Source organism: Leucopleurus acutus (genome assembly GCF_964270905.1).
Source record: "Leucopleurus acutus genome assembly, chromosome: 19".
NCBI classification, from domain to species: domain Eukaryota; kingdom Metazoa; phylum Chordata; class Mammalia; order Artiodactyla; family Delphinidae; genus Leucopleurus; species Leucopleurus acutus.
The window spans coordinates 18,664,770-18,805,024 of NC_139161.1; the positions used below are offsets into that span (position 1 = coordinate 18,664,770).

General features: G+C 45.7%; 6 protein-coding genes and 2 pseudogenes across 38 annotated transcripts in view; 3 read left to right on the plus strand and 5 right to left on the minus strand.

Moving 5' to 3' along the window:
* Positions 1-9,603: 9,603 nt before the first annotated feature.
* Positions 9,604-15,415, minus strand: LOC309975316 (transmembrane protein 106A-like). Its single transcript, XM_082860344.1, has 9 exons — positions 15,341-15,415; positions 13,877-14,106; positions 13,275-13,338; positions 11,928-12,081; positions 11,279-11,419; positions 11,144-11,187; positions 10,573-10,626; positions 9,835-10,025; positions 9,604-9,644 (listed from the first exon to the last, which is right to left on the minus strand). The coding sequence occupies exons 2-8, from the start codon at positions 14,085-14,087 to the stop codon at positions 9,875-9,877; spliced, it is 819 nt and encodes a 272-aa protein (XP_082716470.1). The 5' UTR covers positions 14,088-14,106; positions 15,341-15,415; the 3' UTR covers positions 9,604-9,644; positions 9,835-9,874.
* A 364-nt stretch (positions 15,416-15,779) lies between these two features.
* Positions 15,780-42,541, minus strand: NBR1 (NBR1 autophagy cargo receptor). Of its 2 annotated transcripts, none has more exons than XM_082861095.1 (22): positions 42,016-42,541; positions 38,883-38,993; positions 36,229-36,291; positions 35,494-35,512; positions 34,684-34,706; positions 28,909-29,103; positions 28,509-28,586; positions 27,799-28,013; positions 27,146-27,313; positions 26,291-26,500; positions 25,487-25,646; positions 25,102-25,392; positions 24,290-24,439; positions 23,721-23,796; positions 23,083-23,193; positions 22,661-22,825; positions 22,342-22,419; positions 20,979-21,402; positions 20,118-20,212; positions 19,348-19,405; positions 18,497-18,602; positions 15,780-17,381 (listed from the first exon to the last, which is right to left on the minus strand). In XM_082861095.1, the coding sequence occupies exons 2-22, from the start codon at positions 38,982-38,984 to the stop codon at positions 17,208-17,210; spliced, it is 2,961 nt and encodes a 986-aa protein (XP_082717221.1). In that variant the 5' UTR covers positions 38,985-38,993; positions 42,016-42,541; the 3' UTR covers positions 15,780-17,207. The 2 variants fall into 2 exon arrangements, with proteins under 2 accessions (XP_082717221.1, XP_082717220.1); XM_082861094.1 differs by lacking the exon at positions 42,016-42,541 and adding an exon at positions 41,667-41,763.
* On the plus strand, positions 30,676-33,499 carry LOC309975549 (thyroid transcription factor 1-associated protein 26-like; annotated as a pseudogene). The gene is made up of 2 exons: positions 30,676-30,689; positions 30,843-33,499. The product of its transcript is annotated as a thyroid transcription factor 1-associated protein 26-like (transcript).
* A 1,224-nt stretch (positions 42,542-43,765) lies between the features above and the next one.
* Positions 43,766-105,426, plus strand: BRCA1 (BRCA1 DNA repair associated; the record flags this gene model as incomplete). 29 transcript variants are annotated; one of them, XM_082861107.1, is made up of 22 exons in its annotated part: positions 43,766-43,873; positions 51,546-51,599; positions 60,181-60,258; positions 61,217-61,305; positions 62,330-62,469; positions 64,338-64,443; positions 65,389-65,434; positions 67,780-67,856; positions 68,995-69,111; positions 72,813-72,901; positions 78,932-79,107; positions 85,627-85,782; positions 87,419-87,606; positions 89,559-89,869; positions 92,181-92,268; positions 94,895-94,972; positions 95,465-95,505; positions 98,282-98,365; positions 102,325-102,379; positions 103,915-103,988; positions 104,367-104,427; positions 105,281-105,426. In XM_082861107.1, exons 1-22 carry the CDS (start codon positions 43,794-43,796, stop codon positions 105,424-105,426), a joined length of 2,334 nt encoding a protein of 777 aa, XP_082717233.1. In that variant the 5' UTR covers positions 43,766-43,793. The 29 variants fall into 29 exon arrangements, with proteins under 29 accessions (XP_082717233.1, XP_082717244.1, XP_082717248.1 ...); XM_082861118.1 differs by having other exon boundaries at positions 78,932-79,103; positions 85,656-85,782; XM_082861122.1 differs by having other exon boundaries at positions 78,932-79,103; positions 85,659-85,782.
* Positions 84,537-84,976, minus strand: LOC309975550 (NADH dehydrogenase [ubiquinone] 1 alpha subcomplex subunit 6-like; annotated as a pseudogene). The gene has a single exon. The product of its transcript is annotated as an NADH dehydrogenase [ubiquinone] 1 alpha subcomplex subunit 6-like (transcript).
* A 12,821-nt stretch (positions 105,427-118,247) lies between the features above and the next one.
* On the minus strand, positions 118,248-122,068 carry RND2 (Rho family GTPase 2; the record flags this gene model as incomplete). Its single annotated transcript, XM_082860551.1, has 5 exons — positions 118,248-119,457; positions 119,666-119,800; positions 120,477-120,586; positions 121,401-121,488; positions 121,967-122,068. 5 exons carry the CDS (start codon positions 122,066-122,068, stop codon positions 119,191-119,193), a joined length of 702 nt encoding a protein of 233 aa, XP_082716677.1. The 3' UTR covers positions 118,248-119,190.
* A 2,180-nt stretch (positions 122,069-124,248) lies between these two features.
* VAT1 (vesicle amine transport 1) lies at positions 124,249-131,099 on the plus strand. Its single transcript, XM_082861661.1, has 6 exons — positions 124,249-124,699; positions 127,649-127,856; positions 128,257-128,427; positions 128,532-128,621; positions 129,181-129,422; positions 129,580-131,099. The coding sequence occupies exons 1-6, from the start codon at positions 124,289-124,291 to the stop codon at positions 129,661-129,663; spliced, it is 1,206 nt and encodes a 401-aa protein (XP_082717787.1). The 5' UTR covers positions 124,249-124,288; the 3' UTR covers positions 129,664-131,099.
* A 215-nt stretch (positions 131,100-131,314) lies between these two features.
* IFI35 (interferon induced protein 35) overlaps positions 131,315-140,255 on the minus strand; it is a 10,063-nt gene continuing 1,122 nt past the window's right edge. For both annotated transcript variants that reach the window (XM_082860279.1, XM_082860278.1), the window contains 6 exons: positions 133,020-133,109; positions 132,508-132,655; positions 132,331-132,437; positions 132,043-132,229; positions 131,851-131,957; positions 131,315-131,614 (listed from right to left, as the gene is read on the minus strand). In XM_082860279.1, coding sequence (XP_082716405.1) covers positions 131,423-131,614; positions 131,851-131,957; positions 132,043-132,229; positions 132,331-132,437; positions 132,508-132,655; positions 133,020-133,109 — 831 coding nt within the window. In that variant the 3' untranslated portion in view covers positions 131,315-131,422. The remainder of the gene's footprint in view (positions 131,615-131,850; positions 131,958-132,042; positions 132,230-132,330; positions 132,438-132,507; positions 132,656-133,019; positions 133,110-140,255) is intronic.

Here is a 140,255-nt window from a genome sequence, read left to right on the forward strand (position 1 = left end):
AGTTTCAGATGCCAACTTTATCATATTAAAAAGTGAGTGTATACACACACACACACACACACACACACACACACATATATATGACTTCTCTTTTTTTTTTTTAGAAAATCTTCTCATATCCTGTTTTTAAGAGTCTTGATTCAACTGATTCTCTGGTATCACACCTAACTCTGCGCCTGTCACTGTGTGGGTCCTGGGATCACACAGGCGGGTGAACATGACCTCGTCCCTGTGGTCAGCAAGGGGCATCTGCCGTGTTCTTCCATTCCTCTCCTCTGGCTGCCACTCAACCACATCCACTGCTCTTTGCTGCCGAGGAAGCCTTGCACGCTCAGGTAAGGTCTGCCCGTGCCAAGGCTGCCAACTCCAAGCGCTTCTAAGTGTTCCATCCCTGGGCATCAGAAGCCTGCTGGGTGCCCTGCCAGCTGGGGAGGACAGCCTCTTCAAGTCCAGGCCTCGCTGTATCTGTTTTTCCTGGCCCTGCAGCAGCGCTGCCTTCCCCTCAAGTTTTACCCTGACCCCTTGGACAGCTCCCTCAGGTTTCTTTTCATCACTTGTCAGCTTGCCCTAGTTGAAGAGACAGGGAGGGAGATACCATTTTGTTTTCTCTGACCTCCTCTCCCTTCTCTCTGACCCCGCCCTCTCGCCCTCAATTCTCCTTTCTGCCGCCTTCTCCCTTTTCCCAGTCACAGAACAAAAGCTTTCACTTTTATGACTAGCAACAGAACTGGATCGGTCTGTCTGACTTCGCAGTCGGAAAGGGAGATGGTTTTTCCCAGCCACGTGATCAGGGGTGCGCGTGGACCAGCAGACCGTCTGCTCCTCACCCCCCTGCCCCCGCCCCGAATGTGCTCGGGGTCCTGGCGCTACAACGTAAGAGTCTGTGTGCTGGAGAGCAAGTTTCCTGCCCAGCTAGACTGGATCCATCGAACTAGTTAGACTCAACCAAGAACTGGGCTTTTCGCAACTTGGCTGCCATCACGGAGGCCAGCAAATCCCCACATTTTCTTTTTGGCCTTTCAACAGCCCCCAACGGAAGGCGTCACACTCCACGGTGATGCCTGATTTTGTCCATTCCAAGATGCCCATCGTTTTCACAGCTTTACATCTCAGGAGCCAGCATGCGTCTTACATTCGACGCCAGGAGAAAGCGCTCTCGCCGTTTAACATCGCAGCACGTCTTTCTTTGTTTCTTTCGTCCTTTCTCAGGGCTAGGTAAAAGAACGGTACCGCTCACAAAAGATGGCATCTTGAATTCGTGAACTCCTATAACAATAAAAGCCTCTGTTTATTGAACCCGATGTGTGACGTGGATTATTTCCTCCCAGCATCACAACACCTCCAGGATGGAGGTATCATGACCCCTACCCTGCAGGGGAGGAGGCTGATCAGAGCTGGGAGAGCCGCTAGATCGCATTCGCACGCCTGTTACATAACGCAGCCGGTATTTCATAAGATTTACCTGGCCCACGCTTCTAACCGTACCCTGTTCTCTCCACAGCAAAGGATTCCGGGTCTCGTATAATAACAAGCTCTATTAAAAATGCAATGTGCGAGTGGCTACAATCAGTTAACAGCACGGGAAGTTCCCTGAGGGCTGATATGACTTAAAATCCAAATCGACAGGGGGCGGAGTGGGCTACGGAGTAGAATCGAGAGCTGGAAGGAGTTCTGAGGTCAGAGGTGGGGTTGGGAGAGGCAGCTTGCACAGGGGGAAGGCACGAGAGGGGCTCGGAAAGGGAGATGAGAATTGGGAGGGCGCAGCCTTGGCAGATTTGCCCTGAAAATCCCTCCTCTCGCAGGAGGACTGGCTCAGAGGGTTGCAAACAGTTCCCCAGATTCAGCCCAGCCCACCTCCCCTACCCTGAGCGTCTCCACATCTGAGCCCTGGTCCTCCTAAGGTAGGAGGACAGGAAGAGGGAAATCGAGGGAGGAAGAGATACCAACAGGAACCCACTTCCTCTTTTGCCCATTTAATGACCAAGACAGTCAAGTGCCTTTCTCTTTCTCTTTCTCTTAAAATAGGTACTTTCCACCTAAATATTCACAGAATTCGTTTATAGGAAGATAAATGTGTTGTGAAAATAAATGTCCAGTGACAAGCCTCCATTTCATTTTTTGTATCTGGAAACCCTTGTGTATCTGTCGTTGCAAATGACATCCCTGGGTGCTAGGACGAGGAGAAGGGAGTATAGCACCTCTTTGAAAAAGGGAGAAAGTTTTCCGGCAAGGCTCAGGTCCCACGGGCCCCTCAGCAGAGCTGGGGCGCCCCCAGCAGCTGGCCATAGCCAGATGCCCACTGTGACGGCGGGCACTTCCCAAGCATCCTATAGTGTCTTCCAACAACCTTCAGAGGAAAGGCTCAGAGACGCTGAGTGACCTGCCCAGGTTCCCCCAGGTAGTCGGTGACACAGGCGGGATTGAACCCGAGTCTGTTTGACTCCAGAGCGCTAGATGACTCCACTAGACTGGCTGCCTGAACTGACAGACAGACTCTCTGTTTGAGGTTCAAACTCTCTGTTTGAACCCGTTTTCAGGTTCAAGGGCTGCACCCTGCACCCTCCTTCCACCATCAACAGTGCTTGAGGCTGAGGCCGGGTCGAAGCCCCTTCTTCACCTATACCCTCCTCTTGCTTCCAGTTGGACTCAGCCTCTGCTGTTTCTAGAAAAATTTATATCTTTGGGGAAAGACCAACAGTCCACCCAGTCCCTGCCCCCAGAAGCCTTCCCCTGGGCTTCACGAAATGACACCCTTCCCTGGCCACTCCACCTCCTGGAGACCCAAGGAGTTCAAAATGACTCTCCCCAGAATGTGCCACTTTGGCCTGGGGCTATTTGGGTTGAAGGCCGTGGAGGCCCCAAGGACACAGGAAGAGCTTTCTACCTCCCCCTCAACTGCCTAAAGGAATTTAGATAGGGGGCCTGGCTCAGAGAGAGTTATTATCAGACACAACTTTTATCTGAGAGACCCACCTGCACAGCAGGGCAAACATCCCATTACCAAACGTCTGGTCTGCCCTTCTCTTTGTCCCGGTGACTCACCCTTCTCTGCTTCGAAGCCCCAGGCCCTTATCGCATTCCTCAGCTCAGGAGGGCATATAAGCCTCAGCTGCCCTTGGGTCTCGTATCCTTATGGGATCCCTGAACATACGTAATTATACCTGTTTTTCTCCTATGAGTCTGTCCGATGGCAATCTGGTCATTAGACCAGCCCACAGAACCTAGAAGGCTAGAGGACGAATTTTTCCTCCCCAACGGGATGCAAATCGGGTAGGATAATAAATAATACCAACCTGTAGCTGAGCGATTTTATATTTCATTTCACGTACCTCTCATCCATTGACCCACGTGGTCCTGTGTGAACCCCGTGAGGAAGGTAACAAGCGCTACCCTTCTGGTTTTCCGGGCAAGGAAACTGAGGCCCAGAGAGGTGAGCTGAGTCCAGGGTCAGAGGAAGAGAGGGAGGGTAGGCTCGAGCCCGGCGCATCCAATCCCCGGAACCAGGGTGCTTTCTAATAAGCCACTTTGCCTTCATAGAGCTCAGACCTCAGTGAGAGCTGGCCGGGTCTCGTATCTTCTTTTCCTTCTTTTGTCTTCTGTGGCTGCTCCACGCGGCATGCGGGCTCTTAGTTCCCCAACCAGGGATGGAACCTGTGCCCCCTGCAGTGGAAGCGCGGAGTCCTAACCACTGGACCACCGGGGAAGTCCCTGTTTGTTCTTGAGTCAGCACAGCGGGGGAGACGGAGGACTGAGGGAGGAGGGAAGGGAGGGGTCAGCAGAGGGCCAGATGAGGAGGCTGGAATCCTGGGAAGGGTGGGAGAAAGAAACCGGAGAGGAAAGCCAGACCACTTGGGGGATCGTCCCCCGGGGCCCACTGAAACTCAAGGCTTAGGTGGAAAGGTGTCTTCTACCTGCCCAGGGCCCTGGAGAGAAAGGTACTTTACAGATGCTCTCTAGGAGGCGTGGGAAGAACACCCCCCTCCTTCCCAAGGCAGGCGGGGGTGGAGGGTGGGGGGTGGCGGGGGTGGGTGGCGGGGAGGGGCTGCCCAGTTGCCCCCGGTAGCGGCCGTATTGTGAGGTGGTTCTGGTCACAGGCCAGGGGGTTGAGGTGGGAGGAGACGGAAGTGGTGGGGGCAGTGGCAGCCTCCTGGGCTCTGCCTGCCCCCAGCCCCTGCCTGGGGCCTTCTGTCACCGCCACCAGCATGGGCAGTGCGTACCACTGGGAGGCCAGTCGCCGGCAGATGGCTTTGGGCCGGAGGAGGTGGCTGATGGCCCAGCAGCAGCAGCAGCAAGAGCAGGTGCATGACAGGGGCCCCGTTCACCAGGGTCCTTCCGGGGACACGGAGGGGATGGGGAGGGGAGACGACAGACCCCGAGGAAGCTGTCCATTACCTGGTGAATGCTGTTTTGCTTGGGCTGGAGGAAAGCAAGGTCCTTGGATGTCTTGGATGGACCGTAGGAAAGCAAGGTCCTTGGATGTCTTGGATGGACCGTGTGTGTGTGTGTGTGTGTGTGTGTGTGTGTGTGTGTGTGTGTGTGTGTGTGTGTGTGTGTATTGGGGTGACTCAGCTTTGCTGTTGTACTAGGCCGAGGCCTCACGTGGGATTGAAGCGTCAGGCTCGGGAGGTTTTAAAGCTGCGCTGTCCAGTAGGGCGGCCACCAGCCTGTGTGCTATAGCCCTTGAGACGTGGCTAGTGAGACCGAGGACCTGCATTTTAAATGTTACATACATTTAATTTATTTAAATATACTCTTTAAGACAAATTTTCATTTTACCTACCGAAACATTTTTAAAGTATGTTTGGAACAACGTGGATATGTGAATCTGCTTTTTCGACTGTAAATTATCTGAACTCCAAATATTTTAAATCAAAATGTAGTGTCTAAATTCAGATGTGCTGCTGAGTATAAAATGCCCTCTGGGTTTTGAAGACTTAACACAAAAACAAAGACTATAAACTATCTCATTAATATTTTCATATTGGTTTTACGTTTTGGCTGTATTGGGTTGAATAAAATTTATCATTATACCCAGTTTCACCTATTTCTTCTTACTCTGTTACGTGGCTAACAGAGCATTTTAAATGATACATGGCCCTCGTTATACTTCCACTGGGCAGTGCTGTTTCAGAGCATGTGCAAGAGATTATTCTTTACCCTCCGGCACTGCAAACGATTTTCAGTGCGCGGAGGTAGGTGGCCCGAGGCGGCTGTTTCCTGGGCAGGGGGCTGTGCGGGGCGGGGGGGGGGGGCGCACTGTTGCTATAGAAACAGTCCTTGGGCGTGGGTGGGTGAGGGGAGAGAGCTCAGGCCCCAGCCTCAGCCTCCAACTCCAGGGAACAGAGACCCTCCAGCCGCCTCCGCCTCTGGATTCCCTTGCCTTGCTCCCCTCCGTGTCTCCGGCAGGGGGGCGTGACTGGGTGGGGAGGGAGGAGGATGCCACTTGCGGGTGGCTTCTTGACAGGAACCGAAGAAACTTCAAGAAGAGAAACGGCAATCTGAAAAAAGAACCCAGCCATCTCGGGAGTCGCCGCGGGAGTCGCCGCGGGAGTCGCAGCCACCGCCGGCGCCATCACGGTCGCCACCCGCGCAGCCGCAGCCGCAGCCTCCGCAGGTACCCGAGCGGCCGCCGCCGCCGCCGCCGCCTCAGCCAAAGCCACAAAATGCCCAAGACCCTCTTACTGAGCGCACCTCCCGGTACATTTTCCAGGATTCCCAAAGGCCAGGCGCCCACAAGGACAGATTCCAAGGACGGGTGATGAACCCTCAAGGTGCAGGTGAGTGACATGCCCGGGAGCGGGAGATGGTGAGGAGAGAGCCCCGGGCTATAGTCCAGAAGCCACATCTGTCACCCCACCCTTTGACCCTCCCTGGCACCCTTCACCTTTACTTGGGGGTGGGGGCGGTCACACTCTCTGAGTGGATTTGCACCAAGCGAGAGCTGCAGAGAAACCCGCTGACTTCCGCAGAGCGTGGCTCAGAAGTGGTCAGTCCCTTCTCCAGGGTGAGGGTGACAGACGGGGTCGGGGTCGGGGTCGGCTCGGGGCGGCCAGAGGGTGGGGCAGGAGGTGTAGGCTTAGCAACGGATATCCTGAGCCCTGGGGGGTCTGGAACAGGGAAGCACCGGTCGGCTTCCTAGTGGAGAATGCTCAGCGGGGGCTGGGACTTTGCCTTGCCCCAGCTAGGGGCCTTGGCCTGCCCCCCAGAAACGTGGTAAAGAGTCCGGCTGTGGCATGTGCCATTCTCAGGAACTGCCAGCTGAGTGACGTGTGCTTCGTTTCATCATCAGGTTTCGGGAAATGTAGCCCAGATACACACACCAAGTACCCACGATTCACGGTGAGACGGACTCAGAGTGTGAGAGGCAGCTACGGTTTGGCTGCGTGTCTGCCCGCGCTCGCGTGTTAGTGCAGGTGGAGTCTAGAAAGGCTTCCTCGGCGGGAATCGGGAGAGGGGACTGAAGTTATTCCGTCACTTCTGGATGGCCCGTTCCTCCACTCCATGCCCCCATAAAGATGTCTCTGTAGGCCCTGTTGCTCAGCACTCAGTATAAGTGAAGGAGCTGACGATCTAGTTGGAAAGATAGGACGGGTGCCAGAGAAGCAAAGTCAAGGGGGCCGTTTGAAACGCGGATGGGGTGGAGCCAGCTGGAGCGGGGAGGACGGTGAGACGTGAAGTCAGGGCTTGTGGTCTCCGTCAGGATCACCACTCTCGGGTAGCACGACTCAGATCTCTGAGCCTCAGCTGCCCCACCCGTAAAATGAGACTGATAATACCCCACCTCCTCAACAGAGGTGTCACGAGGACTGAATTAAAAGGGAAAGCATCCAAAGCACTTAGCTTACGGCCTGGCTCGTTGTAGACCGTCAAACCCAGGAAGACGCTTTTTTGAGAGTCTTGAGAATTACATGAAACAGGATACGCTTTGGAAAGAAGCTTTTTTTTTTTTTTGTCTCTGACTCAGGCGCAAAGGATGGGAGAACCTGATCCCGGCCCTTTAAGACGAGGACTGGGCTGCTACATCATCTCACTTTGATTACTCCGGCTTCAGAGGCCTTAAGACAATGTTCTCAAACCAGCAGGCCCGGGAGCTGCTAACTAACCTGTTCTGCCTCCTGTCTCTCCCTCTTCTCAGTCAACGAACTACATCCAGCAGTGGTGATTCAGAGACAGACCCCCGAGACCCCACTGGCCGGCCATCAGCAAACATCAGCTGAGCAGCCCCGTCTTCCTACCTCCCAGCAGCCTCTCCACTTCAAAAGCCAAGCCCTCCTGATCCACTCTGGCAGGGGAGGCTAGCCGGGAATCACGTGTGATTTCTTCCCGCAAAGAATCAAGAGACTGGCTGGGCTCCGGGAGACAGAGGGGAGGGGGAGGGGCCAGGAAGACCCACGAAGAGGATGGAGAGGGTGCGAGAAGACAGTGGAGGGCGATTCCATGCTTCTCCAGGCAAAGCCAACGGGAGAACTTGGCCTTGGGCCCCCCAGCTCTACAGCTCCACTACTGGTCCTTATTTAGCAGTGATATCACAGCCTGCTGGGGGCTCGGGTTTACGACTCTCGCTGGAGCCACAAGCCCTTCCTCCTGGCCGATGCTTATTGAGATGCACCTGGGGAAGCGTGGGTGGCATCACACCAGAGCAGACCTGGGACCTGGGGCAGCATCAGGAAGAAGTGGCACGCAGGGGCCTCCCCCAAGTCCAGTGTCGTGCCTGGTCCACGGTGGGCACTCCGCTGTTGAACGGAGGTGGTTGGAAGGGATGGAGAGAAAGAACTCGGAGGAAAGGAGGACTGTAGCCTCAGGCACAGGACACCTGACCTTGGGAAGAGGGGGACTCGCCCCCCGCCCCCACCAAATCCACAGGCCTCTTCCTCCCTGGGTCTCAGCCTTTCCACATAGCAGAGACAACCCAGAGGCTCTGGAGGCCCCAGGCAGCCGCCTCACCTCTTCCTGAAACTGACACCTGGGGGTCCCCCAGCCCTGCTCCCTCTTCCACTCTTGACTGGTGAGGGGGATGCCTGGGTCCTTTCACTGTAGCGTCTCACCTTTGGGTGAGACTGAAGGAGCCTGTCAGTGCAGTGTTTCCTGAGAGGAGCAGTTGGGGGAAGCGAAGGAGCGGGGGCACACAGAACAGGAGCATTAAAGTTGGGAGGGGCTCAGAGACACGCAACGAGGGAAGGGGAGCGAGCGAGCTCCTGGGAGCGGTCTCCCAGAAGGCAGAGAGGCCGGGCGTGTTCCCGAGGGGCTCAGGGACTGGGGAAGAGACCTTGATGCCCACTTGGATATTAAGAAACAGGCTGTGAGATGGGGAGCGTCCACCGGCTCCCTTCCCACTCACAGGAGCCTTTTATTTTCCTTCCTTAAACACGGTTAAGCACAGCTGATTGACTCCAATATAAATCCATTACATTTGGCGAACTCCACCCAGCGTGAGCTCCAGCCTGGCCCCCGTGGACTTCCGTGCTCTTACCAGCACCACCTCGGCGCCAGTTACCCAGGCGTGAAAGCGTGCGGACAGCATGAACTCCTTCCTTCCCCTCATCCCCCCCCCGGCCGGCGCCTCACCAGGTTCTGGCCCCACGTGCCCTTCTCCGCCCTTCCTACTGCAAACTCAGCTTTCCCTGCTACTCAAGCTCACCTCTCTGCCTGTCTGAGTGACGGAAACCGGTAACCGCCTTTAGTGAGCAAACACAATTCCTGCTCGCCTAGAGAACCTGGGGTTTGCCTGGGGCTCCTCATCTGAGTGACAGCAAAGAGGGGACGGCCTGGACCAGTCCCGACTGATAGGCAGCTCCATACTGTCAGCGCCCAAAGGAGAGCAGAGGCCTCTGGGAGCAGAGGGCGCCCTGGGACTAGGCCAGGGGTGCAGCGGGACCCAGCAGTCCGGCCTCACCTCTGCAGGTTTTCAGCGGGAGGGCGGCTGCGCCCACCGTTTGACCTGCCTGTGTCCCCTCACGTGGGCTCAGGCTTGTGGCCTCCTTCAATAAAAACCTTTTAAAATGACTCTGGCTTTGTCTCTGTTTTTCCTGTGCAGGCCCAGGGGGGTGCCCGGTGCCTCCCTTCCCTTTCCTTCCCTCCCCTCCCCTCCCCTCCCCCTTTGGTTCCTGCTCTGAAGAGAACGATAAAACTGTTTTCGGGAGAGAAGCTTTAGCTGCAGAACAGCTCTGACTTCCTGGGGACCCAGACAGTCTAACCAGGAAGGCTGCGGAGCCAAAGGGCCTTGGCCAATCTTGCTGTCAGATGGGTGGGGTGGGGAGACAAGGTACCAGGCGTTCTCGAAGCAGGCCATCACCATCACCCTGTCACACGACCAAAGCAGGGTGGCACAGGAGAGCATCTACGGTTCCCTAAGAGGCCCTGGGGACAACACTGGCTGTCCCCCAAGTCACCTTCTCATTACCAGGTGGAGAACTTGGAAAGGATCCATGTATTAAAAGCCAGACAAAATGAAAGCTTTCTCCACATTCAGGCAGGACAAAGGTCTTCCCTGGACGAGCTGGGCAACCAAGGTGCTCAGCACAGACAGTGTGGGTGCCACTCCATGCCGCTGAGGCAGCTCTGAGGAAATGTCAGGTCAGACTTTCCTCAAGACAGACCAAGGGGAATATCTGGTGCTGGCTTCTGGAAGAACCAAGCTTCCGTTCCTGTGGAAATCAGAGAGGGCGTGAGGGTGTGTGTGCGTGTGCGTGTGCATGTGTGCGTATGAAGTTAACGTCCACAGAAAGCTTCCTCTGCTGGGGGTAAACAGGGGGAGGGTATGATAAACCAGGGCTTTTCCTTCGGCAGAGTCACTCTCGTCCTATTGGGTGCCATGGAGTGGTGGGAGATACAGACCAGGCCGGCAGGTGCCCGCAGCTCGACGACAGCAGACAGGTCACGGCGGGCGAGGGACCAGCAAGTGGGGCTTGGATGCGTTTCCCCGGCAGTCCACATATTCGTAGCTCTGGAAGACCAGCTGCTCTGAATGGCTCAGGTAGGAACAGGTCAGGGTGCCCCTGGAGAGGAAACAGGGCTTTTTTTTTTCCGAAAAAAACCACACCAGTTTTATTTTGAAGATTACAGAACTTGAGCCTTGACCCTACCCAGCTTCCACGTCCACCGATCTAAGGATAGGCAGTTGGGGTAGGAGTGAGAGAAGGAAGTAGGGAGGCGAGGGGAGAGACCTGGTGGCGGCAGAGGAAAGGAGTAAGATGGCGGCTGGAGAGCTCCCGCCACCCTAGGTCTGCGCTTCACTGTCTTTACTCCTCCACACCACAAGGGTCTGGGAAGAAGAGGAAAGCCCTGGCCCTGCTCTGCTCTCTGCGGAGGGCTGGCTTCCTCAGACCAGACCCGGCCCTTCCTTCTGCTCCCCACTCTGCCGAGGCACCTGGGACAGCTGCCCCCCACCCCCCCACCGGGTTCTGGGCAGATCTGTGCCTGTCACGTCAGTGGCTCCTAAGGTGGGCCTTAGGGGAGGGGCTGGATCTGCTACTGCCAAGAGCCGACACAGACTCACGGGATTCGCTGCGATGACTCTCCCCCCGACGGGGGGCAGAAGTGGGAGAGGGTACCAGGGCTCCAAGCCCTACTTACTGGATGTGCAGAAGCACATGGTGGACTTTGATTTTCAGCCAGGTACAGATCTTGCTGAGAGAGACAGAGAGAGAGAGACAGAGAACCTGGGCCCATGTTTCACACACTGAGCAGCCTGTCGGACAGCTCGGAGGAGACCTGCCGTCCCAGCCCCCCCTTGCCTCCTTTCCATCAGGGGCCCCACATGCCGCCCCCACCCCTTCCCCCTCCCTCTGCCCAAGGTGAGCACGTCGCCCCTGCTGCAATATCGCTCCTCCAAACCCCACTGGTTTGGCCCAGGCATGGGCTGGCCTCTCCCTTAGTAGAAGACGGTGAGTCAGGCTGAAGAGCCTAAGGTCATATAGCGTTAAGTGTCAACCAGATTCTAGGCTGGGTTTCATTCCAGTCCAGGTCCAAACAGGCAGAGGCTGGGGATCCTGAATGCTTGTACACTGCAGTCTTGGCCACAGAGTGCAGGCCACGTGCTGACTGCAGGGTCTGCTAAGCAATCAGAACATCTGGTGGGAATTCGACCTGGGTTTCCAATCAGGAAAGAGGCTAAGGGAGAAGGGATTGATCAAGGGCTACTCACTATGTGTTTTCATCCCATATCCTGTTGGCTACTGTATACAACATCTGTCAACCAAATGGGTATAGGGTTAGCCCCAACTCCAGCCACCCGCGTCCACACACCTGTGGGCAGGTCTGGCCAGCAAGAGGGAGTCACCTGCTCACTGGCCAAAGGGCCGATGTGGAGGAGAAGGCTGTCGGAGACCTGCCCCACCACGAGGGACAGGTGCAGAACCTCAATGGCCAGCTGGGTCACAGCGATGGGGTAGTAGTTGTTATTGGAGATGCTCAAGATATTCTGGCGAGCAAGACAGGGAAAGGAAGGGGTTAGGGTAGCACCATCCTCGGCAAGAAGTCGAACAGTTTCAAAACGCCGCAGCCTGATTGAGCCCCACCCCCAACGCGGGCCTCAGCTGCCGAGGCCCAGTGCCAGGAGCCCCTCGGAGGGGCTCTTAGCGGCGAGGGGTCGCCTTTAACTGAAACATTAAGCTGGCTCAAAATCCAGTCTCACCCTGCAAGGCTCTCTCTGTTCAGTCCTGCCCACCCGGGGAGTCTCAGGCACACCCCGACTGCACCCAGTGATCTACGGCTCTGGCGTCAATTCTAACCCCTCACTGTTCCAATCCTGCACGGTCTGTTAGGGGGCTCATGGTTGCTCCTGCTTCTCCCCAGGCTCCTGACATCCTCTGGCTGCCATAAGATCCCCGGCTACCGATGCCCGGGGTGAGCACACCGGACAAGGGCTGTACAGAGGAGTGTTGCCAGGAAGGTGGGGTCGGAGCCCAGGGGCGCAGGCACCCACCCACCGTTATATTGAGGTGGATGTCGGCCTCGCCAACAGTCACCGTGGAGGAGTTGAGGCCTACAGGCTGCACGGCGATAGTCCGGGGAAACAGGAAAAAGACGATGAGGGAGGAGGTCACCAGGCAGATGAACACTGCCAGGAACACGGAGAGCTTCCTGTGGGAGAACAGGACCCGGGGTAGAGGAGTGGAGAACTCTGGACACCAGGGCTGCCTGGGCCGGGGGCGTTCAGACACTCTTCTCTCTACGTAAGGCTCTCCTCCGAGCCCCCACCCCAACACACACACACAACTGTACGCTTAGCTCCCCAGATGCGGAGGACCAACCTAGGCTCAGAGGTGGCCCAGAGTGGGTAGGAGCACCGGACTGAGAGGCTGGCAGCCCGGCTTCCACTCCCAGCTCTGTGTTAGCCACTGGCCCAGCAACTCTGAACAACCCGCCTAACCGCCCTAAGCCTCCGTTTCCTTGTCTATAAAATGGGGGTAATGGTACCTACCTCATACCATCTGTTATGGGCTAATGCATGAAAAGGCACCAATACCTGGCCCTGGCACATAGCCAAAGGCTCAACCAACGCTAGCTATTCTCACTGAAAGAAGTAAGCCCATGTGAATTTTGACAGTTCTGAATTTTAGTATTCATATTCAGAACAAGACATCATCTGTCCATCTAGTTCAAAATTGAGATGTGCATTAAAGAGAGAGCACCTTGTTAGCATTTCCTAAGGGGCACTGCCAGATTCGGCTTCTGGTGCACTGGCGGGGGCAGGCTGGGTGGTGGGCTCCCCCACGGAAGCTGAGGACCCTGGGAGGAGGTTGCAGGGATCTATGTCAAAGGACCCAGATGATAAACAGGTTCATGGGCCCCCCAGTGAAACTCAGGGCTGCCTCCTCTGAGGTTCTGAAGTGTCCCAGAACAGAGAGCAGCTGGTTTCCCATCTCTACGGGGAAAAGAACAAGCAGGTCTGAGCTGCCGTAGCAAAGGAAGTTCTTAGGAAAAATCACTTCCCCAAACCAACAGCAACCACAGCCACTCCCTCCCTCCTGGAAGGACTTGCAGAGTCAAGAGGTCCTCTCAGTCTTCAAAAGGGAGCCACGCCTCTTGGAGGCAGTGGTGCTCAGGACACCAAGAGGTCTCAGGTGGCATCTGCTGTGCCCGGAGCTTCTTAAACTAGGAAAATCCTTGGAAACAGGGAGCTAATACGTCTGAGGCCAGTGAGGCTCAGGCTCTCTGGGGAAGAACCAATGGAGAAAAGCTGGGGGGGGGGTGGGAAGGGGGATTGGGGGAGACAAAGAGGAAGAGCCCCCAGGGGCAACGCCTACAGAGCTGGGATAGGAAGAGGGGCTTACGTGTGCCTGGGCTTCAGCCTCTGGTCCCCATAGGGGATGAGGGCCACCAGCTGCTTCTCTAGTTCTGTAGAAAGAGGGTGAGAGGGAGGGCCGAGAAGTGTCCGTGACAAATGTTTCCTGTGCCAGCCTGCCAGCAGCACCCCTCCGTCCCACAGAGCAGTGTCAGAAGCACGCCACCTCTGCCTCAGAGCAGGACTGACTGGGGATACCGGGCTGCTGGCAGCTCGGCTTTGCCAGCTCTAGAACGGAGGCGAGAGTTTCATTAACAGGTGTGGAGAATTCCTGCACGTCACCACAAATCCGAGAAGCCCAATTTCTTTGGAGACGTCACTGTAACTTCCTGCATCCGAAGGCAGTGCTGCTAAGAGGGCAGAGAGGCTGGGAATCCCCTGGGTTCGGGCGGTACCACCAGGGCAGGAGGGGGTCTCTGCAGCGAGCCCAGGGAGGGTTAGCATCTCCCTGGCTAGCCCTGAAACTCAGGGACTAGGAGCTGGGAGACCCAACCCCATCCAAGGAGACTCAGAGGGGCCTGGCACTGGCCAGCTGGCTGCTAAGAGCTTTTCCTGGATCCCCGGCTACTTCCAGAGCCTGGGGCCACTCACCTCGAGGGATCTCCCCACTGCCCTGGCAGGTGGGACAAGTCGCAAAGCTGCCGCCAGCAGCCCTTTCACGAGGCGCACAGGAGCAAGAAGGCTTGCTGCCGGTGGTGGTGCTGGAGTAGCTGGCAGCCTTGCTGCCACAGGCTGGGCCGGAGGGCAGCATCGACTTGTTCTCATCCTCCCGGGAGCCCAGCTGGGAGAGCGTCTCACCCATCGTTCAGGGGTATTTTTCACTGATGAGAGAAGAACAAAGTCCAGTCAGCACCGATGCCGGGTGTCCCTCTGGCTTTAGGCTCTTGAGATTGGCAAGGAGCCCCACCACGCTTTCAGCAACTCAAGCCGAAGCCAGTGAGGGGGCGGGAATTCGAGCAGCTACACACGACTCCTGGATCAGGAATCTCAATGCACTGCAACTCTTTGTTTTTATTGTAGGGAGAGCTCAATCGGCCTACAAGAGGGAAAAGCAAAGCAGAAGTTATTTCACTTTAAGGGACTTTCGTAAGTGAAAGGCAGAGCGCTTAATTTTGTTCTGGAAAAGCTGCTGAGCTGTCATTCACTGCAAGGGAAGGAAGTTAGATAGGTCTTGGGGGCAGCAGCCAGGGGAGCCCCTTCATCCTCTGCGACAAGACGACTCTGAACGTGTCTCTAGAGCACCCGGGCAGAAATGCCCGAGGTCTCCAGCCTGGGTGTGGAAGGAAAGTTTCCATTCCTGAGCCTGGACAGGTGCTGGCGTAATAGGAAGGCAGGGATTCTTTGGGACAAGAAAAGGAAAAGGCGGCTAGGCTGGCCACAGGTGGGGCTAAGAACCCTAAAATGATTGTGGAAGGGAGCATAAACCTCTTCCGCTTGCGTTCTGAGTCGGGGTGGGAAAGAATGTCTGGGCGAGGGTGGTAGCAATTTCAGGGTCAGTCCTTCACTAGGACGAGTCACAGCGAACTCCAGATCCTTCCCAAAAGACTGGTGGCAAATGAGTGGGCAAGGTGAGCCCAACTCAGACCTTCTGGGTTTAAAATAAAGGGAGCCTCACCTGGCTTAGGCCTGAGAGCCTGGGCTCCTCTCAGCTGCAAGAGGGCTAGAGATTGCTGGAGTACGTCTTTGGGGAGGAGGGCCCGTAAGGCAGGGTGGCTCCAGGGGGCCACCAGTCCCCTTCCCGGAGAGTCCTGGGGACCGACTGCACCGCGTTGGAGGAGGTGGGGAGCGGCGACCCTGGCCTCCCCAGAGCCTTCACGCCCTACTCTGGGGCTCGGCCATGGGCTGCGGGGTCGGAGCGGACTGAGAGGCTAGGAATTCAATGAAGGAGGATTTTCAGTCCCACCACACACCCCGGGAGGCCGTTAGCAGAGCTTGGAACCTGCGTGTTGGGCTAGGAGGAGGCACAGAAGGGGCCTGGGCCCTTGCATGCCAAAGGGAAAGAAGGCAAGGAGGGTCCCTTCTTTCTAAGGAATCGATTCTAAGGAATCGCCTTACCCCCGGGCGACCGCAGCGACAGAAACGCCTGCAAAGCAGAATCGAAAGCGCGGGAGCCGGGGTTTTCGCCCCAAGCTTCGGCTCAAAGCCTTGGGAAGCTCCGCCCCGGCTCCTCCGGACCCGCCCCTCCCTCCCAGGGCCAGCCTCTCTCGACCCAGCGGCCAGAAAACTCGGTTCTTCAAAGGCCACGCGAGGTTCCCGACGAAAGGACCGGCCAGTCCAAGTAGGGGTTTCAAAGTTTATTTCACCGTTCTCGAAGCGGTTAGGTACAAGTACAATGGGACAGACGACTGGACCCCGGGGCCCTCCTGGACCCCTACAATACAACTCACATGGTCAAGACAAGATCCCGTCCCAAATCAACCGAATTAATTACACACACCCTGCCGCTCAGCCTCTACCCAGAAGCCCACCCCCCACCCCCACCCCCCACAAAAACGTTTTAAGTAATAGACAGGCTGGTTGGCTTGCAGTCTGAATCCTGGCTTATTTCACAGCATTCAAGAGTTATACTGTAAATAAATATCATTATGGCCAATGATTTAAATCACCATTCGTTATAATACCAAACCAGGTTAAGTAATACTATTTTACTATCCTTCCCCCTTCAGGCTGGGGGTCAGAGTCTTCTTTTTCTGCAAGTAATTTTTATGACTAAAATCTGTAGTGTTTTCTGTCCCACCTCTTTACCAGCTGTACCCAAGACTCCCTTCTGTAAAACAGAGCGAGGACCAGGACCCCGTAAGCGAGCTCCTTCCCGCTCGCGTACCCTGGGGTTAAACCAAAACTTTTTCAGTGAGTTTGCTCCCATCCAAGTCTTGCAAAACACCAGCCTCTTTTTCTTGTTCTAGGTTCTCCTGAACAGATTGCAAACATTCAGGAGGCCATCAGGATGTCCTAAGCCTCACACCCACTCATTTGCCCACCCCTGAACTTCACTGACATGATTCACACAGGAGCCTGCCTTTCACTTTCCTCATGTTCCTATACACCCCCGCCCACTCTACTGTAAAGGCCTGCCCCCCCGACATAAAGAGAAAGGGTAACTGTTAAATTTACTTTTCCCTTTAATAGAAGAGTTTTTTCCTTCTTTGTAGCATTAGCAAAATATTTCACACTACCTAAATTCTTTCCCTTAAATAAAATAAAATGTATGCAAAATTGCTACAACAGACACTGCTCAACAGGTGCTGCTGGGTTAATGCGCACACTCCCCGCTCCTTTCTCAGAAGTGCAGAGACCGCAAGGTGGATGTACTCTAAACGCATCACTGGGGGTCTTTTGAAAAACAACAGTGCCCGGTACTAAGACTTGCAGGGGAACGACTTTCTCCTCGAGAAGGGAAGAGGAACAAAACTCCTATCGTGCGTGCCCTGGGTGTTATTTTAACACCACACAGCTATGAAGCTTGGGATAGGTTAGAAAAATTATGAGAGTAATTCTTGAAAACAACCTCCAAGGTTAATTTCTTTTATAAGCTGACAATGAACAGATATCCTCATTGAAAACATCCACAATTAAGCAAAGAAAAATACTCAACTTCAGTACAAGCAGGAAGAAAAAGGGTTCTATAGGGAGTTTAAGTTGCACTTTTCAGTGCACTAAAACGGAGAAGAGTTTTATCCAGATCAAGTGAAAAATGCTCTTCCTACAATTCATCTAACGTCTAAAGTGAAGGTTTAAGTTCCGGCCTTTCATTTGCTCCAAAAAATACCGCAAGGCAGGTATTGTCTTGACAGTTCAATGATGGGCTCTATGCAGATTCATCAGATTAAAAAATAAGCAAGGGCTTCCACCCCACACCCCCAAGACAGAATAAAGATCGTCTCTGAGCAGCAGGCAAAGTTACTGAATACGAGGTCACTCCTCAGTAGCGGTGGCTGTACCAGTCGTTGTTGTTGATCTGAAGGAGTTCTGTCACAACCTGCAGGATGTTGTAATTGTGTTTCTTCAGCAGCCTTAGGTTTAGCTGCCTGTCACAGAATCCCATTTCAAAGAGATGGGACATCAGGGCTGCTGTCTGATCTTCGGAAACTATTGGCTGCGTAGAGTCAAGAAAAGCGGAACAACGTTTTTTGTATAATTTGTGTTTATCTTGTTAAGGCATACTCATCTTCCAGATTTATTCAAAATACTAGGTAATCAGGTGCCGGGCTATGGCACTCCTGTCCACCCAATACTAATGGGTCTTCTGAGGGGATAAGGAAGGACTGGGAAGGCCCTGCTTTGGATTAGGTACGTCTGCACCCTGAGCCAGGTGACTGGCGAACTGTCTTTAGAACTAGATGAAGGAAAAGATGCTAACGAACTCTGGAAACCCTGTGAAGTTAAAGGTAATCATGACGATGGGGCAAGAAGGAGCAAGAGAGGGGATGGTAATTGGAAGAAAGCATGGGAACCTGGAAGAAAGTATGGCCAGCGCAAGTCTTAACCACTGGACCACCAGGGAAGTCCCTCCCACGGGTCTTAAAAATAAAAGCCAAAATCACTTAACACAGCATCCCACCTACATCATTGGTCTTTTCTCTTCTTGGTGCAAATTCACCTTCCAGGTTCACATCTCCAAGTCTCTGTACTGGCTACTCTGTCTACAGTGCCCTCTCTAACCCTCTCTCCTGGCACACACTCATTCTGTCCTTTAGGACTGAGCTCGGGCGTCATGTGCCAGGACGCCTTCCCTGGCCCCGCCGTGGGGCCGACACCAGGCTGAGGTGTTCCACTGGTCTGAGAACACTGGCACAGTATCTGACACTGCACAATAAACGTTTTTTTTTTTTTTTTTCTTAATTGAATGGGAAGATTCTTTACATTCTACAGTGCTTTGCAATTTTCAAAAGTTTCACAGATAAATGTCCGTTTGCTTATCTCCCACTGTCTCTGGGCAGGAACTGGTGTCTGATTCACCTCGTAGTGCTGGCACCTGGGAGAGTGAGCCCCACACAGTAGGTCCGCAAGCAACGTTAGGTCTTTTTCCTTTCCTCCCTCAAGTGGCTTAGCCAAAGTCATACAGCTGGGAAGTGGCAGAGCTGCGTGTTAAAGATTAAACTTAAAGCTCACGCTCGCTGCGATGCCATGCTACTCTCTCCAACCCGGGCAGACGCCCCTGTTTTCACTGGTGACTTGGATTCGGTTCAGGAAAATGAAACATACACTGACCTGTGCAGTGACCGGTGGTCCAGCAAACAAGGCCTTGTATGCAGAGGCGGCAACAGACAAAGCCCCCTTCACCAGCCCTCCAGCAATGCTGCTCCCGTGGTGGTGCCTGCGGGGAAAGCCAATTTGTCTCCCTAAAGAAACGTGAATCGTTATCTTCCTACGGAGAACCTGGGCTCTAATCCTGGGAAGAAAATGAGATTTACCCGAGAAAAAAGTCAGACGTAAAAGGAGAGTGGGCCTATTTTCCTATCAGTTTTATAGCTACAGATCTGGGCTTGATGCAGGGCCCAGCTCTTACTGCTTGCTGCAAGATATGGGCAGGGCACTGCAGAAAGCACCTCACTCTGGTTAGCATGCCAGCTTTCAGCCCCGGCTGGAAATTCATGTGCTCAGCGGCACACTGAGGACCTGGCAGTCTGCATGCTCAGTTATCATCCCAGAGGAAACACCTCCCAAAGGAAATGTGATTTTCTGAACGCTCTACGTAGGGAGGAGCCCACCGTGACACTGCTCTGAGATGACTGGGAGCAGAGAGGCAGGTGTGTCTACGAAAAAGTTACAAGGATGCACAGCGGGCTGGGCCTTCCTGCCTTCTTCTCTGGTACTAAGCAGGAGGTGAATCTGAGGGAACTTCCTCCTGGTGGAATGTGAACACTCTTATTAAACATCAACATGAGTCCTCTGCTCAGTGCTGCTCACAAGCTTTAGGAGGAAATAAGAACAGGAAGGAATGATGGCTCTCCTCCGCTCTCGGCAGGTGGCACATGCTCTGAGAGGCTCGTTTAAGCGGAGGCAATACTAGGATATCCCTCTGCTTCGAAGGAGGGGCTGCACAAGGAAGCCCCCGTTACCTTGAGTGGTCAGAGCTCTTCTGTCTGCTGTTTACAAGTCCTGATGAGCCTCTGAGCTCTAAAAGCAAAAGAGCTGTTGGTTAGATGCAGCACCCATAACCCCCTGGTGTTTCCTAATCACAACAAGGCTAGTTTTGAGGCAGGTGGCAATCTGATTGCAACGATTAAAGTCTCTGTTTCTTTCTTTTTATATATTTGAGAAATTTTGCAGGTGGTTTAAGTAAATGTTAAAGAAAACTGTCCAGAATGCAATGCAAGGTGACTGTTTAGTGAATCAGAAAAATTAATTCTATAATCCTATCACAATAGTTTATTAGTTCTTAAGTACTTTCAGGTTTTGTTTTTTGAGGACGAGAGGAAAGCGACTTTGAGGGTCTACTCACAACTTCAAAGTGCTAGTCTCTTTATTTTGTAGATAAGGAAACAGACCTTCAGGTCTTAGAACCCTGCTGAACCATTGCAAGGTCACACGGTGGAGAAAGGTGGAGCTGAGGCTGGAGCCTAGACTAGTCTGGCCCCAAAGCCTGTGTTCTTTCCACTACAGCACAATGCCAACCTCTATGGGATCTCGTTTAATAAATATTAAGCTAGAAAATAGAACAAAAGAGTATGAGGAAAAAAAAAAAAAAAGAGTATGAGGCAGGAGCACAGAAAAAGTCAAAGGGCAAGTTTCTAAAAACTGCCAAGAATCACAAAGATAGAGTGCCTATTTATACCTGCTTCCATCAGAAAGGAGCACAGAAAAAGAGAAAGCTCAGGCTGGTCATTACCTCCTCTGCTCTGATCAGGGACTGAAAAAACTTCTGGTACGGTAACTGGTAAATCCACTCCTGGGGAACCATGATGCTGTGCATACGGAGGACTCCTTTCAGAAAGACACAATATTGAAAGTAAGTTGAAAAGGCGCCTACAGTAACGGTGGAGAAACAGTAAACAGAGCACAGCAGTGCCAAATTCTCTACAGAGGCTTCACATTTCTGATCCAGATCACATGTCTGAATTTAGGGATCAGGTGAGAAGGGCTCATTCTTCTTCTGGTTTTCCTCTTCAGCCACAGTCAAGCTAGAAAGACTGGCTTCAGTCTGGTCACTTCCCCCTGTATCAAGTGGTGCTGATAAAAGAAAATATCTAGCTCCCTGGGAGAATGCTTTAAATTACAGTCAAGCCTCCACCATTTTCCATACTGTGAGAGAGCAGTGATACAGACAGAACCAGTAGAGAAAAACAGTAGCTTCTATCTGGGTTTTGTAGTATATTTGTTTCCATAACAGATTAAACTTCTTATTCTACTTTGTTTGGATTAGTATGAGAAAGAGTTTTTGCTGCCTTTGCCCATGAGTCAACAGAACAGGGAGGAAGGTCCAGGGATGTTTGTGTTTAAAAACTGGCTCTCAGTGATCAAAACATAAGTAGATAGATTATACTCAGATAATTAAGGTTAACGGAAACAAGTATTTCTTTAAATCCAGATACACAAATACTGGGAAGTACAACTTTTATTCATCAGACTTTACTATGGGAAATAGACTCTTCCCTTGCTGACAAAGAAACAGGTTTTGAGATCAGGTTGAGTCCTCTCTCTTTATTCCACCTCTGGAGAACAGCCCAGCAGAGCGGGGTGTGGATGGTACCTGGGCAGCCGTGGCGAAGGCCCTACCACCTCTGGGGTCAGGGGCACTGTGTCCAGAGTCTGTGAGGTCATAAGGATATCATTGATGCTGTGCCCCTGTGGCTGGTTCTCCCCTCCAGGGGGTCTCTCCCCAGCCTCGACTGGTTCCTGCCCAGCCTCAACCCCAGGCTCGCCTTCAGCCCCTCGCTCCAGGCCTGGCTGTGAGAGGGCAGAGCTGTACATGGAGTCCCCCAGGGGGCGGCTGGTGTCAAAGCACTCAGGCAGGATGATGATGTAATCCTCCGAAGAAGCAGAGGACTGACTCTGAACTTCATCTCTGAGCTCATCCTCCTCCTCCTCCTCCATGACAGCTTCTTCTTCAACAATACGGACAATCTCTTCCCTCTCGTCTCCAAGGGGTCCCTCTTCGGGTGGGGCAAATTTCACTAAAGGATGAAAGCAACCAATTTTAAGGTATAAGCTAAAAGCAGCCCCTGTGCTACCCTTACCCCACCAAGCCTTGTAGGTCATGAGCTATAATTATGAAACCCAGAGGACAGAGACAAACGAGAGGGAAGGGCTGCTGAAACCATGGTCATGGCCATATTCTAAACCTACGCAAAGCCACACAGAACCAAAGTTCACAAAAACAACATTGGCAGAAACATCGAGGCTTCTGAGAACACTATGAATCTTAAAACAAGGAGGCCTCATCCCTTTTCCTCTTCACGTGATGGTTAACATACTGAGACGGGTTCAAATCAAAACTGATATACTAGCTAACAGTGCTATAAGAAGAGAAAATGTTTGGTGGTAAATACTTCAGGACTGTATGACTACTTTCCTTCTCTTCTTTGTGAAGTAATGAGTAGTCATGATAGAAAATTGGCAAACATGGATGACAAAAAAAAAAGGAAATAAAAAAGTACCTATAACCTTAACAGAGATAACTACTGTGAACATTTTGGCGTAAGTCCTTCCAGACTTTTTTGTTATGCGTTTGTACACAAGTATGTGTGAGGAAATACATATATTTTAAAAAATATACAGTTTAAATATAGATACATAAATGAAAAAGTGAGATAAATCATGCTTAAAGGTATAGGTCAAATTTCACTATAATAAACACAAGACATTTTTTCACATTATTTTGATGGAGTAGAATTTGAGTTTTTGGATAGTACTTGAAATACATGACAGTGGTTCTACCTATCTGACATCTAAAAATTTCTGCCACAAAGAAATTTATTACAGCAGAATTTAACCTTGAGAAACTTAGTCTGGTGCTCCTGTTTCTGGCCACTATTTCCTGACTGCTGCCCTTGGAGAAAGGAGACAACTCAGCTGCCAGTGGGGGTCTCTGCTGAGGGGCTCTGTCAACTTACAAGAAGACTCCTTGCTGCAGAATCCAGGCAGCACAACCAGCTGCTGCTCCTCTGTGGTGTGCAACTGAAATTCTGCCCCTGAAGAAGTACAGAAATGAGTTATGGTAGCTGCTTTGCTCCTGATGCTATAAATAAAATGGTCAGGTAGCATATGTAGAGCCCAAAGAAACAACCATGATCCGAATTCTAACAAAGATCCCGCTATCTCCACTACTCTCAGTAAAGAAGAGCACTTCTATCTGCTCAGGTCTGGCAATCACAAGTCAGGCGTCACCTCAGTTTTGGGGGGTGGGTGGGTGGGGAATTCAGGGACGCTCACTGTGCGTGGACTTCTGTCTGCAAGGTGGTTTGTGATCCGGGGCAGCATCCAAGGTAAGGGATCGGATTACAGTCTCACACACGAACTGGGTCCCACTCAGGTCATCTTCTGCTTCCTCCACTGAAGAAATGTTCTCAGCCCTCTTCTTTACTGACACTGTGGAATCTGAAAAAGACATGAACTTTGTCTGCAATTAGTGTTTAAAGTGTTGAAGATCTTTCTCTAGTCATGTACCCATGCTGATGCGATGCCACGGAATAGCTGATATTGGTGCCATGTGAAGGTGAGGAGACTTCAAAAAATGAGATCCTACAGAAAACCCGCTCACACAGCAAGGTAAGATTAGTAGGGGGTATGTGTAACAACAGGGTGTGGTGCGGAAGGGGAGGATGCAAATACTTTACAAATATTTAACCCCTTACCAGGAAGTTCTTTAAATCCCGCCCCTTCACTCTCTTCCTGTATCTGCCCCAAGCCTGGCTTCTCTATTAAAGGACTGTCATGTGGCAGAGGAGACATGCAGGGAGTCATATCTGGAGAATGAAGACAGGAGAACCATCAGCCATGAAAAAGCTTCACATCATCAACAGTCAGTGTCCAGAAACAGCAGCTCATAGGCTTCTTGCCTCCTGCATGGCTAAAATAAACCCAGGTACACTTCAAGGTGTTCTGAAGAATTTCTCCAGACCATTAGGCACACAAGTATCTCAGACAGATCCATCAATGCAGGAAGGATCATAAACGGTTGTTTGGCTTTGGGAGACCATGGCCAAGACACAGAGCCACGAATGCAAAAGAACAAAGGGACACAAATATCCAGAGAAAAATGGAGAAGAGGGTCCCTTTATGGTGGGGAAACTTTGCACAAACTGGTATTGTTGCCTCTGACAACAGGGAGAGGAAGGAAAATGAACCAATGGGTGCAGTTTTAATATCACACTGTGGGAGAAATCCTTGCCAACTATTTCCTCGGAATAAAATACTAACTAGCAGAGTCAGGGCTGCAGTATTTTGGGGCCTGTTAATAAAATAAGCAAGGTGGACCGAGTGACATTCTTACCCACAGGGGTGTTGTGGGGCACTCTCTCCAACTCTTGGACAATATTTATATCCAACAGCTCAAAGGACAGCAGGTCCTGAAAGAAAAAGGCAAAAGGTTAGACTACTCGCAGCACACGCTAGAGCCATGTTTTGTCTTGATGGGTCCTGCAGGCCATTGAGTTCTGTATCATCCCAGATTCAACTCTGTTCAAATTCATGTCTCACATCAGTCAAGCGAAAACAAGAAGAGTTAAATGGGAAGTAGGCATTCAAATAACCAAATGGCAGGAAAGAGAGCAAATGCAGTGGGGGTGAAGGTGAGCCAGTTAGGCAGAAAAGAAGAGGCAACTAGAGGGAAGTTGTGGGAAGCACAAGATAAGTTCCCAATTCAAAGACGAAACATTTAGTTTAGAAGCCTGCTCCCACTGGTGATGATTTTGCCATTCAGTGCATCTGACTAGATCAGAGTGGGCATATCTCCAACTTCCTGAGCACCACCTATGGCTCTACCGCCTTTTCTTCAACAAGTTCAGAACTCTTTCCCCAGGGCTTTCTGTCCCTCGCCCCTCAAAGTGCTCAGTCTTCCACCTGGGCAGTCAGAAGGTCCACAGATGGGATGTAGAGCTCCCTCTCGCTGGCAGCATTTTTGGCCTTCTGTGGGATGCAGGTTCCTGTCCCTTCTGCCTGCTCAGTTGTTTCACCAGGTGGAATTTCTTCTTTAGCCGGAAGAAGAGCTTCCTGTGGAGATAAACCATTGGGACACATTTTAGGCCCTCAACAGAACTCAAAAGGCAAGCTGACGGCTGCCTCCCTAAAAACAAAAGCACTGCATGTATTAAAACTTTTTGTTTTGTTATAATTTTAGACTTATAGAAAAGTTACAAGAACAGTATAGAGAGTTTACTAATTACCCCCTTCACCTAGCTTCCCCTAATGACAATAGCTTAGATCAACCATAAAAACAACAGTCAAAACCAGGACATTAACACTGGGTAACTAAATTTAAGTAGTAAACAGGGAAGCTGCCTGAAAAAACTGTGCACCAAGTAACAACCAGGGTAAGACTTCATTAGTATTTAGGAAATATACACAAGGGATATACAGGAGAGATGACTGTTAAGCAGCAAAGCCATCAGCTCAGCAGGCCCACAGGCCAGGCAGCTCTGCTTTCCCTCGTGCAGCACAGAGGCTGGCCACACATCACTACAGAGAGATACGAAAGCACTGAGGGACGCCTGCACTAAGATGCGAAGGACATGCAAACAGAGCCCCTGAGGACTAGGCCCAATATAAGCACACGATGTGTTCGAAGGAGGGGAGAAGCTGGCTTCTCCAGACTTCTGAAGAACCACCAGCTGTGAGTGGGCTCTTTTGGTTTTAGTCACCCTTCCAATGCTCACCTCTTGCTGGCAGGTGAGATCATCACCTTTGCTTGAGCTGATCATGCTCTTTTCAATGTTATCAGAGCTCTCTGTGTAGGGGAAAGGATCCACTATGATACTGCACCAGACCCGAGGCCCAAACTGCTGGCCTTTGTGAGAAAGACGCCAGTGGGAAGTGTATGTTCCCTCCAGGGTTGGGGCAATGAACTCCACAGACACAACTCCCACATGGCCGGCCTTTAGGCAGGGAACCAAAACATCCTTCTTTTCTGTAGAAGCCAAAGTCAGATTTCCCCACATGAACTTGAGCTGAAAAGAATAGTGACAAGAGAAAGAAAGCCTGTCAGTTAAACACACTGCCACCTCAAATCACTTCATCTTCACGTTTTGTGGGGAAAAATACCTTTGTGTCTGTACTCCACTTTACATTTCCTGTATTTTTCATCCTCCAGTGTTTGATAAACTTGGTTCCTGGCTGGAGGTGAGTCCCATCAGGCAAATTCTCATCCACAAATGCTGCACTGAGGGTTGGCATAACTGAGGCACAGGGCTGCAAAGGGAGCCTGAAGAGAAATTCAAATATTTAGTCACTTGCTGCTGGGTGTGATGGCTTCTGAATACCCAATACTGTGGTTTGAGACACAGACAGTGACCCTGGAGGATGTACCAATGCATTTGCCTTAAAAATAATACTAACAATGGGAATCCCCTGGCAGTCCAGTGGTTAGGACTCCGTGCTTGCACTGCAGGGGGCGCGGGTTCAATCCCTGGTTGGGGAACTAAGATCCCGCACGCCAAAAACAACCCCAAAAAACCACCTCAAAAAACAAAAAAAAACCCAAGGGGACCTGACTCCTAAGCTCAAAAACTATGGTGAGGATAACTAAAAGGGTCCATAAATTAACTAAAGAGTTGGGCTCTTAAAATATTTGCTTCTTTTGCTTCAAATCCAGACTGCCTCCAGTGAAGAGAGGTCACACCAGCCAGTTTCTGAACCTTACTGGTTTCTGTTTTTCTGAAGAAGGCAACAAAGCAAGTGTCAAAGATAACTACCAAACCACCCTTTAAGAACACTAGGATCGGAAAATGGGAAGTTTTAAGGGTTTGGGTGTTATGGGTTACCAATAAATAAGACAGAAGTTGGCTTAAGTTCCAGTTTAGAGGGCTGGACCTAAAGTCCTGGCTCCCGCCCTGGCCCTGGGCTTACATTGGGGTGTTAGACTGCAGCAGGCTCTCGGGTCGGCCCAAAGGAGACTTGGGGCTCTGGAGCCCATGGATCGAATTCCACAGATGAATCTTCCTGTGGAGTTTAAGCTGCTTTTTAAGTTCCTTGACCTCTGCTTTACGCTGTTTCTTCTCAGCTCGCAACCTTTGCTTTTCTGCTTTAAGAAAGTTCTTGTCAACCTGTTTCTGGAGCCTGTGAGATAAAAAACACAGTCTTAAAAAACAAATCTCACAAACAGATCTTGAAGCTATTCAGGAACTTCCCTGGTGGTCCAGTGGGTAAGACTCTGCGCTCCCTATGCAGGGGCTCGGGTCCAATCCCTGGTTGTGCATGCATGCTGCCAAAAAAAAAAAAAAAAAAAAAAATCCCCCACGCCACAATGAAGATCCTGAGTGCCACAACTACGACCCGGTGCAGCCTAAATAAATAAATGAATAAATATTTAAAAAATCTTGAAGCTATTTTGAGCCACTTGTGGTCTCCATCAGCGTCAGCTTCTACGTTAGTTTCTTACTTTCTTTCTGTAGTTCTCATTTCCATCTCATTAGCTTTGGAGGATAATTATCCCCGTCACTGCACATCAACTGGAAAGGAGTGGGAACTAAGGAGACTATTTGCTTTTATTGTTTTGTTTTTGGCTGCGCCATGCGGCATGTGGGGCCTTAGCTGCTCGACCAGGGATCGAACCCGTGCCCCCTGCTGTGGAAGCGTGGAGTTCTAACCACTGGACTGCCAGGGAATTCCCAGGAGACTATTTGTAGTTTTGTGACTCACACCCTGTCACCAAAACCAAGAAACCAAACAGAGAACAAGCATCCCATGCACATATGGTTTTACCTGGCCTGTTCCAGAGCAGCAGGAAGACGAGGAGTAGAGAACCTCGAGTGAGAGAAGGGTTCAGAGGAACCCACAACAGGTCTCCGCAACTTCAGCAGGACATGGTTGGAGTCATGGGCATATGGCCCCGATTCACAATCTTCACAGATATTGTAGGATGGGCAGAGGCTATGAGGAAAAGAAAGGAACAGTGGGAAGTACCTGAGGTTGGGCGATAGGGACCCAGACTTCCTTATCTGCTCTATTACCAGCTAGGTGGGAACCTGAGCACATCACCCATCCATGCCATGTCTCAATCCTCATGAATAAAATGAGGATAGTAACACTTCACCTGTACCTATCTCAAAGGACAATCTATGGGAGAAAACGAGATATGAAAGCATTTGGAATACAGAGATAATCCTTGGGGATCCAATTTTGTTTTGGGGAACTTAATTTTGGCTCTTTTAATTCAAAAGTATATATGAACACCACAATCTGAATACCCTTCAAATAGTTATTTTCTCTTGTGGGTGAAGAGTAGCTTGTTTCCAATCCAGAGCTGCTATGGATGGTGCTCAGAGGTGAGCACACCCTGTACCTCCCAGAATGCTAGAAGGCCCGCCTGCTCTAAGTTCTACTAAGAGCTATTCACTGCCCAGTTACTGCTTTACCTGCACTGGTAGCGCACACCGACGATCCTCCTTTGGCAGCTGCTGCAAGCGATATGCCAGTTGAACTGGTTTTCTGGCAAAAACAGTGTTTCCTCTGAAATAGGCATTGAGACTTCTGAAGGACAGGAACCCAAGGATGGATTCTGGAGGATGAGCTTCTCACGTAATTTCTGTTCAAGCTTCTCAACCGTTTCTTTAACCACTTGCTCTCTGAACTAGAATACAGAGAAGATGGGGGAAAAAATCCCTCAGTTCCAAGACTGGAAAAAGGCATGAAAATATCAAATAGACCTGAAACCTCACCACCTCTGGTATAACATAAGAGCATAATAAACAGATAATAGCTACTAAATGAAGGGACAGAAACAAAGCAAAATAGGTCTATTCCTTCCATAGCTAAACTGGTTCAAATAAAATACCAAAAAATCCATTGATGAGTAAATTTCTAACTCTTCCTTCTCAAGCACAGAAATTTGTCCCTTTCCCTTACATCCTTAGAATTAAACTCCCCCCTTTTTCTAGTACATTATTGGAAAAGCTAGGAACTTTCTTGACTGGAACTACTCTAGTTTGGATATTATTAGCTACTACTACTACTCTTCATTCACCTGTACCAGAGGCAGCAGCCATCTGGATTTAGCTTTCTGTTTCTTCCACATTCCACCCGTTCCAACACTGCCACTAAAACCCAAGCCAGAAAGAACACTCACTGTCTCTAGGTAGCTTGTGAACCAGTCTGGGGGCTTGTCTTGAGGCTGGTCTGCGTCACGTGGAGCAGGTGGAAACTGCTGCAAATAAACACAATCGGAGATAGTTTTTTTCTTTTTCTGTTTAAAGTAAATCTCCTGAAATGTATTACTTTGAGGTTTCTGTTGCCAAATAATATATGGTCAAAAAAAATGAGCATGAAAGAGTATAGGAAAAACCGAAGTCTTTATGTCAAACTATTCATGCTCCTCTCCAGAAGTAACCACTGTTACTAGTTTCAAAAGGTCAGACGGAGACAGTCACAACAACTCCCAAATCTTTGATGAACAGCTCAAATCTTAGACTAGAGACAATGAAACATAGGTTAGAAAAATCATAGAGACAGGTCCATTCCCTTTGTACCTGTGCTGCAGGCTCCTCTGGGGTCTTCATGTCTGATCCCAAGACTCTCACCAGTGAAGAATAATGTGCAAGTGGCTTCTTCCCTGTCCTTGCAACTGGTCGTTTTTCTGCTCCAACTGGGGGTGGGGCTTCGTAGACAACACGATAGCCTTCATGGACTTGCATCTGCAGTTGGTTTCCCTGCTTAACTGCCATCTGAGAGCATACGTTATGAAATTAAAAACAATATTGTGTGATTCTCCTTTCCTAAATAAAATTTCAAAGACACCTAAACAGAAGAGGTGTGGTAAAATATGCTGGAAAATATCAGATTCAGGCTTCTTTTATTAAATCAAATAACAAATATGTTAACAGTCTGCTGTTTCTTGGCCAAGAATGTTAACTAGGAATGGTTTCGTTAAAAACAAAAGGGTTTTAGTGTAGCTCTTCATTAGGTGAGATGTTTTCATTAATTGGGTTACTACTTTTCTATTTAACTTTTTAAATTTAAGTGTAATTGACATATATTAGTTTCAGGTTACAACATAATGATTTGACATTTGAAAATGTCAAATATACATTGTGAAATAATCACCACAGTTTGTCTAGTTACCATCTATTAACTGGTTTTTACGTAGGACTCCACTTACGGATTCTAATTTCAACTTTTCAAAAGTCAATTCTAGACCCAGGAAACTTAAAGCTATGTCCAAAGTTAAGCGTCTACCTTCCCACTAAGAATAGTATTTTGGAAAGCATGCTTAAGTGGTCACCTCTTTTTGAAGAGCATCTTCTTAAATATCCTATTTTGAAAACTCTACTTCAAGGAGCATTTGAGATTCCATGAAGGTGCTCCAGCGTCCAAGAAGAGATTAGGGGGTCAAGTCCGTGGGGTTCTAGCTCCTCCCACTTGTTACCCAGTGACAAGATTTGTTCTTCCTTTATCTATTTTCACACGTTAGACTTCTTAAGATTCCACTTAAAAACAGCATTCCACGTCCAAAAAGTCTGAAAGCTATTATCTTAGGTCAGGGATCAGCAAACTTTCTTTTTTTAATTGAAGTATAGTTGATTTACAATGATTCACGTACACAGCAAAGTGATTCAGTTATTTATATATACACATATATATATTCTTTTCCAGATTCTCGTCCATTATAGGTTATTACAAGACACTGAATATAGTTCCCTGTGCTATACAGTACATCCTTGTTGTTCAGCAAACTTTTAGTGTTTTTTTTTTAAAGTCTTTATTGAATTTGTTACAATATTGCTTCTATTTTTTTAATGTTTTGGTGTTTTGGCTGTGAGGCATATGGGATCTTAGCTCCCTGACCAGGGATCAAACCCACACCCACTGCATTGGAAGGTAAAGTCTTAACCACCAGACCACCAAGAAAGTACCCAAGAAACTTTCTTAAAGGGCCACATAATAAATATTTTAGGCTTGCAGGCCATTCAGTTTCTATCACAACTACTCAACTCTGCCATTGTGGCACAAAAGTAGCCACATACAATACATGATGAATGGGCATGACTGTGTTCTAATAAAACTTTATTTATAAAAATGTGGCCAGGGTGGGGCTTCCCTGGTGGCGCAGTGGACGCGGGTTCGTGCCCTGGTCCGGGAGGATCCCACATGCCACGGAGCGGCTGGGACCATGAGCCATGGCCGCTGAGCCTGCGCGTCCAGAGCCTGTGCTCTGCAACGGGAGAGGCCACAACAGTGAGAGGCCCGCGTACCGCCAAAAAAAAAAAAAAAAAAAAAAAAAAAATGTGGCCAGGGTGATGCTGGCAGCAAGGTGGCAGACAGGGATTTTTGGGACACGTAACAAAGGAGCTGTTGGCAGGATTCAGAAATAAGAATGTGAAACAGAGCACATGGCAACCTAACCATCAGCCATCTGTAGGCCTTCGTGGGGAAAGTTCGTGAGGGAAGGCTTTACATTTTGAAGAAAACTAAAAAGTCAGAAAAATTATAAGAAATTGCTATGACAGGAAATGAAGGTTCAAACCTCACAGGAATCACAATTCATAGATTTATATCCTGATCATCTGAAGCACCTCTACTTAGTTGTAGAGGAAAGACTCAGGAAGCCACCTAGAAAAGTTGACCAGTCCTTATCAGAAGAACAAGTTGACCAGCCTTTGTAAGAAGAATACGTAGATCAACCTTTGCCAGAAGAGCAATATAGTATTGACCAGACTTTGTCTGAAGAACACGGTAGCTTTGAGCAGCCTCGGCCAGAAGAACAATGTAGCATAAGAGTAAATTCTCTTGCTATTCCAAAGAAAAAGAAAAAGAAAACATCAAATCAAACAGCACAGGAAGAATGTGAACAGGTACAAGCTAAGCATGCTGTTAAAGAACAAGAATTAGGAGGAAAAAAGAGAGAGAAGCAGCTCAAAGCCTCTACCAAAAAGGGCCAGTATTATCTCCTTTTTGTTTTTTGGCCACACCACGTGACTTGCGAGATCTTAGTTCTCCAACCAGATACAGAACCCATGACCTCAGCAGTGAAAGCTCGGAGTCCTAACCACTAGACCACCAGGGAATTCCCACCAGTATCTTCTTTAAAAACAAAAACAAAATTAAATCAGACATGTCATCCTTAAGGGTTAAAATATCTGCGGGCTATTAAGTTCTCTTGAATATGTACTATACCTCCTAACAGTTAACTAAATTTGTCAACAGAAACTGGATTGCTAAGCTATACTGAATATAAAATGTCCAAATATTTTGTTTTTGTAAAAGCAAATTATCTATATATACTCTACATAATGTGATTTCTCTTCCTTTCTTAATTATAAAATATTGGCTAAATTCCCCATGCTGTAAAATATCTTTATAGCTTATTTATTTTACATATAATAGTTTGCACCTCTAAATCCCCTACCCTTCTTGTCCCTCCCCACTGGTAACCACTAGTTTCTTGTCTGTATCTATCAGTCTGTTTCTTTTTGTTATATTCACTAGTTTATTTTATTTATTAAAAATATTTGTTTATTTATTTGGCTGAGCCAGGTCTTAGTTGCACCGTGTAGGATCTGTTCCCTAACCAGGGATCAAACCTGGGCCCCCTGCATTGGGAGTGCAGTCTTAGCTACTGGACCACCAGGGATGTCCCTGTTTTACTTTTTAGATTCCACATATAAGTGATAACATACAATACTTGTCTCTTTCTCTCTGACCTATTTCTCTAAGTTACATCCATGTTGTTGCAAATGGAAAAAGTTCATTCTTTTTTATGGCTGAGTAGTATTCCAGTGTGTGTGTGTGTGTGTGTGTGTGTGTGTGTGTGCGCCTGCGCACACATATCTTCTTTACCCATTCATCTGTTGATGGACACTGAGGATGCTTCCATATCTTGGTTATTGTAAATAATGCTGCTATGAACACTGGGGTACAAATATCTTCTCAAATTAATGTTTTTGTTTTCTTTGGATATATACTCTGGAGTGGAGTTGCTGGGTCGTATGGTAGCTCTATTTTTAGTTTCTTGAGGAACCTCCATACTGTTTTCCACAGTGGCCACCCCGATTTACATTCCCACCAACAGTGTAAAAGTGTTCCTTTTTCTCCACATCCTCGCCAACATTTGTTATTTGTGGTCTTTCTGATGATAGCCATTGTGACAGGTGTGAGGTGATTTGTTTCTTATTTGCCTCTAAAGGAAGGTTGGCCTGGAGAACTGAAAGAACCTTCTATTTGAGTGACAGGTTCAAGCACATAATACTTTTGTATCATATTAAATTCAGATGAAATACAACGTTTACAAAAAATTTTAAATATATATATATACACACATACATATATGGCCAGCTTCCCAGCTATAGTTTGCCAACTCCCACTCTAGACCACAAACCAAGAAGCTTTTTCTAAAATATTTGGTAGAGTCTGTGGAAAAAATTGCTCAAGAAACAACTACAACAAACTGTGTCAAAATATAAACATGGAATTTTAAGTATTATATGTTACTACAGAAAAAAATGTATGTAGAAAAAGTCTTGCTTCCTAGGGCAAGACAGGCTTATATAAACTCTAGACTGCTGAGATCCAAAATTTCTGACAGAATAGGTAAACTAATAGTGGATGTGAGAAAGGTAGAAGAATTCTGAAGTTTTTAAATGACTTTTTTAATGAAACTACTATAGCTTCTGAATATGGAAAAAGAAAAGCCAGGAGATTGGAGAAGAGTAAAGGGGTGTTGGGAGACATCATGTTAGAACAGCTTAAAAGCAAAGAGGAAGGGCTTCCCTGGTGGCACAGTGGTTAAGAATCCGCCTGCCAATGCAGGGGACATGGGTTCGAGTCCTGATCCAGGAAGATCCCACATGCTGAGGAGCAACTAAGCCCATGCGCCACAACTACTGAGCCTGTGCTCTAGAGCCCGTGAGTCACAACTACAGAAGCCCGAGCGCCTAGAGCCCGTGCTCCGCAACACGGCTAATGGAATTCAGAATTCAGAAGCCACTGCAATGAGAAGCCCATGCACCACAACGAACAGTAGCCCCTGCTCATAGCAACTAGAGAAACACCATGTGCAGCAACGAAGACCCAACGCAGCCAAAAATAAGTAAATAAAATAGATAAATTTAAAAAAAAAGAAAAGCAAAGAGGAACTAGGAAGATCACGTGAAAACTGGGGCAGAGGGAAATTTCTTTTTGTTGTTGTTCTATATTTTTTAATAAAGTTTGTAATCCAATGGACATGCAAAACAAAACTGTGCTGAGAAAAAGTTTCATAAATTAGTAAGTGTTAGGAAGTTGTGGGAGAGGTCAAGGTCACAGGAAGAAGGGAAGCCAGTCTTTTGTACAGGCTTTTTGTGTGTGTGTGTGACACTTCCAAATGGTGGGGGCAGGGCCCGTGCTGTAACGAAGCACACTTATACAAATGAGTGACAATACAAAGTCTGAGTATGAAAATAAGATTTTCTCTGAAAACACATTTTTGGCACAGATTAAAAAAAATATACTTTGCAGAATCTGATTTTTAAGTCAGTATTATATATATTTATATATACACACTCATCCCAAGTCCTGCAGAGGGAAATTACAAAGCATGAAAAATTACTAACAGAGACGGGTATTTCAACTAAGAGAAACCAGGAAAGGGCCTGAATGCCTAAAACCAAGAGACTGGCTGGTAAATGAGGATTTCTGTGTAAAAACCAAGAAGACATTGGCTAAACTTTTGAAACAAGTGGCACTCAGAATAGCAATTCTGATCAAAAACCAGGAAGGGTAAATCCAGCTCCTGATTTAAAAAAAATCTTGCCTTTCCCTCCCTAGACAAAAAGTGATTATGGAAAATGGCTCAGCCTGGATTAGAAGTTCAAAAAGGACAGTCAGTGAAAGGTCAGCTTAGCACACCTTAAATAAGTGACCTTGAGGAATACTCTAATTCATCACTGACATACAAGAGATTGTAAATGGATGGTTCATACCTTAAATTCTTCCACATTATAGTGTAACATTTGACAGGGAACAAGGTGAAGGAAGGAGATAAAAAATGTGAACCAGAAAGCATCATTTCAGAGAGTTCTTTCAATTTGGAAATGCCAGTACAGTGGCATCAAGACCAGCAATGAGATGCAATGATACTGGAAAGAATCTTTATATTAGGAGGTACCTTTTGCTGCATGGTATGCTGAACTCATCACAGTCTCCCTAAAAATGGGTTTTGCTGTGTTTATACTCATTAGTTCCTCCACATGGCTAATGGAATTCAGGCTCAAGTTTTAGTCCATAAACATTTAAAAAATTATTTGAAAATAAGATGAAATGATCATTACCTTAAGTGCTTCTTCATATTCTCCTAGAAGGACAAAAATATACATACTGTGATTTTTTTACCAGCCCAAAAGATTCTATTAAGCACGGACAATTCTTACTTTTAAGAATTCTTAGCTTACAGTCCTTATATATGAACAGCTACTACCTTTTTGCTGACAAATTCCCTTCTTATCCCAGCATAAATAGAAGCTACCTGCAAATTAGTTCTCCCCCTTAAATCCCTCTCTCTGCTACTAGAGGCTTCCAGTTACAAAAACTCAATCCAGCTCCCTCACTCTAGGCTTAGTGAAGCTCAGGACTCAAGGAAGTTAAAGGATGGTGTTAATACTATCATTTCAGCTGGTTAAAATAAGGTTCTGGGGGCTAGCCTGGGAACCTAATCTTCAAATATAACATTGCTCCTGTGGGAAAATGCACCCCATGCTCTCAAAAACCAACCATCTTATTTATAACTTGACTTTAATATATATACCAAGTCAAGGACAAAAGCAATACTAGGAAAACAAGTTAAATATGTTGAATTGGGAAACATGTTTTTCAAAACATTAGCATCTTAAATATAAGAGAACCTCTCATTAAAGCTGTCCTTTGGGTCCAATCAAGGCACCAACCTATACACAAAAAACTGTTATAAAATAAAGCTCTCCTATGTAACTAATGCCTATGGGTAAGTGAGTGCATTTATTGCATACCAAATTCTACTCTAAAATAAATACTGCAGCAAGATTTGAATGGAAATGGAAATGCCAATGCCTATGATCAGATTAAGGCTTTTAAATAAAGCTGAATAGGTTCTCTTAGGGACTCACCTTGACTGTTGATGGATACCTGTAAAAGGAAAAAAAGCAACAGTGAATTATAAACCTCTCATCAACTGAGCAATTCAGCATATCCAGCCTCACAGGATAGATACAAAACCTCAGGTCAGGCATTCAGCTTTTCCAGTATCTGAACTAAATGTGAATAATTAAGTAATTTTATTGCTTAACTATTATATCCTCCTTTGTTTCAGGTAGTTAAGAAGCAGCATAATATAGTGGCTAGGAGCCTGGGCTCTGGAGCCAGAGGGTATAAAGTATGTATATCAGAGGGTATGAGTAGTACCCTACTCTGCTATTTCCAAGCTTTTGTGCCTTTGTGCAAGTTACTTAAACTCTCGGTGCCTCAGTTTTCTCATGCGTAAAACAGAGATAATGATAATAGTACTGTTGTTAGTCTGACACATTGTAACCACTCAATAAGGGTTTGTCATTATTATTTTTATTATTAGAAACTAAATAGCAGCTTGTGATATAGTTGAACATAAGATCACTATATAGTTTTAAAAGTTATCTTTCAGATTTTCTTCTTCAATGTCGCTTCCCTATTTCTCAACTCCATCTCAGATGGCACAAATCAGCTTAGAACATGCAATTATCAAATATGTTTAAACTCCTACACAAATGAGATAAACACTATTCTGAACTTTTTGAGCTCCACATCCCTCTTGAGAAATAAGATCCCTATTCTGGATACCTGGTCATGGGTACCATAATATACTTTACCTCTTCATTTTCCTCATCCAGGTATTTTATTTGAATAGTGTTCAAATCAAATGAAACTTTTACCTGCAAATGAAATGTACACACTATATGATCAAGTTATCAAAAAGGCAGGTTGTAATAGAACCCTAGAAGTCATAAAATAAAGGACTGACATATTTCACTACATAAAAATTAAACATTTTACATGGTTAAAAAAAAAACAAAGTCAAAAGACAAGCAATAGACTGGGAAAAATATTTGCAAATCACGAGAGACAAAGGGTTAATATCTGCAATACACAAAAAGCAACTACTAATCATAAGATCTTAACTGGTAAAAGTGGGCCAAAATCTACAGAAATTTCACAGAAGAAATCAGATATGCCTAACAAATACATGAAAAGATGTTTAACCTTAATGGTAGTCAGAACAACCTAAATTAAAGCAATGAGATGTCATCTCAACAGAATGGCAACACAATTTTTAAAGCTGTAACATGCAATGTTGAGGAATTCCCTGGCAGTCCAGTGGTTAGGACTCTGGGCTTTCACTGCCGAGGGCCCAGGTTCAATCCCTGGTTGGGGAACTAAGATCCCGCAAGCCACGCATTGCGGCCAAAAACAAAAACAAAGACATCCAATGCGGATAAAGATCCACGGCACTGTCATGTGCTTCTGTGGGGTCCACCACTGTTCTGCAAAGCATGCAGTAGTATCTATGAAAATTTAAAGTCACATGCTTGGTGACCCATTAATTTCACTTTGGCAAACTTTATCCTATAGAACAGTGTATACGTTATATATACAAAGAGGAATCTCCTGTAGTTTATTTTATAGTGGTAAAAGGAAAAAAAAAAACCCCAACCTTCAGGAAATTGAGGCATTATGCTAACTGAAATAAATCAGACAGAAAACTACCATATAATCTCACTTATATGTGGAATATTAAATACAAATAAACAACTCATCAACTCATGGATACAGAGAACACATTGGTGGTTGCCAGAGGCAGGGAATGGGAGGTGGATAAAATGGGTAAAGGTGGTCAGAGGTACACACTTCCAATTATAAAATAAAGTCCTGGGGATGTAATGTACAGCACAGTGACTACAGTTAATAATATGTACTATATTGTATATTTGAAAGTTGCTAACAGAATAGATCTTAAAAGATGTCATCCCAAGGAAAAAAAATGTAACTGTGTGTGGTAATGAATATTAACTAGACTTACTGTGGTGACCATTTTGCAATACACAAAAACATAGAATCATTACATTGTATACCTGAAACTAATATAATGTTATATGTCAACTATAACTCAATTGAAAAAAACCCACAAAAAACCCTAGAAACAATCTTTCAGTAAGGGATGGTTAAATTGTTGTATAACACCACCAGCAGCTTGGATCCTTGTCTATTCATTGAGAACTGTGTCTATAATACAGGCTGGGTTAAAAAAAGCAAGCTGTGGAGTTACTCAGTTTTCCTGGGTATCACTCATGTATACAGGAGGTATGCATGTTAGTAAACCACTACTTGTTTTTTTCCTGTTTTTTTTGTTTGTTTTGTTTTTAAAAAGCAAGTTGTAGAATAATGTTCATAGTATGGTATGATAACTGTATGAACATGGAAAATGTGGGAAGTACACACAGGGCTGTTAACACTGGTTTCCCCCAAAGAGGCTAGAATAGCGGGTGGAGGGTATGGGGAGTGGAGGGATATTAACATTTTCTTTATATATGTTTGGATTGTTTCACTTCTTATAATGGGCAGGTATTACACTTTTATAATTTAAAATTTACAATAAAGAAAAAAGGCAAGCTGTCAGTTCATTTAACTACTAGGGAAAAAAAGATAGCTGTGTTTGATTTTCAGATCATTTGACAAACAAGATCCAACTTTCTGGATAACCATCTGTCCAGGGTAGTATAAAGGAAATATTTTTCCTGGAAGACAGAGGATGAGATCAGATCATCTTTTGAGGTCTCTCCACCATTTCTTTTCCTTTTTGGTTACCATAACACATAACCAGAGAAAAGTAGGTTTTTACCAACCAGGTAAAACTAGGTTTTTACCAAAGAGTTTTATTAGACAAACACAGTTACACAGGAAGTAAAACATTCACTACTGCAAATCAAACAAAAACAGAAGAGTACAAAGGGCAAACCAAGAAGAGGAAAAGCACTAACAACAACGAAAGTGATAGATGAGCTGCTATCTGAACACCCGTGCGAGTTTTCCTGCTCAACTTTGAGATATTCATCCTCTGACCTAGCAATAAAAGCAATCGATCAGCTCTTGCAAAACACAAATTATATCCTTGGTGGTTCAAAAACCACAGTAACCTATCTGCTCTCAAGCAAGAGAACATTCACCTCAGGCCTCGTTAGGGTGGAGTCCACACCAATTTATTCCTCAGGCTGTTTCTAAAATAAACAGGATTTCTAAGTCGTATCTCACTTAAAAAAATAAATTTACCTTTCCTTTCTAAACGCCTCAGAAAGAATTTGTTTGTTTCCTCTACCAGGGCACATCTCCTATATGAATCCCAAGCCCCTGTCAAAAATAATTTTCCAAAAGGCCCAGAAATGGTAAATATGACACAGCTAAAAATAGCTACCTCTGGAAAAAATATTTATGCTTAAAGGATGGGGAAACAAAACAAAATAACACTCACCATAGCTTCCACATCAGCCCAAGTTGTATTTTCTGGATCAGAAACTAGAAAGCTTTGAGTTTCATTTTTAAAAGTCACATTTAGAGTAACCTGTGGTTCCATGCTGTGGGGCTAGAGAAGAGAGGATGGATGAGAGAGAGAAAACACATTAGAAAGAGTTCTATAAACTGCATAAACATTCATTCAACAAATACTTGTGAGGACCTAATACAGGCTAGGCTAGGAGGACACAGCAGTGGGTGTGAAGACAATGTCCCTGCTCTTCTGCTATTTACAGTCTCGTGGGTGGCTTAAAACGAATCTCACTGCCATATGTTTGCAGAGAGAATGTAAATTTTGGCCACATTCACAGAAATCATCTAACATTGGTAAAATCCTTTAGGATTTTATGAACTTTATAATGATTGCTTAATTAAACAGATACCTACTGTTACATATTTACTAGTAGGTTACCAGGATGAGTAAGCATAGGTCTCTACCCTTGGGGAATTTACATTTCTAAAGCCTGAAAGTGATGGTCTATATTTTTCTTGGAAAAGGAGCCCTTTCCTAAATTGAGCAACCAAAGTTCTCTATTAGATCCATTTAACAACAAGTTAGAGGCTGAACCACTCGCCAAGAAACTATACAGGGGTAGCATTCAACAACCTTCATCGAAGTTCATGTGTTTTGTTTTTTTTGTAGGCTACTTTTTTTCTTTTATGGAGAATTTCAAACATACATAAAAGTGGAGAGTAGTGAACATCTAACTACAATGATCAACTCAAAGCTACCCTCATTTCATCTATACCCTTCCATCCCCCCCAATATGGATTGACTGTAGTCAACTGTTTTAACCAAACTCATTTCATCCACAAAATAATTGAATATTTACCTCTAAAAGGTAAGAATTTTAAGGATTGATTACTTATGAGTTGTTAGATTGGTTTTTTCTGACTTTATGAAAAAATAGTTTGTTTAAATCTAAATGTAAGTTGTAATGAAAAAGGCCAGCTTTTTTATACGTTTATATGTTTTCTAAAAAACATATTCATCAATAAATCTTGACTAAGCATCTACAAAGAGCCAGGTTCTGCTCCAGGCACAGGACATTGGAGACGAACAAGATTAAGTCTCAGGAGTTTACAGTGTAATGAGGGGAGGGATCACAGGGGTTTAGAAGAGCTGGGCTCCAGACACAACTCTGGCACATTACTAGCCATATAAGTGTGAGCAAGTCTTTTAACCTCCGAGCTTCAGTTCCTTAATCTGTAAAATAGGTCTAAGACCTCTGCTTTGCTAACCTCACAATGTTATCACAAGGATCAAGTAAAAATGTGTATGCTATTTCTTTGAAAACGGTACTCAAATATAAAAGTTATTATCATAATAAATCAGGGCCTGAAATAGTCCTGTTTTCCACAGTGTAAGGAACTGCCCTGTGAAACAATACCACTGTCATTAAAAACGATCTTGAATTCTCTAAGGATCAGGGATTTTTTTTTTTAATCCAAAGACAATCATCCTCCAACATTTTCCATCCTTTTTCTCTACCTAGAGCCAAGTTCACCACCAAAATAGTTTCTAGCACCAATCCTGCTGACATCTAGTATTTCATTCATATGGAATGCAATTCTTGGGGTCCTTAAAATTTGGACAGAACTCCTGGCAACTCCCCAGAATCTTGGGCAAAAAATCAGGGAGATTAGGTGACTGATTCACTCAGCCAAAAGTGGATATTCTAAAACACATTCTCACTTTTCAACTTCTGAGAAACACACTTCCACACTTTTTAAAGTCCAAAAGGAAACTAATCTTCTTTGCCTTTTCTCAAATTACACAGTTGGAAATTAGTTTAGATACTTTGGAGCTCAGCCAACTAGTTGGCTGGCAAGGAGAAAACAGGAAGTGGGAGATTCTAGTTTAGCTGGACCATATCCAGGTCTTCATAAAGAGCTGCCTATTTCGGTTTGCCTTATATGTGAAAATTCTTTTAGCAAGAGCATTAGTCTTGAACTTGTGGAAATACCAAAGCTATCGTTAGTACTCTCTGTCCCTGTAGTTAGTAAAGTCAGGTAGCTGGGGCCTCGGCCTTCAGCTTTCATTAACTGGCATTATATTAAGTTCATGCCACTGGCTCATCTTTGCTTGGCATAGATCAGCTTTTCCTCTATGTCGATTTTTCCAGGATATCAAAAATCCCTTTAATGAATCTGACCTGGGAACCTGAGCTTTCATTACTGTCTCCACCGGAGGCCTGTACAAGCTATCCTGGAGTTAAAATGTGTGATCTGAAAGCTGCGTGTTCGAGAAAAAGGAAAAACGGTGTCTTTCCAATACCAGAGGTCCCTGACCAAGGAGACTTCCTTATGAGGTTCCCCAAAAGTGGGATGAGGGGGAGTAGGAGGCTGTGTGGGTAGTGTCATTTTTTTTTTCCTTGGAAACTTCATCCTAGTCTTCCACTTAACTTTTCCTGGCACTCCATGTCCCCAAGACAGTATCACCAACCCCTGAAGACTCTCTCTCGTTTTCTTTGCCTAGGCCCTCTTTGTGCTGGGGAGTCTCGGCGTCCTTCAGCAGAAGCCAGGCGTTCTAAGCCACGGACCCGCCATCCCTCCGGTGGTATCCGCCCCCTTGGCCCCTCGGAACACGAACTGCTCTCCCATCCGGTCACTGAAAAGATCGGCTGGCCCCAGACACGGAAAAAGTCGCCCCTCTTCTTTGCAGGTTTCCTCCCTTGAACTTCCCCAAGCCCTCTCAGTGCGACGTGACACCACCCCTAGGTAACCGCAACTGCTTCCTTACCAGCTTCCCGCCCCCGGGGGGCGCCTGCCCGAGGCCAGTGCAAGAACCGTCCGCAGCCAGCTCTCGGGCTATCCCTGCGGGGTGAATCTAACATGGCGGAGAGAGACAGGGCCTAGTCCCCTGCGTCTCTGAGTTTCCGACAAGATGATTGGTTCCTACCACTTGTCCCTCAAAACTACCACCCCACTGATTGGTCGAAGATGAGTTGGCGGAGGCGGGTCAGGAGCAGCCAGACCCTCACAACAACAACAAACACTGGGGCAAAGGGGCGGAACTACGAGTGCGCAGCCGTGGGCCGATTTCCCCTTCCCAGGTAAAAGCTGCGCCGGACCTTAGTTAGGTCACCGACCTTAGAGGACGACTTGCCGGAGACTCGCGGGGATGGATGGGAATTGTAGTCTTCCTAGGATTTGTAGGTTCTTTAGCCTATTATCCGCTCTCAAGATACTAAAACATAACACTCCGATCCATATCTGTTGACGTGCATAAGCGGGCGGAGCTCTTCAATTTGTCAACTGGGCTGTCGCGAGACTCGTGCCCGCTTCCAGTGTCGGAAGTTCCTCTCCATAAGACTACAGTTTCCAAGGGACACTGTGGCCAAGGCCTTTCGATCCGCAATGCATGCTGGAAATCGTAGTTTTCCCCCCCACAGCCCTTTTATTTACCAAAACTGGAGACTTCCATTGCGACGGAAAGGGTGAGGGAATGGGCCCTCTTCCTTCGACTCTTTTAGGCACTATCTTGCGCTCATATTCGGGCCTCAGGTAGCGATTCCGACCCTAGTACAGCAATCACTGTGACATAATAAGCCGCACCTGGAAGCGTAGAGGTAAGGGGTCAGGCTCCTGTTAGAAAACTCGAGCAGAATTCGTTCTCTCCCGTCTCTTTCTAATTACGTAACGCAGGGAAAGAATGGGTGACCAATCAGGAACCCCGAGAGGCTCAGCTCTTTCTGTTCCGCCCTTCCGTAACGTGTTTCGTTCTCGCGTTCTGAGAGGCTCTCGCTAGGCGCAGCGGCCGGTTTCCGTGGCAAAAGGAAAGCGCGGGAATTACAGATTAATTGAAACTGCGACTGCGCGGTGTGAGCGTTCTTGACCAAGGGCGGTCCGGGGGGTTTTTTCAGAGAAGTGGGCCTCTGGGCCCGGGAACCACAGACGCTTTGCTCTGGATAAATGTGAGAGAACCCTGGGGAAGGGAGAGGGGCCTACAGGGTGCTCCGGGGGACAGGCAGTAAACAGGTGTGGAGACAGCAGGGGAGAGGTAACTCCTGAAGGCGAGCAAGATGGGTGTTATCTGCCAAGGGGCGGGCGGAAGATGGAACCTGAGAAGCCTAAAACGTTGAGTCTGGGGAAATCGTGGGGAGGGGGGTAATTTGTGGGTCACGGGGTCGGGGGGAGGCGCTGAAGATAAGGGAGGGGGCAGGGTGTCTCCGAGGGGGAATCCTGATGGTGGAAACTGGAATGGGTCTTGAGGGGGACATCATGGTATACAAAGATGGGCTGGTATATGTGAGATGGAGACCCAGAGGGAAAGCGGGGTGCAGGAATGTGTCTGGGAAGAGGAGGAAACAGAATTTTGTGGGAGGAAGAGCCGTTAAGAACTGGATTCATATGCGTTTCTGAGAAGGGACAAGAAGGAAGTAGAGGGGCGAGCCTCCCTTGGCATATACGCTGCTGGCATGGATGTGCCTGAGGAGGATCCTGAGATGAGTGCAGGCCAGTGGGAAACACTGGGGAAGGACAGGGGTGGGGAGCATTGGTTGGTGTTGATTTTGATTTTGAGCGAGAAAAAGAAAACAGCCGGGATGATTGGAGAATTAGGTGGCTGCCACCACTCACCCAGTCACCCCACTGTGGCTTTCCCGTTCTTGGAGAAAGGAAAAGACCAAAATGAAGTGATTGGAGGCTAGATGTGAAAAAATAGAGAATTTAAATGGTCTTAATTACAAAAAAACTTGCAGAATTTTTTTAAAATAAGGTTTTTGTCATTAGTTCTATGGTTGATCTGATACTAAAGCATTCCAATTTTAAGTGGCACTTAATGAAATCAAGCTTTTAAACCTTTTAACGTGATTTATTTACATATATATTTAAGTTCATGTGTTAAAGTTCATGGGAACAGGAAGAAATGGATTTTTCTGCGAATCACGTTGAAGAAGTACAAAATGTCCTTAATGCTATGCAGAAAATCTTAGAGTGTCCAATCTGGTAAGTCAAGAGTTTATTAATTTGAGATTCTTCCTTATATCCGATGCAAATGAATAGAATTGACCTTAGATAGAAAGGAGAAAAAATTATAATGTTTATTAAGATTAAGCTATTAAAGTTGCTGCTTTTCTTAACTGAAGAGCTTTAGGAATATAAGAAATTACTCCTTTTTCTCCACTCTAACCTTCCCTTTGTGTCACCTCAACACACACAGTCCCCTGTCTTGAATGTCCACAGACTGTCTTGATTGGCTCTACATTGGGGCAAGGCTCTGGTTTGGCTTAAGTGGCATTTGGGCATTTCATCCATCTCTACAACCAGCTTGATCACTTGGAATGGACATAGTTAATAATGGCAAAATAAAATCACAAATGCTCGGTGTCAGTGAGTGGGTAGGTCTTGGGAGAACCTTTGGTTGAAACTAGCCCTGTACTATATTTAAATAAGAATACTGTGAGTCCTCAAAGCCTTTAGCAAGTTTCTTTGACCCCACCCCCCAGATTTATTCACTTATTTAAAAATTTTTATTTTTTATACAATTTTTAAACGTTACTCTCCATTTACAGTTATTATAAAATATTGGCTATATTCCTCATGTTGTATAATACATCCTCGTAGCCTATCTTACACCTAATAGTTTGTACCTCTCACCCCCAACCCCTATACTGCCCCTCGCCCCTCTTAGACTTTTTGAGTGAGCCTTTGTTTCCTTCATCTACAAAATAAGGAGGGGACTAGAGTAGTAAAGGTTTTTTTAGATTGAGGTGTAATTTACATACAGTGAAATGCAGAGAGCTTAAGTGTACAAGTCTATGAGTTTGGGCAAGTGTATATATATCTGAGTAACCCAGTCAAGATATAGAACATTTCCGGGCTTCCCGGGTGGCACAGTGGTTAAGAATCTGCCTACCAATGCAAGGGACACAGGTTCGAGCCCTGGCCGAGGAAGATCCCACAAGCCGCAGACAACTAAGCCCGTGCGCTACAACTACTGAGCCTGAGCTCTAGAGCCCGCAAGCCACAACTACTGAACCCACGTGCCACAACTACTGAGTCCATGCGTCTAGAGCCTGTGCTCCGCAACAAGAGAAGCCACCACAATGAGAAGCCCACGCACCACAACAAAGAATAACCCCCGCTCACTGCAACTAGAGAAAGCCTGTGCACAGCAACGAAGACCCAACACAGCCATAAATGAATGAATGAATGAATGAATGAATGATATAGAACGTTTCCATCACCCCAGAAAGTTATCTTGTGTGGATTCAGGAGCTCTTAACTTGCTGACCCTCCATGACCCTTGGAGGCCTATAGATAGAACTGTATTCTTATATAATTAGTTTCTTATGTAATTTTATATTTTGTATTTTATATATTTAAAAGCATTGCTCTAAGAAAGGGGTTCATGAGCTTTACCAACTGCCAAAGGGGGTCCATGGTACAACAAAGGTTATGAACCCCAGGTAGTCACTAGCTGACCTCAATGGTATCTCTTAAATCTATAAAATAAATTAAAAACCATACCTCAGAATTTCTTGGTAAAAAGCCAGAAAGGCAATTTAGGAGGATTACTGACTACCCTCTTCCCTCTGTTCTCTTAATTCTGGTCATTCTGGCCTCTTCGCTGCTCTTCAGACATGCGACATATTCTCCTGCCTCTGAGCTTTTATGCTTGCTACACCCTCTGCCTGCAACATTCTTCCCCTGGTAATTGCATGGCTCACAAATCTTTTTTTTTTTTTTTTTTTAAAAACTCACAAATCTTGATTGAAATACCATCTTTCAAAGAGGCAGACGATCCCAATTTAAAATTGTAACACTCCAACCCTCAACACATCCCTTATCCCCCTATGTTTCCATAATGCTTATTTTTTACATAACTTAAAACTATCTGACATTCTGTATAATTTATTTATCCTTTTTCTCAACCCCCACAGACTATAAACTCCCAAGGGCAGAGGTTTTTATTTGTTTTATTTACTTCATATTTTCAGTAGTTAGAACAGTATCTGGGACATAGTAGCCACTCAGTAAACATTTGTTGAAGGTATTAAGTAATACACTAAATTCGTTCTTTGATAATTTAGTGGTTTTTAACATGGTAATAGTGGTGGGTATTATTCAAAAAGTAAACTGAAAAGTTTTACCTTTGCTTTGTGCTTCATGAAAGTTGTTTTTCATACTTGGAGTCAAATAAGATTTTAAAAAATGCAAGTTGTGTTTTCAGAGAGAAACAAGATTTATAAGTAACCTACCTTCTGCTCCCCTGCCTCTCAACATTTCAGCTAAACAAGAACCAAAGCTAAATGAGCTTTACAGCCTAATTTACGAAACATCAGAGCCAGGCAAGCAGGAAATGACAATTGGAAAAAAAATTGCTTTTGAAAAAGCATAAAACTTACTCATGATGATTACAAAGAGTGATCAAAAAGTCCTTAATAGTATGGCATTTGGGTCCATTTATTTTACATTTCCATGGGACTCAGTCATAATAATGTAATGTTCTTTCTCATTCTGGCAAAGTAAACTATCAAATAAAAAAACTCAGATACAGGGGATTCCCTGGTGGCGCAGTGGTTGAGAGTCTGCCTGCCGATGCGGGGGACACGGGTTTATGCCCCGGTCCGGGAGGATCCCACATGCCGCGGAGCGGCTGGGCCCGTGAGCCATGGCCGCTGAGCCTGCGCGTCCGGAGCCTGTGCTCCGCAATGGGAGAGGCCACAACAGTGAGAGGCCCGCGTACCGCAAAAAAAAAAAAAAAAAAAAACCTCAGATACGTAAAAATTAGAGATGTGAGAATGAAAGTTAATGTTAAATTTTTATTTTCAGTCAACTACTGTGTATTTTCCAGCTCCATATTTATTTATTTTTTCAATCTTTTTTTTTCTTTTGGCTGTGTTGGGTCTTGGTTGCTGTACGCAGGCTTTCTCTAGTTGTGGTGAGCGGGGGCTGCTCTTCCTTGCGGTGCACGGGCTTATCATTGCAGTGGCTTCTCTTGTTGCGGAGCACAGGCCCTAGAGCATGCAGGCTTCAGTAGTTGTGGCATGTGGGCTCCATAGTTGTGGCTCGCGGGCTCTAGAGCACAGGCTTAGTAGTTGTGACGCACGGGCTTAGTTGCCCCACAGCATGTGGGATCCTCCCGGACCAGGGATCAAACTCATGTCCCCTGAACTGGCAGGCGGATTCTCAACCACTGTGCCATCAAGGAAGTCCTCAATCTGTTTTCTATTAGAAATAGACCTGTTTTTTAAACTAAGACTGTTCTGCCTGGTTGTTAAACCTTAAACTCATACCTAGTTCACTTTTTTTTTTTAACATTGCCTAGAACAGTACAATTTGCAGTTAATGTCTTAAATGATTCCTGACTGTGAATGGAAACAATGTTATTTATGGTAACTATAGGGTAGGTTTCCAGCTTCTTTGAGGTCTCAAGCTAAAATTCCTTCTCCTGGCCCCTGAGTCATTGGCATTTATTTCTGATAACTGGTAGTTCATTCTAACTCTTTACACATGAATATACAAATTCTTTGACTTTCAAAGAGTTTGCTAAAATGTGTATCCCAGTGGGTGGTGGTTGTTTTTTGAACCTAACCTAGCTTCTTTCTCCAATCACTTACCATGTTGGAAGCTCTAAATATAAATATGCAGTAGACCTAAAATATTTCCTGGTTTCAAAAGTTTAAAATATTTGAGTCACTTTTATTTTATTTTTATTTATTTATTTTCAATATAAATTTATTTATTTATTTATTTATTTTTGGCTGAGTTGGGTCTTTGTTGCTGCGCGCGGGCTTTCTCTAGTTGCGGCGAGTGTGGGCTACTCTTCATTGCGATGAGTGGGCTTCTCATTGCGGTGGCTTCTCTTGTGGAGCACAGGCTCTAGGCGCACAGGCTTCAGTAGTTGTGGTTTGTGGGCTCTAGAGCACAGGCTCAGTAGTTGTGGTGCACGGGCTTAGCTGCTCCGCGGCATGTGGGATTTTCCCGGACCAGGGCTTGAACCTGTTTCCCCTGTACTGGCAGGCTGATTCTTAACCACTGCGCCACCAGGGAAGCCCTATTTTTATTTTTTTAATTAATTAATTAATTTATTTTTGGCTGCGTTGGGTCTTCGTTGCTGCGTGCTGGCTTTCTCTAGTTGCAGCAAGCGGGGATTACTCTTCATTGCAGTGTGCGGCTTCTCATTGTGGTGGCTTCTCTTGTTGTGAAGCACGGGCTCCAGGCACATGGGCTTCAGTAGTTGTGGCTCGCGGGCTCTAGAGCACAAGCTCAGTAGTTGTGGCGCACGGGCCTAGTTGCTCTGTAGCATGTGGGATCTTCCCGGACCAGGACTCGATCCTATGTCCCCTGCATTGGCAGGTGGATTCTTAACCACTACGCCACCAGGGAAGTCCCTGAATCACTTTTATAGTAAACATTTACTTTCATCAGGACCTAGAAGAGAACATTTTAATTTTTTTCTTTTCATTCCCATTCTCTCTTCAAGCTTTTCCTTCAACAGTAATTACTTTTTTATGTATTGGAGTTTTCATCTGTTCAAAGTTTGTGTTTACAGTATGTTTGTATAGCTTGGTTTTTAATTACTATACTGAAATATAATTATCTCAGAATTGAGTCAGTGGTGAGAATGAAAGCCATCTGGTATCATAGCTAAATCCAACTTCTCTTTTACTGAGAATTTCTTTTGCTGTCTAGCCTATCTGAGGAATAGTGATTTACTAACAAATCAGAGTTTTCTTTGTTTTTCTTTTTAAAATCACTTTCAGTCCCAATAATAATACTAACATTGGTACAAGTCATCTCAGGTTGTAAACATTTTCCCAAGTAGCATTTAATTTTATTCTCAGAATAGCCTCAAGAGACTGGTAGAGTGGGTGACCGAGAAGGAAACTGAGGTTCAGGTAGAGTGGTTGGCCTGAGATCACTCTGCTAACAAAGAGAACTGTAGTAGAAACCCAGTCTTCTGACTTACTCTGGTATTTTTCTTTTCATTGCCCTGTGCTGCGTCAGAAACCCCATGATTGCGAGAGTTGTGTTACCAAACCCTTCATAAGGAGGCTATTGTCCCCCAGCTTTTCTTGTGATCCTTTTCTAAAGAGTTAAACATTTAATGAACCACATTCCTATCACATACACTGGTTACCTGTTCTTTGATGTCTTGCCTGAACTTTACCAAGAATCAGTTTCTGGAACTCTCATTCAGAATAAACACTGAAGACTTAAAATAGCCTGTTGGTTCCTGCATGCTCAGGCTCCCACCTACCTCTCTGACCTCTTGTACTAGTACCTCCCCCTTGATTATTCATCCTAGACCTTGGCCTACTCGGTGTCCTTCAAAAACCCTGGACATGGTCCTGCTCAGAGTCTGTCTTTTCTGCTCCCTCTGCTGGAATGTTCTTCCCCCAACTGTTGCACAGCTTGTTTCCTCACATTGCTCAGCTGTCTGCCAGTGTCACCTTCTCAGTGAGGCCTTTCCTGACTACCCTGTATATACCCTTCTCCCCATACACTGCACTTCCTGTCCCCTTACCTTGCTTTATTTTTCTTTTTAGCACTTATTCCCATATATGTTTGTTTCTCAATCAACTGCCTACCACAACTAGAATGTAAGTTCTGTGAGGGCAGGCTTTATTTTGTTTGCTGCTGTATTTGCATCTCCAAGAGCAGTGCTTGCACATAGTAGATGCACAATAAATACTTGTTATATTAGTAAATGAATTAATCTCAGGAGGGTCTTGAGATTTTGTGGTTAGATGGGTAGGGATGAGAATTTGAGTGATGTATTTTCTTTTCTGGCGATTTTAATATTTTTCTAAGTTTATTATTTTCTCAATTTTTTCAGTGAGTACTTATTACACTGTTCTTACAAAGTAATCACAAACCAAACATCATGTACCTCCTGAAGTGATGTAATAAAAGTACACAGAACCATCTGTAAAGTGTTCTTGCCAAAAAATTGAACCCAATTTTGACTCTGCCTGTAGGTCTAGTTTACAGGAAATAGAGGTTAGAGGGACAAGTTAAACCACATCATAGGGTTATAATCAGCAAAATCTAGAATGTGGGAAATTCTGGAGGTCAAATGACGTAGTTTTTTAAATGACGAGGTAAAAAAAGAGGAGAAATCTGTGAAAGAGACTTGAGATATATCAACCAAATGCAATGTGTGGATCTTATTTGGATCCTGATTTAAATGAATTTAATTATTAAATTTTTATGAGACAGGGAAATTGGAACATTAGTTGTATATTAGATGATACTAGGGAAATTATTATTATTATTTATTATTATTATTATTTTTTTGCGGTACGCGGGCCTCTCACTGTTGTCGCCTCTCCCGTTGTGGAGCACAGGCTCCGGACGCGCAGGCTCAGCGGCCATGGCTCACGGGCCAGGCCGCTACACAGCATGTGGGATCTTCCCGGACTGGGGCATGAACCCGTGTCCCCAGCATCGGCAGACGGACTCTCAACCACTGCGCCACCAGGGAAGCCCTAGGGAAATTATTTTTTAGGAGTAATAATGGTTTCATGGTTAAACTAAAAAAGTCTTTATCTTTGAAAGATATATTCTGCAATACTTATAGATGAAATGCTATGACAGCTGGGATTTTTAAAAATATTTATTTATTTTATTTATTTTGGCTGCGTCGGGGCTTAGTTGCGGCACGTGGGATCTTCGTTGTGGCATGCGGGATCTTTTTAGTTGTGGCATGCAGGTTCTTAGTCGCGGCATGCATGTGGGATCTAGTTCCCCACCAGGGATTGAACGTGGGCCCCCTGCATTGGGAGTGTGGAGTCTTACTCCCGGGACCACCAGGGAAATCCCCTGGGATTTATTTTAAAATAATCTTGGCTTTGAGTGGATTTTGGTATGGATGAAATAAATTGGCTGTGAGCTGATAATTGCTGAAATTGGGTTATGGTACATGGAGTTCATTTTACTGTTTTATTTGTGTAAATGCTTTATGCCTTCCATATTAAGAAATAAAAAGTAGGGGCTTCCCTGGTGGCGCAGTGGTTGAGAGTCTGCCTGCCGATGCAGGGGACGCGGGTTCTTGCCCCAGTCCGGGAAGATCCCACATGCCGCGGAGCGGCTGGGCCCGTGAGCCATGGCCGCTGAGCCTGCATGTCCGGAGCCTGTGCTCCACAACGAGAGAGGCCACAACAGTGAGAGGCCTGCGTACCACCAAAAAAAAAAAAAAAAAAAAAAGAAAGAAAGAAAAAATAAAAAGACAATCACATGCCAAAAAAGTGCTATGAGGGAATTCAAAAGAAATACAAGAAGTTTTTGTCTTTGTGGAGCTTAAAGTTTAGTTAACATATAGGATGTGCACCCACAATGATAGCTCAAAAAAGGTATCAGTGAAAACTAATATGAAATAATATCAGCTAATTTTTTAAATGCTAAAGATAACATAGAATATAGAAAAGAATGATATATTCTGTTTTGATGTCTGAAAGCTCATTGAGGGTAAGGATCATATTCTCTGCTGTATTTTTGGTTCCTAGTACAGCAGACATTTAATAAATATTTATTGAATGAACTTAAAGCCTTACTTTGACTCGGTTATAGCAGCTTAAAATTGAACTTCTTTATTAATTATTCATTTACTTTTAAATGAATTATTGAACCTCATTTCTTTTATTTTCTGTTTTTTCCCCTACCCTTCTAGTCTGGAGTTGATCAAAGAGCCTGTTTCCACAAAGTGTGATCACATATTTTGCAAGTAAGTTTGAATGTTTTATGTGGCTCCATTATTAGCTTTTGTGCTTATCCTTCATAACACAGGAAACACCTAGCTTTATTAAAGCTTTAGCTTCTTCAGTTATGTGAAAAAGAATCGTAAGTTTTTGTAGCGATAGTTTGTGGTAAAATATTGGCATATTTATCTAGTGGGATATGAAATCACTTTGAACAGCTGTTTGTTTTTTGTGTCCATGGGTGAAAGCAGATTGCAAGCAGTTACGAAATAAGCAAATTATGTTTCAACTGTCCCAGTTTCTCCTTTCTGTTCATTTCTGCATGTCCTTCTGCTCTCTGCCCTCTAAGGTTCAGTGTTTACCTGCTTCATAATCCTTGTGAAAATAGGAAAGGACCTGATATCAGTTTATATTTAGGCTGAAATTCATTCATACCAATGATTCAAGTTATATTTACATTTTTAAGGATTTTGCCCTTTGAAATGGATATGTTTCTTGATGGAAGAATTTCAGAAAAAGTTTGGTAGATAATGTTGTGGAACAGGGGGTTTTCTCCTTTCCTTGATGTTAAGCTATGACTGAGGCTCGCCCTGAATGCCAACTTATTTCTTTTTAAGCATTTTTTTCTTTTTTAATTGAAAAGGTAAGCCATGTCAATGGTAATGAGTTTACTAGCATATATGATGCAAAATATTTTTCCCTCCTACCTCAAACCCCTGCCTCTCCCTTCCCTCCCCAGAAAAAAACCACAATTATCAATTTCTTATGTATCCTCTAAGGAATTTTTAGATTCAAGAGTTTGTAACTTGGGATTCATGAATGGTTTTCATGAATTTCCTAGAATTATATTGAATTTTAAGTTCAATTGTATTAAAAACTATGGGCCTGTGCAGTTTTCTGGGAAGACAGTTCATAATTTTCATCAGCTTGGAACGTTTCTGTAACCTAAAAAACATGAAAAGCTTCTGCATTAAGGATAATGAGGGCTGGCTGAAGCTGGAGGAAACCTGTTCCCTTTGGAGTGATATCCTTTGAGCACAAGTCTGCCAGCTGGCCAGCCCCTTCCTTCCTCTGAATTTTACCTTTTTGCTATTTATCTGTCCCAACAAGGATCCAGAGCCCATTTCCACTGTCTCTCACCCCTTTTCCAGGTCACCCCACTGGCCTAGATCTGTTCCCAACAATTTCCTTCTCATTCTTCAGGCCCTTCTTCCTGGTCAGGTGTCATGGCAGCATGGCTTTATCTCTCCTTCAAGAATTTTTAGTTTTGTGGCCTCTAGAGGGAAGCTTCTCAAACTGTCTGTGGTATAGGGCCATTTTCTTTGTAGATCAGTACCTTTATAAAACAAAATTTTAAAGTCCCCCTATTTAAAAGGTTACAGATAGCTGAAGACTAACCTTTTAAATGCTGGGACTTTCACTGTTTCTTGACAAGAATCTTTCTGAAATGTACTGTATGCTTTCCTGTCACCTTGAATAATGAGTATATGGTATTATAGTGTGTAAAGAAGATTAAATTATGAACATTCATTACTTTGAGAGCTTGTGGAAGAAGGCAGTTTTACAGGCAGAGGAAATAATATGAGCAAAGGTATGAAGAGAAGAAAGAATATGTTCAGGAAAAAGAAACTAACTTTTCATATATAGAGAGAAGTTGTATTACAAAAGGAAGGAGCCCTCAGAGGGGAGATGATATTTGCAAGAGAGAAAGATCCAAGAGGAGGCAGAGGGATTGGAACTAGAAAATGGATGCTAGAAAGAGAAATAGTTGTTATTCAGTGAAGTTGGAGGTAAAGACATCTGTTGAGATTGAGAAGGTTAAAGTTGGCAACTGGAGGAGAGTGAAAAAGGCTTGCAATTCCTAACATGGAGGATAGGAAAAGCAGAATAGCCAGCCATATATATATATATATTTTTTGCGGTACGCGGGCCTCTCACTGTTGTGGCCTTTCCCGTTGCGGAGCACAGGCTCCGCACGCGCAGGCTCAGCGGCCATGGCTCACGGAGCCAGCCGCTCTGCGGCATGTGGGATCCTCCCGGACCAGGGCACGAACCCGTGTCCCCCGCATCGGCAGGCAGACTCTCAACCACTGCGTCACCAGGGAAGCCCTAGCCAGCCATATTTTAAGTGATAAGTTAGAATTAAAAGTTTAGTATAATGCCTGTGTGATAGATCAACTTTTTCATGAAATATCTTCTGTAATACCTTTATAGTCTGAATAACACCTTGATCTATATGATAAGAAAGTTCAGAAAAATGCCCCCAAGCATTAATTGTATTTTCTCAAGGTGGACTCTCATTGCTAACAATAACGCAGCTTTATTGACTGGAGTAAGCCTGTAGTTCTGAAATCTTTCATGAGATATACAAAAAGTACAATGGTACCAGTTTAGAAAATATTACTTAGGCCGTTCATGCATTAGCTTGCAGTTTCCGAACAACAGATGAAATGTGTAATACTTTTTGAAAGATCTAGACCACATTGTCCAAAGAGATATAATCTGAGCCATATAAAATAACTTAAATTTTCTAGTAGCCACATTACTTACCAAAAGGTTTTTTTAAAGGTGAAATTAATATAGTTATATATTTTTAATCCAATTATGGCTAAAATTTTATCATTTCAAAATATAAAAATATTAATGAGATATTTGACATTCTTTTTTTTTTTTTTTTTTTGCTGTATGCGGGCCTCTCACTGTTGTGGCCTCTCCTGTTGTGGAGCACAGGCTCTGGACGCGCAGGCTCACCGGCCATGGCGCATGGGCCTAGCTGCTCCGCGGCATGTGGGATCTTCCCGGACCGGGGCACGAACCCGCATCCCCTGCATCGGCAGGCGGACTCTCAACCACTGCGCCACCAGGGAAGCCCTTGACATTCTTTTTTTGTAGTAAGTCTCTGAAAGCTTGTGTTTTTCCATACTTACAGTACATTTTAGCTCAGACTAGCCATGTTTCAAGTGCTCAATAGCCACATGTGGCAGCTGTATTGGACAACACAGCTCTAGAAACTAACTACTCAAAGTGGGACTCATGGGTCTGTAGCAACCACATCACATGGGAACTTCCTAGAATCTCAGCCCTACCCCAAACCTGCTGAATCAGAATCTGCATTTTAACAGGATCCCCAGGAGATTCTTATGCACATTAAAGTTTGAGAAGCAGTGCTCTGGAATGATAACCTTTCTATACACTTATATGGAGGATACTAAGAGGGACTAGACCAAGGAAGGCTGAGGTTTAAAGACCAGATAGACCAAATAAGGCAAGTCTTGGGGTCATTTAACTGAGGAGATCCAGATAAGTGGTGAATCAGTGTTGGGGACGTTTCACGGCTGGATACATTAGATCATGACACCAGGGAATTCTGTAATCTAGTAGTAGGTCGGTATGTCAGAGGTCCAGAAATAGGCAAGAGATGGATAATCCAGCAAGTAGATTGAACATAGTCTCTCAGGAGTCTAGCAGCAGAAATGAGAAGTTCAGGTGGTAGTTATAAGGGAAGAAAAGTAGCAGGGACCCAGCCATAGGAGGCTGAGGGTTAGTGGTAAGATTCTCATCCCTAGGAGACAAGAGCCTTGACTCAGGGGACTGGGATACTGGGCAAGGAAACTAGGCAGAATCTTCCAGATGAAGAGCTCAAGATAGCTTCTTGGTCGGGGAGGGATAAATTGGAAGATTGGGCTTGACATATACACACTACTATATATAAAATAGATAACTAATAAGGACCTACTGTATAGCACAGGGAACTCTACTCAATACTCTGTAATGGCCTATATGGGAAAAGAATCTAAAAAAGAGTGGATATATGTATAACTGATTCACTTTACTGTACACCTGAAACTAACACAACACTGTAAATCAACTCTACTCCAATAAAAATTTAAAAAAAGATAGCTTCTTAATTGTTGGAACTAAAGTACAAACCAGAGGTTTGATTAAAAAAACAGAGCCTTGGGGCTTCCCTGGTGGCACAGTGGTTGAGAGTCCGCCTGCCGATGCAGGGGACACGGGTTCGTGCCCCGGTCCGGGAAGATCCCACATGCCGCGGAGTGGCTAGACCCGTGAGCCATGGCTGCTGAGCCTGTACGTCCGGAGTCTGTGCTCCGCAACTGGAGAGGCCACAATAGTGAGAGGCCCGCATACTGCAAAAAAAAAAAAAAAACAAAAAAAACCCAGAGCCTTAGGACTTCTCTGGTGGCACAGTGGTTAAGAATCGGCCTGCCAATGCAGGGCACACGGGTTTGAGCCCTGGTCTGGGAAGATCACACATGCCATGGAGCAAGTAAGCCCATGCGCCACGACTACTGAGCCCATGTGCCACAATTACTGAAGCCTACACGCCTAGAGCCCGTGCTCCACAACAAGAGAAGCCACTGCAATGAGAAGCCCATGCACTGCAATGAAGAGTAGCCCCCGCTTGCCACAATTAGAGAAAGCCTGCGCACAGCAACAAAGACCCAACACAGCCAAAAATAAATAAAATTTAAAAGAAAAGAAAACAGAACCTTATTTATACAAACTGACAAGGTTTGGTGGGACCAGCAACATAAGTGGATGCTGAGATGCTAAGCTGTGGAGCTCTCAGGGTCTTTATTTCCTTTAACAAGATACCGTATTTGTCTATTATCTTAGCTCTGTTGTTAGTAAGCCAGGGCACCCAGTATAACTGAAGGTAGCCAAAAGTCAGCTTGCCTTTATTTTGCCTATAGTTAGAACTATTAATTCATTGCTTCCTGCCAGGATAGACTTGGACAAGCAACTCAAAATTAGATGAGTTTCCATAACTTGTTAAACTGTGCAGGGTGTAGATGTGCTCAAAAATGAGTACTCTGAAAAGTCCCCCAAGATTGTTTGTGGCACTGTGATTTTACTATTCTCCATCAGCGTTTTCTTAAAAAGCTGAAGCTGCCCTTTAGAAAGCATACTGCATTGTCTTTAAAAATGCCTTTCCTTAACCATTGGGCTTTAGAAACCCAAGAATCCCAAAACTTTTCTTAGACCTTTTCACTAAGAACCTTATGTAGAACTTGTGTATGTGTTTTCATTTAATTAGTGCATCACATAGATTACCCAGGGCTCTAAAACAGAGTTTAATAAATTCTTCTGAGCCCTGAAAAACATGCCACTGTTCTGTTGATCTGTCAGTATTTTCCTTAGCTCAGTCATGTACAAGTTCATTTTCTCTTTTGAGTTTAGTTAATAACCTTTATGAGTCTGTTCTTTTCTAGCATAAAGAAAGATTGGAACTCATAATATCTTGGTTGATTTCTACGTATCTGGTTCTCCTGTGTTACTTATGTAATTATTGTACAGGCTGCAACATCTATAGCTTGGCTTATCACGCAATATCTTAGCTGCTGTATTCTGCAGTACTATGTTTAGGGAATTACCTAATCGCTACCTCTACTCTGAATTGTTGAATTGTGCCATTTGCCAGTGTGATGCATTGATGCCTCCTAGAGCCATTATGGTAGAGTGCAGGTAGTATTTGCATCTTCTCAAGGAGTGGTAGCCTCTATTATGTGGCTCTTTATGGACTTTATGGGACTTCTCTGGGTCCAGTGGTTAGGACTCTGTGCTCCCAATGCAGGGGGCCCAGGTTCGATCCCTGGTCAGGGAACTAGATCCCGCATGCCTCCCGCATGCTGCAACTAAAGATACCACATGCCACAACAGAGGTCCCGCACATGGCAACGAAGATCCCCCATGCCACAACTAAGACCCAGCACCACCAAATAAATAAATAAATGTTTAAATGGGCTTTATATACAGAGCAGGTAGCTTTTTGATACCCCTGTCCCCTAAACTATAGAATTGTTGTCAAGTGCAATGTGGTAGTTCAAGCAACTATATAAGTGAAGAAGGACCCCTGGGTCTCCTTGACCAAACCTACCTACATTTACTTTCTCTGGTGGAAAAACCATGGGCTTTGCTACAGTTCAATTCTAGATCCAATATCACCTTTACTAGTTACTTGATTACTGTATGATCTGGGACAAGTCTCTACTGTAAAATAAAGGTAATACTTCAGGGTTGTGTAGACAGAGAGAACAATGCATGTTAAAGGACCTGGCCAGTAAAAAGTGCTCTCTAAGTGTCTGCTGGCTCACCATTCCCACTGCCTTTTCAGCTCCCTAAATCTTCTTTCCTGGCTCTCTTCAATGTCGGTATCTTCTCTACTCCCTTCCCCAGTCACCTCCCTTGCCATAATATTATGTCCTTTATGATAGCAGGGATTTTGTTTTCCTTTTCCACTGAATTTCTTGCATCTAGAACAATACTGGACATGTAGTAAATATTGGTTGTATCAGTGTGAATCACTGCTTTTAATAATCATCACCACAGCTATTTCTGCCCTCTTCCCTTTTTTCCATTCTACCTCTCTTTTGAGTCTTCTTTTGTCTTCTTCCTAAGGGAATGTTGATTTTCATGGACACCACCAGCCAATGGGAGCAGTATTTTCCTTTCTTAAGGAAGCTGACTCAGGACTTCCCTAGTGGTTCAGTGGGTAAAACTCCGTGCTTCCAATGCAGGGGGCCCGGGTTCGATCCCTGGTTGAGGAACTAGAATCCCTCATGCATTCCAGAACTAAGGGTCCGCATGCCACAACTAAGAGTCAGCATGCTGCAGCTAAGAAGCCCACATGCTGCAGCTAAGAAGCCCGCATGCTGCAGCTAAGACCCGGCGCAGCCTAAATAAATAAATGTTAAAATATTTATTAAAAAAAAAGGAAGCTGACTCTGAACATGTTGCATATGATCTTCAAGTCTTCTTAGCCATATTCAGCGTCTGAGACAAACAACAAAATTGTTCTTTATCCAAAGCCATTCTAAAACCCTGAATGAGCCTTCTTCATTCCTTAGATGTCTAGTGAGCAGTGTGGTTATGCCAGATACTCTGTTGGGCATTGTGAATATAAAAAGGAGCATGTTTTCTTCCAGCCTTGAGGGGTTTTGTTTTGTTTTTTATTTTATTTCATTTTATTTTATTTTATGTATTTATTTATGGCTGCGTTGGGTCTTCGTTGCTGTGCGTGGGCTTTCTCTAGTTGTGGTGAGCGGGGGGGGGGGCTACTCTTCGTTGCGGCGCATGGGCTTCTCATTGCGGTGGCTTCTCGTTGCGGAGCATGGGCTCTAGGCGCCCGGGCTTCAGTAGTTGTGGCATGTGGGCTCAGTAGTTGTGGTGCACGGGGTTAGTTGCTCTGTGGCATGTGGGATCTTCCTGGACCAGGGCTCAAACCCGTGTCCCCTGTATCAGCAGGCAGATTCTCAACCACTGTGCCACCAGGGAAGTCCTGTGTACAAGTTTTATGTGGACTTATGTTTTCATTTCTCCTGGAAAGAAACCTAGGAGTAGAATTGCAGAGTCTTATGGTAACTCTTTGTTTAACATCCTGACGAACTGCCGAACAGTTTTCCGAAGTGACTGCGTTGTTTTATATTTCCACCAGCAATGAATGAGGATTTCAGTTGCTCCACATCTTCGCCAATACTTATTATTATCTGTCTTTTTAATTAGGGCCATCATAGTGGGCATGAAGTGGCATCTCATTGTGGCTTTGATTTCCTTTTTCCTAATGACAAATGATATCGAGCATCTTTTCCTGTGCTTATTGACCATTTGTATATCTCCTTTGGAAAATATAGTTCTTCATATCCTTTGCCCATTTTTTAATTGGGTTATTTCTTTTTTATTGAATTTTAAGAGTTCTTCATATATTCTGGATACAAGTCCCTTATCAGATATATGATTAGCAGATATTTTCTCTCATTCTGTGGATTGTCCCTTCACTTTCTTCATAGTATTATTTGTAGCACCAAAGTTTTTAAGTTTGATGTAGTCTAGTGTACCCATTTTTTCTTTGGTTGCTTGTGTTTTTGCCATTTATTTATTTATGAAATCATAGCTTAACCCATGGTCACAGACATTTATAGTTTTAGTTCTTACATTTAGTTCTGTGATCCATTTTGAGTTAATTTTTCTGTATTGTGTGAGGTAAGAGTCTATCTTCATTTTTTTGCATGTGGATATCTAGCTGTCCCAGCACTATTTGTTGATAAGATTATTCCTTTTCCATTTAATTGTCTTGGTGCTATTGTTGAAAATCAACAATAGCATAGATGTATGTTTGTACTCTCATTCTATTCCATTTATGTATATGTTTATCCTTATGCTAGTATCATGCTGTCTTGATTACTGTAACTTTTGTATTGAGGTGCTGAGTTTTTAAACTAATTATAATCATTTTACTTGAACCACTTACCATTTATGTCTGATTATGCAGCATGAAATAATTATGAGTATATCATTAAATATGCCATATTAACTTTTAATAAGTTTTATTTGATCATAATAGTAAGCCATATGCATGTAAGTTCAGTTTTCATAGATCTTTGCTTATATAGTTTGTTTTCTGATTTTACAGCATCTAAAAACAATTAAAGAAGGCCATTGGTTGTAATTCACCTGCCATTACCTTTAAAATGGCTCTTAAGGGCAGTTGTGAGACTATCTTTTCATGGCTACTTGCTTTTTGAATATTCTCTCTGCAAAAAAAAAAATGTAACTTGAGTTGTTCTTTTCATTCTTTAAAATGTATAGATTTTGTATGCTGAAACTTCTCAACCAGAAGAAAGGGCCTTCACAGTGTCCTTTGTGTAAGAATCATATAACCAAAAGGTATATAATTTGGGTAGTTGGGAGGTTGGAAGTGACAACAACAGGAAAAAGTAGAAATTCCTTAATAACATAGCTGGTATTCCTATCAAACCACTCATCAGTAGAAAAACATATAAAAAAGGGTGTTTAGCTGACAGGGTAAATTATTTCTAAAGTCATTTTTCTGAAAATTTTACAGTACATCTGCCTTATACAGGTACTAGCAATTCATTGCCTTTTTCTAATCCTTCTATATGATGCAAGAACTTGCAGTCTTATCTAATATAGGACTGTACCACCCTGCCCCCATTGTCCTGATCCTGCTTTTATTTTTCTTCCTTGCATATATTTCTACTTATTTACACAAACACATATGCAATGCATTTATACATTGTGTGTCCCTCTGGCCAGGATGTAAGTTCTATTAGGGCACTGGCTTTGTCTCAGTCAACACTGTTTTTCCAATGTTTGACACATAGTAGTCACTCAGATATGTAAATGAATAAATAAATTATATTGTCCTACAACTGTCCTAAACCAAAATCTCTCTTTGGACATTGTTATCTATCTGTGATTTTGAAATAATGTAATCATCATTTGGCAGAAATCCCTGAGAGCTAGAAGTGGCACTTTGGGTGGATGGGATTCAGATGTTAAGAATAATAAGTTCTCTATGCAGTGGATTTATATCTACTGTGGATTCAAAGTACTATTATTTTAGATAATTATAGGCTTTTGGTAAGTTTGAATGGCCAAAAATAATTATAAAAACAATCAATATGCTATGTGGTTTATTCTGCTGTCAGTGATGTTTTGATTAGTGTAATGTCCCTAATAGCTCTGTTCTTTCCATATAGTTTTTTTTTTTTAACTGTTGCTACTTCTTTTTTTATTTGTTCACATGTCTTTCCTTATTTTAGTGTCCTTAAAAAGTTGGTAATCTTTTGCTAAGTGTGTCTTTCAAACAATTTACTTTCAGAAGCCTACAAGAAAGTACAAGATTTAGTCAGCTTGTTGAAGAGCTATTGAAGATCATTCATGCTTTTGAGCTTGACACAGGATTGCAGAGTAAGTGTTGCATAACCCCAGGGGCCAATGCTCAAGTGGCCATCTATTAAAATGGAAGTTGGTGGAATTATTTTATTTGAATAGGTGGTAAGACCTTTTGGTCTAGGTTAACTTTAGCTCTGTATCTGTAATCTTTTTTTTTTTTTTTTTTCCTCCGGTTCGTGGGCCTCTCACTGTTGTGGCCTCTCCCGTTGCGGAGCATAGGCTCCGGACGCGCAGGCTCAGCGGCCATGGCTCATGGGCCCAGCCGCTCCGCGGCATGTGGGATCTTCCCGGACCAGGGCACGAACCCGTGTCCCCTGCATTAGCAGGCGGACTCTCAACCACTGCGCCACCAGGGAAGCCCCTGTAATCTATTTTTTAAATCATTCCCACTGGTCTCACACCTTATTTTATCCATCCTAATATGCACGTTTTTTATTTGCACATCTCCAGAATTGGGAGCAGTTTACCATTAATGGTGTGTCATTGTTTAATTTAGTGTTTTCTTTCTTAGTGGTACAGAAAATAATGGTGCATTTTATATCACTGGTATTTTAGTTTCAGTGAAATATGGTATTAATAGGCAAATTTGTTAGTATTAAGGTAGGGAAAAAAGGAGTAGAAATAACTTTGGTCTATGTGTTCGTTTCCTAGGAGTAGAACTTCTGAAGTTCATTTTTTTAAAAAGTATAGGCAACCTTTAATGCATTGTTTTTGTTTTTTTGTTTTTTTGCGGTACATGGGCCTCTCACTGTTGTGGCCTCTCCCGTTACGGAGCACAGGCTTCGGACGCGCAGGCTCAGCGGCCATGGCTCACGGGCCCAGCCGCTCCGCGGCATGTGGGATCCTCCCGGACCAGGGCACGAACCCGTGTCCCCTGCATCGGCAGGCGGACTCTCAACCACTGCGCCACCAGGGGAGCCCTAATGCATTGTTTTAATATTGTACAACAAAGAGCATACACAGGCTTTCTCTTGGTTCTTTGCTTACAATTAATATTTTTTCTAACTGCAAAAATAATGTTTTCCTTTGTAATTCACAGTTGCAAACAGTTATAACTTTTCAAAAAAGGAAAATAACTCTTCTGAGCATCTAAAGGAGGAAGTTTCTATCATTCAAAGTATGGGCTACCGAAACCGGGCCAAAAAACTTCAACAGAGTGAACCTGAAAATCCTACCTTGGTAAGGCCATTTTTGTGTATTCTGATAACATCTCTTTATTGAGCACTGTGAGTTGGTGAGTGTGCTAGATGCTTATGGATTTACATAAAAAGTCAGTAAACAAGGGAAGATGGTAAATTAAGGGGCCAAACAAGAGTTAGAGGAGACGAGAGAAGGTCCCCGGTTTTAGTGCTTTGTTCATTCTGATGAACGTATTTTTCTTCATATCTGTCTAAGATAGACACAAGGACACTGATGGTCAGCTTGCTAGTTTTTAAAATAACCATCTTATGGCAGTTCTCCAGGGACAAGGACATATCTTCTGTTTTATTTCCTCTGAAAAGTTGCCTGGGAAAAAAAAATCGGTTTCTAACATTTGAAAATTGCTTCAAGTTAAAAGTGTAATTGTCAAAGAAAATGCAGAGATTTGCGCTGTTGTTATTCATATGTGAATGAATAATGAAGATCTTAAAAATGATAGTTCTCTGGCGCAGTGGGTATGAGTCTGCCTGTCAATGCAGGGGACATGGGTTCGAGCCCAGGTCTGGGAAGATCCCACATGCTGTGGAGCAACTAAGCCAGTGAGCCACAACTACTGAGCCTGCACTCTAGAGCCCGCGAGCCTAGAGCCTGTGCTTCACAACAGGAGGAGCCACCGCAACGAGGAGCCAGGGCACCACAGCGAAGAGTGGCCCCTGCTCACTACAACTAGAGAAAGCCCACGCGCAGCAAAGACCCAATGCAGCCAAAAATAAATAAATTAATTAATTAATTAAAAAAAAAAAGTTCTCATAGTACCAGCATTCACTTTTCGGTAGATGTTGAAGGGCTTAAAAAGAAGAAGGAAAGCTTCAACAGAGTAAGGTCCCGTTTCTAAATATTCTCTCCTGTACTGAATATTCTTAGGCTTGCTGGGTTTTCTTTTTTTTTTTGGCAGTACACGGGCCTCTCACTGTGGTGGCCTCACCCGTTGCGGAGCACAGGCTCCGGACGCGCAGGCTCAGCGGCCATGTCTCACGGGCCCAGCCGCTCCACAGCATGTGGGATCTTCCCGGACCGGGGCACAAACCCGTGTCCCCTGCATCGGCAGGCAGACTCTCAACCACTGCGCCACCAGGGAAGCCCATTGCTGGGTTTTCTTTATTTTCATTTATCCTTTTTAAAAATTTACTTTGGGGCTTCCCTGGTGGTGCGGTGGTTAAGAACCCACCTGCCAATGCAGGGGACACGGGTTTGAGCTCTGGTCCGGGAAGATCCCACATGCCGCGGAGTAACTAAGCCGGTGCACCACAACTACTGAGCCTGCTCTCCAGAGCCTGTGAGCCACAACTACTGAGCTCGTGTGCCACAACTACTGAGCCTGTGCTCTAGAGCCTGTGAGCCACAACTACTGAGCCCACATGCCACAACTACTGAAGCCCCTGCGCCTAGAGCCCGTGCTCTGCAACAGGAGAAGCCGCCACAATGAGAAGCCTGCACACGCAACGAAGAGTAGCCCATGTAGCCCCCGCGCACCGCAACTAGAGAAAGCCCGAGCGCAGCAACGAAGACCCAATGCAGCCAAAACTAAATAAATAAATAAAAAAGAAAGAAAGACAAAAACAAAACCAAAAAGAAAAAAAATGCTTTCCTTATCTTTAAAAATATTACACAGATAATACATATTTATTTTAGAAAAATTTAGAACAACAGAGAGAGGGGAAAAGTATTCAAAGCACACAAAACTCACACATTCTGGTGTGTAGTCTGCGAAATATTTTTTCTGAGGTGTCATAAATGTTAGCTAATTGATAATGGTCTATTTGTTTTGTCCATGGCTTTGAGTTTCTGTTAAGAAAAAAAAAGCACAGAACTGGCCAACAATTTGTTGATCATTCTTTACTGCTTAGCAGGAAACCAGTCTTAGTGTCCAGCTCTCTAACCTTGGAATTGTGAGATCTCTGAGGACAAAGCAGCAGATACAACCTCAGAATAAGTCCGTCTACATTGAATTGGGTAAGAGTCTCAGATTTTGTAAGTTTAGAATAATAGTTGCTGGATTCCTTGTCTAGGAGTTTTACCAAAAACCGTGGTCACAATTTATACAGTGGCAGGGAGCTCTGGGAAGTGAAAATAAAATAATTTTACTAGCCTTATGATGTGTTATAAATAATGTAAAAGATGCAGGTCTCACCTTGAAGAACCTTCCTTTGTAAAGAGGGCAAAAGAAAGGGTGTCTGGTTATAAGTATGTGTAAATATACTTTGGAAATATGGAGAGTAGGGCTAAGAAAGAATGTGATGAGTGGGCTACAGCATTTGGAGGGATCTAAGATAACTTGTACTAGACGAGAAAGACTTAAGAACAGCTGAGCTCAGTTCAAGCAGGTCTCTCTATGTCTTATCGTTTAGAGTATATTTATAATTGGAAAGAACGGCCCTCCTTTGAGCTCCCAAGCACTAATGTTTGACATAGCACATGTCATATTCTTTCAAAATTTCTTGTGTCTTTTCCCCTTTTAAGATCATAAGTTCCTAGACAACAGGTATTGCCTCATAAAAATAATCAAAATAATTATAGGAGAGAATATTTAGGAGCACCTACTGTAGTGCACGCACTGGTGTGTTTTACTTGTGTAACTCATTTAAGATGCATGACAAACCTGAGATGATTACTACTATTATACTTATTTTACAGATGAGGGAATTAAGGCACAGAGAGGTTAAGAAATTTTGCCAAGGTTGTAAAGCTAGTAAGTGAAAGGGTCATGATTCAAACCTGTGCTTATGACCACTTCTCTGTATTGCCTGACATGTATCATTGTGTCTGCCATGTAGTGGGTGCTCAGTAAATATTTCTTGAAGATATGTTTTGCAACAAGTGTATTTTTTGAGTTTAAGCCTTTCAATAAAAATCCTTTTATTGATTTGTTATTTGGGGGTATTTGGGGAATTTTTTTAGGATCTGATTCTTCTGAAGATACAGTTAATAAGGCCAGTTATTTCAGGTGAGTCAAAGAGAGCCTTTTTCTATGAAGCTGGCATTTTTGTATCTAGTTAATATTAAGGATTGATATTTCTTTAGGTTAGAATCATGGCATTGGAATAGACCTTAAAGACCATCTACTTTAATCTCCTCATTTTATAGCTGAGAAAATATCCTTTTTTAAAATATTTATTTATTTGTTTGTTTGTTTTTGGTTGCATTGGTTCTTTGTTGCTGCGCACGGACTTTCTCTAGTTGCTGCGAGCGGGGGCTACTCTTCAGTGCAGTGCGCGGGCTTCTCATGGCGGTGGCTTCTCTTGTTGCAGAGCACGGGCTCTAGGTGCGCAGGCTTCAGTAGTTGTGGCATACGGGTTCAGTAGTTGTGGCTCACGGGCTCTAGAGCACAGGCTCAACAGTTGTGGCACACGGGCTTAGCTGCTCAGTGGCATGTGGGATCTTCCCGGACCAGGGCTCGAACCCGTGTCCCCTGCATTGGCAGGCGGATTCTTTTTTTTTAACATCTTTATTGGGGTATAATTGCTTTACAATGGTGTGTTAGTTTCTGCTTTATAACAAAGTGAATCAGTTATACACATACATATGTTCCCATATCTTTTTCCTCTTGCGTCTCCCTCCCTCCCACCCTCCCTATCCCACCCCTCCAGGCAGTCACAAAACACCGAGCTGATCTCCCTGTGCTATGCAGCTGCTTCCCACTAGCTATCTACCTTACGTTTGGTAGTGTATATATGTCCATGCCTCTCTCTCGCTTTGTCACAGCTTACCCTTCCCTCTCTCCATATCCTCAAGTCCATTCTCTAGTATGTCTGTGTCTTTATTCCTGTCTTATCCCTAGGTTCTTCATGACATTTTTTTTTCTTAAATTCCATATATATGTGTTAGCATATGGTATTTGTCTTTCTCTTTCTGACTTACTTCACTCTGTATGACAGACTCTAGGTCTATCCACCTTGTTACAAATAGCTCAATTTTGTTTCTTTTTATGGCTGAGTAATATTCCATTGTATATATGTGCCACATCTTCTTTATCCATTCATCCGATGATGGGTACTTAGGTTGTTTCCATCTCTGGGCTATTGTAAATAGAGCTGCAATGAACATTTTGGTACATGACTCTTTTTGAATTATGGTTTCTCAGGGTATATGCCCAGTAGTGGGATTGCTGGGTCATATGGTAGTTCTATTTGTAGTTTTTTAAGGAACCTCCATACTGTTCTCCATAGTGGCTGTACCAATTCACATTCTCACCAGCAGTGCACAAGTGTTCCCTTTTCTCCACACCCTCTCCAGCATTTATTGTTTGTAGATTTTTTGATGATGGCCATTCTGACTGGTGTGAGATGATACCTCATTGTAGTTTTGATTTTCATTTCTCTAATGATTAATGACGTTGAGCATTCTTTCATGTGTTTGTTGGCAGTTTGTATATCTTCTTTGGAGAAATGTCTATTTAGGTCTTCGGCAGGCGGATTCTTAACCATTGCACCACCAGGGAAGTCCAGAAAATATCCTTTTTGCTTCGCTGGTTGGTTTCTTAGTAAAGAGTTTGAAAGAGTTTAAAGTAACAGTAGAACTATGCACAGACTTGCTTCCAGCAGATGGTTGTGCCCTAGCTTAGTTCGTCGTGTATGATAGTGTTGACTCAGTGATAATTGTGGCTGTTGAAAACATTAGAGTACTCAGTTTTCAGTTCTTTCCTTCCTCTGTTCCTTAATTCCGTCTGTAACTCAAACTTTGTCTACATAAATTAAACCATAATCTACAAGCAGCCCCCAACTGGGTTGTCAAATTGCTTTCGTTAGGAATTATTGCTTGACCCTAAGATCTGTGATGGTGTCATTGCCAATCAGATTTTGTTTGCAAATTACTTTTTCCTGATCTCTCAATTGGGAGAAAATGGTTTTTAGCCTGGAAAGAAGCACAGAAGGCAGTGCTGCAAAGTGGCGTGCTTTTGCATTCTATTGGAATGTCTGTTCCATCCCAGTGCTCCCTTTGTTTAGATAACTTTGTACTTGTATTCTCATTAAGATATATTTTAAGTTTTGTTGGTTTTCTCTTTACTGTCTTTTAGCTATTATTTGGCCATCATTTAAATTTTAGTTCTCATTTGTATGTCCATAAAGCAATGTTCTATATTACTGCTGTGATTTTTGTGACTGTATGTTCTCAGTCTTTGACCGTTTCATTTTGACTAGAAGTTACTAAAGCACAGATTTCAAAAAGTGAATCAAATTGATAACCCTTATTGCAACCCTACCTAGAGGAGCTAAAATACTTGATCATGTGACAGCTATTTGCGCATATAAACCACTGTTTCTCACTAAGGCTTCTGTCTTTTCCCTATAGTGTAGGAGACCATGAATTGTTAGAAATCACCCCTCAAGGAGCCAAGGCTGAAGCCAGTTTGAATCGTGCAAAAAAGGGTAATGGCAAGTCTTCCAACTTAACGGGCACTAAGGAAAGAATAGGTAGATGCGGTACTGTAATTAGATTATTGTGAAGAACCATTTGGGACGTTTATAATTCACAACATTTCTTGGCAGAGTTAGAATATCGTTCTTTCTCAGATGTCATGGTACAGCCTGACAATGACACTAGACTGATATGGTTATAATAGTACCCTATGTAATTGGTTGTTGCCTTTACTTTTTTTTTTTTTTTTTTTTCTTTTTTGCGGTACGCGGGCCTCTCACTGTTGTGGCCTCTCCTGTTGCGGAGCACAGGCTCCGGACGCGCAGGCTCAGCGGCCATGGCTCACGGGCCCAGCCGCTCCACGGCATGTGGGATCTTCCCAGACCAGGGCATGAACCCGTGTCCCCTGCGTCGGCAGGCGGACCCTCAACCACTGCGCCACCAGGGAAGCCCTGCCTTTACTTTTAACTGCTGTGTTTTTATTTCATACTTTGCATACTGGTATTTAGATAGAGGGAGTATGAGTCTGAAGATAGAACAGAAGCACTATATGTCTGATGCCCAAACTGTGCTTTTTTTTTTTTTTGATTGAAGTAGAGTTGATTTACAATATTGTGTTTTCTGCTGTACAGCAAAGTGATTCAGTTTTACACATATATACATGTTTTGTAATATTATTTTCCATTATGGTTTATCACAGGATATTGAATATAGTTCCCTGTGCTATACAGTAGGATCGTATTATTTATCCATTCTATATATACTAGTTTGCATCTGCTAACCCCAAACTCCCCCTTCATCTCTCCCCCCACCTTCCCTCCCCCTTAGCAACCACATGTCTGTTCTCCATGTCTGTGAGTCTCAAACTGTGCTTTTAATTCACTGTTAGAGTTTAGCAAAATAGGAGGTATGGTTTATGAGTAGGGAGAATTCTGAAATGAAAACTCTAATTATTTTGAGTGGAAATAATGAGAGTCTAGATACATAGGAATTGAGCAGAAGAGTATGAGCTACGTCTTCAGTACACTTGATAGTTGAGGTTTCTCTAAGAATAACCAGTTCCTTCATTCCCCCTCAACCAAGTTGTATTAAGTACCTATTTTTTTCATAATAATTCAGTTTTTAAGCACCTTGTTTTTTTTTTTCCAGCTGCTTGTGAGTTTTCTGAGAAGGACATAACAAAGGCTGAACATCATCAATTCAGTAGTAAAGATTTGACCACCACTGAGAAGCATGAAACTGAGAAGCATCCAGAAAAGTATCAGGGTATTTTTGTTTCAAACTTGCATGTGGAGCCATGTGGCACAGATACTCATGCCAGCTCATTACAGCATGAAAACAGCAGTTTATTACTCACTAAAGACAGAATGAATGTAGAAAAGGCTGAATTCTGTAATAAAAGCAAACAGCTTGTCTTAGGAAAGAGCCAACAGAGCAGATGGGCTGAAAGTAAGGACACATGTAATGATAGGCAGACTCCCAGTACAGAGAAAAAGGTAGTTCTGAATGCTGATCCCCTATATGGGAGAAAAGAACTGAATAAGCAGAAACCTGCCTCCTCTGACAGTCCTAGAGATTCCCAAGAGTTTCCTTGGATAACACTGAATAGCAGCATACAGAGAGTTAATGAATGGTTTTCCAGAAGTGACGAAATGCTAACTTCTTACGACTCACTTGATGGGGCATTTGAATCAAACACTGAAGTAGCTCGTGCAGTGGAAGTTCCAAAGGAAGTTGATGGATATTTGGGTTCTTCAGAGAAAATAGACTTAATGGCCAGTGATCCTCATGGTGCTTTAATACGTGAAAGAGTCCACTCCAAACCAGTAGAGAGTAATATTGAAGATAAAATATTTGGGAAAACCTATCAGAGGAAGACAAGCCTCCCTAACTTGAGCCGCATAGCTGAAGATCTAATTATAGGAGCATCTACTGTAGAACCTCAGATAACACAAGAGCGCCCCCTCACAAAAAAACTAAAGCGTAAAAGGAGAAGTACATCAGGCCTTCATCCTGAGGATTTTATCAAGAAAGTCGATTTGGCAGTTCTTCCAAAGACTCCTGAAAAAATAATTGAGGGAACTGACCAAACAGAGCAGAATGGTCATGGGATAAATATTACTAGTAATGGTCATGAGACTGAAATGAAAGGTGGTTATGTTCAGAAAGAGAAAAACGCTAACCTAACAGAATCATTGGAAAAAGAATCTGCTTTCAGAACTAAGGCTGAACCTATAAGCAGCAGTATAAGCAATATGGAACTAGAATTGAATATCCATAGTTCAAAAGCACCTAAAAATAGGCTGAGGAGGAAGTCCTCTACCAGGAACATTCATGCACTTGAACTAGCAGTCAGTAGAAACCCAAGCCCACCTAATCATACTGAACTACAAATTGATAGTTGTTCTAGCAGTGAAGAGATGAAGAAAAAACATTCCAGCCAAATGCCAGTCAGGCACGGCAAAAAGCTTCAATTCATGGGAGATAAAGAACCTACAACTGGAGCCAAGAAGAGTGACAAGCCACACAAACAAATAACTAAGAGACTTGCCAGTGACACTTACCCAGAACTAAATTTAACAAACATACCTGTTTTTACTCACTGTTCTGGTTCTAATAAACTTCAAGAGTTTGTTAATCCTAGCCTTCAAAGAGAGGAGAGCCTAGGAACAATTCAAGTGTCAAATAATACCAAAGACCCCAAAGATCTGACATTAAGTAGAGGAAAAGGTTTGCAAATTGAAAGAGCTGTAGAGAGTACCAGTATTTCCTTGGTACCTGATACTGATTATGGCACTCAGGATAGTATCTCATTACTGGAAGCTGACACCCTAGGGAAGGCAAAGACAGCACCAAATCAACATGTGAGTCTGTGTGCAGCAATTGAAAGCCCCAAGGAACTTATCCCTGGTTGTTCTAAAGATATTAGAAACGACACAGAGGACTTTCAGGATCCACTGGGACATGACGTTAACCACATTCAGAAAGCGAGCATAGAAATGGAAGAGGGTGAACTTGATACACAGTATTTGCAGAATATGTTCAAGGTTTCAAAGCGTCAGACGTTTGCTCTGTTTTCAAATCCAGAAAATCCAGAAAAGGAATGTGCAACAGTCTGTGCCCACTCTGGGTCCTTAAGGGAACAAAGTCCAAGAGTCCCTCTTGAATGCAGACAAAAAGAAGAAAATCAGGGAAAGAGTGAGTCTAAAATCAAGCATGTGCGGGCAATTAATACAACTGTGGACTTCCCTGTCGCTGGTCTAAAAGATAAGAAGCCGAGCGATCATGCCAAACGTAGCCCAGAAAGAGTAACTAGGCTTTGTCAGTCATCACAGTTCAGAGGCAACAAAACTGAGCTCATTATTGCAACTAAACATGGGATTTCACACAACCCATATCTTATACCATCACTTTCTCCCATCAGGTCATCTTTTAAAACTATACGTAAGAAAAACCTGTCAGAGGAAAAGTTTGAGGAACCTGTAATGTCACCTGAAAGAGCAATGGAAAACGAGAGCATCGTTCAAAGTACAGTGCGCACAATTAGCCAAAATAACAGTCGAGAAAGCACTTTTAAAGAAGTCCGCTCAAGCAGTATTAATGAAGTAGGTTCCAGTACTAATGAAGTAGGCTCTAGTATTAATGAAGTAGGTTCCAGTGGTGAAAACATTCAAGCAAAACTAGATAGAGGACCTAAATTAAGTGCTTCGCTCAGATTAGGTCTTATGCAACCCGAAGTCTATAAGCAAAGTCTTCCTGTAAGTAACTGTCAGCTTCCTGAAATAAAAAGGCAAGGAGAAAATGAAGGCACACTTCAGGCTGTTAATGAAGGTTTCTCCCCATGTCTAAATCCAGATAACCTAGAACAACCTATGGGAAGAAGCCATGCTTCTCAGGTTTGTTCTGAGACACCTGATGAGTTGTTAAATGATGACAAAATAAAGGAAAGTAGCAACTTTGCTGAAAGTGACATTGAGGAAAGATCTGCTGTTTTTAGCAAAAGTGTCCAAAAAGGAGAATTCAGAAGGAGCCCTGGCCCTTTAGCCCATCATACATCTTTGGTTCAGGGTCACGAAAGAGGGGCTGAGTCCTCAGAAGAGAATGTGTCTAGTGAGGATGAAGAGCTTCCTTGCTTCCAACACTTACTTGGTAAAGTAACCAATACACTGTCTCCATCTACCAGACATAATGCTGTTGCCACAGAGGATCTATCTAAGGAAACAGAGGAGAACCTAATATCATTGAAGAATAGTTTAAATGAGTGTAGTGACCACGTAACATCGGCAAAGGCATCCCAGGAACATCACCTTCATGAGGAAGTGAGATGTTCTGATAGCTTATTTTCTTCACGGTGCAGTGCAGTGGAAGACTTGACCGCTAATACAAACACCCAGGATCCTTTCTTGATGTTTGATCCTCTTTCCAAACAAGTGGGGCATCAGTCTGAAAACCAGGAAGTTCTGAGTGACAAGGAATTGGTTTCAGATGATGACGAAAGGGAAACTGGCTGGGAAGAGGATAATCGCCAAGAAGAGCAGAGTGTGGATTCAGACTTAGGTATTGGAACCAGGTTTTTGTGTTTGCCCCCGTCTATTTTATAGAAATGAACTAAATGTTTATGCCTTTGGGGGAGCACATTTTACGAGTTTCCAAGTACAATGAAAGTAACTGCTTCTTAAACTTTAAACATGTTCCTCCCAAGGTGCTTTTCCTCAAAAGTCCTTTACTCAGCTAGAACATCTTTTCTATTTGAATGAGATTTAATGCCCTAATTATTGGTGGACTTGCTTCTGGTTTTCATCCTTACGATTCCTAAGAGGAAATCTGGTGTCCCTAAACAAAGAGTGTAATCATTTTGTGTGACATGAAAGTGAAGTTTGTCCTGTCAATGAGAAGAAACAGGTACTGCAAGTTGGAGTATTGGCTGTCTGTTTTTACATCTTAATCTATTTTTATTATCATTTAAGGTGAAGCAGCATCCGAGTATGAGAGTGAAACAAGCCTCTCTGAAGACTGTTTGGGGCTGTCCTCTCAGAGCGATATCTTAACCACTCAGGTAAAAGCACATGGGGATGTGTGTGTGGTGTTCTCAGTGCTATGCATCCCGCATTCTTACATTTGCTTATATAACCTCTTAGAATTAATGGTATAACAGGTGTGTGTGGGACCTTGTCTCCTCAAATTGGATTGTAAGCACCGAGATGGAACACATTACCTCCTACTTCATACACACACATACACACATGTACGTACCAACATGCTCACTGCAGAACACTAAATACTGAATTTAATGAATAAGTGGAACCTTCAAAACCCATTTGCCCTATAGCAAAAACACATATGAAAGCACTACTGTATCAAATAGAGGGGTGTGTTTCTTCTCAGTACCAAATTGACACCTACAGAGTTCTCTTCCTGTTAGACACTATCTAGCCTTTCACTGTTTGGTGGATACTTCTTTTTGTTTTTTTCTTTTTAAATCGTATAGTTATTTGTTCTTCAGTGCCTGTAAGTCATCTTTTCTCTTTAAAAAGTACACAATGTTACTTCTTGCTCCTAGTGGTCAATATCCAGTATTTTGGTGACTTGTGAGGGGGGTAACAGCTTTGTCATATCTACAACATTTGGTAACATGAATATTTCAGTACTCCAGGCAGAATAGTCTCCTAGAAAAAGCATTCTGTACCACAGCATCTAAAAATTAACATCATATTCCTCACAGAACCTGGCTCTGTCTCCTAATTTTTATGTTGTAGGAGTGGCACCAAAATTTTCTAAGTTCTCACATTCAAAACTTCAGGCTCATTCAGCTTTTTTTTCTCCCTTCCTTCCTTCCTTCCTCCCTTCCTTCCTTCCGTTGCGCCAGGTCTTTAGTTGTGCCATGTGGGATTTTCTAGTTGCAGCATGTGGGATCTAGTTCCGTGACCAGGGATCGAACCCAGGCCCCCTGCATTGGGAGTGCAGAGTCTTAACCACTGGACCACCAGGGAAGACCCTCAACTTATTTTTTTAGAATATTGACACAGTGGTTGCTGGTGGTAATGGTGAGAGTTCTGTACCTGGCTGTGTTACTCTAGGCAATTTACTTATCATCTCTGAACTATAGTATGTACATTCTTAAAATGGAGATACCTGGACCACCTTGAATCATCCTGCCATGACTTCTTTTTCTCACCTAAACCTTAAATACACCTTCAGCTGCTAGCAAAAAGTGACATTTTTTCCTGAACTTCCTGAAATTCCAGATTAGATAAAACTGAGAAAAACCGATAGTCTTATAATATTGTATATGTGCATCATAAAAAACTTAGAAAATACAGATAAATAAAAATCATCCCTGACAGTCCAGTGGTTAAGACTCCGTGCTTCCACTGCAGGGGCACGGGTTCCATCCCTGTTGGGGAACTAAGATCCCACATGCTGCAGAGCAACTAAGCCTGTGCGCCGCTACTACTGAGCTTGCGCAGCACAGCTAGAGAGCCCACTTGCCACAATGAAAGATCCTGCATGCCCCAACTAAGACCCAACACAACCAAAACTTTTAAAAAAAAAAAGAGAGAGAGAGATTGGTTTGGTAAATATTAACATTTATCTCTGGTATGATATACAAAAGATAGGTAATAGTTGTTGCCTTCAGGTGGGGAAATAAATGATTGGGAGAAGGAGAAGGAGGAAGCCTTACTTTTCTCTGAATATCCTTTTGTGCCTTGAATTTTATACCATGAACTTGTATTAATTATTTTTAAAATTAAATTCTATGCATTAAAAATCATTACTATTAACTTATTGGTATATATTCTTTCTTCTTCCTATTGTACACAGGGGTGTGTGTGTGTGTGTGTATACCTTATCTTTAAAAAACATTCAGATGGTACTCTACATACTTACATTGTTTTTACTATGTCACTAAATTTTCTTCAATGAATTTATTTTTAACTACTATATAGTATTCTTTCCTTGTGTACACCATGATTTATTCAACCTATTGCTGAATATGAGGGTTTCAGGGCAAGAGACACAGTTTGCTATCATGTACAGCACTGTATTATTATCTTAAAAAAAATTTATTTGGTTGCACCGGGTCTTAGTTGCAGCAGGCGGGCTCCTTAGTTGCAGCTTGCCGGCTCCTTAGTTGCAGCACACGGGCTCCTTAGTTGTGGCGTGCGAACTCTTATTTGTGGCATGCATGTGGGATCTAGTTCCCTGACCAGGGATCGAACCCAGGCCCCCTGCACTGGAAGTGCAGAGTCTTATCCACTGCGCCACTAGGGAAGTCCCTGTAGTATTATCTTGATAACTAAATATTTGCCCACATCCCCAATGACTTCCTTAGTATAAATTCCTAGGACTGGAATTTTTCTGTTTGGTACATGTTATTAAATTGTCCTTTAGAAAGACTGAACCAAGCTGTGCTCTTCTAGCCCCTGTGGTACTTGGTAGCTCCCATTTTCCTATACCTTTGCCAACACTGGGTAGTATCCAGTTCTAAACTTCTGAGTCTTGGCATTGCTATGAGGACTATAGATAGAGGGCTTGTCTTCTACTGCCTGTTTTCAACACAGAGCAAATCCCTCCAGGACTGAAGCCTGCTGGAGTCAGGAAGAAACCTCTGAGACCACTGCCTGTTCTGTGCCTGAATTGTCACCTGTATTCTCCACTTCTGCAGGATTGCCATGGTGACTAAATTAATGAAAAGATTTTGGAGTCCTTTTCTTTTTTTTTCTTTTTTGGCTGTGCTGCACAGCTTGCAGGATCTTAGTTCCCCAGCCAGGGATCGAACCTGTGCCTCCTGCGGCGGAAGTGCAGAGTCCTAACCACTAGACCGCCAGGGAATTCCCTAGGAGGCCTTTTCTCTGTTTGCAATTACTATGATCCTTTCTCAGTGTGGATTTGGGGCTCTGTCAACGTGACTTTCACCTTTTTATCCCTTGTGTTTTAGAGTTGTAGTGCTCGGTTTCTGATTCCATCTGCCTTAGCCATATTGTATAATATTTGACATTCAATAAACTACCTCCTTGTTTTCTGTATTTCTGATCTTGTTCCCAGAGATATATGTCTATTTGTTCAAGATTCATTTTATAACCTGTTTTTATCAAGCATCTACCCAAAACAGAGCCAAAGTCAGATTTCAGGGCTAACTTAAATCTAGAGTAGCTCCAACAAGCAAAATGATTGAAGTGGGATCTTTTCCCAAGGTCTGTTTACACAGAACTGGGGAGACATATATAGGAGATAAATCCTAATTTGGTATCATTAGTATCTGTGCTTTATCAAAGACTGATTAACTATATTTATTCATTAATTCATTTCTGCATTAAACATTTACTAAATGCTTACTGCCTGCTGGGTGTTAGGGATACAAAAATGATTAAGGAAGGATTCTATCCATCTGGGAGGAACATTCCACTTCGGTATACTAATGCACTAGCAGTATAAATGAAGCACTGAGGGGTCATCTGTTCCTGACAGGAGATGTATTATTGGTGGGGACTTCTGAAGGAGATATTCAAGCTGGACCTTAAAAGATGAGAATTTTTTCCAGATGGAAAGAGAAGAGAGGCAGTAAATCAAGGCAAAGGCACGGAGGCGTGAAATCATGCCCAGGAAACACAAAGTTGTCCCATGTGACTGGAAAACAGGGCATATGTGGTGGTTTTGGGGAGAAACAAGAGATAAGATCAGAGTTTGGAGGCCCTTTTGATTGATTGATTGATTTTGGGCTGAGTTGGGTCTTAGTTGCTGCATGTGGGCTTTCTCTAGTTGCGGCGAGCAGGGGCTAGTCTTCGTTGTGGTGCGTGGGCTTCTCATTGCGGTGGCTTCTCTTATTGCAGAGCACAGGCTCTAGGTGTGCAGGCTTCAGTAGTTCTGGCACGCAGGCTTCAGTAGTTGTGGCTCACGGGCTCTAGAGTGCAGGCTCAGTAGTTGTGGCACACGGGCTTACTTGCTCCGCGGCATGTGGGATCTTCCCGGACCAGGGCTCGAACCCATGTCCCCTGCATTGGCAGGCGGATTCTTAACCAGTGCGCCACCAGCGAAGCCCGTGAAGGCCCTTTTGAATGCTGTGCTTAGGAATTTGGAATTTATCATGAGATCAATAACGAGTAATAATTATACAGTATTCAGAAAGTTAACTTTTTATATGAGCAGTTGTATATAACTAAGCTCCTAATGGAAAAAAGAGACATGATAAACATGGCTTTTAGGGAACTTTAGCTGTATTAAAAGTAGATATCAGAGTAGCACAGTGGGAATAGAAAAGAAAAGTAGGACTAATTCAAGAAACACAAGAATTAGAATCAAGAAAACTTGGTAACCAATTTGGGTTTAGTCTCCCAAATGTATCAGGCCAATTGCCTGCAGGGGAATTTGTCCAAGTTATAAAGTAACTGCTTTGGGAGAACCCAAAGGAAAGTTATGTACCTATAATTCTCCCATTACTTTTCCGATTTTCTAACCTATTTAATGGCCACAGAAGTTAGATGTGATGGTTGTGGCAGTAGTGACTGATAGAGCTCCTTGAAGCTTATCAGGTATCCTGGTTTCATTCCAGATTTACTGAGGTGAGCCCTTGGCTAGGATTTGATCAGTAATGGAACTACTCACAAGACACCACGTGGTGGCAATGGTGCTGCTGTGGACATTGGCAACAAAGCAGTCTCAGGGTAGTAGTGGAAGCCTTAGTGGAGCAGGGAATGCATTTCCCAGTCATAAAAACCTCCTAAAAACTGTGAACTCAGTGTAGCAGGAGAAAGTAGATGGCTTGTTTTTAGTAGAGGGCAAAGTCATTTGCGAGGATCAGAAGAAACAGGGTGAAACAATCTGTTTCCCCAGGGTTTGCTGGCAACCATACATGCTCCTTCTAAAAGTAGTGAAGAAATGTATATTTTGGAGAGCTCCTTACTTACGAAATACTTCGCTTATCAAAAACCTTAGACTTAGCAGATTTCTTCTTCATATGGAGAAATAAACATCAGGAGCCTCATAAGCAAGAGGAGCCCATTATCTTGAATTGAGAACAATAACTGGCCTTACAGGCTTTCTGAGGGCTCCTTCTGCTGGATCCTTCCATATAGCCGGTTCTTCTCTGCAGCGATCTCTAGGTACCCCGTCCCCATCTAGAATGGCAGCACCATTCTAGGGCTGTATCCCCAGTGCCTGACACATAATAGGTGGTCAACAAATAGTTGTTGAATGAATAAATAGATAAATTAATGAATTAGCTCTTTGCTTGTTCTGTTAGAAACTAAATGTTCAAAGAATCCCAGAAAAGGAAGTGACCTCACAAGCCAGAGATTAGACATTTTTATATGGACTAACCCAAATCTCTTATGAGTGCCATAATACCAAATTTTTGAAATGCAGCCTGTGGAAGATGTTAACAGAATCATGCTAATTTTAAATACCAAAAGTGTTTTAAGTACCTTATTTTTTCACTCCCTAGCTTTAAAAGAAAATAACCAACTTCAAAAGGACATCACAATAAAACAAGCCTATTTGGGAGAGTTTGAGGAATTTTTTCTCCCCTTCTAACATCTTTCTGAAATAATTTCATGGGCATTAACTGCATGAATATGGTCAGATTAAAAGGTGCTCAGGGCTTCCCTGGTGGCGCAGTGGTTAAGAATCTGCCTGCCAATGCAGGGGACATGGGTTTGAGCCGTGGTCCAGGAAGATCCCACATACCGCGGAGCAACTAAGCCCATGCACCACAATGACAGCCTGTGCTCCAGAGCCCGCGTGCCACAACTACTGAGTCCACGTGCCACAACTACTGAAGCCCGCGTGCTTAGAGCCCGTGCTCTGCAATGAGAAGCTGCCACAATGAGAAGCCCGCTCACCACAAGGAAGAGTAGCCCCTGCTCAACGCAACTAAAGAAAGACCACGTGCAGCAACGAAGACCCAACGCAGCCATAGATAAATAAATAGATAAATAAATTTTAAAAAAAGGTGCTCAGGCAGAACTTATAATTCCATACAAAGTGATTTCAAGTCCCACGGTAAAATTAATTGGTGTAACATATTCTTGATTTCTGGCAAGTTTCTAAAAGAGTGTAACTTTCTTGGTGTCGTTTCTCGTGTCTGCAGCAGAGGGATACCATGCAAGATAACCTGCTAAAGATCCAGCAGGAAATGGCCGAACTGGAAGCTGTGTTAGAGCAGCACGGGAGCCAGCCTTCTCACAGCTCCCCTTCCCTCATAGCCGATTCTTGTGCCTCTGAGGACCTGCTAAATCTGGAACAAAACATGTCAGAAAAAGGTTTGTAATATTGGCCAAACTGTTACCTTAAGCAAAATTCTTCCCTCCCTAAGCCTTTATCTCTTTCTGAAAAGTATGGACCCAGCTCCAACATTTTATGATCTTTGCTCAGCATATATTTGCCGAGTCACTCCTTGGGAAATCTTAGAGCCTTGCTTCTAGTCCCTGCTTACAACTAATTTACCATTCAGAGGGCCCAAGACAGTCAGTAAGCATCGTCATCTGAGTACCCACAGTAAGCAAATGCTATGGGGCGCCCACAGGAAGCTGAGTGTCATGGGGCAGATTGGAAATAGGTAACCCCATCATTTTAGAAAGCTTATAAAAAAACCACTCAGACATGTTTCTTATAGCACTGGTGTCAGATCACGAAGCCCTATTTAATCACTTTCTGGTTTATAGAGAGAGACGTCTATACTTCAGGAACTGCACCTTGATCCACAGAAAGCCCAGTTATGTGGCAGAGACAGGTGCTTTATAACAACATGATTGTTATCAACAAGATGAGGCATTTGGAGTAACTGGGCAGGTGGAGCTGCTCTGAGCTGACTCCCTATAAGAAGTGAGCACCGAGCTGAGAAATAACCTGGTATAAAGGAAGGAAAGTGAGATGAAAATTTGAGTTTTAACTGGAAAAAGCCTGTGAAAAACAACACATCAGGCAGGGTTTTAAATGGGCAAATACACAGACACGCATGAGAGGCTAGGCATAGGCCTGGGTTCCAGGAGAGAGCTGGTGCTTAGGAACTAGCACTCCCAGAGTGCTAGCTACCCAGCTAACTTAGTGTTCAAGTCCCTTCTTCGTTCTCCCTCCCTTCCTCAGGCCTACAGGGGGCCAAAGGGCCTTCCTTTGAGTCTTTCTAGGAACTCTACTCTTAATTATTCAAGAGAGTGGCGTTGGTCCCAGAGTGTGCCTTGTAGTGTTTTTATGTTCAGAGAGAAACAGTAAGTAGCTCATGCATGAGAAGCTAGGAACTCTGTTGCTATGGCAGTGGTTCAAAATGTATTTCCTTAAATGCATTCTTTGTAACTATCTTCATTTAGTTCATCTCCCAGATAAAGTAGCCCCAAGTCTCACCACCATCACAATTCTTGTTGGTGCTTTCACCACCTTCAATCTAAAAACAGACTAGACTTTCAATTTTAATGCACCAGATATAAAATGTTATTGTCTGGCTTTGAATATATGTGTGAATCTACTATCTCATCTTTGTTGGGGGGCGTATTTTTTCCTGAAGATCTGTACACAAAATGTTTCTTTGTGGCTTTTTTTTTTTTCATAAGTGCTATACTTTTATATATTCTATTTTACTATGGATTTGAAAAACTCTGAAAATTTCTTCTGAATTTCTATATAAAACTTTTTTTTTTATGAAAGAGCCTTTACTCTATCCTTTGTGGTAAACTTATTCATTGGTCTACTTTCTCATGAAATTATAACATCCTCAGAGTTTTGAGGTAGGTGGGTAAATGTTGAGAGGAGGGAGGAGAGGCTTATGAGAATTTCTCCATTTAAAAAAAAAGTGTCCCGGGCTTCCCTGGTGGTGCAATGGTTGAGAGTCCGCCTGCCGATGCAGGGGACACAGGTTCGTGCCCCGGTCCGGGAAGATCCCACATGCCGCGGGGCGGCTGGGCCTGTGAGCCATGGCCGCTGAGCCTGTGCGTCCGGAGCCTGTGCTCTGCAACGGGAGAGGCCACAACAGTGAGAAGCCCGCGTACCGCAAAAAAAAAACAAAAAAACCCAAAAAACAAAAAAAAGTGTCCCCTCTCCCAACTCCACAGAGAGTGTCTGCCATGCCCACTTATATTTGCACAACTTGAATATGTTTTTCAAATTGCTCAGATGCTACTTCTCAAGGAGATCACCTATAACCACGGTTTTTTTTTTTTGTTTTTTTTGTTTTTTGCGGTACGCGGGCCTCTCACTGCTGTGGCCTCTCCCTTTGCGGAGCACAGGCTCTGGACGCGCAGGCTCAGTGGCCATGGCTCACGGGCCCAGCCGCTCCGCGGCATGTGGGATCTTTCCGGACCGGGGCACGAACCCGTGTCCCCTGTATCAGCAGGCAGACTCAACCACTGCGCCACAAGGGAAGCCCAACCACGGTATTTTTTATTGTAATTTTTAAGTCTCTGACTTTTCCAGCCCCACTTTACCCTGTTATACTGTTACATTTTTTCAATAGCCCTTATTAACCTTTTTTTTTTTTTTAATTTATTTTTGGCTGCGTTGGGTCTTCGTTGCTGGGCTCGGGCTGTCTCTAGTTGCGGTGAGCGGAGGCTACTCTTCATTGGGGTGCAGGCTTCACATTGCAATTGCTTCTCTTGTTACAGAGCACAGGCTGTAGGTGCACAGGCTTCAGTAGTTGTGGCTCACAGGCTCTAGAGTACAGGCTCAGTAGTTGTGGCGTATGGGCTTAGTTGCTCCACAGCTTGTGGGATCTTCCCGGACCAGGGCTTGAACCTGTGTCCCCTGCATTGGCAGGTGGATTCTTAACCACTGTGCCACCAGGGAAGGCCCTTAACTTTTTTTTTTTTTTTTTTTGCCGTATGCGGGCCTCTCACCGTTGTGGCCTCTCCCGTTGCGGAGCAACAGGCTCCGGACGCGCAGGCTCAGCGGCCATGGCTCATGGGCACAGCTGCTCCGCAGCATGTGGGATCTTCCCAGACCGGGGCATGAACCCGTGTCCCCTGCAACGGCAGGCGGACTTTCAACCACTGCACCACCAGGGAAGCCCGGCCCTTAACTTTTAACAATATCGAATTTGTTTTGCATGTTGTTTAGAGTTCCTCCTTACCTCCCACTAGAATGTAGGCTCCATCTGGGCAGAGAACCCTTACACCTGAGCCTGGAACACAGTAGGCGCTCAATAAATATTTTAATTCACATGATTAAAACTCTGAAGCCCACTCTAGAGTTACTGAAAGAAGATTTCTGGGTATGGATTCTGGAATTTTGTGGCTTTATTTCTGAAACAATTTGAACATCTACTTAATAGCAGCTCAAGTTTTGTGCCTTTTTCCCTCTTAAATTGGTGTGAGTCTAACTGAAATTCAAGCAAACTTCTTAATCCTGGGAAAAGGAGTTTTGTTTACCTTCAGCTGTACTAAAATGACTTATTCTTTAAATAAATGTTTTATTTTTGAATAACTCTAGATTTACAGAAAAGCAGCAATGATAGTACAGAGAGTTCCTACAAGAACTCTACCCCTTACCTAGTTTCAGTTTCCCCTAATGTTGTCATCTTACATTACCATGGTAATTTTGTCAGAACGAAGAAACCAACATTGGCACATTACTAGTAATAAGTGAAACTCTAGACTTAATCATATTTCACCAGTTTTTATTTTTTAATTTATTTTTATTTTATTATTATTTTTATTTATTTTTAGCTGTGTTGGGTCTTCGTTTTTGTGGGAGGGCTTTCTCTAGTTGCAGCAAGCGGGGGCCACTCTTCATCGCGGTGCGCAGGCCTCTCACTATCGCGGCCTCTCTTGTTGCGGAGCACAGGCTCCAGACGCGCAGGCTCAGTAGTTGTGGCTCACGGGCCTAGTTGCTCTGCGGCATGTGGGATCTTCCCAGACCAGGGTTCGAACCCGTGTCCCCCGCATTGGCAGGCAAACTCTCAACCACTGCGCCACCAGGGAAGCCCCAGTTTTTATTTTTTAAGAATCTGTATTCTTAATGATGATGAAAGCTCCTTTTCCAGGACCTTTACATCAGATGTCCTGCCCTCAGCCTAGATCTGTCCTACTGTTTGCCTAAGGGTCATTCCCAAGCCTGCATAATATTTTTGTGCAAATGTGTATTCTTACCCATTATGAATGATGTGTACCTCCCTCTGCAGGTAAAGCTATTTCATATCAGGCACTTTGTTTTTATTTTTGTTTTGTTTTTTTCCTCCTGAATTACCTGTCATTCATAAAGCAAACATTAGCATTTGTAACATCGTAGTCCATTACAGCTGAAATGATTTTCAGACACATCTGAGCTTTTCTGCCCTACAGTACGTTCATTCCTGAAATGAACGTTCATTATAGTTTATCATTTCTCAATATCTCTTTCCTCCTTTTCAATGTCTTTCTCTTTGATTCTTCCCAATACTTTCAACAATGCTTATTAGCACCTAATAGGCAGTCAGTAAATTTATTAAATGTTTGGTCTGGCCTGTATTCCCTACCCATGAAGAATATAACATATTAAGACCCACAGATGAAGGAATGATTTCAGGGGGGACTACAGTACTGTTCCAGTACTTGGACTGTGGATCACTGCATCTATGAAATAAGGATTAAGGAAAAAGAAGAGCAGAAAAGTTTTTCCCTGTATTTTTTAGGTACTATTGAGTTATTGAGTCCTAACTCAGGTTAGCTTATTTTCTTTGTAGCTTGGGCCCCATTGTAGTGAAAAGAGGAACTTGTATGTTAAATGTCCAGATGGTAGAATGACTTTTTAATATCTATTTTTGTGTCTGAGGCCTTTCCCTCCCCACCCTTCCACTTAAAAAAATAAAAAAGCCCTTTCCAATAGTTCATTCTGTCACTTTGCTGTACACCGGAAACTAACAACATTGTAAATCAACTATACTTTAATAAGTTTTTTTTAATTAAAAAAATAATTAATTCTGTTTGGTGTGATTCCTTAGACATTGCACATTACCTTTTATCAGTGATCACCTTGTATTTAGGGGAAAATGATGCCTATATTAAAAACTTTACATTCCAATTGGAAGAAAAACCTGCTGGTGCATGGTTAGACCCTTCTTTGTTTCAGCACCTTACAGTAGCTCCAGGCAGGGTTCTTGTGTCCCTAGAAACTCACAGGTCCAGAAGAGAAGAGTATAAAGGAAACTATAAATAATGTATTTGAGGATTAACTCAGGAAATCAATGATTATTTCCCCCCCGGCTACCCAGTGTCTTAAAAAACTAGTTTAATTAATACAGCCCTTTGTTTAAATTTTTCTGCGTTTATTTATGGATTTTCGCTTTTCTAATAAAAGCTCAAAATAAATTATAGTCATCAGTGACTTTGTAATGGATAGAAGACGTGTAATTTTCAAGTATTTGTTTTTGCTTTTTAAATATTTCTGCCTTTAAGTCACTTCCTAGAAAGCAGTGGCACACTAATACATTTGGAGGAATTAATAAATAAAAAGGATGTACTAACGTGCTAGAACTTTGCCTTGGGTGTGTTCTGTGTTTTTTCCTTTCTTGTGCCAGTTCATCATTAGTTCCATGTATTACTTCCAGGTTCCTTATCAGTCGGCACCTTGTTTTTTTGTTTGTATTGGTTTTTCGGTTTATTATTTTCTTAGTAATTGAAAATGTGAAGCAAAATGTCACCTCTTTTTTCTTTCTCATCTGACCCCTCCCTTGTTTCCACACATGCAAAAACTCAAACCCCCATCCTATACAGTCTTTTTTTTTTATCATATATTGAGTTTATTTGTGCTCTAAAATATTTAAATATCGACATGCACCCTAATATTGAGTGATGTCACGGGTCGTGCCCAACGTAGAACTTGGACAGGAAATCCTTTGGCCTTGGTACTTCTGTTTCATGGAAAAACCGCATGACCTGTGTCCGCTGCTTCCACACTTTGTTTCTTCCAGTTCCATCTTTCCCTTAATGACCAGAAGATCAGCCACCTTGGGGTCTATGACGTGGGCATTCTTCATAAACATTTCTCGGACTTTATCCCGTCCCTGTTTCACAAAGATGTCTAGCTGGAATAAATGCACAGTGTTCGGCACCTCCTGATACCAGGCGCCGTAGAGCTCACGCAGCCTTCACTTAGCCTCGTTCATGTCCCGATTGAAAATGGGCTTCACCGAGGTGCTGGCTGCAACAGCAGCCGGGCGGAGGCCACTCATCTTACTAAAGCCCTATACAGTCTTTGATGTGGAGGCAATAGGGATGGAAAAGGGAGTGTGCTTTGTGCTTTCCAGTACTTTCTTTTCCCTGTTGTCTGAGGTGATTTGAGTATAATTTAGTTTGCTGCAGAGATAAAAATTCATTTCCTATTCTTATGTCCTTATCATTCAGGGCCAAAAAATATAAATATATTATTTTTTCAGCCTTGTCTCAGCTGGGTATCTTTATTTACCCAGTTTTAAAGTGTTCCTTTTATTGTTGTTATTATTTTTTAGTCATTGAGTTCCATTTGGTGCTGTATCACTTGTGTTTATAGAATTCTGTCTGATATACCTGTTTAAAAACCAATCTGATTGGGACTTCCCTGGTGGTGCAGTGGTTAAGAATTCGCCTGCCAATGCAAGGGACATGAGTTCAAGCCTTGGGCCAGGAAGATCCCACATTCCGCGGAGCAATTAGGCCCGGGTGCCACAGCTACCGAGCCTGTGCCGCAACTAGAGAAAGCACAGCAACAAAGACCCAACTCAGCCAAAAATAAATAAATTAATTATTTTTTTAAAAAACCAATTTGATTGTCACAGATTGCTGCTTTTGAAAAAAATGATATTCTCACCTGAATTATTACCATCAGGACAAAGCAGTAAAGTAGATTTCTTTGTTTTCTCATTCCATTTAAAGCAGTATTAACTTCAGAGAAAAGTAGTGAATATCCTATAAGCCAGAATCCAGAAAGCCTTTCTGCTGACAAGTTTCAAGTATCTCCGGATACTTCCACCAGTAAAAATAAAGAACCGGGAATGGAAAGGTAAGAAGTAATAAATGTCAAGTTTGGTAGCTAAGTAACACCTGTACTTACATTAAACTTTTAGTGTTAATTTTTTTTTCACCATACTTTCTCTAGTTTTTTGTACACGGACATATCTAACCTTTCATTGCCCTAGGACATTTCTTTTGTTTAATTGTATGTAGGCTCTTTGGACCTGTACAAGGCATGAGCTACAACATGAGAAATGCACAGTAGATCTGTCCCTTTTCAAGGTCAGAATAAAATACAGAACTAAAACCTCAGCAGGCCTGGAGGCTGATGGTAGACTTCTCCAAGGCCGCCCTTGCCCTAATAGAAGTTTTTGCCTTCCTAGAAAAAGTTTAGCTATTGATTTACCCCAGTAAATATTCAGAATGTCTTCCAAGGATGTTGTTCACATCACTATTGATATAAGACTATGTAACACTTTATAGTTTTAAAAATACTTTATCTACTTCTTCATTTGATCTTTATAAAAACACAGTGAAAGTAAAAGGACAAGTTCTGGACTATTATTCCAAATTGATAGTTCAGGATAGAGTCTCAGAACTGATGGAGTCACACATCTCATGACTCTAGAAAGGAAAAGGAATTCATATTTATTGTGTTTCTACCAAGTATATGTATATTTTCACTTATCTCTCTGGAAATAGTGACAAGTTGTCAATAATCTAATCACACCATCTTTTCCAAGCATTTTGGATTGGACTGAGGATATATTTTTGAGGCTGTGATAATGGCCTGATGGCTGTGATAGAGAATGAAAAGACTTGACCTCCATAGGCCCTAAACCCATGATTAGAGGTAATGACCTCATTGCTGTGCTTTAACCGATTGAGCTAACCACCTGTTTAATATTCAGATGAAATATTCCTCTTCCTCTTCCCCCACCCCAGTATACCCTATAGAGACTTCTATTAAAAAACCTACACATTGATTGAACTTCCTCTACTAGACTGCTTGAGGATAGTTCAGGTCTTGCTCATCTTTAATCCGTGGAACCTAGCTTTAGTGCCTGACTCATACTAAATATCCAATAATTGTTTGAATCAGTTATCTGATCTCTGAGGTCCTTTAAATCTGTTGATAAGTATCGTATTCAGCAAAGTTCTAAACACCTGAAAGAGTAGAGGAATTACTGTGTGCATATGCTCTTCTAACAATATATTATAGCTGGCTTTTATTTTTAGAATGACTTTGGACATTGAAAAGGTAGGAGGTAGGGATGATTCTATGAATTCTGCTAAAATTGGGTAGAAAGAATGAGTGTAGCAATGTCAAAATTAATCAACTTATTTTCATGAGAGAGCTGATTCTCATACATTCATTTGAAATAGTGTATAGAATTTGAGTGAGTGGCAGTGGATAATTTGGTGAAATTTGCTGACATGCTTTTAAATAGCTAGGAGATATACTGCCTCAGGCCAGACCCTAAGGAGAGATGTTATATGTCAGCCCTGACATGTTGGCAGACATCGTGAATCCAGACTCCTAGCCATCTCTTGTGTTCTCTCTTGCTAGTCATTCCCGATCTCTGACAGTGAGCTCTTTCACTTATGCCTTGGCTGCCTGGGAAGTATGATTAGTCCTTTCACAAGCTACAGTGATGGTTTTCTCCTTTCATCCTTTTTTCTAGGTCTTCCCCTTCTAAATCGCAGTTGTCAGATAATAGTTGGTATATGCACAGCCACTCAAGGAGTCTTCAGAGCAGAAACTGCCCACCTCAAAAGGAGCTTGAGGTTGTTGATGTGGAGGAGCAACAGCTGACGGAGTCTGAGGCCCAGGATTTAATGGAGCAGTCTTCTTTGCCAAGACAAGATCTAGGTAATATTTTATCTGCTCTGATGGAGAAAACACTTTTATTTTACTCTTAACCTAAAGATATTCTGATGAATCAGCTTTCAAATGTGGTAGTCTATCATGAATGCATCTGTTATACTTAAACCCATTAGAAAACTAGCTTGAATGTTAATCCAAGTTGAACATTATTGCCGCTGTTAATCGGTCTATATTGGTTTAACTCTAACAGTTTTGAGGATGGGAGAGTCTTGGTGCTCTCTAAGTATTTTACTTCAACCGTTAGATAAGAGTTCTAGGGCCCTAGGGTAAAGTTTTAGGCTTGTCCTTTATTGAAAAATGAGTCAAATCTCTAAAGTAAGCTCTTGTTTTATGAATTAATGAATATAAATTACTATATATTTTATGCCTTATAAATCACTGTAACTGAATGGTGTGTTTTATTGCTTGTAAATCAAGGTTTTAATCAGTAAAGAAAGTTTTAAATTAATCCTGAAAAACACATTATCATAAAAGGTGCTCTTAGACAACTAAATGTTTTTGGCCATGTTCACTAGGGTCATTTTAGGAATCTCATACATTCTACTTAGCTGTGCTTACTTGCTGATGGAGTGACATTTTCTAAAATGTTTCAGGGATGGTCTGTTTTTAATTTGGTAATGATATCTGATGATTTATTAAGTGAAAAAGTTAATGATATCATCATGGATGAAGAAACAAAAATCATTTTGATTGTATTTAGTCAACTATTTGTATTTGGTATTTTTTTTTTAAAGTTTCAGTGATATAGGAAGTGCCAAAATATTCACAAGCAGCCCAAAGATTAAAGTATACATTTGAGTATAACTGAATCACTTTGCTGTACACCTGAAACTAACACAACATTGTAAATCAACTATACTCCAATATAAAATAAAAATTTTTTAAAGAAGTATACATTTGAATCAAAACCATCCCCTAAGAACTAAACTGATAAATGACAGAAATTACAGAAAGCAAGCTTTCTTATAATATTGCATTTAATATCTAAGATGCAAACATATTTCATGTTAAAACTGAAATAGGGTAGCATCTTAAAAATCAATGGTATCTTTTTTAATTTTATTTTTGTGGTAAAAAAACATAAAATTTACCTCAGCCATTTTTAAGAGCTCAGTAATGTTAAGTATACTCCCGTTATTGTGCAATAGATCTCTAAAATTTGTTCATCCTGTAAAACTGAAATTCTGTACCCATTAAATAGCAACTCCCCATTTCCCCCTCCCCCTATCCCCTGGGAGTCAGCATTCTACTTTCTAAGAGTTTAGATACTCTAGATAACTCATGTAAGTGGAATTATGCAGTATTTGTCCTTTTGTGACTGACTTTTTTCATATAGCATACTGTCCTCAAGGTTCATCCATGTTGGTAGCTTTTTTAAAACCACTGTGTGTGTAGATAGATATAGATATATACATATCTCACATTTTCTTCATCCATTTATCCAATGACAGACATTTGGGTTGCCTCCACCTCTTGGCTATTGTGAATAATGCTACAACAAACATGAGTGTGTGCATTTCTCCATTTTATTGTAATTAAATGTAACAGGTGAAGAGTAGTTCATTGGAATGGATGTGGCATAATTTATTTAATCTCATTGTACATTTAGTTTGTTTCTAAAACCTTACTGTTATAAACAATGTTGCAGTGAACATTCCTATGACTACACTTTTACAGACCTCTTTTATGTCCTTAGGATACATTTCTAAAACTAGAATTGTTGACTGCAAGTATAAACACACAGGCTGTTGCTACATAATACCAGATTTCCTTTAGAAAAGTTAAGCTGCTTTGCACATCTACCAACAGTGTTATTAATGTACCCATTTTTCTCTTAACCTAACTTAATCTGTCTTTTTAATTTTTAGCAGAGACTAGATGTTATAATTCAGAATTCACTGTCATATATATTAAATTTCTTTCCTCATTCCTTTCAGAGGGAACCCCTTACCTAGAATCTGGAATCAGCCTCTTCTCTGATGACCCTGAGTCTGATCCCTCTGAAGACAGAGCCCCAGAGCCAGCTCATGTCTGCAGCATGCCACCCTCAGCCTCTGCACTGAAATTACCCCAATTTCAAGCAGAAGAATCTGCCAGGAGTCCGGCTGCAGCTCATACTACTAATACTGCAGGGTATAATGTGAGGGAAGAAAGTGTGAGCAGGGAGAAGCCAGAGTTGATACCTTCAACACAAGGAGGCAACAAAAGAATTTCTATGGTGGCATCAGGCTTGACCCCAAAAGAATTTGTGAGTGTATCCATATGTATTTCCCTAATGACTGAGCCTTCATTAACATACTGCAATGGCTTTAAATGGGTACTAGCTGTGAATAACCTATAGGAAGAAATCTGGCAAACGAGCTCATTACTATGTAATTTAATTTCCATTACTAATTTCTGAAAACTTATACCTAGATAAAGCTATAGCGTGGATTATTGTGTATGTATTTAGTAAAGGAAATAATTATTAAATATTAGCAGAAAGGTTATGGTTTTGAGTATAATCCAGAGCTTTTTTATTTTAATTTTCTTTCTATCTAAAAAAGCAAGGAGGTATAGCTCTACTCCCCAGAAGGCATCTTTTCCCCACCTTTGTTCACATCTGAGTGAACTTGCCAGCATGATTAACTAAATTTAAACTGGTTCCAAGTACATGGCCAGATAGTGGCATTTCTCCAGTGTTTATTTATCTTTATCCTGGCTTGTAACACTGTTATCCAGTAGCTTGCCCTGTCAGTTCTACCCTACAATAACCCATCCCTGTTAGGATTTTGACATCTCCTGCTAGAAATAGGAGTTGTTTTGTGCTGTGGAAAAATACCCATTAAAATATTAAGACCACTGAAACTTTGTTTCTGCTTGGATTGAGCATAGATTTCAGACATCATAGGAAATTTATCTCCCCTTAATTAATCACCATTAATTAATCATTAATTGAGTGAAGATTTCTTTAAAACCATGATAACACACCAGAGTATCAAACAGATTCAATAGTGGATGCTATTTATTGCACACTGAGAAATGATTCAGTCATTCTTAAGTATCTTTCTTAATATATCCTTCCTGGAATAGAAACCATTTCTCATCCTAGCTTCTCTATAGGTTAGCAGCTCAGCATGACCTCTGTGACCAGATGTGTCCCACTACTAAAAGGGCAAAGTAAGCCTTGTCTGCCCTAGTAGATACAATGAATAAATTCTCATCAATAATGCCAGAATTCTCATCTCACAACCATGTGCCCAGAACAGCTATTTGCTCTAAAAATTCATACCTATGTCTGTTTATACTGCTCTTGATCTTTTGCCAACACATCTAAAATTCCCATTTATTCACTGAAAATTAGCGTTCCTTATTCCTTTGTTTTGTGAGATCAGCTTTTCCGAGAAGGCTAAAATGATCTAATCTTTCTTGCCATGGGCAATCCTGAACTGCAAATGAGACTCTAAGTGGCTTGGGTACATATTGTCTCTAAATAAGCAAAGAAGAAAACTTTTCAGCTCTATTCAGACTTGCCGAAGTGTGGTAAATTTATCATGAAAGCTGCTGACTGTATTACGCATGATTAATTCCGAAGCCTATATTAAGATGATCTTTTCAGCAGTTGCTCTTCTAACTGAACGCTGTTTCAAGGCTGGGATTTCAGCAATTAATCAGTTCAGAATTGCTAATGATCCAGGCAAAGGGCAGTGGCAAAAGCCGGGGGGTGGGGGGAGGATGTCATTAGCTTCTCCAGCTTGCCTTTTTCAGTGCCTTGTGGCAGTATGGAGTGAGGCAGCATGAAAGAAAGACAGCCCACCCTCCATTGCAATCTCGTGGGGCACATAAATACTGGCGTGGGTGGTGATGACTAGTAAATGATGGAAATACTGGCGTGGGTGGTGATGGCTAGTAAATGATGGCCCTTGGTAAACAAAGTAATTTACCAAGCAGTAGCTGCTGATTATGTCAAATGTGTCTATAATGGATCTGGTTAATTTCTTTTACTGCCTATTGATTTTTTATTTGGTTGATAGATAATAGCTAGAAGGCTCTAGATTTCTTTTGGGAAGAATATGAGTCTCTTCCAATCCTTCTCCTTAAGAGGAATTGATAGTTTTTGTACTGACCTTTAGAAGCATCTTGACTTGAACGTTTTAAAACTGTCAGCAGGTTGAATCTTGTTCTTAAGTCACATATCTGAGCATAACTTTCTGTATAGGCAAGTTACCTCTCAGCTTATAAAGTGTAGGCTGATAAATCTAAATTATAGTATAGTAGGGTGTCACTCTGCAAAGAAACTGTCTTAGGGAATCAAATGGTATCTGTTATTAAAAGGAAAATTAATATTACTTTGAATCCTTGGTTATAATTCCATGTCTGTTAGCACAGACTATTTTAGAGTTTCTTCCTCTGATTTGTACATAATTTTTATTAAATTACTATTTATTTTGAAACTTCATATTAGAATAAAAAGGATGTACCTTTTGTGAGAAAAATGGAGGTTCAAAGCTGGGATAACTAATACTCAAGCTGTGTTCTAGATGTAATTTATTATAATGTGATATTTGATTTGATTTCAGGTGCTTGTGCACAAGTTTGCCAGAAAACATCACATCACTTTAACTAATCTAATTACTGAAGAGACTACTCATGTCATTATGAAAACAGGTACACCAAGAACCTTTACAGAATATGCTGCATCTGTTGCATAAAACTACATGAAGAAATGGGCGTGTTTGTTAAGCATAGCATGGGTGACCATCTTCCAATAGTCAATCAGTTATTGCTTGATGAAAGAAAAATAATAGTTTTGCTATTTCCTGACCCCCCTTTTATTTTGTGTTAAGATTGGAGAGTGATGAGCCAGAACGATGAATCACTTCTCCTAGTCCACCCTGCCTGGACTACACTGTGTGAGGGCTTTCTGGGAAGGCAGAGCCCGAGTCCTGGAGGAACAAATGGGGCAAAGAGGGGAATGAGCAGAAGTGAGTCTTCACTCAGAATCTGGGTGGTTGGAAACCCTAGCTAGCTCCATGACCTCACTCCACTCCAACACCTAGTTTGAGTGTGGTTGAGAGTTTTACAGGAAACAAGTCCAGTTATCAGCTCTGAGATAGCCTACCATATGAAAAAGAAAAAAGTGAAGGGAAAAATTCATTTGTCCTACACCTTCCCCTTTTTAAATCTTAAGTATGACTTGTGTGATGACAAGGGAGACCTCAGAGGCTTTTAGCTGACTGTAAGCTAAATCTGAGTAAACATTTCAGGACTGCTAACAAAGCTCATTTGAAATTGGGCCTTATTGATACAAGCCTAATGTCCAGAGCAAGTGAGGTGATGATCCCGACACCCTACCCCACCCCCACTGGAGCGAACACCTGGAAGGTGTGTGCTCTGTTTTGAGCACCATGCTTTCTTTTCATGCTGGTCCCTGACAACTGGAGAGTGTTTATCCAGAGGTAGATGAAGAGAATGGGGAAAAGGAATTCAAAGCAATGTCATTTGAAGGACAAATGAAGGAATGGGAAGACTTAAGGGAACAAGACAAGTGTCTTGAAATATCTGAAGAGTTGTTATCTGGAGGAGGAGTTAGGTTCACTCATGGGCTCCAGAAAGCAAAGACTGGTGCCTATGGCACACAGAAGATACAGATTGAAGCTCAACTCTTAAAACCTTCCTAACAAAATGGACTCTCTGGTCCTCTCCAGGGTGTTTCTGTTCATATAGCTGAAGGTTCTTGAGCATAGGGTCCAGACTTCTTGGCAGGCACATGCTGCCTTAGAACTTCTAAGAGCTTAGGTTTCTACTGTGTAAAGATCATACTACAGGGTCAGAGGATAATGCTCACAGGAATCCGATGCCAAAACAAGTTACCATGAACTAAACTGTTTTAGAGATGAATGTCATTAAACTTGAATATATCTTAAGCTATGGGTTTGGATCAAGGCTGCTGATAGGTGAAAAGAAAACTTTAAAATGCAAATTAAATCTAAAGTAGTTCAGTGTTTAAACTCAAAGGCAATACACTTGCTACTTTAAAACTAAAAATGAGCTAAGATTTCTGAGTTTAAAGCATATTATTAAGTCAACCTTCACAACAGTTAAACAAAAAGCTTTAAAAATTGTGAAGAGGGGCTTCCCTGGTGGCGTAGCGGTTGAGAGTCCGCCTGCCAATGCAGGGGACACGGGCTCATGCCCCGGTCTGGGAAGATCCCACATGCCGCGGAGCGGCTGGGCCCATGAGCCATGGCCGCTGAGCCTGTGCGTCCGGAGCCTGTGCTCCACAATGGGAGAGGCCACGGCAGTGAGAGGCCTGCGTACCGCAAAAAAAAAAAAAAAAAAAAAATTGTGGGGCTTCCCTGGTGGTGCAGTGGTTGAGAGTCCGCCTGCCGATGCAGGGAACACGGGTTCGTGCCCCGGTCCGGGAAGTTCCTGCATGCCGCGGAGCGGCTGGGCCCGTGAGTCATGGCCGCTGAGCCTGCGCATCTGGAGTCTGTGCTCCGCAACGGGAGAGGCCACAACAGTAAGAGGCCCGCGTACCGCAAAAAAAAAAATTGTGAAGAAAGAGAAAAGATTTTTTTTAATTTGTGAAGAATTCAGTTAGGGAGAATGGCTGTTTCTACTACTGGCAGATGGCCCGCTGTGTTTAGGATTTAGTTAAATACATTTCTCCTGTTTAAAACTAAGTGTTCTTTCCTGAGTTTGCTTAGTCCTTCAAACGGGCCTTTAAAACACTAAAAAATAAGCAGAAGTGATTCTTCAGCTACTGCTTGCTGAAATACGTTGAAAAGAGAAAAACTATGAAAATACTATATTTTTCTGCCTTGCAAGGGAATTAAGAATTAGGGGTTAGGATTCCCCAAGTAGAAGTTCTGGGGGTGAAAATTCATCATTGACATTTCAAATTTAGGATTTCAACAACACTGTTTTCTTTTCCTTTCACATGTCGTCATCCAGTAAAATAGATCTTGCCTGTCCACGTGTATCAATACTACCGACATGGGTAGTTCCCTGAGCACGCTGACAGACATCTTTAGCTGGCCTTGGCATCTAGAAGATAGGGCAGACACTTCCTGTGGTCTTAACTTCGTATCAGCCTTCTCCAGACTTCCAAAGATCCACACCTGCTGGTTAGAATTAGGGGTGCTTCCAGCGTCTATCACCAGGGGTGTTGGAATCATCAATCCAGATTGATCTCAAGTAGCATAAGGAGCGGGGCGCTCTAGCTTCTTATGGCAGCCCTTCCTGATTTTGTTTTCAACTTCTAATCCTTTGGATGTTTTCCATTCTGCAGATGCTGAGTTTGTGTGTGAACGGACACTGAAATATTTTCTGGGAATTGCAGGAGGAAAATGGGTAGTTAGCTATTTCTGTAAGTACCATATAATTTCTCCCCTCCTCCCTTTAACACCTCAGAATTGCATTTTGACACCTAACATTTTAACACCTAAGATTTTTGCTGATGCTGAATCTGAATTACGAAAAGGTCTTTAGTGGTAACACTAAACTAGCTTTATCTTTAATGCATAGCTCTTTGTTCAGATAGCTGGTGATGTGGGGGAAAATGTATTTCTTTTTATAACTAATAGGACCTAATCTGCTCCTGGTAATGTTAGCATATGAACTAGGGACTTATTTAATGGTAGGCAGAAATCCATGTGCAGCAGGCACTTTTATAATGTTTAAATTAAGCATCAACGGTGTCTCCAGAAGGAAATCTATTAAGGAGCTGTGGCTTTATAGAGAGAGGACCTCTATTCAGTGTTATTTCTCCCACACACTTATGTGAATCACTGCACCATCTACCCCCATGAAGGGAGGTCTTCTGCTCTTGTGTGACCTATCTTTTCTGTGATCTCTTTAGGGGTGACCCAGTCTATTAAAGAAAGAAAGATGCTGGATGAGGTAGGTACTGTTTTACAAACTAATCAGAAAGACTTGGTGCCATTGAGTCATACTGAGTCACGAAAATTTATCTGCTTCCTGCCTTGCACTACTTTCTGAAGATTTTCCTTGATGATGTGGATCATCAAGAGTTATGCGAGGGCTTCCCTGGTGGCGCAGTGGTTGAGAGTCCGCCTGCCGATGCAGGGGACACGGGTTTGTACCCCGGTCTGGGAAGATCCCACATGCCGCGGAGCTGCTGGGCCCGTGAGTCATGGCCGCTGAGCCTGCGCGTCTGGAGGCTGTGCTCCGCAACGGGAGAGGCCACAACAGTGAGAGGCCTGCGTACCGCCAAAAAAAAAAAAGAGTTATGCAAGCAGGGACTTCCCGGGTGGTCCAGTGGTTAAGAATCCACCTTCCAGTACAGGGGATGCAGGTTTGATCCCTGGTTGGGGGACTAAGATCCCACATGCGGCGGGGCGACTAAGCCTGTGTGCTGCAACTAGTGAGCCTGAGCACCACAACTAGAGAGAAACAGGCCCACCTAAATCTTACACACATACACCTTTGTAGAAAACTCTTTCACAGTTGAAAAGAATCCTTCATATTAATATGCAAATGTATCTGTTTAGAAATCTGATTCCTTCAAAGAGATTTTATTTTACTCTTTGATACTGAGACCAGCGAGAGGTAAATAAGATAGAGCGTAGGAGGAGGAATAATTTTAGAACAGCCATCTTAGAGCTGCTGGTGACAACAGATCAGGCAAAGTAAAATTAGCGAAAGCAGTTTTAAACTATTATGCACTAGTCAGCATATTCATAATTAATTAATTGATGTTTCTGTTGGTTTCATTCAGTGACTTATATTATTGGGAGCCTACTATGTGCTGGGCACCAGGGATACAGCAGTAAATAAGACTGATAGTTCCCTGCTGTGGTGGGATTCATGTTCTGTGGAGGGGAGATGCATAATAAATAAAGATGTGTTTAAAATACCAATAAACACTATGAAGAAATATATAGAACAACAGACTGGCGGTTGGCTGGGGACAGAGGTTGACTATTTAGGTAAGGAGACCCAAGCAGGCTTTCTGAAAAGCTTGAGCTGAGACCTAAAAGACAAGAAAGAATTGGCCTTGAAAAATGTAGGGGGCTTCCCTGGTGGCTTAGTGGTTGAGAGTCTGCCTGCCAATGCAGGGGACACGGGTTCGAACCCTGGTCCGGGAAGATCCCACATGCTGCGGAGCAGCTGAGCCCGTGCGCCACAACTACTGAGCCTGCGCGCCTAGAGCCCACGCTCCACAACAAGAGAAGCCACTGCAATGAGAAGCCTGCACACCGCAATGAAGAGTAGCCCCTGCTCTCCGCAACTAGAGAAAGCCCGCGTGGAGCTTTCTCTAGAAAGACCCAATGCAGCCAAAAATAAAATAAATAAATAAATAAAAATAATAAATAAAAATTTTAAAAAACAAACAAACAAAAATGTAGGGAACAATGGTATAGGCAGAATAGCAGCAAGCATAAAGGTCTTAAGATGGGAATGAGCTTGGTTTATTAAAGAAAAACAGGCCAGTATAGCCAGAGAGTTGTAATTGGTGAATCATATGTAGGCAGCAGAGGTTAGACAAGGGGTTGGAGAAGGTCATAGACAAGGGCCAGATCAGGTAGGATTTGGTGTAAGTCGTGGTAAGGAATTTGAATTTTATTCATAGGGTAATGAGACCTGGAGATGGTAAGAAGAATTTGGTTTGAGATGTTTGGAAGATAGGACTTACTAATAGGTTAAATTGGAAGATGAGGTAAAGACAGGAATTGGGGTAATGCTTAGATTTTTGGCCTGAACAATGAAGTGGATGTTAGTGATGTTAATTAGATAAGGAAGACATGGGGGAGGAGCATCCTGGGAGGCTGGGGAGCAGGAGGCAGGAGTAGAATCAAGAGCTCTGTTTTAGGTGCATGGATTTGGGGATTTATAGGAGACCTCCGGGTAGAGAGGTTAGTAGGCACAGGGGTACAATCAGGTCTATAAATTTGAGGGTCATCTTCAAATAGATGACATGTTTATCACCAGACTCTTCTCACTCACGTGACTAGGAAATATTAAGAGTTCTTTCACCTAATAACAACCTGTGGTTATACCCATGACTTTATTATTCTTCCTAATTCTCTTGGCAACAGATGTGGTCTCCCCTGCAATCTGAGTTTCAGTAAGAATTGTTTCTAAGCATTCTTCCCCAGAATTCTCCCCAAACCTCTAACCTCCCTAATCCTATTATTCTTTATTCCCCCAGCCTTGGCTAGTCCAAATAGTGATTATGAAAAGCCTCTTACTTTCTTCAGTATTAAATGTATATTTTATTATTTTGGTTTCATTAACTGTAAATCTCTCAATGGAAATCTGAGAAACCCTTATTTCTTTAGGTGGTAATACACATTAATTTAAGAGATCAGGAATTCTCCAGTTATCTTTATAACAGCACAGTATTAGCAGTTTAAATGCTAAGTGAATGTTCTGAGAGGAGATAGATGTTGCAAATTAAAATACGTTAAGTCCCAGTGAGGTGAAAAGCCAATTGTTAGTTTCTGCCCACAAAGATTTGCTTCAATGAATTGATTTCAGCAGCTGAGATGCTGGTCATTTCATGCAGTCCACCAGAAAAGATGATTTTGGGGGAGATAGGGTTCAAAACTGCCTGGCAATATCTGATTCCTTAAATATGATGTATCTCCTCTGTTTCCATTGAAGGAGGCTTCTCTTTCTCTCACCCCTGTGGTTTGGGCTTGGTTTCTTTCAGCATGATTTTGAAGTCAGAGGCGATGTTGTCAATGGAAGAAACCATCAAGGCCCAAAGCGAGCAAGAGAATCCCAGGACAGGAAGGTAAAGCCCTCCTCCCCCATGTTGGCAAAAAACCTACCCACCCCTCTGCATTCCTGCCCACTTCGTGGAGATGGTCTCATTCATCTTGTAAGGGGCCTTACAAGATGGCCCCTTACACTGCTAGAATACCAAGTAGGTGCATTCATATAGTTTTTTTAGTTCTTCCGGAACAGCAGAGTAAATAAGTACAGTCATTCCTCAGTACCCTTGGGGGATTGGTACCAGGACCCCCTGCAGATACCAAAATCCAAAGATGCTCAGGTCCCTTTTATAAAATGGTATAGCATTTGCATGTAACATCCTCCCATATACTTTAAATCAACTCTAGATTAATTCTAAGACCTAGTACAGTATAAATGCTATGTAAATAGTTGCCAAAAAGCAGATTCAAGTTTTGCTTTTTGGAACTTTCTGGAAGAAAAATTTTTTTTTCAAATATTTTCCATTGGCAGTTTTTTTTTCAAATATTTTCCATTGGCAGTTTAGTTGAATCTGCGGATGCGGAACTTGTTGGATACAGTAGGCCAGTGGGCCAACTCTATTATCCGATTTATGAATGAGGGAGCTTAGAGGTTTAGAGAAGTTATATAATTTGGGTTTCATTCTAGGGTGCAAATCTTAGCTGATAAATGGCAGAGCTGGGATTTGAGACAGATGTGAATCTAAAACCTTTGCTCTTTCTACTTCACGATGGTGTCTTTCTCTACAGCAGTGTGGTAAGTGCTGTGAGGGGGATGTACCCAGGCTGTCTGTGGAAGCACAGAAGAGAAAGTGATTGATAATCAATAGCTGACATCTGTGTAATGTTCACTATATCCAGGGACTGCTCCAAACACTCGACCCTATCTTAACTAGTTAACAATTTTACAGCAACCCTGGGAAGCGTGTACTATAATTATGCCTATTTTATAGATGAGAAAATTAAGGATCAAAGAGGTTGAGTAAATTGCCCAAGCTCACACAGCTAGTTGTGAACCCAACTAGGAGCTGAACCCAACTAGAACCAGTCTCCCTCCAGAATCTGAGCTCTTAATGACAATACCATAGTTTCCTGGCACATTATAGAAGTTTTCACCCAGGAGAAAAATTGATTATTCTAACAACTTTACAAATGAAAGACTAGAGGCCCAGGAAGATTCAGTGACCTTCTTCCCCAGATCATACTGTAACAGATGATGTAGCCAAAATTATGTTGTTCTATCAAGGAGAAATCCAGGCAAGATTTCACACCAGCCTGTCAGGCCTGAGTTGGCTGCTCTTGGGTCACTGGCTGAGTGCTTATGCTCCTGGTCTGCATTTCTTCCTTTTTCAAGTGTGTACCACTGGGCATGTCAGAACATCCACATACGGAGCACCTCCTGTTCCTTTATAGAACTTGAGAGAGAACCAACAGAGATGATTTTCTAAGGAAAACTGCTTTGGGAGATGATCACGAATCAAGCCCTGGAGCTCTGAACCCTTGGGGTCAGCCCACCCTCACCCTCTGAGCCTATCAAGTAACTTCTAGATGCCAAGAAAAGCTGCTGGCCCTGTTTCTCCTTCTGCCTGCACCTGAGGGGAGCTCTGTGTGAGCCAGTCATATGTTTTATTCCACTGGATACAAGGCAGAATCAGCACCAGATTCTTCCCTCCTTGAAAGGAAATTCCAGCATTTGGAGTTTTGCCCTGCATTTGGGGTGGCAATTGTGGAACGTGCCTGGTCAAAGTAGTGTCATTCTGAAAACACCACGTGTCACTGTAGCGTTCTCTTGTGGAAGAGAAATGTATTTGTAGAGGTGAAACTTCAAATTTCTGATCTCATAACTAGACATCCTCATCAGTGAGTGTCAGCCTGGATGTAAAAATTCCTAATCTTGGGCTTCCCTGGTGGCACAGTGGTTAAGAATCTGCTTGCCAGTGCAGGGGACACGGGTTCGAGCCCTGGTCCGGGAAGATCCCACATGCTGTGGAGCAATTAAGCCCTTGCGCCACAACTACTTAGCCTGAGCTCTAGAGCCCACCTGCCACAACTATGGTAGCCCACATGCCTAGAGCCCATGCCCCGCAACAAGAGAAGCCACCGCAATGAGAAGCCCGCGCACCACAACGAAGAGTAGCCCCCGCTCGCTGCAACCAGAGAAAAGCCCGCACAGCAACGAAGACCCAACGCAGCCAAAAATAAATAAAATTTTTAAAAAATTGTTTATCTTTTGTACTTTTTGTGTCAACATTTGGCTCCAGCTGGCCACCTGAGGAGAACTTTTAGCATTATGAGCATCTAGATCCTGCCAACAGGTTGGAGTTTATTCATACAGATAGTGAGAATGGCACAGGTGGAGGCTGTCACATACAACAGAAACAGACTTGTCCTGCTGTCTGTCCTTGTTCCTCTGACTGAGATTGAAATGGGATGGGGGGGGGAGTGGGCATTTGCTAAAAGGCCATCATGTATTTTTAGCTTCCTGATTTTTCTCTACCCCAGTCTCTCTTATTTGAAGGGAGGTGAGTTCTAGGCCTAGACAATTTTCATTTTAGTAGAATGGGGAGAAAGAAAAAGGGTCAAGAGAACAAAGGTTACCTAAATGGTATGTATCCAGCCAACTGACACAAAGTTAGATTTGTTCTTTGAAACGATACCCAAGTCCTTCCCTAAGAATTCATGCCAAAGCATGTGTAAGAATTTGCCTGTCCAACAGAGTAGCCACCAGCCACAAAGCTGTTTACATTGTAATTAACGAAAATTAAATAAAATAGGAAGTTGAGTTCCTCACTCACCCTAACCACATTTCAAGTGCTCATTAGCCACATGTGACTCCTGGCCACCTTATTAAAGCAAATATAGAATATTTCCACCAAAACAGAAAGATCTTTCGGACAGTCTGTTGAGCACTCTAAGTGGAAGAGGTACCTGCAAGGTGCATTGTGATCTGTGTCTCCTGAAAATTTAGGCAGTAAGCTCAGTGAGGAGAGGCACAACCAGGCTTCCCTTCTAGATTAAAAACAACTTAGGTTGCTGAAGGAACAAGGGCCATTCGTAGAGCAGTGTGAAGGCAGGAACAGATGTTCTGGGGCCAGGAGAAAAGGAGCAGGTACACTAAAATAAACATAGACCTCTCTGCCAGTTAGGGTCAGGGTTAGTATTGATGTATATATCAAATCTGGATAAACATCAAACTTCAGCTGATAGTTTGAATCTCTTGCCATCCAAGCCTTTTATTAAACATAAAGGAGGACCAATTTTTTTCTTCTTGTCTCTAACGAGAAGTAAAATTACCTGAAGAGGTCATCAGGGAAGAGCCTGGACCTGATTGGTGGCAAGGTGGGATGCCCAGCCCTTGAATGACAAAGTATGACTATAGGGTAGATCAGATACATACACACATGAAAAAAAGTCTAAAATCCATCAGTGTTTTGGACATTGGGCTGATTGTCTCTGGGAAGTAGCAGCAGAAATTATCAGGTGGTAAAGAAAAGAAAAGGAAAGTTCTTATGATATCGCTTATATGTAGAATCGTAAAAAAAGGGAGGGGTACAAATGAACTATTTACAAAACAGAAGTAGTCACAGATATAGAAAACAAACTTATGGTTACCAGGGGGTAAGTCGGGGGAAGGATAAATTGGGAAATTGGGACTGACATATACACACTACTATATATAAAATAGACAGCTAATAAGAACCTGCTGTATAGCCCAGGGAACTCTACTCAATACTCTGTAATGGCCTATATGGGAAAAGAATCTTAAAAAAAAAAAAAAAAGTGGATATATATATAAATGTATAACTGATTCGCTTTGCCGTACACCTTAAACTAACACAACACTGTAAATCAACTATAATCCAATAAAAATTTTAAAATTTTTTTAAAAAAAGGAAAGTTCTTCATTTTTGAGAGTCTCTATATTGCTTTTTATAAAAACCCATATCTTTTATAACTAATGTTTCTTTCTCTCCACCCCTCTGTCCCTCTCTTCTCCCAGATCTTCAAGGGCTTAGAAATCTGTTGCTATGGACCGTTTACCAATATGCCCACAGGTAAGAGACTGACTGGGAGAACTGCCGAATCCAGCACCAGCCTTTCCCCTACGTCATCATCTTAATGGGGGTTTCCTCATATGGGTGAGATATTCCAGAGGTTATTCTATTTCTCTAGCACTTGTCAGACAAAACCACACCAAAACATTAGCCCATGGCAAAAAAACTAGCCCTGTGCCCCTTCTCAAGAGCTAGAAGGCAGTGAAGAGTTAGGATCTAGGACACAATATGTTCTGTGCTCAGTGGGGTAGAGCTGCTTTTACTGCCCTTTGGTCTAAGAAAGGGGGGAAATAATAAGTTAGGGAGAAGATACCTTTTGGGTTTGTAAATGTCAAGAAGGAATTCTGCTCCTCCTAAACCATCTCCATTTGATACAGAGATGAGAGCACAACAGCTGCATAAGCCCTGTGGGCCTGGGGCCCCACATAGGCCCAGAGCAGAGGGAGACTCTTGATGAACATTTTCTAATTAAATTTGACACTGAATGTGATGTTATGTTGAGGAGTGCTATGTGGCTCAGCTCGGAAGTTGTGAGGCACTGAGGCCCTGGGGTGTGCCTAGATTTGGTTCGTTCTTTTCCAGACAAAGGCTACCCACCTTTTCCTCTGTACCCACTTCTGCCCCCAGGATCAGGTCCTCTTACTCCCCCAAAGTCAGCCTTGGCATCTGGTCAGGGACAGATGAGTGGCAGCAAAAGAACCTGGCAAAGTAATTTTGCTTCTGTATTGGTTATTGATTGGGTGTTCATGAAATTTCCAAGCGCCACTCAAAGGTTTCTCAGGGTTTTTGTACTTTGGTATAATGAGAACGAGGGTCTCTAGCAGCTGTCATTTTGGAGGTAAGTTAATTGACCTCGGTTCACTCAGCCAAACAGGAGCACCTCAGCAATCCTCAGAAACGGGCTGATGGTAAATAGACCCAGAGGTGACCAGGAGCCACCCAGTGGTCAGTTCTGCTGCTTTTCCAGGTCCAAGTGGAACATCTCTTCTGATTTTTTCAAGTGATTTGATTCCAGCTCAGCATATAGCCTTTCCCCACTGACGTGCTGAGTCCCTGTCCAGGATGACTTGTATTTTCTCTTGACTGAATGAATTATCTTCCTATCTCTTGACATTTACAATAATTACCACCAAGTATGGTGCTGTCAGTGGCTGTGATTATCAATCACCAACACAGAATTAGGCAAGGAAGATGGGATGGTGGGTAGGTAGTTTTTCACAGTGTCTTAGCCAGCAGTTTAGCAAATTAATGGAAATGAGATCTTCGATTTTTTTTTTTCTTTCTTTCATTTGACTTTCAGACCTTATCTACCAAGTGGCCTTATGGGAACTGATAACCAAAGTAGGTAGCATATCCGTAGCAAATTGACTTAGAATTTGTAGTTTAAGGCCTTTCCGTCCCTTTGGAGCAGAGAAACAGGGACTCTTCCACTGAGAAGTCTTGCTGTAAGCCTTCATCCAGAGGAGCGTGGGGTAGAGAGCCCAGTTAAATATGTAGATTACTGTGGTGATTTTAGGTCTAAATGTCTTATTTAGATCAACTAGAGTGGATGGTGCATCTGTGTGGGGCTTCTGTGGTGAAGGAGCCCTCATCATTCACCCTCAGCCAGGTAAGTGTTTGGTGCCCTGTCGGGGGAGGACACTGTTCTGTCCTGAGATTGAGCGAGGCAGCACCTTTCAGTCCCTACGAACCCCCCAGTGTAGCCTTAGAAGCCTCACTTCACCCTGACCCTTCTCTGCCCACGTACCTGTGCCAGAAGACTCCATCTGTAAGGGATAAGTAAGGACTTAAGAGCTACAAATACTAAACAGACCCAGGGAAGGCTCTTTCCCTCTGACCCTTCCTTTTTGACATGTGCCCTTCCCCCTCCTTTGCATGGTTGCCCCCAGAGTAGTGTGCTTCAGCAAGCTATCAAGAAATGGTGAAGTGACTGTCGCAAAAGTCCTGCTCTGATACCCTCAATGCTGTTTCCTTTCTGGGGGTACAGGGTACTCAACCAATTGTGGTCGTGCAGCCGGATGCCTGGACAGAGGGCGGTGGCTTCCATGGTGAGTCTTGCTGTAAGCCTTCATCTGGAGGAGTATGGGGTAGAGGGCCCAGGTTAAGTGTGCAGATTACTGTGGTGATTTTAGGCCTAAATGTCCTGTTCAGATCAACTGGAGTGGATGGTGCACCTGTGTGGGGCTCCGGAAGGCCATAGGCATGTACCTGAGTCATATGGGGTGGGAAGAGTTTGATTCAACACAGGTCACCCGGTGCTTCATTAACATAGTTCTCAGCACATTCTAGGTGCTCAATAAATATTTGTTGAATGAATGAATGAATGGCTAAAATGTCCTTTTAAAACTTTTTTGTTGTTTGTTTTGCATTATAAAAGTAGTGCATGAACTGTTTCCACGGGGGGGGGGGGTGTGTGCTTAAATATGAAAATTCATCACATAAAATATAAATGAGCACAAACACAGCAAAATAATCCCAGCAATCCCACCACTTGGAGATGATCACCAGCAAATTCTACCAGGCCTGGTTGTGTATGTATGTACACACATATATTTTATACAAATGTGATCATGCTCATCATACTGTTTTGCTTTTTCACTTAAGATATGGCAAACATGTTTCCACGTCATTAAATTGCAATGCTGTTTTGCTCTCTCTGGTGACTTTTCCTTTAACAGATTGGAGCTCATGTTAATAAAGTTGCCAGAGGCTGTAGGCTTTCACCAGCAGTCAGTCCTCAGGCTTTTTATGTCCTGAAGCACTGCTGAAGATCAGTGATATTGCTCCTGCCTAAGTCACTCTGAGAACTCATCCAACCAGTTGCCCCGAGTAGATTGACTAGAGTCTGGTCTGGGGAAATGTGAATTGACACTAATCTCTGCTTGTGTTCTCTGTCTCCAGTCATCGGGCAGATGTGTGAAGCACCTGTGGTGACCCGAGAGTGGGTATTGGACAGCGTAGCCCTCTACCAGTGCCAGGAGCTGGACACCTACCTGATACCCCAGGTCCCCAGAGCTGCTGCTGATTCCAGCCTGCCATGTATATAGGGGATAGGGCCCGTCTCTGCAGGACCTCAAGAATGAGCTTAAGAAATGACCTTTTTCCAGGCCCAGGGAAAGGCCTCTTCAGTCCTTCCACAGCCCCGATTACTAAATATTTTATGTACATCAGCCTGAAAAGAACTTCTGGCTCTGCAAGGGTCCCTTAAAGATTTTCTGCTTCAAGTCTCCCTTTGAAATCTGCCATGAGCACAAAATTGTGGCAACTTTTCACCTGAAAAGAATTTAAAACCATTTAAACCCCACCAATTGAGCAAGATGCTGATTCATTATTTATCAGCCTTATTCCTCGTCCTGGGGCTGTCGGCTTCGAGCTGGAGGCAGAGTGGTTGGTCTCAGGAGAATAGCCGGTTTCCCTAAATTTGTTTCTCAAAACCCTTGTGTTCTTAAAGTCCAGGAGTCAGATCCTTCAGTGGAAGGTGAGTACTTGGGGATCTGTGCTGTGACTTAAAATCAGAACAGTCCTTGGACAGCTCTCAAGTGTTGGAGTGGAGCATTGGGGAGGAAATCCAGAGGCGGTAATGGATATAATATGAAATTTTGAGGGTTTATTAGAGGAGAGGGGAGTCTTGCTGACCCTGATCTCCAAAAGTCTGGGCTATAGTTGCTGGGCTTCTAAAGAATTTCTTAGCACTCATGTGCTCTGAAACAGCAGAATCTTTTCAAGAATTCTGGTGTCCAAAGAGAATCTTCTAATTCCCCATTAGTGACAAATAAAATGTTTATTGTTGTAGCTCTGATATGTAACCCATTCCTCTTGAAATATAAGATCTCTGATATGAATATTTCATGTCTGTAAGATGATGGATCCCACCAGGAAAGGAGCTGTTTGCTTTCTTTGAGGTAATTTTTTTTCCCTTTGCTCCCTATTGCTGAACTGTACAGATTCATAAATAATTTTGTTTGCTGAAGGAAGAGAAAGTGTTTTTCATAAACTCATTATCCAGGACTGTTTATAGCTGTTGGAAGGACTAGGTCTTCCTTAGCCCCCCAGTGTGTGCAGGCAGTAAAGACTTGATTGTACAAAATATGTTTTGTAAATGTGCTTTTCACCTGGAAATAAACTTGGTAGCAAACACTTCCACCAAGTATGACTGTTCTGAAGGCTCACACCTGCAGACTTTCTCAGAGCCTTTTCTCACTGTACTTTCATCTCCTCATCTGTAAAACGGGGATAATAATAGTACCTACCTCCTAGGGTTATCAAGGGACTTCAAAACCTTATTATAGGGCTTCCCTGGTGGCGCAGTGGTTGAGAGTCCGCCTGCTGATGCAGGGGACACAGGTTCGTGCCCCGGTCCGGGAAGATCCCACATGCCGCGGAGCGGCTGGGCCCATGAGCCATGGCGGCTGAGCCTGCGCGTCTGGAGCCTGTGCCGCGCAACGGGAGAGGCCACAACAGTGAGAGGCCCACGTACCACAAAAAAAAAACCTTTTTATATTTGTTTTCTATTGCTGCCATAACAAATTGTCACAAATCTAGTGGCTTAAAACTACGTCCATTTATTATGTTTCGGGTTTCATAAGACCAAAATCAAGGTGCCAGCAGGGCAGGCCTGTGTTCCTTCTTGGAGGCTCTGGGGATGAATCTGTTTCCAAGCTCATTTCATGTTGTCCGAATTGTTCCTTGCACTCCTAGGACTAAGCTCTCTGTTTCCTTGCTGGCTGTCGGCCAGAGGTCATCCTTAGCTTCTAGAGGCCACCCACATTCTGGACTCATGACCCCATACCTCCATCTTCAAAACCAGCAATGGCTGATCAAATCCGTCTCACTTTTGGAATTTCTCTGACTTCCCCTTCTGCCTCATCTCTGTAACTCCTGTCAAAGAAATTTCTGTTTTTAAGCGCTCAAATGGTGAGATTGTGCCCACCAGGTAATCCAGGGTGATCTCCCTATCCTAAAGTCCAGAACCATAATTACAGTTGCAAAGTCCCTTCACAGCATTACCTAGCTTACTGTTTGATTGAATAACGCCCGGGGCCAGAAATCTAGGGAGGACGTCTTTGGAATTCTGACAACCACTCCCGTTTAACATGCTTAATCCACTGATAACAGTCTATCATTTTTTGTTGGTCTTTACTCTGTTCAGAGATTGGAATTCTCTTTGAGGCAAAGAGGATGAAATCCTTGCACAATTCAATACTGCCTTCCTTGTAAGGAGGGTGGTGGGTAGGTGAGGGGAGAAGTAGAGAAAATGGGACTAACTGCCGTTATTACATTTTCATATCGTTTAGTCTTCATCACAGCTCTGTGAAGTGGGTATTTGTCACCTCATTTGAAGAATAGGAACTGGAAATACAGGATTTTGCTCAGAGTTTGCACAGCTAATAAATGACAATGCGAAGATCCAAACCCATGCCCCTTCCATCCCATCATTCAGCTTTCCACCTGCATCCGTCACTGACCCCAGGTCAGAAGGCACTGGTTCAAGCCTCAAGGGAATTTGGGGAGAGGAGCGGACTGGGAGGGGAGCTAGCACTCTGGCTTTATGGCCTGTGGTGGGAGGCGGTAGAAAGTTCCTGCCTCCAAGTGGCAGCTCTCCCTGGGAAAGCAGCCCTAGGCAAGGGGATTTACAGGCTTGGATCGCGGCTACTTGTTTTGTCCACTCCCATCCAGCTTTCCAGCTTAGGGTTTCTTATCTTTCAGCTGTCAGGACCTGCCAGTTCAGCCTTGCCCACTGTGTGACCTCTCTCGGGCCCACGCCAGCTTCCTGTCCACCTGGCAGGGAGTCCGTAAAGGCAGGCAAGAAGCAAGTGCTTCCCAGTCTTCGGTCAAAAATGTCTCATTTCCAGTGACAAGCCATGGCTTACTGGACCCTGGGGGTAAGCTAGGCCTCATCCTGCTGCCCCATCACTGATGGGTTAATAGAAAAAACAACATCTATGTAGTACATCCTGCCTTCCCAGGAATCCTGGGTGAAAGCAGAGACAACTAAGACACATTTAGAAGTTTTCTGTAATTGTCTCTCAAGGTCTCCCAACAAATGTCCAGCCAGTCTGTTTTTCCAACTCTGCATAACCTCTCCCGGAAGTCAGCTTCTGGCCCTGGCCTCAGGATGATTGGCAGAGCTTAAGAATCCTATCTGAAGATGGAGTAAAGCTACCTGCTTTTTTGACCTCTGGCTTTAAGATATCCTCCCACTTTTCCACCCTACAGTCTTCAGCCCTTTCTGGACACAGCTGCATTTTGGGAACTAGTTCCTGTACTGCCTTTATCTCATTTCACGAAATGAACTTCTGCAAAGAAGCTGGAAAGAAGGAGAAGAGGAGGGGTTATCATGCAGGTGCAGGGAGGGGGGCCTAGAGAAGAGCTCCTAGATTATCTCCCTCCCAAAAAGTGCAACCAGGATCATCCACAAAGTATCGGCTCAAAAACATGCGGGGGAAGAAGAAAGGAATCAGTGTTGGGGGGTTGGAGTGGAAGGAGCCAGGCTGCCCAGAGTGTATCCTGTGAAGGCTGCGAGGAGCAGATAAGGGCAGCCCCAGAGGCAGGCAGTGAGGAGAGCAGGGCTGGGTGAGGGGGAACTGCAGATCTACCCGCAGAACCTGAGAGAATGGAGCTCACTGGCCAGGGACTGTGGGAGCTTGCTTATCAACGGCTGTGAGATGGCTGAGCCAGAGGCCCCTGTACCATACTTCAGGGCTGCCTAGCTCCCTCCAACAGGCTTTAAATCTGCCCATACCAAGGAGAAAATTAAAGAAATGGATCTGGGCAAATAGAAAATTAAGGAGAACTGGAGAGAAAATTGAGAACTGTGGAGAGCACGGATTAGGGAGGTGCAGGAGGAAGCAGATCCTGAAATGAGTCTTCAACGATCAGGAAAATCTAAGTAATGGTTTGAGGGGCTAGAAGAAATGGAAAACAGGAGAGACTCCCTGCACATTATGGGGGCCAGCAAACAAGAGCTCTGGAGACCTAGTTTCAGGGACCCAGAATGATAAGGCAGGTTAGGACAGTGATTCTCAAACCATGGTCCCCTGATGGGGAATGGGGTGGAGGGGGTGGGGGCAGGCAAAACCTGTTAGATATGCAGATTCCAGGGCCTCACTCCAGAACTACTGAATCACAACTAGGGGAAGAGCCCAGCAGTCTGTGATTCTGAAGCAAGCTCAGGTTTGAGAACCACTGGCTTAGTGTAAGGGGCTGCTAATTGGTATAAAATGTTACCTACTGTCTATCTTTTGTCTCTAGGAAGATCTTGGGCCTGTTAAGGAAAACTAAGGTTCCCAAGCTGGTGAGTGGTTCTTATCTACAAAGTTGCAGCAGCTAGCTCCAGTTGACTCCAGAATGGCTCTTTAAACAAATACAAAGCAAAGGACAAAGATTAAATTATATCAGCAACCTAGGAGAAGAGCCAGACTGCTTAAAACAACCGCTAGAGGTTTAGGAGGTTTTATTAATATTTAAATTGCAGTGAAACCACAGCTGTAGCTTTTGACTCCAGCATAGAGATATGCAAATGTGGCTTTCCAAAGAAAGGCAATTTCAGACAGCCCTCCAGGTAATGAGAACAAGTAAAACAAATGATTTTGTAATTTACCTTTATTGACTGATGGAGATCAAGGTACAGACAATCCTTACCCAGCGAGAGTCGGCCACCAGCGGGCCCTGTGAGGGGAGAATGGAAAGTTGGCCCGGAGGGAGAAAGGCAGGGAGATACAGAGTGATGACAGGAAAGGCCCAAGGAGGGCAAAACAGGAGGCAGGTGGGAGATGACTCAATTAAAAAGGAAGAGAAATGAGTCTGTGGACCATCGATCTTGCCAGCTCTCAGGAGCAACAACAATACTAATCATAAGCGACTGTCACGTGCCACACTCCTCAGTGCCAGGCACTATTCCCAACTTACCAGTGAGGGAAATGGCATTTTGAGAGGTCAGGCAACTTGCCCAAGATCACACCACAAAAGGAGGTGGCAAGACTTTGATGCAAAGATTTGTGTGAGGCTAAACTGTGCTGGGAACCAGTCCTAGGAGGTGATAACAACAAGGTTAATGACTGAGGGGGCCACTACGTGCCCGGTTTCGTAGTGGACTGTGTATGCTAGGGTTGTGGAAGGGAGGGAGGAGGAGCTTACTATTCAATGGGTGGCACAAGAAGGCCACCGATAACCCTTGCAGAATTGTGTCTTCTGGTTCAGAAGCCCCGTGTGGGCTGTGTGGTGGGCTCTGCCTGCTGTGGAGGCACCTCACGCCTCCATATTATGGGGGCCGACAAACAAGAGCTTTGAGACTTAGTGTCAGCACCCAGAATGCTAAGGCAGTTTTGACGTACAGCTTAATGCAGTGATTCTCAAAGCATGGTCCCCTGATGGGGAATGGAAGTGGGGGCTAACGACGTAGTCTAGGAGCTTGTTAGACAGCAAATTCCAGGGGCTCACTTCAGACCTACTGATCAGAAACCGGGCATGGGGCCAGCAAGCTGTGATTCCAAGAAACAAGCTCAAGTTTGAGAACCACTGGCTTAGTATAAGCAGCACCGCATCTCACGCTGGCCCTCGGGTAGGATTTGGCCAGGTGAAAAGCCAGGAGATTCCAGAAGTCCCAGTTAAGAGCCCCCAGCTAGCAGAATTAGGGGGAGGATCCAGAAGATTTGGGAGAATCTTCTAAGGATCTATTTCTCTGACCCAGCCAGTCTCCCCAGGCTGTCCCTTCTAAGCCGAAATCCATCCTCACCAGTGCCTCACCTGCTGTTTCCTTTCAGGCACCCTGGCCACCAAATATGGGGACCCACAGATTTTGCTCACACTCTGTCTTATCCTCAGTGAGTCCTGCTCTGCCAACTCTGCAGGCCCAAATACTGCCCACCCCACCTCCTCCACAGAGCCCTCCCCACTTCCAGGCCAGAATGTCCCCGCTCTGAGCATCCCAGAAGCTTTGCTTTATTTATGATACTTTCTTCCCTCAGTAAGTTATTTTGCACATACTCTATTGTCTCTATTTGACTAGAAGGTCCTTATGGGTAGGATTAGTATCATTTTATCTTTGTTATAACCCAGCTCTGTTCCTGGCAGACACCCTGATGGGTACTCAATGAATATTTGCTGAATGCAACAGTTAAAGAATGAATGAATGGACTCATTGAGTAAAGGCCTTATCCAGCTGCTAGCCCCACCCTCAAGAACTTTAGTCCTGGAAAACAAGCCACGTTCTGCCACTGAGAGTGCCAATTCCCTTCAATCCCTCCCACCCATTTTTCTAGTACCCAAATTTACTCCAAAAGCAGTACAAGAGATCTAAACGTCCAAGAATCACTCTTCCGCTTCTAAGCCCACACCTACAGATTTCCTCCTTGATTCTCTTTTGCCTATCTTGAAGCCTACTGCTTTGTGATGAATCAAACCAGCACCCACGCAGACAGAGAAGGTGTTTCCTCTCTCCATGTGTCCTCCAGCAGGGCCTCCTCCAGGCTAGATACTCAAGATAGATAAACTGCTATGCCATCATCACTGGAGAAATAATTAGGATGCTCATGATAATCTCTTTGCAAGTTCAAAGCCCTGGCACAACCATTATTTCTCTCTCCTTGCTTGTTCCCTAGGAGATCACTAGGGTAGAGATTGTTATCCCCACTTTATAGGTAATAAAACTGAGGTCCATGGGAATTCCCTGGCAGTCCAGTGGTTGGGACTTGGCATGCTTTCCACTGCGAAGGGCCTGGGTCCAGTTCCCGTTTGGGGAACTAAGATCCCGCGAGCCGAGCCACACAGCAAAAAAAAACAAAAGCAAAAACAAAACTGAGGTCCAGGGCCTGGTCAAAGGTCACCCAGTGAATTGATGGCAGACCTGGAGCTGACTAGCCCAGGACTCCCTATTCATTAGAACACAGATGAAAATGCTCTCATTATGGTGTCTGGGCTGTGCCTTGTCTGAGAGAGGGAGTGTGGAATCCAGTTGAGTGCGGGTAGGGGCCAGGGAAGATAAGAGAAAGTTTGTGACCCTGTAAAGTTTTTTCTCTGCAATGCTGCAGCAGTTGGCACTGGTTAATTCCAAAAGAGTTTTTGTGGGGTTTTTTTGTTTGTTTGTTTGTTTAAAGCATTACTACATGTCCCAGATTAGGGAGGAGGGAAAAAGAGGTGAATCCAAAGGTAACACAGACACACAGGTAATCAGATGTTTGCCATCTTTTGAAAACAATCTAAAACCAAATGGCAAGTGAAACTCAAATTGCAACTTATGTGGGTCTTCCCAGCTGTTAGGCTATAGGACTTCTGCAATAAGCTAGTGCCAAGTGGGCAGAAAATCTTCCCTTGGTGAAGCCTGGAGCTTGGTGAGGAGAGGTCTCTCCTGGAGGCAAAGGGCTTTGGGGGCCGTCTCACGGCGTCCACAGCTGACAAGGTGAGACGCCTGCTGGTGGGGCCATCCCCAAGTGCCCAGAGACTCTGAAAGCCATGGAAGCCACGATTTGTGCTGGAACCTCCTCTGGTTTCCAACCAAATGTCAGAAAAATCTCTACAGCAATTCAAGAGGCCATTTCCTAAAGATGTGGCCCCAGGGCTGTGCTGGGGAAAGCAGTGATGATCTTTCCCTTCCCACCAAAGCCCGAGCTTTCTCCCTGGGCTCCATTCTAAAGAGCAGGCCTTGTCCTCTTCACCCCAGGCCAGCTCTGGGCTTTTCTCAGCCTTTAGCCCAACACCAACCTCCATTACTCCTCAACCCTTTGCTGAGGCCTCCGCAGCTTCCCTGTGCCACTGGAGCTTGTAGGGTGTGGAGGTGGGCAGAAGGGCATGACACCCACGCCCAGAGGGGTGGTGGTTGCACAACAGTGTGAATGCACTAAATACCACGGAACTGTGCACCTTAAGATGGTTAATTTTATGTTATGTGAATTTCACCTTAACTAAAAACAAAAACCGAGCTGCCCTGGGAGCTCTTTGCGGGTGGGGAGAGAAGCTGGGCCTCGCGGAAGCTGTGAGGGTAGAGCCCCCTTGCTGGGAGTGGCAATGAACGACAATGGGAAGGGCAGTCTGGGCCTGCCCCCTCCTCCTCCAGGACCAGATGGGAACTGGGGCTAAGGAGAAAGGCCCAACTGGGGCAGCGCTGAAGAGAGGCACTCAGTGAAAGCAAGGAGGCCGCAGCCGCCGCTCATTTGCATCATAAGTGATTGGTTTTCCCTGCTCGTCCCTCATTAGGACACAATGGACAGTTGTTTGCTGGCGCAGCAGATCTATTTACCAAGGGAGGGAGGACACAGAGCAAGAGTGACCGATGGGCCATAGTAAGTTGCTGGGGGGGGCGGGGGCGATCCCGCCTCCTCTCCCCTGCTCCCCCCACCAACCGGCTGCCACTGGGACTCCTGTTCTCACACAGTGCGAAGGGACCCAGAGAGCAAATCAACCCCTCATTTTACAGATGAGGAGACTAAGATGCTAAGACAGGATGAGACTTGCTAAGGTCAAACAGTGAGCATGGCAGAGCCGGGGCTTCTGGAATCCACAGTGTACATTCTAGACTCTCACTCCAGGGCTCACTCCACTGCTTGCAGTACCTTCTCCATTCCCAGCTTGTGTCTCTGTGGTCTATCCTTCTGTTCCAGGCCTTGGGTTCCATCACTTCTCTCTCCTCTGTCTATCTAATCTCTTTCTCTGTTCCTGCTCCTCTCTGTATCTTTACCCCCAGGTTTCTAGGCAGCCGGGATAATTACTAAACTTCTAATTCGCCCCTGCCCTAAGGAGCGTGTGTCTGGCAGGAGAGGCAGCAATTTTGAAACTGTCTTGGTGTGTTTTAGGGATAGGTGGGGAGAAAACAAATATGTGTGGGGGCCTATTGTAAGCCAGGCACTAAGACAGACACATGACACATTTTATCTCATTTCTTCCTTTCAGTCTTGCAAGGTGGTGTTCTTGGAGACGGGAAAATGAGAGGCTCAGAGAGGTTGGGTAATTTGCACAGGAGCACCCAGCTGGCAGATGGCAGCTATCTGATTCAAAAACCACCTCACACCCTGGCGCAGGGGCTAAGCAGGGTAAGGGCCCCCTGATTCCAGGCTCATGGGAGGCAACAACCTTGCTGAAGGAGGCCACTGCTTTGTTGCTCCCCTCTGGGCAGCACCTGCCTCCCCCCTCCCTACCTTCAGGCTCCCACCTTCCTCTGGGCCCCTTCTGCATGGTGGTGAAATCGCACAAATGCAAGCTTTTGCCCCTGGTGGGAGTGGGGGACTGGGGAGATAGCAGTCAAGAGGGAGAAACCTGACAGACCCAGACGGTGGCAGTCTCCCTCCTGCTGACGCCCCCTCCCACTTCCCTGTCTGCCCCTCCCCTTTGTGGTTCAAGCTTGCCAGCCACTGCCTCTGTCTCATTGTGCTCTGGGGGAAGGGGAGAGTCAGTGAGTGGGTGTCTGTGTGCATGAACATAAGGCCTCTGGGTTCATTCTGACACTGAATGAAAAACTCACCAATTATTCGTCCAATCTCATTAATATGCAGACAGACATCTGTTATTTAGGAGTCAACAGCAGAGGCATTTTCTTGGGGGGAGGGGCACTTATGTACGTGTCCCTCTTGTCTCTTTGGCTGCAGGCGGGGGTAGCTGCTTGGGAATCACCCCACATGCCTGGACCTGGTGCCTCCCCTCTCTCTGATCCTCACCCCCAGCCTTGAGGAGAGGGAGTTGGGGATTGGCTAGAAATGGAGAGAGACCTGGGAACCCAGCTGAAAGGGGGAAAGGGGGGAGAGGGGCTGCACTGTATAGAAGAAACTCCTTTGTTGGCAGAGAGGGAGGGAGGGATACTCAGAAGAGCTGAACCCCTTTCCTGGGGAAGAGAGAGTAGTGTAGGGGACAGCTGTACCAGGACTGCCTGCCAGGGTCCTGGTGTCCACCAGGAACGTGCGGGACATGACCCCTTCCCCCCACCTCCCACAGCCTGCAGGACCAGTCTGCGTGTATCTGGAGTGGGGTCACTATGGCAACCTGGTGCCCTCACCCAGACTTCAGAAAAGGTAATGGGGGGAGTTCAGAAAAATGGGGGACCAAAGGATGTCCTTTGGAGGAGTCACTAGACCTCTCTCTCTAGCCCTCAGGATAGGTATGGGGACGAGACACCTGACCTGCCCCTTCCTGTCTTCTGGCCTTCCTCCAGTCTGAATCCCAAGAGGCCCTCTCCAAGAAGCCTTTCCTTATTCCATCAGGCCCAGTTCAGAGGCACTCAAGCCTGGATGTGCAAGTTGTAAAAAATAAAGGTCGGTATCAGTTCAGCCCCCTTTAAAGGGTCAAACAACTTTTCTACATCCTTTCTCCTCTCTGAATCCTCCTCAGCAACACAGTGAGGCAGATGTGGCAATCAGCTAGCTCCCTTTTCCAAGTATGAAAACTGAGGTTCAGATGCCTGCAGGGCCTCACTAAAGGCTCCCCAGGGAGGAAGCAGCAGAGCTAGGACCCAGGCCCTCGGACCTCTGCCTCCAAATATTAAGCGCTTTTCATGACTGTCCCTCCTGGAAAGGCTGGAGTCATAAGGGGATGACCCTCTGTCAGCGGAAGCATTTCAGGTGTTAGACCAAGTCCCCGCCCCTACCCCATTCCTTCCTTCCACCTCCTCCCTCCAGGGCAGGCTGATTGCTGAGGTTAAGAAACACTGGCAGCAACACAATGTGATTAGTTGTTTATTTCATTAAATGATTAACGAGGCTACATTGTTTCCCAAAGGGGTGTCCAATTTGTGGGGGAAACAGCTGCAGAGGAGGAAGCTGGGTCTGACTCCTGCATCTGGGGTGAGGGGAAGGTCCCTGCAGGGGCCTTTGAGGATCTAGGAACAGCCCCATTCCCTCCTCTCACCCTTTGGGCTCCTCAGCCCAGAGGCACAGACCCCTCTGTAGAGGAAATAAAACGTCTGGCAACCCAGACCTGCAGAGGGGACCAATATCTGTTCCCGGTGGTACTGCAAATGTATTATAAACTTTAGGGGTTCCTCCAGCTGATTTATCTTCCTAATTATGTTTGTTTTAGGCAAATACTGAAATGTGTTTGCATTCCCTGAGCATGGCAGGAGAGGGAGGTTGGGAGAAGAGAGGGGGTGCAAACACTCCGTACTTTGAGCCTGGTTTGTGCCAAGGTTCAAAGTGGAGATGAGAAGCCACAGACAAAATCCCAAGACAGGGCCTCCCTGGTGGCGCAGTGGTTGGGAGCCCGCCTGCCGATGCGGGGGACGCGGGTTCGTGCCCCGGTCCGGGAAGATCCCACATGCCGCGGAGCGGCTGGGCCCCGGAGCCATGGCCGCTGAGCCTGCGCGTCCGGAGCCTGTGCTCCGCAACGGGAGAGGCCACGAGAGTGAGAGGCCCGCGTACTGAAAAAAAAAAAAAAAAAAAAAAAAATCCCAAGACAGTGGTATATCAGGCCCCTGTGGGGGAAGGGCCAGGCCTCTGGGACCAGACTGAGGTCCACCTAGCTGAGCCCCAGCGCTCTCCAGCACCCTCAATCCAGGACTCAGTATCCTTGCAGAGGATCCTGGAGTCAGCCCCTAACCAGGTCTCAGTTTAAGAGGGTAGGGTGCCCGGTGCCTTTGAAGCTGTCCCAGAATCCTTGAGGAGATTGGCTGAGATGGACCAGGACAGGGTCTTGGAGGAAGAGGGAGGATAAGGAGTGTTTGATGAGCCAGGAGTGGGTGGGGATTTCCTTTCCTCTCAAGACTGGGCCCTGGCATAGGGAAGGGAGAAGCTATTTTATTTGTTTGTTTCTTTTTTGGCCACACTGCCTGGCATGCAGGATCTTAGTTACCTGACCAGGGACTGAACCCGTGCCCCCTGCAGTGGAAGCACAGAGTCTTAATCACTGAACCGCCAGGGAAGTCCCGAGAGAGACGCTATTTTAAATGACACATCACAGAGCCAAACCCCCTAGACACCCTCCCTGTGCCCCCCACCCCAGCCCCCCATCACCTCATCCGGATAACCATCTATCCAAAAACCAAATCTGGTCCCTTCATTCTCTGCTTGAAATCCCTCATGCTGCCTCACATCCTCAGCATGAAGCCCTGGTTCCCTTGTGGGCCCTGCAGCGGCCTCCCTGTACCTTCCTAGCCTTGTCTTCCGCCCTCCCTGCCATGGCAGCCCCAGTGGTGCCATGCTCTTCCTCATCTCCACGTGTTTGCACATGCTGTACCCTCTGCTCAGAGTGCCTTTCCCGCCCCTTCCCTGCCTGGCAAACTCCTCTTCAACCCTCAAGGACCTGGCTCAGAGGATGGGCTTCTGAGGCTGTAAGGAGCTTCCACAACCAGGGAACCATCACACCTGGGGTACCTCTCTTCCCCACTGGGCTGGCCTCCAGAGCACAGAGACTGGTCCTTTCAGAATCCCAAGCCAGTGTCTGGCACACAGTTGGTGCTCAGTACACATTTGCTGAATGAATGAGGGAAAGATGGGCTGTGAATTAGGTGGGGATCCCAGCAGATGGGAGGGTAAGGTCTGTGTTCTCTCCCAGAGTGTGTCTGAAGAACTGGCTAGGGCTGGGGGAGGGGAGAGCCACGGATGGTTCCTGGGGGAGAATGTCACCGAAAAGAGGCCAGTGGGATCAGAGCCAGGGAGGGAATACAGGACAATGTGAAACCAGACTCCGGAGAAAACAGACCAGCACTGTCTTTCCAGACAACAAGTGCTCTGGCCGGCCCCTCCACCGTCTTTCCTTCTGTAGGGGGTTGGGGAGGTGTGACCCTCAACTCACATCTTGTGCTCCCTCCAAAATCATCAAGGAGCTCAGGATGGAAAGAGGGAGAGAGCCCCTGCCCCAGCCTCCAAGGAGACCCCAGAATCAAACTACTGTTCCCTTGGGAAACCACTCTGTACAGGGTCACCCTGATGTGGAGGCTTTTGGTGCCCTCCCTACACCCACAGCTCCCAGGGCACCAGCAGATTCCAAGTTGGGGCTGGACATGGTGAGCAAGGGGCCTGGACCACTCCAGCCGGATCCTTCCCACATTAGCAGGGGGCCCCAGCTGGGCTGAGTAATGAATTGCACATCAGTCCACTTTAAAACCCCCTAACGGCTTTAGGATCGTCTGGCTCATTAGCTGACATGAATATTCCCAAGATATCTCTCTCTCCCGCCTCTGGCTCCGAAAAGGACACTGCTGATCCAACCCATAGCTTTTTCCTCTGCTCCGTCTGTGGGCATCGACAGGGAAGTTCTTACTGAAGTCTAACTTTCCCTCCTGCTGCTAGAGACTGGTAGATTGTTTTTTTAGAAAGCAACAAAACTAAAGCCACAGTCGTTTTCCATGGACATGGGCTTTATTTGGGGACTCTTGGGGGAAGGGAGGGAGGGAGCTAAGACTGGTGGGTAAATCGGGGGAGAGGCTTCTCAACTTGCTTTTTAATTTAGTGCATGTTGCCTGGAGGTTAGGATGAGTGAGAACAGCTGTAGAAGTGAGAGGAGAGGAAGAGGGAAGGTCAGAGAATGGACACTTTCCTTGGGGAAGGAAGCCAGGACCAGGATATGGGAACTGAAGGTGGGGAGGGAAGGCACCCTTCATATACTGAGACTCAACCAAGGTCACCGCTTGATGCCAGCTTCCCCAACCCCCTGGCCCCATCCCAGCTCCCAGCCCAGATGCCTGTTCTGCTAGTTCCCTCAACTTGCCTTGGAGAGGAGCTGAATGAGGATGTGGGGAATGGCGGTACCCTTCTGCCTCCAGCTTCCCTGCCCAGGAGAACTGCTCACTCGCCCACCCTAAAGTCCCAGCCAGAGTCAGGAGGTCAGGAGGCCGGGGGCCAGCAGGGGGACAACTGTGCCTACACCTTCCCTCCTCAGTCTGCCCACGGGGCCCTTCACATGAGGTTGCAGCTCTTGGCTCTATCCTTGTGTATCTCGCCCTCGTTTCCGGTCCCATTCCCGTTTCCCCGGTCCGGCCGTCCTGCCAGCTGAGTAGATCGCTGAAGTCCCCGGCGTGAGTCAGTACGGCGCAGCTGCCTATGGCCCCGGCCCAGGGAGGCCACTGTGGCCACGTGGAAGACATCTCTGACGCTGCGCTCAGAGGACCGGGAGGAGCACTCCACGTAGGACACGGCCCCCACCTGCTTGGCCAGCACAGTGCCCTGGAAGGATGGAGTGAGTGGAGAGTGTTACAGGGCTTAGCCTGCAGCTCAGCAAGGGGCAGGGAAGCTGAGGGCAGGGGGTGGTCAAGGGATCAGGTCAGAGGCCAGGGCAAGGGATTAGCCAAATAGGGTGTTTTCAAATCAGAGGCTGAGAGGGGCAGAGGTGAGAGGTCTAGGCTGGGACTAGGTCAGAGATCAAGGGTCCCACCTGTTCATGTGTAACAGGGATAAGCCTCTGCTTGGACAGCTCCCTCAGTGTGGCCAGGTCGGTCCGCATGTCTAGTTTACAGCCAACCAGCACAACCTTGGCATTGGGGCAAAACTCCTGAGTCTCCCCTTGCCACTATTTGGAGGAAGAAAACAGAGTTATGCAGGGGTAGAAGGCAGCACAGGGTGAATCCTTGCTCACAGCATGCAGAAACCATGCACCTCTCTGGGCTCTCCCGTGTAAGTAAGCAAGGAAGTGAGAGTGGTGGGCTTGGGCTGAAAGCAGGAAGGGTGTGGGAGAAGGGAAGGGAGGAGAGGGCAGGGGTGGGGCCCTGCTTCTACCTCAGTGGCCATGAAGGGTCTGCCATCCCCTTTCCCAAATTTACTCCTGGGAACAGACCAGTCCCGCCCTCCCTTCCCCTCCCTGGGAACTGGGGCTGCCTTAGCTGACTTCTGTCCATTCACCATGGGCTTTTCTCATGGAGATAGGCGCCTGGAGAGGAGACCACAGGGCTTTCCTGAGCTCCAGCAGCAGCATTCCTATCCCCTCCATCTGGGGCTCCCACACCCAAGGAGATGGGGAGGGTGGACGAGAAGTCCCTTGAGTACTCCTCCCTGTTATCCCCCATCTCCCCCAGATGCCATATCCAGCTCTGAGGACTGATTTCCAGGAAGTCAGGGGGGGATTGGGGAGGGTGAGAGCTTCACACACACTCTCCCTGATGGCCATGCTCAGCTGTAATTCCCTCCTCCTGGCCCATGTGTTTTCTGGTCCCCCTCAGTCTAGCTGTCCTGCTTCCCTAGGCTCCCACCTTCTTGAGGACACTGTCCAGTGTTTCTGGTCGGCTAATGTCGAAGCAGATGAGCACAGCATCCGAATCAGGATAGGCCAGAGGCCGGACATTATCGTAGTAAGAGGAACCTGAGAGAAGACAGGGAGGGAGGGGACAGACGAGGGTCCTGAGTGTGCAGAAGGCCTGGAAGGGAATGGGAGACCTTAGCAATCCTGGTCAAGGGATTCTGAGCAGAGAATGGAAAAGAGCAGGTATTAATACCCATCAAGGAGTCTGTGTTTCTCCAAGGAAGGGAGTAGACAGAGGGGAGGTTAGATGGCAGAAAACAGCTCTCCACTTCCCTAGGGGGTTCTCTAAAAGTAATCATTCTTAATCTTTTCTGAGTCTTTGAGAAGCTCATGAAATCTCTCAACATTCTCACAAAATTTTGCATGCGCTTTCTGGGCTTTGACAGACATTTTCTAAAGCTCTCCAGGGGAGCCAAGTAAAAATTTAAAACAAAACAAAAAATTCCTCCCTTTTTGTAGGGGAAGGGGTAGGGGCAGAGCCCTCCCACCCTCCCGGGACTTGATCTCAAATTTCTATAGTTCAATCTAGAGAAGCAGTTTCCTGCCCCCGAAAGAAATTCTAAATGTCTTTCCTAAACCCAGCCCTATCTCCTAAGAAACATGTTCCAAAATAAAAGCCATTCCTTCCCAACTTTCCCAGGTATGCAGAATCGAGCTGAGGGGATGGGATACTGGGCTTTCTCCTTCAGGACAAGGTTTCTATGTGTCTCTGAAAGCTCTGCCTAGTTTTCCTGGCTTTAAGCAGAAAATTAATTTTCCTTCCTCCTAGAATAGGATGGATGGGCTGGGTTGACCTGGAGCCTAAGGGTCTAGTCCAGGGAGGGAGCAAGGTGGGGGCCTTGGAAGTCAGGGTGACCCCGAGGGACTTGGCTACCTGAAGTGTCCCACATGTTGAGCTCAATGCGGCGCTTGTCGATCTCAAAGCTCGCGGTGTAGTTCTCAAACACGGTGGGGACATAACTCTGCAGACACGAATGGCTCAAGATGAGATCCTCCAGTGCTCACCCCAGACAAATGCCCTCCTCATTCCCACACCCCGTGCAGCCCAGCCCGAGGACACAAGTTGGTCCGGTGTTGGGCAAAGGGGAGATCCCGGGAGCAGCTGCCTCAGCGGAATCTCTGCTAGGCTCCCGGACCCCCTCCCGGTCCTTTCAGGCCCTAGTTCTTCCCCTCTCCAATGCCCAAGACCCCCGACATTCCCCTAGCGCCCCCTCCGGGATCCTCCGGTTCTCCCAAACCCCATTCATCTCACCCTGCTCCCCAATGCCTCCCACCCAAAACCTCTGCAGTCCTTTCAGAAACCCCAACGCTTTCCCCAGTCCTCCAAGCCCCTCTCTCTGATCCCTGGTTACCCCAGCACCCATTTCCGTCCGTCCCCCAGGCCCCAGTCACCCACCCCCGCGGCCTCAGCGCCCCCCTCCCAAGACGCCGGTTCCTCACCCCGGGGTAGGCGTCCTTGGCGAACACCTGCAGCAGCGCCGTCTTGCCGCACTCCGCGTCCCCCACCACCACGATCTTGCAGCGACCGCTCTGCCCCTCCATAGTCCCGGCTACGCGCCGGCCCCCCGCGCAGCCCCCCTCCCGGGCTCCGCTGCCGCCTCCCCCGCCGCTGCAGCTGCAGCCGCTCGGGCCGCCGACACCGGCATCTCTCGGGCCCGCGCCGAGCCCCCGCCCGGGGCCTCGGCCCCCCCTGCGCCCCGCCCCCAGCCCGGCGGCCGCGCCCCCGGCCCCGCCTCCCGCCCCGCACTGCCTGGGGGCGGGGCCCAGAGGAGCGGGCGGAGCCCCGGGGAAACTGGGGCTCAGGAGAAGGGTTCTAGCGCGCGGGTTTGGTCTAGTGGGCCCCTGCGGGTTTGGGACGTGCTGAACCGGGTTATTAGACTGAGTTGACTTCCTTAGCGATGGGGGAGGGGCAGAGTTCGGGGAAAGTTCTGAGGGGTAGGGTGGGAGCTGCACAAGCGCGAGGCTTGGGCCTTCTGCGTACCACGCGTGAACGCCGGTGTGCTAGTGCGGACACGCGCGGGGGAAGCCATCCACTTTCTGAACAGAAGGGGGCGCGAGAAGGTAGGGGGAAAAAGGGCGTCTTTTTGGTTCGGTCTCCCTCCCCCACTCTAAAGTCCCGGCAGGGAGTCTTGGGGATGTATAGGCAAGGACTCCAACACACCCACCCGGACAATGGTGACGCCCCGGCTTTCCGTTACCATGGCAACGGACGGCCTGGCCTGGGGCTGCGGTGATTTAACCGCGGGCCCGGGCGATCAGGGAAGCAAGGACAGTTTCTCCAGCCAAGCGCAGGGTGGAAAGTTTTGGGGAAGCTGCGTCCTCTGGTGGATGCTTCGGGGAGACGGAGACGGGGACAAAGAAGAGGAAGATAGAACTGCCCAGGGTGACAGCCCTTCTGGAGCCAGAGACAAGCTCTAAAGTGATTTCAGGCTTGATTCGGAGTCTAACAATAATCAAACCTCTGTTTTGCATTTGCATGGCATCTTTTACCGTTTAAAAGCGCTTCTTTAAATAGAGGATACTCGATTTAATTTTATCTTTACCATGCACCTCTCTGGGCTCTCCCGTGTAAGTAAGCAAGGAAGTGAGAGTGGTGGGCTTGGGCTGAAAACAGGAAGGGTGTGGGAGAAGGGAAGGGAGGAGAGGGCAGGGGTGGGGCCCTGCTTCTACCTCAGTGGCCATGAAGGGTCTGCCATCCCCTTTCCCAAATTTACTCCTGGGAACAGACCAGTCCCGCCCTCCCTTCCCCTCCCTGGGAACTGGGGCTGCCTTAGCTGACTTCTGTCCATTCACCATGGGCTTTTCTCATGGAGATAGGCGCCTGGAGAGGAGACCACAGGGCTTTCCTGAGCTCCAGCAGCAGCATTCCTATCCCCTCCATCTGGGGCTCCCACACCCAAGGAGATGGGGAGGGTGGACGAGAAGTCCCTTGAGTACTCCTCCCTGTTGTCCCCCATCTCCCCCAGATGCCATATCCAGCTCTGAGGACTGATTTCCAGGAAGTCAGGGGGGGATTGGGGAGGGTGAGAGCTTCACACACACTCTCCCTGATGGCCATGCTCAGCTGTAATTCCCTCCTCCTGGCCCATGTGTTTTCTGGTCCCCCTCAGTCTAGCCGTCCTGCTTCCCTAGGCTCCCACCTTCTTGAGGACACTGTCCAGTGTTTCTGGTCGGCTAATGTCAAAGCAGATGAGCACAGCATCCGAAGATTAATTAGATTAATTAGAGCAAGCAACACCATCACCATTATACAGAAAGGACAATTGAAGTACAGAGCTTTAACAAAGTCAGATGGCTCGGTCACCCTGCTCCAAGTTTGCCACTGCAAGCAAAGAATGGGTCTCATATGGGTCGTGTCAGAGCCTGAGGAACAACTCGGTTGGGTTCCGCTCCACAGGTGGCTGGCTCCCCACATCTGATGTAAGCTCAGGTTTTGGGATCGTCCTTCAGACTGTCCCATAATATATTTTTAGCTTAATTATTATGAATAACTAAGTAAATTAACTCGCAGTCTTCATGATCCCAAGAAGGACCTCGCGTGGGCCCGTACCCAATAAGCGCCTCCTCTCCACTTCTCGCGCTCGCGCCGCACCTGCACGGTGGCCCTGGCCCTTTAAGTCCGCGCTAGAAGCCCCGCCCCCGTCCCGGCGCCCCGCCCCGCCCGCTCCGAGTCGGCAGCCTTAGCGAGTCCTGACTCGCGCCCCGCCTTCCCCAGCGGTGCACTCTCGGTCCAGCTGTGCGCGCACGTCGAGCGTCCCAGCCATGTCCGCCGAGAGAGAGGTAGCCGAGGCGGCCACCGTGGTGGCGGTGGCAGAGGCAGAGGCTGGAGAAGATGCCTCTTCGCAGCTCCCGAAGGTGGAGGAGGCAGCCGGCGACGCCCAGCCACCCGCGGCCTCCGAGGGGCCCGTCGCCCCTTCGCCGCCGCCGCTGCGCTGCCTGGTGCTCACCGGCTTCGGTGGCTACGACAAGGTGAAGTTGCAGACCCGGCCAGCCGCTCCCCCGGCCCCCGGGACCGGCCAGCTGACGCTGCGCGTCAAGGCCTGCGGGCTCAACTTCGCCGACCTTATGGCCCGGCAGGGGCTGTACGACCGGCTGCCGCCGCTGCCCCTCACTCCAGGCATGGAGGGCGCGGGCGTGGTGATCGCTGTGGGAGAGGGAGTTAACGACCGCAAGGTGAGCGGGCCAGTGCAGGGCAGGGCAGGGAGAGGCTGCGCGGGCCACGGGGCAGTGGGGCACGAGTGGGCGGGCGCCATAGGTGTGGCAGAGCCGGGGAAAACTGGCACGAACCCGGGTAGACGGGCATGGAAGACGTAGGAAAGGAGCCTGTGCTCTGAGGCTCCTGGAAAACTGGATTTATATTTGGGGGTGGGAGGTTGAGATGAAGTAATTGCCCCCTCCCCAAACATTTTAATTGTGGCCGCCGCCCCGAAACGGTGCTGGTGCTGGGTGGGTGGGGAAACAATAAGGAGCCTATGCGCATGCGCACAATGACCTTTAAGGCCCCCTCCCACCACCCGTGAAACCTATCCTGTACCCCTGCCCACTAAACACTCCGCGGGTAATTGTGGTCTGTGACTCTGAGTGACGGTCGGTACCTTTTTCCCGCGGGGGAGCCTGAAGAGCTATGTAGTCGGGGTTGGGCGGGGGCGCAGGGCCTTGCCAGAGCCCTAGTCACATGCAGCCCCGTGGTCTGTGGGGGTGTGAGGCGGCCCCTCCCAGAGCAGGGCCTTAGAGACAGGCACGCCCATCATGGAGGAGAGGGAGTCTGCCACCCCTTCCTCCCGCGCACCGGCCTTATACTGCCAGTCTGATCGGGGGTGGGTAGGGGTGAGAGTGGGGACGGGGTGGGGTGGGGTGGGGGGCGAGATTGGGTGTCTGGATCTTTGTCTTGGGCTCTCTGTCTCCCGTGACTGTACTGTCTCCTCCTCCGGTGACTCAGCCAGCGGACCACGACCCCGGGCTGCCCTTGGGAACTTTGGGCGGAACCCACCTCTGTCTTCTCGTAGAGGACCCTCTACTGAGAAACCGGGCCGGTGCCCATTTGGACTGGGGAGGGGGGTGTGGCACCGTGAGCAGGTTGGCCCAGCTCTGCCGGTCTGTGACTCCTTTTTGTTTATCATTAATCTTGGCGACAGCCCCAGGCACCGGAGAGTTTCAAATGGCCAACTTTTTGAGAGACTTGGGGTGAGGCCTTTGCACGTCATTTGTTTAGGGGTTTCTTTTCAAATCTGGCCCCTGCAAGAGAGACTCATCAAATGCAGACTTTCTTCTTGCCAGACTTGCGGGTCCCAGAGCTCAGAGCTGGAATTTTTGGATTTATTATACAGGCATACGTCTTCTTCCTCCTTAAAGGGCTTCTCTGTGGAATCAGCTCTGGCCCCATCCTTTCCACTGACTTCTAAATAATCCTAGTCTAAGAAGGTGCTAAGAAGAATTTTTTTTTTTTTTTTGGTTGGGGGAGTAATAGTTCATGTTACTGCTGAAGGCCAACCACCTAACCTCTTCTCCCCACACTTTCCGCTTCGTAAATACAGGATATCCTGTCCAGGGTAAGAATATGATGTAAGAGGCTGGATTCGGAGGGGAGAGCCCCCGCTCCCTCCTGATATCTGGGCTGGGGAAGGGTCATGGGCCTGCCCTGTAATGGGCTGAGGGGTGAGCGTTAGCCTGGGTAAGTGGACCTTGTTCTGGGCCAAATCTGCGACTGGCCACCACCTGGACTGACCACTACACTTTCCGCAGCTCTCCTGGTTATTTCTGAGTCCACTAGTCCTGAGTCCTGGGGTGGGATGCTTCCATTGCTCAGACCTCATCTCAGGCCAGTGCTTGCAGAGAAGGGTCCTACTCTGCCCTCAGTACTCCTCCTCAGTGGAGTGTGAACATGAAAAAGGGTATGTGTGGGAGTCCCATCCCCCTGCCCCATGGATCCCAAGTCTCGTTAATGTACAGAATTCCCATCATTCCTGGCAGGGACCAAGACAGACTCGGATTGTCCTGGAACAGCACCCACACCTCCCTCTCCATGCTCTTCAGAGGACCATGAGAGGCCTTCCTCTGGAAACTGACCCCTTTCCCCTATCCTCCCCTTGACCCCAGTTGTTAAACTGGAGGGGAAGATTCTGCTTCCTTTGCTCCCTTTCCCTCCTGCAAGGAGGCTCTTGTGCAGGTGGCTGAGGGTATGGGGAAGGGGAGGGGGGATGCCTTTTCCTGGTAGGTGGGATTGTGTGGCTCTCCTTGGCCATCACTCCTCCCCCCAGTCTCTGGGTGAAGCTTCTTTCTGAGCCCCCAGTGGCGGCTCAGATCCTTCTCCTGAGGTAACAGCCCTACCTGCTCAGAGGCCTTTACCTGCACTTTGGTCTGGCCCTTACAGCATACGGCCCTCTTCCTTCAGTTAATGGATTGGTGACCTCCCCTCCTTGCTTCTGATATTGTCATCATTGTTGTCCTTATTATCAGCTAACACTACGAAGTTCTTACTATGTGTCAGACATTAGGCTAAAAACCACTGATTTTTTGCTACTTAATCCTCATTAACTGCCCTGTTTTACAGATAGGAAAACTGGGGCTCAAAAAGGTTAGATAATTTTTATTTGCCCAAGGTCATAGTGTCAGTAAACAGTGGAGCCCATTTTTTTTTAAACCTAAGCAGTTTGGTCTCTTCAATGTTTCATGCTGCCCTAACTGTAAGCTTCTTGCATTCAGGGATCTTACACAATAATAAAGTGTAAGATCTGTAAAATGGAGATAAGGATAGTATCTTCCTCAGGGGGCTGACGTGAGGATTGAGCGTTTATATGTAGAGCACTTACAATAGGGCCTGGCCTTGGTAAGCAGTCAATAAAGATAAGTTGTTATTGATGATATTATTATTACTATTGTTATTATTATAACCATGACCACGAGTACTGCTGCTGCTTGTGCTATTACTTCATTGCCAGGAAGAGGGCCTTGTGCATAGTAGAAGGTCATAAATTACCAGTGGGTGAATGAATGAGTGAATGAATGATGCTCTTTTTCCATTCTTTTTTTAAATTTTTTTAATTAAAGTATAGTTGATCTACAATGTTGTGTTAGTTTCTGCTGTACAGCAAAGTGAATCAGTTTCTTTTTCCATTTTTCAAGGTCGGGGACCGGGTGATGGTGTTGATCCGGTCAGGCATGTGGCAGGAGGAGGTGACTGTGCCTTCGGCCCAGACCTTCCTAATGCCTGAGGCCATGACCTTTGAAGAAGCTGCTGCGTTGCTGGTCAATTATATCACAGCCTACATGGTCCTCTTTGACTTTGGCAACCTACGGCCTGGCCACAGCGTCTTGGTACACATGGCTGCAGGTGACAGGCACCCTCCATTTATCCCTTTTTCTTACCCCACCCAGATCTCCTTGCGGGCCTCTTCCCTGCTGCTTGTCTGGCCTGTTGTCATGGCAACACTAGCTGCCTCGGCCTATGGTGCCCAGAGGCCTCTGCAGTGTTGTTGCCGTGGTAGCATTCAGCGACCAGGTCCATCCTGGTGTGCTACCCATAGCAACGTGCCCTTGCCCAGCACCCCCTCCTTGCCAGCCACCTTCCCCCCAATTCTCAATCTTGGAAATTAGACATGGAATGATGGGAGAGAAAGCCTCAAGATGAGCCCAGGCAAAATGAAGGAGATGGGCTGGATCCTTGAGAGGTGAGAATGGAGAGTGGTGGCTGGACGACTCTATATCCCCTTTATGAAAGTGTCTTGCTTTAGGGGGTGTGGGTATGGCTGCCGTGCAGCTGTGCCGTACAGTAGAGAACGTGATGGTGTTCGGAACGGCCTCAGCCGGCAAGCATGAGGTGCTGAAGGAGAGCGGAGTCACACACCCCATCGACTACCACACGACTGACTACGTAGAGGAGATCAAGAAGATCTCTCCCAAAGGTGGGGTCAGGGAGTGGGAAGGGCTAGGATGGCATGGGACAGGGAGGGGCGTCTCCAGATCTGTGAATCCTAATGCTCTTCCTGGGCCCCCTACTTTCTGACAGGAGTTGACATCGTCCTGGACCCTCTGGGCGGGTCAGATACGGCCAAGGGCTACAACCTCCTCAAACCCATGGGCAAAGTAGTCACTTATGGTGAGTTGGTGGGCCGGGGCTGGAGGGGGAGTTAGGGGAAGCAGGGTGGGGTCTGAGGGGTAGGATATAGGGGCCCGGGGCATTTGAATGCAGAACGGACAGAGACTCCGGCGCTCTGTAGGAAGCATCACGGTTAGCATGGTGCTGGATGTTGCTTTCACATCGCTCCCTCCTGGGTGTAGCTACTCGCCTTCTCATTCATGAGTCATAGCAAATTCTGTGTTCTCTCTGTGTTCTTGTTTGGGGATTATTCCTGATGCAGTATCAACCAGTCTGCCTTCCTCTGTCCTACCTCCTGGGCTTCTTGGGCAAGTTGCATTTCCATTTAAAAAACTACTTCACACCAAAAATAAACAAATATATAAAGCTTAGAGCAATCTTTGAGTCGGCTAGAGTCCATGTGGGCCAGGTAGCCAGCAGGTGGGAGGTGCTCCTGTCACTCCCGGGTGCCGGTATGGATAACTGTAAGGGGCCCGCGGGGGGCAGATGAGCTTGGATCCAGACACACAGGGATGTGCCTGGCACCTGGATTCACAGGCTGTGTCTCCTCATCCCTCAGGAATGGCCAACTTGCTAACGGGCCCCAAGCGGAACCTGATGGCCGTGGCGCGCACGTGGTGGAATCAGTTCAGTGTGACAGCTCTGCAGCTGCTGCCGGCCAACCGAGCCGTGTGCGGCTTCCACCTGGGCTACCTGGAGGGCGAGACGGAGCTGGTCAGCGGTGTGGTGACCCGCCTCGTGGCTCTGTACAACCAGGGCCACATCAAACCCCACATCGACTCCGTGTGGCCCTTCGAGAAGGTGAGTGTGATGGCCCTGCAGGGAGGGCCTGGATAGGAGCCGTGAAGGCTGGGGTCCCTACGGGAGGAGTCGTGGGAGGAGGAGGGCTGACTCCTTTAGGCCAGCTCCCTGGATGGGCCGAATGGCGCTGGGAGCAGAGTCTTGTCTTCCTCTCCAGGTGGCGGATGCCATGAGGCAGATGCAGGAGAAGAGGAACGTGGGCAAAGTCCTCCTGGTGCCTGGGCCGGAGAAGGAGAACTAGGCAGGGGGCTGGGAGACCCTCAGGGCCCGGGGAAGAGAGAAGCTGGGAAGCCATGTACTGTTGGCCACCAGACCCTCGCGGTTCATCCTCTATCACAATGCGCTGCCCTCTTTCCCCCCAAGGTCTCTGCGGTGATGTCCTCTCCCCTGTCCTGTTCTTCCTCTTTAGTCAGGGCTTCCCCCTCCCCGCTTCCTGCCCTCTGAAGAGGTTGGGAAGTGACCACTTGGATGTCTGGGCCCTGCCAAGGGGACAGGGTGGGTCAGAGAGAGGCCGGCCACTTCCTGCCCCCACCCTTTCCCCGGGCCTCGCTGTGCTGCTTTTGTGCCAAGGTTAGCCAATCCCTTCCCGTCCTGTTCCCTGTGCTTCCGCCTCCGCCTCGTCTGCCCTCCTGCCCCCGCCCCACACCTCCCCAAAGAATCGAAATGCCAGCTCAGGATATGGGGCCAATCTGTGTGAGTCCAGCATGTCCCTGTGTCGCCCTAGTGTCCCTTCAACCCGGGCCAGCCAGTGCCCACCTTGTTGTAAGGCCTCGTCCTCTTGTCCCCAATTTCTCGAGCACAATCGGCTTCTCCCACCTCCAGGGGTTCTGCCACTCTCCAGCAGGGGTGCCCCTTCCAGCAGGGGCGGGAGTCAGACCTGCTGCCCTAGGTTACCACTCTATGGGAGGGACACGGAGCCCCCTCCTCTTCACTGAGTTCTCTGGATTTGTTCTCAGTGCCTTAGCAATGGAAAGCTTGCTTGTGTGTGTAGAGGTCCCTGCCTCACACCTCCTGCCCCCGTCCTCCCCAGTGCCTTCCTTGTTCTGCTGGAGCTGGGGTTTCGCTGCTCCCCAGTCCCATAGCACTGCCAAAAATCTGTGTGTGTGCCGGTGTGTGGGGGGCCAGCCCCTAGCCTCCGGGGGCCTGTGCCATGTCCTGTCTTCTGGGGCTGTCATTTCTCTATGGTGGTTGAGGCAGAAGAGGCGGGGAAGCTTTTTCAGCCTTGCAGCTAAGTGTGCCACTTACCAGCCAGAGCTCTGAGAGGCGATGCCATCTGCCTCTTGTTCTGGGACCAAAGTAAAAATCGAAGCACGTTCCCCATGTAGTCACGGAGGCCCACTGTCTCCTCAGAGCAGGGAGGCAGCTTTTCAGACTCAGCCCCAAACTTTGTTTACAGGGGTGGGGAGATGGAACAGGGGGTCAAAGCGGAGGTTTAGGACCTGGGCCACTGGAACCAAAGTGGGGACTTCCCGGGGCTAGGGGTGTAAGTCCCTCTGCCCTTGGATCTGGAATTAGGGCAGGTTATTGCCCAAGCCACTGCCATTGGGAGGTAGGGGGAGGGGCTCAGCCTCTTCTTCATCTGAACGAGGCCTAAATGTGTGAAGTGCGATTTTCACTTTTGTGTACCCACCCCGTTATGGTTACCGAAGCTGCCTTTGTGTTTGTGTCAATAAAAAGCCAAACCCTGGGTCCTGGATGTTGCCTCTGATAGTGGATGGGAAGGGGAGCTTGTGGAAGGCCAGTGCTGCTAGTGGAAGGCTAGGGTTTCTCCCTCCCCCCAGCCTTCTTCCATGGCCTAATCGAGTTTCCTTTCTTGAAATGAAATGAGGAAGAAGATCATGCAATGCAGGCGCTTTTACTGTTCTCGGGGCAGCGTTTCACAACTCATAGTCCCTCCTGCCGTTGACCGGCATGATCTCTCTCTCCTGTATATGCGTCCAACCCCAGCCTGGTTTGAGAACCTTGGCAGAGGGGCGGGGGGTGATGAGCAGGGCAGGCTCCTAGCCCAACTTGGCAGTGAAGACTGCCAGGCCCTGCTGTCCCAGGGGCATGACTGCCACGGCTTCCACCTCCCCACCCCCACGGGTGGGCTTCTGGAAGTGGATCTCCAGGACGTCTTGTAGCTCCGGGCCATCCAGGACATCGGGAATGTTGAGCACCAGCACCGAGTGGGGCACTGGCAGGGACCTGACCTGGAAAAGGAGCCAGGAGCTGGGCAAGGGCTCGTGCAGGTTGGGCTGGGGGGTCGGGGCGGGGCAGAGGTCGGGGCAGGTGGCGACCGTGGGAGTATGGGAGGGGGCAGGAGGCCTGGAGAGGTTGGCAGCGGGTAGGTCAGTGGGGTTTTGGGGCTGTGGTCCTTCCTTGGGCAAGTTTCTGGCAGGCAGACAGGTTACTGGGTCCAGTCCCCATCTTCCACCTTCCCACTTACCTCAGCCTTCTGGATCTTTCCACTCACGTAGGGAGAGACTCTCAGAGGGAACTGCTGCTTACCCAGTGGCACTGTGAACTGGCCCGTCTGGCACAGGTGCTGGGCCACTGCAGGGACAAGGAGCGGGGGACCTTCAGCATCAAGGGCTGTGGCCTGGTGCCTCTGCTCTCATCTCGCCGACAAGGCCCTTACCTGTATCCTTAGCGAAGCCCAGCATGACACTGCCTTGCAGCAGTTCCCGCGTCTCCACATCGCCACCCCCGTTCTTGCTCTTGCCAAAGAAGATCTCCAGCTTGTCCAGCAGCTCCTCCTCACTTAGCTTAAGCCCGGCAGGAAACCCACTGACCAGTACTCTCTGTTCATTCATCTGGCTGGACACCTAGGGGGAGGCAGGAGGGAGTCATCCCAGCCACACCCCACTCCCTTGTGCCCAGGTGCATGGGGCCCCGTGCAGATCCCAGGGCCCTGCCATTCTGTCACCTGGATGGTGGTCAGCATGGGCAGCTCCAAGGGCTGGACCTGCACCCGCAGTCGGAACCCTTCCACATCGATCGTGTGCTCCGTCTGCTGCAGCACCTGCTTGGCCACTGGGTGGGGGAGCAGGGTCAGTACTTAGGAAGCCTCCCAGCCTCCCTCCCAAGGTTTCCCGGAGCTCACCATTGGGGTCATCAAAGGTGACCAGAGCAGAGCCTCCAGGCAGAGGGTAACAGATCCGCAGGTTAGAAACCACAGACTTGGTTGTTTCCTTGCCCTGCTGAATGTCTCCTCGGAACACCAGGGGGGTCTCAGGCACTGGGAATGGGATCTGGAGGTGGGGGAGGAGAGGCTGATGCAGATTTCAGGGTTGGGAGAGCGCCCCACTCCCAGGAGGAAAGCACCCCCAATTACATGCCACTGATGCTGAGTGCCAGGGATGAACACTGAAAGAAGAGCTGGGTAACTAAGCGGATGAATGTGGGCCAAGCATGTACTGGCACTTTACATACAAAATCTTAGTTTGTCCTCACACAAGCCTGTGAGGTAGGTAGCTCCACTTTACAGAGAAGCAGACAGGTTCAGAGAGTTCAAGTAACACACTCGCGGTCACACAGCACGGAAATGGCAGAGGCAGTAGTGAAACCAAGACCTCCCCAGCTCTTTCTACCAGGCCATACCCCCTCCCAGCTTACCTTGTCTTGGGGGTTGTCCCTGAGCTTCCTTTTCAGCTCCTGTAGCCTGGTCTTTAGTTTGGCCTGTTCCTCCTGAAGGGCTTGGAGGGCCTATTGGAGCGGAGGGGAACAACCAGACATCCACCTGCGTTTCCAGAGAATGAATGACCCAGGGAAAGGGGGCCGCTATTCTGGACACTCCAGGAGCAGAGTTGGTGCTCAGCCCGAGAACAGCCCAACCCCTTTACCTTGCCCTGGGCTTGTCCTGGCCCAGCCTGGCTGCCCCCATCGCAGCTGCTCTGAAAGGCAGGAGGAGCCTTTGCAGCAGCCACGGCTGGGTCGTTCCTGGAGACCCAGAGTTTAACAAACACTGATTGAGCTCCTGCTATGAGGTACTGGGCACGACACAGGCAGTGGAAGCGCTTAGGCCCGTATAAAACGGTACTCAAGGGACTTCCCTGGTGGTCCAGTGGGTAAGACTGCACTCCCAATGCAGCCTGTCTGGGTTCGACCCCTGGTCGGGGAACTAGATCCCGCACACATGCCACAACTAAGAGTCCGTATGCCGCAACAAAGATCCCGCATGCTGCAACTAAGACCCAGCACAGCCAAAATAAATAAATAAATATTTCAAACAGACAAACAGTACTCAAGACAGTGCACAATCACACGACTGATGGTGGAGGAGAGGCTGATGGTGGAGGACAGAGGGAATTTGGAGGAGGGACCGTCCCAAAGGGGTTAACACAACTAGGGAGGCCTCGAGGAGTAGTAGGAGCCTACAGTTGCAAGATGTCATAAGACTATCAGCTAACATGTGCTAAGCCCTTTATATGGATTATACCACTCATGTCTTGCAACAACCTTATGAAATAAACACCCTCTTCTTATTTTGCAGATGAGGCAACAGTAGCTCAGAGAGATCAAGTGACTTACCTGAAGTCATCTGGCCCTAGGCAGTCTGACTCTCGACTCTTAGTCTATGCTTTACAGTGAAGAAATCAAACTCAGAGTAGGGGAGTAATTTACCCCACATCTCCCAGCTTGTCCCATGACTGCCACCCTTTCTGCTGTACCAAGCAGCCTTTCAGGCTGGGTGTGATTTGGAGCAGATCCAGAGAGAGCTGACAAATGGGCAGGGGAGTGACACCAGGGATGGGAATAAATGCACCTTTGTTTGTGGGATGGAGAGCTCACCCTGTGGTTGGAAGCCTGATAAATAAGGTCAGCTCAGGGAAGTGTGAGCTCACTGGGGAGGACGGGACTCTGTCCTGGCCATCTCTGTGTCCCAAGTGTTCAGCAGAGTCCCTGGCACAAAACAGGCATTCAGTAAACCCGTGTTGAATGAATGAATGAATGAATGAAGTGAATGAATGAAGTGAACGAATGACAGAACGGGAACATATTACAGTGGGCGTTGAATAATTCAGTGTGAGTTCACTCTATTTTAAGCAGAAGAAAACTAGGGCTTGACCAAATAATGCCAGTTAATGAGTAGTGAGAAATAATCAGTGACTTTCAGGGTCAGTTACATGACATCAATGAGTCAGGGGAGCAGGTGCAGGGGAGAGGTGGGGACTCTTACATCCTGCAGACAGCATGTCCCAACTAAAGTGGCAACCCCTTCTCGGCTCTAGCCAAGTTTTTTCACATGGAATGTGGTCTCAGTATCCTATATCTTCCCATTTCTAAGGGAAACCAGAAATCTGGATTTTTATTTGAAAAAGATGGCTTTATTTTATTTTATTTTATTTTATTTTTTTGCGGTACACGGGCCTCTCACCGCCGCGGCCTCTCCTGCCGCGGAGCACAGGCTCTGGATGCGCAGGCTCAGCGGCCATGGCTCACGGGCACAGCCGCTCCGCGGCATGTGGGATCCTCCTGGACTGGGGCACGAACCCGTGTCCCCTGCATCGGCAGGCGGACTCTCAACCACTGGGCCACCAGGGAAGCCCAGATGGCTTGATTTTAAATAAATATGAAAAATAAAAGTTGGATTCAGTCTTTAATCCATCCTCTTTTTACTTCTGCTTTAAATCTTGATCTAATTATACATATTGTTTGAGAATCTAGTAATTGGCAACGCTATTTAATAAATAGCTTTAAATAAATAAATAAGTAAATTTATTTTTAAAAGCTTCATAATTACAGTTTAAAAAAACATTCAAAAACGTCCATCCACTGGTGAATGGATACAAGGAAAAGCAAACAAACAAACAAACAAAACAATTCAGGCCAGAGAGTTTATCAGTGGGAAAATGGGGAAATGGTGAAGATTTCTGAAAGGGGGAGTGAGGTGATGGACACAGTGTTGAAAAGAGCGCAATCCGGTCATCAAAAAATGGACAGAAGACCTAAATAGATATTTCTTCAAAGAAGACATACAGGTGGCCAACAGGCACATGAAAAGATGCTCAATATTGCTAATTATTAGAAAAATGCAAATGAAAACTACAATGAAGTATCACCTCACACCAGTCAGAATGGCCATCCTTAAAAAGTCTATAAATAATAAAGGCTGGAGAGGGTGTGGAGAAAAGGGAACCCTCCTACACTGTTGGTGGGAATGTAAATTGGTGCAGCCACAATGGAGTACAGTATGGAGGCTCTTTAAAAAACTAAAAATAGAGTGACCCATATGATCCAGCAATCCTGCTCCTGGGCATATATCCGGAAAAGATGAAAACCCTAATTCAAAACAACACATGCACCCCAATGTTCATAGCAGCACTATTTACGATAGCCAAGACATGGAAGCAAGTTAACTGTTCATCAACAGATGAATAAAGATGTTATATATATATATATATATATATATATATATGTGTGTGTGTGTGCGCGCACACACACACACACACTCACACACACACAGAGGAATATTACTCAGCCATAAAAAAGAATGAAATAATGCCATTTACAGCAACGGATGGACCTAGAGATTACCATACTAAATGAAGTAAGTCGAGAAAGACAAATACCATATGATACCACTTATATGTGAAATCTAAAAAAAATGACACAGATTAACTTATTTACAAAACAAAAACAGACTCACAGACATAGGAAACAAACTTATGGTTACCAAAGGGGAAAAGGGGTGAAGGAGGGATAAATTAGGAGTCTGGGATTAGCAGATGCACACTATTATGTATAAAATAGATAAACAAGGACCTACTGTATATAGCACAGGGAACTATATTCAATATCTTGCAATAACCTATAATGGAAAAGAATCTGAAAAAGAATACATATATGTATAACTGGATCACTTTGCTGTACACCTGAAACTAACATAACATTGTAAATCAACTATACTTAAAAAAAAAAAAAAAAGCTGGCAGTGATGGCAGGATGAACTGGAGCAGCAGGAACTGGGGAGTGGGGAGAACAAGCCCAGATCTGTGGCTCTAATTCTCACAGACGTGACAGGAGCTGACCTGAACCTCTGGCACTGGGCACAAGGAGCACACACAGATGAGTACATCTCAAGAGGAAAAGCTGCCAGACTCCGGATGCTGTATTAAAGCGACAGAGGGGACAGACTGGAGAGGCGATGCAACACTGAGGTTGCAGACTTGGGTGTCCAAGGATTTGGTATAATGTCATTGACCCAGCAGGCAAGGGAAGAGAGCCAGTAGTTACTGGGGACCTGCTAAGTGATCGGCACAGTTGGACTCCATCCCACTTAAGTATCACAAAACTGCCTCCTGTCTCCAACTCCCAACTGAAACTTCTCTATCACAGACTTCTTAAGGACAACACAGGCTGATTGTAGTCACTTACTTGAATTCAACTATACATGCTATTTATTTACTTAACTAACATGATAACTTGGTCTCTAAATGCAAGCCAGTATCCATCTGGTACTCAACTGAAAAAAGAAAAGGGATCTGTTTTACACTGAGCTCATTGAGAGACTGTAAATTCTGGATACTTAGGGGTGAGTTAATGATTTGAGGTTCATTTGACTACATGCATTCTTCTGCCTTACTTGCCAAGTTTAGAACCTAACAACCCCTAAGATAAAATCTCATGCTATCTGTGTTCATCATAGCAGTACTGAGAGGCAGTGTAATATAGCAGTTAAGAGCACAAGTTCTGGGGCCAAAACTCCGGGGCTTACATTCAGCTCCTCTTACTACTGCCAAGACAATGGGCAAGTTATTTAACTCTCTGTGCCTTGGTTTCTTCATCTGTAAAGTGGGAATAGCAATTTCTACCTATGTATAATTTTATTTGGAAAAGTAGTTCCCGGCATATGATGAGTGCTCTGTTAAATGTTTTGTATTTTAATAATCCCCATTTGATAGTTGAGGAACCTGAGGTTCATCAAGGTTAACTAATGGTGGGAGTTCCCTGATGGCCTGGTGGTTAGGATTCCAGGCTTTCACTGCTGTGGCCTGGGTTCAATCCGTGGTCGGGGAACTGAGATCCTGGAAGCCACGTGGTGTGGCCAAAAACAAAACAAAAAAACCCACAAAAAACAAAACCAAACAAACAAAAAAACTTTGGCCCTAATGGGCCAAAGTCAGTCAAACCCAAGGCTGTTGAAGACACAGAGTGTCAGGGACAGGACTTGGTGGATTGAACTCTGGGTTAGAACAGTATGTGGTAATGGTAGAAGCCAAGAGGATGGAAGAACTCATTCAGGGACAGAGCCCTTAAAAATGTGATCTTTGAAGATACCTAGTCAGGGGTCAGGAAAGATAAAGGAATGCAGAGAAGAAAAAGAAGGCATGGGAACTTCCCTGGTGGTCCAGTGGATAAGACTCCGTCTTCCAGGCAGGGGGCCTGGGTTCGATCCCTGGTCAGGGAACTAGATCCCACATGCATGCCATAACCAAGAGTTCACATGCCACAATTAAGAGGCCGCATGCCGCAACGAAGATCCCATGTGCCGCAACTAAGACCCGGTGCAGCCAAAATAAATAAATAAATGTTAAAAAAGAAAAGAAAAAGAAGGCATGGTCAGGGCCAGGGCCAGGATTAGGTAGCATCATAGACACAAAGGAAGAGGAGTGATGAAACAGAGGCAAAAGAAAAGGAGGGCTACAGGAAGTCCCCTCCCTCATTTGCTTCCTTATTCACTCATGCAACGATCAGCTACCAGGCATCTACCACGTGTCGGGCCCTGTTCTAGGCTCTGGGGACACAGTAGTGAACCAAACAGACAAAACTTCCCTGTGGAGTTTACATTTTAGGGGATGAGCCAGATAATAAACACAATAAATAAGTAAAATCTGCAGTATGTTAGTGATAAGTGTTATGGACAAAAACAGAGAAGGTAGGACAGAGAATGTTGGAGTACAGTTTTAACTGGGGTGATCAGAGTAGGCCTCGTTGAGATATTTGATCATATACTTGAAGGAGATAAAGGAGTCAGCCGTGTGTATATGTGGGGGAAAGTTTAATGCAGAGGGAGCGGCAAGTGCAAAGGCTCTGAGGTGGGAGTTTGTTGTATGTATTTGAGGAACATCAAGGAGACCAATGTGGCTGGAGCAGAGCGAGTGAGGGGGGAGTGGTGGGAGATAAAGTCACAGAGAAAACAGAGTGGGGCCATGAAGGGCCTTTCACATAAAGTGAGGTGGGAGGCTGCAGGCAGGCTTAAATGCTAACAGGATAACTTGGCTGCTGTGCGAACAGACTGATGTGGGGAAAGGGCACTAATAGGGAGACTACTTAGGAGGCCATGACAGTGTCCATGTGAGCAATGCTGATGGCCTGGATCAGGTGGTAGCAGTGGAGGTGGTGAGGCGTAGTCAAGAGTTTAGATTGATTGAGGGAATTCCCTGGCGGTCCAGTGGTTAGGACTCCACACTTCCACTCCAGGGGGCACGGGTTCAAACCCTGGCTGGGGAACTAGGATCCAGCAAGCCGTGCAAGCGTGCCACAAAAAAAAAAAAAAAAAAAAAAAGTAGATTGATTCAAGTTGCTGATGGATTGGAAGTAGGATGTGGAAGAAAGAGACGAGTCTGTGATGACACTAAGCTGTTAGGCTTGAGCAACTGAGGGGAAGGAGAGCCATTTGCCGAGATGGGAAATACGTTGGATGGAAGAGATTGGGGTTTACTTTGAACATATTAGGGATGAAGTGCTTATCTGACATCCCAGTAGAGATGTAGAGTGGTGGTTGCCTCTATGATGTGGCATCCAGGGAAGGGGTCCAGGCCATGAGTATAAATTTGAAAATTATCCAAGCAGAGATACTTAAAGTCACAAAATTAAATGAGATCAACATGTAGAGGTCCAAGGGCTGATTTCTGGGGCAACCAACACTAAGAGATCAGGGGAACAAGGAAGAACCAGCCAAGGAGAATGCAGAGGAGGGGCTCGTGAAACCTGAGGGAGAGCAGGCATGAAGAACAACACGTTTAAGGCAGAGGAGCCCGCAGCTGTGCCCAGTGCTGCTAACAAGCCTTCTGCCAGGAGGCATGAGAATGACTGCTGAGATTGAGCAACAAAAAACAGTCCTGCTTATCATAAGGAGATGGTCAGTTCACGTACAAGGATGATTACAGTAGCCTTGTTTACAACGGAAAAAAAAAAGAAATCTACACGTCCAACAAGAAACAGCTAAATATAAAATATTTAGCAATTAAAAGACAGTAATAAAGAACATTTAACATGAAAAAATGCTCACAATAAGCAAAATATAGAGCTGCCTATACATTCCCTATCCTGATGATTTAAAATGATTTAATTCATGAGGATATTTATTAATGCATAAAAATTCTGGGAAGATAGACATCACAATGTCATTAATAGACTCTGTCTCTCAATAATGAATTTAGGGTGATTTTTTAAAAATACAGTTTCCTGGGCTTCCCTGGTGGCGCAGTGGTTAGGAGTCTGCCTGCCAATGCAGGGGACACGGGTTCAAGCCCTGGTCTGGGAGGATCCCACGTGCCGCGGAGCAACTGGGCCCGTGCGCCAGAACTACTGGGCCTGCACTCTGGAGCCCATGAGCCACAACTACTGAGCCCACATGCCATAACTACTGAAGCCCGCGTGCCTAGAGCTCGTGCTCCGCAACAAGAGAGGCCACCGCAATGAGAGGCCCGCGCACCGCAACGAAGAGTGGCCCCTGCTCGCCGCAGCTGGAGAAAGCCCGCGCACAGCAACGAAGACCCAACACAGCCAAAAATGAATAAATTAAATAAATTTATATTAAAAAAATATAGTTTCCTGAATCCACCTTCCTTCTTTCCTTTCTAATATGTAAAGGCCCTTTAAGAGAGCACTTTTACCAGAGTGGGA

What these genes read in the sequence shown, in the direction of transcription:
- LOC309975316 (XM_082860344.1), bottom strand. Translation starts at nt 14,087, where the DNA reads ATGGGTGAGACGCTCTCCCAGCTGGGCTCCCGGGAGGATGAGAACAAG. An exon ending in ATATGGGATGAAAACACATA is followed by an intron (nt 10,627 to 11,143) that starts GTGAGTAGCCCT and finishes TGTCTCTCTCAG; the next exon opens with CAAGATCTGTACCTGGCTGA. An exon ending in CATGTGCTTCTGCACATCCA is followed by an intron (nt 10,026 to 10,572) that starts GTAAGTAGGGCT and finishes GTGGTTTTTTTC; the next exon opens with GGAAAAAAAAAAGCCCTGTT.
- NBR1 (XM_082861095.1), bottom strand. Translation starts at nt 38,984, where the DNA reads ATGGAACCACAGGTTACTCTAAATGTGACTTTTAAAAATGAAACTCAA. An exon ending in GGTGTGCGCTACCAGTGCAG is followed by an intron (nt 27,314 to 27,798) that starts GTAAAGCAGTAA and finishes TTTTCCTCATAG; the next exon opens with CCTCTGCCCATCCTACAATA. An exon ending in AGTGGAGTACAGACACAAAG is followed by an intron (nt 25,393 to 25,486) that starts GTATTTTTCCCC and finishes TATTCTTTTCAG; the next exon opens with CTCAAGTTCATGTGGGGAAA.
- VAT1 (XM_082861661.1), top strand. Translation starts at nt 124,289, where the DNA reads ATGTCCGCCGAGAGAGAGGTAGCCGAGGCGGCCACCGTGGTGGCGGTG. An exon ending in AGGGAGTTAACGACCGCAAG is followed by an intron (nt 124,700 to 127,648) that starts GTGAGCGGGCCA and finishes CCATTTTTCAAG; the next exon opens with GTCGGGGACCGGGTGATGGT. An exon ending in GGGCAAAGTAGTCACTTATG is followed by an intron (nt 128,622 to 129,180) that starts GTGAGTTGGTGG and finishes CTCATCCCTCAG; the next exon opens with GAATGGCCAACTTGCTAACG.